This window comes from Eleutherodactylus coqui, chromosome 6 (assembly GCF_035609145.1).
Source record: "Eleutherodactylus coqui strain aEleCoq1 chromosome 6, aEleCoq1.hap1, whole genome shotgun sequence".
In the NCBI taxonomy this organism is placed as follows: Eukaryota; Metazoa; Chordata; class Amphibia; order Anura; family Eleutherodactylidae; genus Eleutherodactylus; species Eleutherodactylus coqui.
In genome coordinates this window covers 227,079,952-227,224,130 of record NC_089842.1, presented here as the reverse complement: position 1 = coordinate 227,224,130, position 144,179 = coordinate 227,079,952, and the positions used below count along the sequence as shown (strand labels likewise).

At 47.4% G+C, this 144,179-nt stretch overlaps 2 protein-coding genes across 2 annotated transcripts; both read right to left on the bottom strand.

The window, feature by feature from the left end:
- Positions 1 to 18,992: 18,992 nt before the first annotated feature.
- Positions 18,993 to 43,382, bottom strand: LOC136571857 (SLAM family member 5-like). The gene is made up of 4 exons (XM_066572477.1): positions 43,340 to 43,382; positions 39,273 to 39,599; positions 32,191 to 32,448; positions 18,993 to 19,189 (listed from the first exon to the last, which is right to left on the bottom strand). Exons 1-4 carry the CDS (start codon positions 43,380 to 43,382, stop codon positions 19,047 to 19,049), a joined length of 771 nt encoding a protein of 256 aa, XP_066428574.1. The 3' UTR covers positions 18,993 to 19,046.
- Positions 43,383 to 76,934: 33,552 nt separating this feature from the next.
- Positions 76,935 to 135,334, bottom strand: LOC136571856 (SLAM family member 5-like). Its single transcript, XM_066572476.1, has 10 exons — positions 135,231 to 135,334; positions 133,388 to 133,686; positions 119,536 to 119,805; positions 116,965 to 117,063; positions 104,022 to 104,113; positions 103,598 to 103,690; positions 99,665 to 99,748; positions 91,307 to 91,390; positions 85,810 to 85,885; positions 76,935 to 78,580 (listed from the first exon to the last, which is right to left on the bottom strand). Exons 1-10 carry the CDS (start codon positions 135,332 to 135,334, stop codon positions 78,564 to 78,566), a joined length of 1,218 nt encoding a protein of 405 aa, XP_066428573.1. The 3' UTR covers positions 76,935 to 78,563.
- Positions 135,335 to 144,179: the final 8,845 nt, after the last annotated feature.

Genomic DNA, 144,179 nt, shown 5'->3' with positions numbered 1-144,179 from the left:
ATTCCTCTGTAAAGAACTGTGGGCCAGGCATGGCAAGTGTGCAAGGCTGCCAAGCTGCAGAGCTGCCAACAGGTTACGGCCGTTGTCATACACGACCATGCCCGGTTGGAGGCTTAGCGGCGAAAGCCAGAGGTCGGTCTGTTCTGTCAGACCCTGTAACAGCTCAGGGGCGTGTGCCTCTTGTCACCTAAGCTGATTAGTTTCAGCACAGCTTGCTGGCGCTTGCCAACCGCTGTGCTACCGCGCCGCACGCTACCGATTGCTGGCGATGTGCTCACACTTTGTAATTGAGAGGTGGAGGAGGAGGAGGGGGGGGGGGGGGCTCTCACTGGGTCCCAGCCTCCACCAAGTTCACCCAATGTGCCATCAGAGAGATATAGTGGCCCTGCCCGCCAGTACTTGTCCACATGTCTGTTGTTAAGTGGACCTTCCCAGTAACTGCGTTGCTTAGGTAATGTTGCGGGAGATGAGCTGTGGCAGGGCGGGGATTGCTCACCGGGAAAAATAGTGGCAACTGGGGACCAAGTAGCACGGGACCGCCACCGCCATCATATTTTTGAAAGCCTCCATTTTCAAAAGCCTGTACGGCAGCATCTCCAGGCTGATTAATTTGTCAATGTGCACGTTTAAAGCTTGTGCATGCAGGTGGGTGGCGGTGTATTTGGATCTGTGTGGCAGGTTGTGGCACAGGAGAAGAGGCAGTGGTGTGACCCGAAGGCGGTGACTGGCCTTCATCCCACCTTGTGGGGTGCTTGGCCATCATATGCCTGCGCATGCTGGTGGTGGTGAGGCTGGTAGTGGTGGCTCCCCGGCTGATCTTGGTGCGGCACAGGTTGCACACCACTGTTCGTTGGTTGTCCGCGCTCTCACTAAAAAACATCCACACCTTTGAACATCTAGCCCTCTGCACAGAGGCTTGCCGCGAGGGGTTGTTGTGGGAAACAGTTGGTGGATTCTGGGCTCTGGGCTTGCGTTTCCCCCTGACCACCCCACTGCCTCTTCCAACCTGTCCTGCTGCTGCACTTGCATCCCCCTCTGAAGCCCTGTCCTCAGTAGGCTTAGCAAGCTAGGTGGGGTCAGTCACCTCATCGTCCAGCAGCTCTTCCTTCGAATCCTCTGTGTGCTCCTCCCTCGGACTTACTGCCCTTACTACTACCTCACTGACAGACAACTGTGTCTCTGTTACGGCACTCTGCCCCCCGAGCGCCAGGTGGAGTGCCCTGAACTTCCCGCACCCCACTGTCCCTGCCTACTTGCCTCGGCCCTGGCTAACCCCAGGCGGACAACTGGGCGGCGGTCCCTGTACTGGCTAGGGACCTGGCGACTACCACGATGGAACTAACTAACGGGGGACAGAGTGCCGACAGAAGAGGCAGGTGTAACAGACCAACAAAACTTACTAGGTAAATCAAGGCTGGAGGTGGAGCTCACAGGCAAATGAAAGGATACAGACAAGCAACTAGGGCAGACTGGAACAGACCTGACTAGAGGCTAGCAGAACCAGTAACTGGCAGTGAGCTCAGGTCACTGCCAGCCTTTTAACTAAAAGCCTCCGCACAGGGGCGGAGAGTGGGAGGAGCCGACTCTCCCACTGTTGCATATGGAAGGTGGAGGAGAGCGGGCGGCACCCTACGGGCGGACACGCCCATGCCGCTGCACGCTGGCTGCTCCACGCCGTCGGGAGAGCCCCGACAGCACAGCTCCGGGACGCCGAAGCCGACAAAAGGTTTCAATAGCGACTTATGGAATACCCTGTGAATCCTCCATGTGGCTGGCAACCCCAGCTCGTAGGCGAGTGGGTTCACCACACGTGTGATGGCAAACGGCCCCACGTAACGTGGCGCCAACTTCAAGGACGGGACCCTCAATTTGAGATTTTTAGAAGACAGGTATACCTTTTGTCCCACCCTGTAAGGTTCAGACACAGACAGACTCTTCCCACTACGCAACTGCATACGGGCCCCCGCGGCCTCCAAGTTTCTCTGTACCTCTTTCCATACTCCCCGAAGCGTATCTGTGGCGTCATCAGCTGCCGGACAGACTGACGGAGTAGGGATTGCTGTAAGGAAGCGAGGATGCTGACCGTATACACTAAAAAATGGAGACACCCCAGTGGAAGAACAAAGGCGGTTTGGTTGTTTAGTGCAAACTCTGCCAACAGCCGGAACTCTGCCCACTGATGAGCCTTTTCGCTAGCAAACAACCGTAAATATTGCACTAAGTCTTGGTTCTTCCACTCAGTCTGACCATTAGTCTGCGGGTGGAACGCCGAAGAAAAGGAAAGCGATGTTCCCAGGTTCCTGCAGAAGGCACGCCAAAACTGTGACACAAACTGAACCCCGCGATCAGATACAATATTTTGGGGAACCCCATGTAGGCGAATTATTTCCTTTACAAAAATTGTGGCAAATTCTTTTGCCGAGGGTAGCTTTTTTAACGCCACAAAATGTGCCATCTTTGAGAACCGGTCGACCACCACTAAGATAGTGGTGCACTTCTGGGATTCTGGTAGGTCAGTGATGAAATCTACTGATAAGTGCGACCATGGACTGGAAGGAACCGGTAGCGGTCTCAGAGGACCCTCCGGAGGACGCCGCCGACTCTTTTTGCGAGCACAGACCGAGCAACCCCTCACAAAGTTGCGGATCTCCTGAGACATGCCTGGCCACCAGAAGTGTCTGGAACAAAGCTCCAGGGTCCCCTGGAACCCTGGATGCCCGGCGAGAACCGACGAGTGAGACTCATCCATGACTCTAGGGCGTAGGGTCTCTGGCACAAACCATCTGCCCTCCGGCACCCCCGAAGGAGCGTCCTGCTGAGCATCCTGTAGTGGAGGGACAAAGTTAGACTCTACAGCTGCCACCACCACGCCGGGGCCCAAGATATTCTCTGGAGTCATGGTCTCACTATCCGGTACCCCGAAACTCCGTGACAGGGCGTCTGCCTTCACGTTCTTCTCTCCTGGGATATATGTCATGACGAAATTAAACCTGGCGAAGAACAATGCCCACCTGGCTTGACGAGCTGTGAGTCTTTTCGCATTGGCGAGATACCAGATTCTTGTGATCAGTATATACGGTAATTGGGTGTCTAGCACCCTCAAGATGGTGTCGCCACTCTTCCAGAGCCCATTTGATAGCCAATAATTCACGGTTACCCACGTCGTAGTTGCGCTCTGCTGAATTGAGAAAAGAACGCACATGGGCTATAGCCAGACCTCCCACTGACTTCCTGCAACAATACTGCTCCTGTCCCCACTTCAGACGCGTCTGCCTCAATAAAAAAGGGTAGTTGTGCGTCCGGCTGTATTAGCACCGGGGCAGTCGTGAATGCCTTTTTTAGACGGCTAAAGGCCTCAAGGGCTGCAGGCGACCACTTACCCAAGTCGGCTCCCTTCTTAGTTAGGTCGGTCAGAGGTTGAGCAATAACTGAATAATTCCTAATGAATTTGCGGTAAAAATTTGCAAAACCTAGGAACCACTGGAGAGCCTTGAGGTTGTCGGGTCTGACCCATTGGGAGATTGCTGCTACTTTATCAGACTCCATCTGAATCTCTGTGGGTGAGATTACATAACCAAGGAAGGATACTTGTTTAGAACCAAATGTACATTTCTCTAACTTGACAAAAAGTTGATACTCGCGCAAACGGGTCAGGACCAACCTCAGGTGTCACACATGTGAGTCCCAGTCAGGCGAGTATACCAGAATGTCGTCAAGATAGATGACCAGAAATACCCCCAGGAAGTCGTAGAAGACGGCGTTCATAAAACCCTGAAACACAGCGGGGGCATTACAAAGTCCAAAAGGCATGACCAGACATTCAAAACGACCTAACGGGGTGTTGAACGCCGTCTTCCATTCATCTCCCTCTCTAATGCGAATTAAATTGTAAGCCCCCCGCAAGTCCAGTTTGGAGAACCAGTGGGCCCCTACCACCTGATTCAACAAGTCAGGAATTAGGGGCAAGGAACACTGGTTCTTCACAGTGATTTTATTCAAGGCCCGATAATCCACACAAGGCCTTAGTGTCCCGTCCTTCTCTACAAAGAAGAGACCTGCCCCGGCGGGGGACCTGGACGGCTGGATATGTCGGTTGGCCAGAGCCTCCGAGACATAGGACTTGAGGGCTTCATGCTCACGACCTGACAAATTGAAAATGGCCCCCTTAGGGATGGGACTGTCGGGAACCAGATCAATCCCACAGTCCCACTCCCTATGAGGAGGCAGAGCCTTAGACAGTTTTTTGGAGAATACATCCTGAAAGTCTGACAAATACTCCGGAATGAGCACCGTATCTGCGGAGCACACAGCTATGGTAGACAGGTGATTATGACAGGATGATCCCCAATGAGTCAATTCCCGGGTGGACCAATCAAATTGGGGATTGTGCAGTGCCAACCAGGGCATACCAAGCACCACATCAACCGACATTTTTTCCATAACCAGGAAAGACACTTCTTCCGAGTGGAGGATCCCCACCGTGAACTGTAATCTTGGGGTCCTCCATCGTACCAAGCCTGTAGAGAGAGGGGTAGCATCAATACTGGTAAAATGAATTGGCGTCTTCAGCGCCACAAATTCCGCCATCAGAGAACGGACAAAACACAGACTTATCAAGTTAGCGGCTGCTCCGGAATCAATAAACGCCTGCCCTGATCGGAAAAAATCCAGGAATCTAACATGACACGGTACCAAAAGTTTAGGAAGTACCTGAAGTCCTAGGCGATCCTCCCTGCAATCGCCTAGGACTCAGAGTTTTCCGCCGGTTCCGGCTGCGAGCGTTGAGACCTCAGTGGGCAGGTTTTCACCCGATGTCCAGCTTTCCCGCAGTAGAGGCAGAGACGATGCAACAAACGGATCCGGCGTCGCTCTTTGGGGTCCAGCGGATCCACCTCCATCGGCTCAGGCACAGAGACTGGTAAGGAGGAAGAGGGACCAGGGCAACCGACCTCCCTGACTCTACGGGTCTGCCTGTCCTGCTTCCTAGATCTGAGCCTCCTATCTGCCTTCACCGCTAGCTCCATAGCCTCCCTTAAGGACCCGGGAACGGGATGGGAAATTAACAGGTCTTTAACTGCGTCCGAGAAGCCCTGCAGAAAAACGTCTTTCAGCGCGCTATCGTTCCATGTCGTATCCCCCGCATAGCGTCTGAAGTTGGAGCAATAATCCTCCACACAAGACGACCCCTGCCGCAGCGCCAACAACCGTGAAACCGCCAACCCCGCTCGGTCCGGTTCGTCGAAGATACCCCCGAGTTCCTGAAAAAAGGAGTCCACAGACTGCAGGCAGGAGGAACCCTCAGGGATGGAAAAAGCCCAGGTCTGGGCAGAGCCCCGCAGCAGGGACATTATCAGCCTGACCCTCTGGGCCTCCGACCCGGAAGAACGGGGACGCATCCGAAAAAACAGGCGACACGCCTGTCGGAAAACAAAAAACTTGTTCCTCTCCCCAGAAAACACCTCGGGAAGAGGGCACTTGGGTTCGGGGCTGGTTGAGGCGTCCGACCCCTGCGACACCCCCCGCTGCTCCTGGGCCACCATGCGGGCGGATAAATCCTGGATCACAAGCACCAGGGCCTGCAGCTGGTTCGTGAGGGAACTGATCGCCTCCATGACAAACAGTTTTAAAGGGCCAGTTATTAAGTTACGGCACTCTGCCCCCCGAGCGCCAGGTGGGGTGCCCTGAACTTCCCGCACCCCACTGTCCCTGCCTACTTGCCTCGGCCCTGGCTAACCCCAGGCGGACAACTGGGCGGCGGTCCCTGTACTGGCTAGGGACCTGGCGACTACCACGATGGAACTAACTAACGGGGGACAGAGTGCCGACAGAAGAGGCAGGTGTAACAGACCAACAAAACTTACTAGGTAAATCAAGGCTGGAGGTGGAGCTCACAGGCAAACGAAAGGATACTGACAAGCAACTAGGGCAGACTGGAACAGACCTGACTAGAGGCTAGCAGAACCAGTAACTGGCAGTGAGCTCAGGTCACTGCCAGCCTTTTAACTAAAAGCCTCCGCCCAGGGGCGGAGAGTGGGAGGAGCCGACTCTCCCACTGTTGCATATGGAAGGTGGAGGAGAGCGGGCGGCACCCTACGGGCGGACACGCCCATGCCGCTGCATGCTGGCTGCTCCATGCCGTCGGGAGAGCCCCGACAGCACAGCTCCGGGACGCCGAAGCCGACCTCGGAGCGGCGGGCGCCTGCCGCGGGACCCAGCGCCGCCCTGCATGGTAACAGTCTCATCATCCTCATCCACAAAAAGCTCTTGAAACAGTTGCCAGAAGTCCCCAGCCTCATCACCCGGACTCCGGGAACTTTCCAAAGGTTGGACATCAGTAACTCCTCAGGTGAGAGAGGAACCATTTTTTCCCACTCTGGGCAGGGACCCGAGAACAGTTCCTGGGAGTCTGCCTGCTCAGAATACATCATATTCTTGGAGTGAGGAGGCTGGGAGGAAGGAGGAACAGCCAGAGGATTAAGAGTTGCAGTCCCTAGGCCAGGAGTAGTGGACTGTGTAGAAGACTGGGTGGTCGATACATTGCTGGACGCATTTTCTGCCATCCACGACAGGACCTGCTCACACTGCTCTGTTTGTAATAATGGTCTACCACACGGACCCATAAATTGGGATGTGAAGCTGGGACCCCAGAAGCTTGCCTCTCTCCTAATCCCGCAGCAGCCGGCTGTGATTCACCTGGACCAGGAACTCGACCTGGGCCCACACCCTCACTTGGATGTCCGTGTCCGTGTCCACATCCTCAATCTTTACCCTTACTCCTCATCATAGCGGATTAAGAATAGAGCAGGCCCAAATAAATTACCCCACTGTACAGCACTGACAATTCTGGCTTAATTCACCACACACAGGGACTTGTAGATAGCAGAGGCTTTATGCTGTGACTTGAAAAAAGTAACCCGCTGTCTTGCGCTGATACCTAGGGGTAATTTACTGCTCGCAGAGACCTGTAGATAATAGAGGCTGTGTGGAGTGGGAGAAGACTCTAAAGCCAGTGGATACTGCTGGTAACTGTGGCTATCTCAACGCCACCAAGGAAAGGGTATTGTGAGATGCTCTGCACAGCGGCAGAGCTGAAATACTTTGCAGCGGCCCCGGTAATATTACAGTACTGTTTAGTGGTGAGACCTCTGTCTAATGCACTGCAGACACAGAACAGTATAAACGAAGTTGTTCGCAGTCGGCTAGGAAATATTTTAATTGCAGTTTCACGGTAAGAGCTGATTGTACGGCATTGCAACCTGAGAACGCTATTACTGACAGGCTGCGAACAGGCCTAGGCCCTAGATGTATAATGCAAAAATGGATGCACTACAACTCCCAGCAGGCCACAACTATAATGCACACGGTCAGATGTAGCCCTAAGGGCGCCCACCCACTGGCGTTTTTTTTCACTGCGAAATTCGCAGGTTTTTTTTTTCTGCAGGGGGTCTATGGGACTTGTAATGTAAAAATCGCGATCGCGCAAAATCGCGATTTACCGCGATATCGCGATTTTGCGCGATCGCGATTTTAGCTTTGCATGTCCCATAGCCCAAAGACCCCTGCAGAAAAAAAAAAAACGCTGCGAATTTCGCAGTAAAAAAACGCTAGTGGGTGGGCACCCTAAGAAGGAGCTTTGGGGTTTTTGCACAGAAGACTTTGAGGACTGTATAGTGTATATAACTTCCCCTACAGAAGTGGCTGTGGCCCTACGCTCTGTTATGCACTGCACACACAGAACGGTATAAATGAAGTCGTACGCAGCCGGCTTGGAAATATTTGAGTGCAGTTTTACGGTAAAAACAGGATTGTACGGCACTGCAGCCTGAAAAAAACTATTACTGAAAGGCTGTGAACAGGCCTAGATGCGTAATACAAAATTGGATGAACTACTACTCCCAGCAGGCCCCAACTAAAATGCACACAGTCAGATGTAGCCCAACGAAGGAGCTTTGGGGTTTTTGAAGACAGGATCCTACTCTAACACTTTCCCTATATTAGCAGCAGCACTTTCCCTATACTCTGTATAATACACTGCAGACTGAGAACGCTATAGCTGTAATGGCCTGCACAGCCCGAGATGAAAAAAAAATTTGTGCACTACTGCTCCCAGCCAGCCACAACAGTAATGCACACGGTCAGATGTAGCCCTAAGAAGGACCGTTGGGGTTCTTGAAGACAGGACCTACGCTAACACTTTCCCTATATCAGCAGCAGCACTTTCCCTAACCTCTGCCAGCGTGTGTCTGAGGCGAGCCGCGGGCGGGACCGATTTAAGTCACTTGATCTCGCCAGCCACTCACTGCAGGGGGGTGGGATAGGGCTGGCACGTTACAGGAGGAAGTGGTAATGCCTTCCCTGCATGTCTATTGGCTAGAAAATGGTGCTAAACATGTGGGGAAGGAAATGGAAATGACTTGATTAACGAGCATCTCGAGTACCCTAATGCTCAAACGAGCATCAAGCTCGGACGAGTGTGCTCGCTCATCTCTAGTGACCACCCCTTAATGACCCCAGTAGTAACACTTCCCCCTACCCCATTGGCAGCCCCAGTAATATTAGAGCCACATCCCTGCTGTAATCCGTGCAACCTCTGTATGCCGGAATGCAGATGCCAGGAGAGAGGTCAGGAGTCCTCTGATTGCAGCCTCAGCAGCCTCTGCTGCTGCAACAGGACTACAAGTGAATTAAATGCCTGTGGGGAGGAAAATGCCTCCAGCAGCCCAGGACTGTTGGACAGCATCTGAAATCTAGGACAGCCCTGCAGAATCCAGGACGGCTGGGAGGTATGGGCACATGAAAGATGTCATGTTCAGAACCCTAAATCCTAAACAAGTAAATATGGGGAAAAACTGACACGTCTAGTGTCTTTATGAGTCAAATCTAGCCAAGATCGATATATATATATATATATACACATGACCTGCAATCTAGTTTGAAAAACCTGAACTGAGTTCAATATGGGGAAGTTCAAAATTGCTACCAAAAAATGCAGTCTCCCTCTCAATACTTTCACACATTGTAAGTAAATTTTATTATTACACTAGTTATATGGGTGTGTACAGACATTTGCCTTATCCTGCATATGCAGTATCACTAACCTGCACAACGAAATAACATTGCCATACTGTCCATATTAACCCTTTCCAATCCAATTTGTATCCTGGTTTTCATAAGGGGCTTACTCTTTTTCTGCCGTTATAAAACGGCGCTATCTGCTGGCAAAAGCCAGTACTGCATGAGGTGACACATTGGATAGGCTCCGACAGCAGAGAGGCTAGCAATATACAGTAAGAGAACCCCAACGGATGTCTTCCAACATCGGAGCCGTACAGCCTTAAATCATAATGTCTTTAGACGTCAGACAGTGGATTGGAGAGGGTTAATATGTAGAGATGAGCGAACCTACTCGTTTAGGGCGTTTTTTCACTCGAGCACCGCTTTTTCCGAGTAACTGACTATTCGGACGAAAAGATTCGGGGGGCGCCAGGGGTAGAAGAGGGGAGGGGGGGGGGAAGAGAGAGCTCCCCCCTGTTCCCCACCGCTCCACCACGCCGCCCCCACGTATCTATACAGTATATATATTCCGCAGCGATAATCCATCCGTGATCATTTGGTCTTAACAAGAGACTACTAGGGATGATAGAATAATGATGACTCTATGGATATGAATATCAGATTAAACAAATATCATTTATTTTCAGCAAAATCTGTATTTTTTTTTTTGAAAAACAATAGTGAGAAGTCAGGAGTTCATTTTGCGGAAACTCAAAGTGTGAGTCAGGAGAGGAAATCATTTACACGCCGTTATCTGAAGTCCCATTTACACGGGACAACTGTTGGGCAAACGATGCCAGACACTCGTTCCCGCATGTACTCACTCCCGTGCTGTTACACAGAGCGGCCAGCAGGGTGCCAGGGCGGCTGGAGAATATTTCATTCCTCGCTCTCCCCCGCCCCTCTCCATTCACTTTAGCAGCAGTTATTTAGTACTGAATTGCTGCTATTTACACTGAACGATCAACGTGAAATCTCCAGCCGGCCCGCTGAGAGCCAATGATACTCGCTCTTGGGAGCGAGTATATGCGAGGATGGGTGTCGGGCATTGTTTGCCTGACATTTGTCCTGTCTGAATGGGGCTTTATGTGGTAAACCCCTCAAACAAAAAAATCAGTTTCCAATCACCACAGTGTGAAGAGTAAACCGAGAATGGAGCGATCAAGGAAACCATCCAGCGAAAAAAGATCCTGTGGATGGAAGCAACTCATCACCCAAAGGGGTCAGAGGGGGATGTCAAGAATCATTCTGACTAACAGGCACTGCACAGTCAGCGAATACAATGTTGGTGCTCCAACTTGCCATTCCTTAGCATGAATATGCTATAACAGCAGACGACCAGTTCCAGCACTGCTGTGCTGTGTACACATGCCATTGGTATTTTGGTCTGTAAAGAATAGTCTGACGTTCATGCATTTTTGGGATTTTCACACATGATTTTCATCCATTTTACTTGATACGTGTTAAAAAAAGCAAAAAAAAACCACATTAATGTCCAGGCTCTGAACTTACTGGTTATCTTTCTTTTTTCATGGTCCCCATGGCTATACAGTGGCTGGGGTCAGGTCTTTGGCCGGGAAGACAGTGGGGTACAAGATGATGGGGAGTCACGATGGCTCTACTGTTTACACCTGGTACAACCAAAATGCGACCTGACCCTGCTGCGCGCAGGGGATAAAGTTAGTGCTACTGTACCTATCTGTCCACGTGATGCCAGTGCCTCTTCCGAGGAACAGATCACCTGAGCCAAATAAAAGAGCCCACAAACAAGAAGTAGTTTCAAACCAGAGGCACATGATTTTCTTTTACTCACACTTTTCCAACTCTGATTTTCCAAGAACAACATATGTAGTAGACCGGGTCAGTTCTTTGGGTCAGGGAAGATGGCGGGGTAAAATCTTATAAGGTCACGGGTGGCTCTACCATCTTCTCCTTCAAGACCCAAGACATAGTTGGCCCAGCTGACCACAGGACTTGGTATAAGTAACTGTCTTCGTGATGTCAGTGCCCCTTTTCAGTGAACAAAGAGAATAACAAAGTCCACAGTCAAGGAAATAGTTTTAAATCGGAGGCGCATGTTTTTTTTTTTACGTGTTCAGTCAGATTAGATTTTTCCAATACACAGCATTAAACAGTTTTAGGCCTCATGTCCACGGGGAAAATAAGAATTAAAATCCGCAGCGGATTTTAACTCTTCTCCCGCGCGCGGATCCGCATCCCATAGGGATGCATTGACCACCCGCGGGTAGATAAATACCCGCGGATCGTCAATAAAAGTGATTTAAAAAAAAAATGGAGCATGAAAAAATCTGGACCATGCTCCATTTTCATGCGGGTCTCCCGCGGGGACGGCTCCCGCGGGCTTCTATTGAAGCCTATGGAAGCCGTCCGGATCCGCGGGACACAAAAATCATATTTTACTCACACGCTCCGGTTCTTCTCTTCGGCGCAGCCGGATCATTTTGCTTCGGCCCGGCGCATGCGCGGGGCACGTCACCGACGTCATCATGCACATCCGCCGAGCCGAAGAATGAAGATCCGGCCGCGACGAGAGAAGATGACGCTGCAGCGAAGAGAAGAAACGGAGCGGATGGGAGGTGAGTTTATTCTGATTTATTGTTATTTTCAGCGCTCATGTCCGCGGGGCAGGAGGGACCCGCTACGGATTTTACATGTAGAATCCGTAGCGGATCTGATTTTCCCCGTGGACATGAGGCCTTAGGCATAACAATGCAAACACTTTTGGTCCTAATTCTTTCCTCAACAAGTTTGTATGCAGAAATCACTCTTCCCCCTTTTCAACCTCTGAACATCCGCAATCTCAGTTACCTAATTGACAATTACTGAAGAAGCTTCCGTTACTTGTTGGGCACATACCACATGCATTTCCATTTCTATGTTACAGTCATGCTCAAACATCTGGGTACCCAGCTCTCATTTGTGCTTTCGACTGCGGTAGATGAACGTAGGGACCATGCACTCGCCACCGTCGACTCCAAAAAAACAGGACCTGCTCCTCACACTCTGAGGAAAGACATCCCATAGCCATGGAAGTAAGCCCGGGACTCAGCTCAGGTAAGCTTCAGATCTCATGTCTCCTCCTCGCACAGCCTCCTTCTCCAATCATATCTCCACTCTCTGACTTGAGCAACCTTCACTGTTGCTGTCCTCCATCACACCTCCTTTCTGTCTCTCCCCCCTTCCTTCCCCGACTACCACTCTCTCCTGACTCCTCCCCCAAAGTACCTGACTCACCGTGCACACATCACAAACTCAGCAAGATAGGGAGACAGAACACTCCATAAACATATGCTGAAGTGACACAAGACACAGACATACACTTACAAAGACACAACTGCAATACACCAGGAACAGAAACCAAAGGTTTGGTACTGTGTTAGCCAGTAGTGCAAAATGTGATTGTTCCCAGCAAGAGAAACCACGTAATCTTGTGGATATGATACCTTTTATTGGCTAACAAAAATACATGATGTAATAGCGAGCCAGCGAACCAACGCAGGGTTCTTCTTCAGGCTAAAAATGGACTAGATCAGAAGAGGCATGAATATTTATACACACTTATAACATACATACTTATGACAAGGCACAGATATGGATGTGATTGGTTCACACTTAAAAGGAATTCTGCAATGGAAAACAAACTTTTTTTGTCTAGGGAATTAACGTTTTATGGTCCCTGAATTACTGTTGGGGGGGGGGGGGGGGTCAGGCCAGGAATGCTACGAGAGGTACACAAACATTTTTAACTAGACACTGATAAGGGATTATAAGTTTATGGTCCCTGAATTACTGTTGATGGGGGTTTTCACCAGGCCAGCAGTCTTATCTATGCAATAAATGTCTCACACTTCCCATTCACACATAAATCCTGGGGAACCATTTAACCCAGTATTCAGCGTATCAAAAGTTGTTATCAATTTATATTCCCAAATTCTTCTATGGTTTTGTGACTTGAAACCACCCTTCAATATCAAAACTCTCATATGTCCTATGTCATGTCCATGGTTAGAGAAGTGCTCGGCCACAGGCAATTCTCTTTTTCTGTGTTCAATCGTGTGGCGATGAGATCTCATCCTGGCTTTCAGTCTTTGCCCTGTTTCTCCGACATAAAAACCCCCAACAGGACATTTACTGCACATGATCAGGTGTGAAGACATTTATTGCACAGATAAGACTGCTGGCCTGGTGAAAACCCCCATTAACAGTAATTCAGGGACCATAAAGTTATAATCCCTTATCAGTGTCTAGTTAAAAATGTTTGTGTACCTCTCCTAGCATTCCTGGCCTGACAACCCCCCCAACAGTAATTCAGGGACCAAAAAACTCACTCTGTTATTAGTGCCTAGACAAAAAACATTTGTTTTCTGTTGCAGAATTCCTTTCAAGTGCGAACCAATCACATCCATGTCTGTGCCTTGTCATAAGTATGTATGTTATAAGTGTGTATAAATATTCATGCCTCTTCAGATCTATTCCATTTTTAGCCTGAAGAAGAACCCGAGAGGTTCGCATGCTCGCTATTACATCATGTATTTTTGTTAGCCATTAAAAAGTATCATATCTACAAGATTACATGTTTTTTCTTGCTAGGAACAATCACACCAGGAACAGAGAAACACGAACCCTGGACCACTACAAATACTGCAGTCTTAAAATCAACATGCTAGTCACATTTTCTTCTGCACAACCTCCATCACAATTGCAATTAGAAGTTACTCTTCCCCCGAAGTACAAACGTCATCAGTCTCAGTTATCTGGTAAAAGAACTCTTGGGAGAACACTCCTGACACGGAGGGGAACCACATACCATTCTTTCATCACTTGCTACATTCCATAACTCGCTTCACTAACGGCATTTTGCGGAGTAGTTGCTCACGCCAGAATTGTCCTCCGACCTGCATTAGCGGAGTCAGTCCCGTCCCTCGATCATGTAGTTAAGCAGGGGAGTGTGTGACCATAACTGCCAACTCCTTCAACAGGATCGGACCTCTGAACTCTAGTCCCAGGGAATTACATCCCTCTGACGCTCGGCCCCGGCAGGAGCATCAAAGCCTCAACATCCTGCTTACACGTCCTCCTTCACCGACTACATCTCAACTCTCTCTACACACTACTAACTCCGCCCCCAACCTCTCTAAAGACCAATCACACCACACAGAGCAGGTTAGGGACACAAACACGCCGACACCACCAAGAATGGTGACACAAACACAAGTCATGGACTAACACAACTACTGTCAGGGTGCTGTGGTCCGAGTAACTGGAAGTCCCTGAAACTACCTGCAACTCCTGTCCCTACCTACTTGCCCCCCTAGGCTAGGCCCTAGGGCCGTGATGGTGAACATATGACACGCGTGTAAGCACTGACACGCGTAGCCATAGTCACTGACACGTGGCCACTGTCGGCCGTTCACTCCGTTAGTGAATACTAGCAGGGGCCGCGGCTCCCCTGCTGGTATTCACTAACCAGCGCTACTACCAGTAGCAGCGCTGATCCCGGCTTACCACTTGGTTCTGCGACAGCGTCCGGGGGAGGAAGCATCCGGCAGCACACTGACGTCAGTGTGCGCCGGAGATCATCGCTGCTAGCGGCGCGGAGGGCAGCGAAGGAGCAGAGCTTCCAGGACGTAGATGGGGTGAGTACGTGGGTCTTGGGGGGCACTGTCTGCTGGGGGGGCTGCTGTGGGGGGCACTGTCGCTGCTGGGGGGGGGGGGGCGCTGTGGGGGGCACTGTCGCTGCTGGGGCTGCCTCTGTGGGGGGCACTGTCGCTGCTGGGGCGGCCGCTGTGGGGGGCACTGTCGCTGCTGGGGCGGCTGCTGTCGCTGCTGGGGGGGCCGCTGTTGCTGCTGGGTGCCACTGTGAGGGGCACTGTCGCTGCTGGGGGGACGCTGTGGGGGGCGCTGTCGCTACTGGGGGCCCGCTGTGGAGGGCACTGTGTTTTTGTTATTTAAACTATAAATATTGCAAATTTATGTTTTTTTCTCGAAGTGACACACCACCTGAGTTATGTTAGTTTTTTTGGCGAATTTTGGCTCACTGAGCTCAAAAGGTTGCCCATCACTGCCCTGGGCGACAGTCCATAGGCTCACTAGGGATGCGGGGCAGGAGTCAGACTTACAGACAAATACGGATAGATACAAACACAAAGGCAAGTCAGGAAATCCGGGTCGGCAACAAGAGAGAACGAGGTACAAGGGGTCAGGAGAAGGCAAAGTCATGTCTGCAGCAAGCAGGTCAAAACAGGGAATCAAATACAGGAACCGCAGGTGGAGACCAAACATAACTGGCAATTGCTAAAGCAAACTGAGCAGGTTAAATGCTGTCAGAACTCCAGCCCCAGCAGCTGATTGGGACAGGGAGTGTGAAAGCAGCTGGACCTAATCACAGGACGCTGGGAGAAACAGCCCCCGGCGCCTGCTAAAGACAGGCAGAGACAGAGCAAGCGTGTCCGGGTGTCATGGCAATGGGGACGCAGCTCGTGACGGCACCCACCGCGTCCCCAGCAACCCGGCTACCTAGGCGCCCACTCCTTGCGCACGGGAGCGTATGCCCAGAGTCGGCATCCAGGATTATGGCGGCCAGGGCAGGTCCCAAGAACCGGGGCTCCCCTGCGCCGCACCCCCGCAGCCTGGGTGATAGGATCAGCGGTGTGGGCACAGAGACCCTGAGAGCCGCCGGTCCTGACAACTACACATACCAAGGCACAACGACAATCAACCTGGCGTAGACAAACAACAACCTAGAGGTACCCTAACTCTGGGCCACTACAATTATATGCGTTAAAAACGGTTTGCACTTGCAATGGTGGCAGCAATGTATTTTTTCAGCCCCCCCGCAAAAAAAAAAAAAAATCACACAGAAAACTTTCCCATGTGTACACAGCCGTATTGGACCGATATTGCACAATTAAAACCTGCGATTGCGATGCATTTTATGAAAAAGATGTATTGCATCTTTGCATATGCGATTTTCACATGCATGAAAATCACAAGTTGTTTCTATAGGAAAACTAAAAACTCGCATCCCACTCAGGTTAAAATCCAGTGTGTTGCAATTTTTTAAAATTGATCCCATAGAAAATAATTAGGAAAAAGCTAGAGTATGCTACGATTTTTCTATCTAAAAAAATCACACGTTAATATACCGATTGAAAATAATTGGCTGCATTTCTGGGCAAGTTTTGCGTGTCTCACAAGGCCCAAAACTTATGTGAGAATATTTGCCTTGTGAATACGGTCTTAGGGCTTATTCAGACCACCATATATCGGCCGGGTATTCACGCCGGCCGATATACGGCGTCCTTCTCTGCAGGGGGAGGAGGCTGGAAGAGCTTGGAGCAGTGCACTGAGCTCCCGCCCCCTCTCTGCCCCTCTGCACTATTTGCAATAGGAGGAGGTGGGGCGGAGCTAAGTCTCAGGAGTTGGTTCAGCCCCCGTCCCGCCCCCTCCCATTGCAAATACTGCTGAGGGACAGAGAGGAGGCGGAGAGGGGGTGGGAGCTCAGTGCACTGCTCCCGACTCTTCCAGCCTCCTCCCTTTGCAAAGAGGGACGCCGTATATCGGCCAGCGTGAATATGCGGCCGATATACGGTCGTCTGAATAAGTCCTTAGAGAAAAAGAAAGATGAGACTCCAGTGGACTACAGAGCGCAAAAGTTGTATCACTGAGCAGCGGAAAAACATTGCCTCGTCAGATGTGCAAAGTCCCATAAGGACACCCTGGACACTTGACAAACGTGGGGAGCAGGGAGTGTTAGGTGTTGGCTTGTCACAGTGGGACTTACCAGACTCTCTTCCCAGAACAATGGCACATAGCCAAGGCCAGAGCAGGATTGCAGGCAATAGGATAGGGAATGCCAATAAACAGGAAGATGGGGGTAGTAGTTATCACGGGTGACGCCACCGTTCGCACACACCGGTATGCTACACAGAGGAGAAGAAACACAGACCAAGGTGTATAGTACCTCGGGTCCCCTGGAACGGTTAGGGCCCGGTATAAACTTTACTTGTAATAAACTTTCGTAAAACAATTCTTCACAACAATTCTTCACAGTGCAGGTAAAACAGAACTCAGAGGTCAGGGAGGATACACAGGATGAAACTAATCCTACAGTCTGCGTTATCTGTCAGGTGCCGCTCCTGGGCTGGGAGCACTCCAGTGGAGGGGGTAGGGGTCACTCCATAGACAGCAATTATTTACTCAAAGGATTAGCACCACCACTGCAGGCGCATGGAAGTGACTTAGTAGTGTACTTCTATACGGTGATCCTGTCTTTGGACGGCCGCATGGAAAGAACTTGTGAAGTTAAATTAGTACCTCTGCACTGGGTCTTTATACAAAATTACTTAGGAATGCTCTCTCTCTCTCTCTTACGTTTTGGGCTCACTCCATTTGCATCCAGATTGCAGTCGCTACGGGATATCTCTCCTCCTCTTCCATCTTCACCACAAGGAAACTGAAGTTGCATCCATGTGGCTCTGTGTTAGGGCTTTCACCCACTAACGCTGCAATATCGCTGGGTTTTTTTCTATGGACTTTCTAATGTTAAAAATCGCATCGCACAGAAATCGCAAATGCACAAACTTGCAATTTTTGTTCGATGCGATTTTAACATTAGAAAAGTCCCATTGAAAAAAACGCAGTGATATCGCAGCGTTAAAAAAAACACTAGTGGGTGGAAGCCCTTAGGTGGTAGGCAGTTGGAACTCTCTGAAGATGGACTCCTTTCCCGCTCTCAAACACTTATTTATACCTTCACACATACCACATGACATGACAGACTGATACATTTACATGCAGGCAATGATTTTAGTACAGTATAAGGCTCCCTGCACATGGGCGGAAATTCTGCAGCGGGATTTCCCACAGAATTTCCGCCTGTGCCCGCCTGCATAGGATTGCATTGCAAAACGCAATCCTATGCAGATGGCCGCGATTTGTCCGCGTGAAAACACACACGGAAAACAGATCACAGCATGTTCTATTTCTGTGCATGTCTCGCAGAGGCCCACACAGAAATGTCAGTAGTGCCAGGCCGGCTCCGCTCTGCCGTGCACCGGCTGGCCGGCAGTCGGCACATCACAGAGCCGCAGCCGTGGGAGCAGGTAAGAGCCGCACTGGTCCTGGCAGGAGCGTGGGTCGGGTCCCGCTGTGAGAATTCTTGCAGTGGCATCCGACCCAGCCGTCTGCAGGCGGCCTTAACCTCTCAAGCGCCACGGCTGTGCAACACACACACACTGGATATGACAAGACAGGCTTTGCACAGTGCATCCACATAAGACAAACATGTATGACATTTATGGAACGGACCAGGATGGGATAGTATACTGGGCCAATACAGATGGATCCAGATTTCTGCTGCACCGTGATGATGGGAGGAGCATAATTTGGCACAAGTAGCATAAATTGATCAATACTTCCTGCCAGGCTGGTGGCGGTTGACTAATCATGTGAGGAAGGTTTTCATGGCACATCTTGGGTCCTCTCATACCTGTAGATGGATGTCACCATGAACTGCTGTGATTCTGAAGGCCAAAAGAGGTCCAACATGCTACTAGATGGGGTGTTCTAATAAAGTGGTCATTTAGTGTACAACGGCACAATCAAACAATCCCGACTAGATCTTCTAAACCTTGTTGAATTTTCTGATGATTATGGAGATTGTTTTTGTAACTTTTTGTCCTGCCTCAATTAATGGTCATTTATTATAATTTTACATAATTTTTATGACTTTTCTCAATTTTTACAGGCAAAACTGCAGGGATACAACCCAATAGTCCAAGCCTTGCTGGTATATTTAATGTCTATGTGCATATTAAAGGAGACTGATCCAAAGAAAATGTCAAAAATCTAAGATAGACATATGTGTATATATCAGCTCTATCCAGGAAGGAGTCCACATTCAGTTGCCCAGAAGGTAACCTGTGGAACTCATTACTTCTGTACATCCAGACCAAACACTTGCAGAACCCTCATCCGTTCTCTTCCGAGGATGCCACCACCTCCGTTTTCATGTGATGGCCAAAAATGAAGCATGTGATAATCAATATGCAACCAGCCAGCTTCAGCCTTATTAGGTTCAGGACCGTGTAGTCTTCCTGTTTCTGTCGTCTCCCTAAAATGAAAAATAGCAATAACATATAAATCCAAATATTTGTGTTACTCACAAGGAAGCCTTAAGCCTTTATGCTGCCTGAGGTGAAGTGTGATAAGCCCCCTTAGTAGCCCCAATTGTGATAGTAACCCCCTTAATAGCCTCAGTAATAATAGTAACCTCTTTAACGGCCCCAGTAGTGACAGTGAGCCTGTTAGTGGCCCCAGTAATAATAGTGCCCCTGTTAGTGGTCTCAGTAGCAATAATGCCCCCCATTAGTAGCCCCTGTAGTATTAGTGACCCCCATAGTGGCTGCAGTAGAAATATGACCCCCCCCCCCCCCTATAGTGGCCTCAGTACTCAAGATGGACATAGATGCCAAATTATTTTCAAGTGGGCGCCTTCTAGTTATAACTAGATGTTCACAGAGGTTTGGTATGAGATAGAAAAATGGCCAAATTTTCAGTGGTCAATTAACTCTTCACCTATGGGTTTCTTGAGATGTGGTTATATGGTGTCTGCTCCATCTTGTTAGAAAATAAAGCATTAAAGGAGTTGTCCCACAAAATAAAGTTATCCCTTATCCAAATAACTAGCTAATTGGTAGGCGTCCAACTACTGGGACACCCACCAATAATTAAAATAGGAGTCTTGAAGGTTCTTGAATGAAAGTAGTGGTAGTTGATCCCAAGCCCTTAGTTGTCTCCAGCAGTCTCACTAACATGATTGGATTGGCGGTGTATGCTTGACCCCAGCTCCACTTATTTGGAGACCTTTTGGACTAGCATTCTCAAGATTGGTGGGTTCCCAGTGGTCATTCACTATCCTCACACAGGATGGCTATTTTTGACCTAGATTTCCCAATGTGGTTATATGGTGTCTTCTTCATCTCCTTTGAAATTAATATGTTAAAGGGGTTGTCCCATTAAATAAAATCATCCACTATCTACTGGATAGTGAATAACTAGCTGATTGGAGGGGGTTCAACTAATAGATCTCTCCACAAGTGTGAAAATTGGAATACTGAAGGTCCTTGAATAAATGTAGTGGCGAGTTTAAGTGCTCAGTTAGCTCCAGCAGTCTCACTGAGATAAATGGATTGGTGGTGTGCATGCTTGACCACAACTCTACTCATTTGGGGAACTTCAGGACCTCCATTCTTAACATTGGCAGATTCCCAATGGTAAGCCCACCCCCACCAATAAGCTCATTATCCCCTATTCTCCCACAGGCCAGCCATTTTTGACTTATGGGCTTCTTGAGATGTGGTTATTTGGTGTCTGCTCCATCTCTTTAGAAATTAATTATTTCCTATCTCCATAACTAGCTGATTGGTGAAGATTAGAGATGAGCGAGCACCAAAATGCTCGGGTGCTCGTTACTCTGGACGAATTTATCGCGATGCTCGAGGGTTCGCTTCGAGTAACGAACCCCATTGAAGTCAATGGGCGACCCGAGCATTTTTGTATTTCGCCGATGCTCGCAAAGGTTTTCATGTGTGAAAATCTAGGCAATTCAAGAAAGTGATGGGAACGACACAGAAACGGATAGGGCAGGCGAGGGGCTACATGTTGGGCTGCATCTCAAGTTCACAGGTCCCACTATTAAGCCACAATACTGGCAAGAGTGGGCCCCCCCCCTCCCAACAACTTTTACTTCTGAAAAGCCCTCATTAGCATGGCATACCTTAGCTAAGCACCACACTAGCTACAACAAAGCACAATCACTGCCTGCATGACACTCCGCTGCCACTTCTCCTGGGTTACATGCTGCCCAACCCCCCTCCCCCCTGCACGACACAGTGTCCACAGCGCACACCAAACTGTCCCTGCGCAGCCTTCAGCTGCCCTCATGCCACACCACCCTCATGTCTATTTATAAGTGCGTCTGCCATGAGGAGGAACTGCAGGCACACACTGCAGAGGGTTGGCACGGCTAGGCAGCGACCCTCTTTAAAAGTGGTGGGGCGATAGCCCACAATGCTGTACAGAAGCAATGGGAAATCCAATCCTGTGCCACCGCCATCAGGAGCTGCACACGTGGGCATAGCAATGGGGAACCTATGTGCCACACACTATTCATTCTGTCTAGGTGTCTGCATGCCCCAGTCAGACTGGTAATATGTACCTTAACAGTAACTGCGTTGGTGGTAATGTGTTGGTGACTGCGGACCTAGTAGCACGGTTGTATTTTTTTGGTTTTCGGAATGTGGCCAGGATTAAGTGGGCCGTGGCGGGGGGATGGTGGTGGGGCTCTCTTGTTGTGTCGGTAAAGGTGAAATTCTTGGACTGCCACCAGACGAACCAATGCAAAGGCATTTGCCAAGAATGTTTTCATTGTTGGAGGAGGAGGGGGATGTTTTTGAGGCACTACGTGTCCTCTCCACGTGTCCGTGGTTATATGCACCTTAACAGTAACCGCGTTGGTGGTAATGTGGTGGTGACTGCGGACCTAGTAGCACGGTTGTATTTTGTTGGTTTTCGGAATGTGGCCAGGATTAAGTGGGCCGTGGCGGGGGGATGGTGGGGGGGCTCTCTTGTTGTGTCGGTAAAGGTGAAATTCTTGGACTGCCAACAGACGAACCAATGCAAAGGCATTTGCCAAGAATGTTTTCATTGTTGGAGGAGGAGGGGGATGTTTTTGAGGCACTACGTGTCCTCTCCACGTGTCCGTGGTTATATGCACCTTAACAGTAACCGCGTTGGTGGGAAATGGCCTCGCCGCCATCATGTCTTTGGGAAGCCTCTGTTTCCACACCCCAGAGACATACCATTAGCAGCGGTATAGGCAGAGCCCAGAATTCGTAACATTTCAGCCGTAGCATTAGGACAGGCCCCACTAACATATCACTAGCAGCATTATAGGGGGAGCACAGTATTAGTTCCATTTCAGTAATAGTAGCACTCAAGACAGGCCCCAGTAACAATTCCGAAGCAGCAGTATAGGAGGAGCATAGTCTAAGTTCCATTTAAGTAATAGTAGCAGCCTACACAGGCCCCAGGAACAATTCCGAAGCAGCAGTATAGTGGGAGCGCAGTCTTAGTTCCATTTCAGTAGCTGCAGTATAGCCAAGGCCCAAGTTACATTTATGTAGCTAAAGTGTAGGCCAACCCCACACACCTTTCTGTACCATGAGTGCAGGCGAAGAACATAGAAATTGCTATGATTACACTGTAGGTGAGGGCCCAAAAAAATTGGTGTACCAACAGTACTAATGTACCTCAGTAAAAATTGGCCATGCCCAACCAAGATGGCAGGTGAAACCCATTAATCGCTTTGGTTAATGTGGCTTAAGTGGTAACTAGGCCTGGAGGCAGCCCAGTTTAACGAAAAATTGGTTCAAGTTAAAGTTCCAACGCTTTTAAAAAGCATTGAAACGTATAAAAAAATTTTAGAAAAATTATATGAGTGAGCCTTGTGACCCTAAGAAAAATTGCCCGTTCAGCGTGATTACGTGAGGTTTCAGGAGGAGGAGCAGGAGGAGGAGGAGGAATATTATACACAGATTGATGAAGCAGAAATGTCCCTGTTTTGGATGGTGAGAGAGAACTATGCTTCCATCCGCGGGTGCAGCCTACGTATTGCTTAGGTATTGCTGCTGTACGCTGGTGGAGAAGAGAAGTCTGGGGAAATCCAGGCTTTGTTCATCTTGATGAGTGTTAGCCTGTCGGCACTGTCGGTTGACAGGCGGGTACGCTTATCTGTGATGATTCCCCCAGCCGCACTAAACACCCTCTCCGACAAGACGCTAGCCGCAGGACAAGCAAGCACCTCCAGGGCATACAGCGCTAGTTCAGGCCACGTGTCCAGCTTCGACACCCAGTAGTTGTAGGTGGCAGAGGCGTCACGGAGGACGGTCGTGCGATCGGCTACGTACTCCCTCACCATCCTTTTACAGTGCTCCCGCCGACTCAGCCTTGACTGGGGAGCGGTGTCACAGTCTTGCTGGGGAGCCATAAAGCTGTCCAGGCCCTTAAAGACTGTTGCACTGCCTGGGCTGTACATGCTGCTCGATCTCCGCACCTACCCTGCTACCTGGCCCTCGGAACTGCGCCTTCTGCCACTAGTGCTGTCGGATGGGAATTTTACCATCAGCTTGTCCGCCAGGGTCCTGTGGTATAGCAACACTCTCGAACCCCTTTCCTCTTCGGGAATGAGAGTGGGAAGGTTCTCCTTATAGCGTGGGTCGAGCAGTGTGTACACCCAGTAATCCGTAGTGGCCAGAATGTGTGTAACGCGAGGGTCACGAGAAAGGCATCCTAACATGAAGTCAGCCATGTGTGCCAGGGTACCTGTACGCAACACATGGCTGTCCGCACTAGGAAGATCACTTTCAGGATCCTCCTCCTCCTCCTCAGGCCATACACGCTGAAATGATGACAGGCAAGCAGCATGGGTACCGTCAGCAGTGGGCCAAGCTGTCTCTTCCCCCTCCTCCTCATCCTCCTCCCCCTCCTCCTCCTCCTCCTGAGATATATGCGCTGAGATATAGACAGGAGGGTGCTCTGACTATCCAGCGACATACTGTCTTCCCCCGGCTCTGTTTCCGAGCGCAAAGCGGCTGCCTTTATGGTTTGCAGGGAACTTCTCAAGATGCATAGCAGAGGAATGGTGACGCTAATGATTGCAGCATCGCCGCTCACCACCTGGGTAGACTGCTCAAAGTTTTGAAGGACCTGGCAGATGTCTGCCAACCAGGCCCACTCTTCTGAAAAGAATTGAGGAGGCTGACTCCCACTGCGCTGCCCATGTTGGAGTTGGTATTCCACTATAGCTCTACACTGCTCATAGAGCCTAGCCAACATGTGGAGCGTAGAGTTCCACCGTGTGGGCACGTCGCACAGCAGTCGGTGCACTGGCAGATTAAACCGATGTTGCAGGGTGCGCAGGGTGGCAGCGTCCGTGTGGGACTTGCGGAAATGTGCGCAGAGCCGGCGCACCTTTACGAGCAGGTCTGACAAGCGTGGGTAGCTTTTCAGAAAGCGCTGAACCACCAAATTAAAGACGTGGGCCAGGCATGGCACGTGCGTGAGGCTGCCGAGCTGCAGAGCCGCCACCAGGTTACGGCCGTTGTCACACACGACCATGCCCGGTTGGAGGCTCAGCGGCGCAAGCCAACGGTTGGTCTGCTCTGTCAGACCCTGCAGCAGTTCGTGGGCCGTGTGCCTCCTATCTCCTAAGCTGAGTAGTTTCAGCACGGCCTGCTGACGCTTGCCCACCGCTGTGCTGCCACGCCGCGCGACACCGACTGCTGGCGACGTCCTGCTGCTGCTGACACATCTAGATTGCGAGACAGAGGTTGAGGAGGAGGAGGAGGAGGAGGAGGAGGGTGCTTTAGTGGAGGAAGCATACACCGCCGAACATACCACCACCGAGCTGGGGCCCGCAATTCTGGGGGTGGGTAGGACGTGAGCGGTCCCAGGCTCTGACTCTGTCCCAGCCTCCACTAAATTCACCCAATGTGCCGTCAGGGAGGTGTAGTGGCCCTGCCCGCCTGTGCTTGTCCACGTGTCCGTAATTAGGTGGACCTTGCCACTAACCACATTGGTGAGGGCGCGTACAATGTTGCGGGAGACGTGGTCGTGCAGGACTGGGACGGCACATCGGGAAAAGTAGTGGCGACTGGGAACTGAGTAGCGCGGGGCCGCCGCCGCCATCATAGCTTTGAAAGCCTCCGTTTCCACAACCCTATACGGCAGCATCTCAAGGCTGATAAATTTGGCTATGTGGACGGTTAACGATTGAGCGTGCGGGTGCGTGGCGGCGTACTTGCGCTTGCGCTCCAACACTTGCACTAGCGACGGCTGGACTGTGCGTTGTGTGGATGGGGCCGAGGACAGCGGAGGTAAGGGTGTGGGTGCAGGCCAGGAGACAGTAGTGCCTGTGTCCTGAGAGGGGGGTTGGATCTCAGTGGCAGGTTGGGGCACAGGGGGAGAGGCAGCGGTGCAAACCGGAGGCGGTGAACGGCCTTCGTCCCACCTTGTGGGGTGCTTGGCCATCATATGTCTGCGCATGCTGGTGGTGGTGAGGCTGTTGGTGGTGGCTCCCCGGCTGATCTTGGCGCGACAAAGGTTGCACACCACTGTTCGTCGGTCGTCAGGCGTCTCTGTGAAAAACTGCCAGACCTTAGAGCACCTCGGCCTCTGCAGGGTGGCATGGCGCGAGGGTGCGCTTTGGGAAACAGTTGGTGGATTATTCGGTCTGGCCCTGCCTCCACCCCTGGCCACCGCACTGCCTCTTGCAACCTGCCCTGCTGCTGCCCTTGCCTGCCCCTCTGAAGACCTGTCCTGAGTAGGCGTTGCACACCAGGTGGGGTCAGTCACCTCATCGTCCTGCTGCTCTTCCTCCGAATCCTCTGTGCGCTCCTCCCTCGGACTTACTGCCCTTACTACTACCTCACTGCAAGACAACTGTGTCTCATCGTCATCGTCCTCCTCACCCACTGAAAGGTCTTGAGACAGTTGCCGGAAGTCCCCAGCCTCATCCCCCGGACCCCGGGAACATTCCAATGGTTGTGCATCAGTGACGATAAACTCCTCTGGTGGGAGAGGAACCACTGCTGCCCAATCTGAGCAGGGGCCCGAGAACAGTTCCTGGGAGTCTTCCCGCTCCTGAGCATGTGTCATTGTAGTGGAGTGAGGAGGCTGGGAGGAAGGAGGAGCAGCAGCCAGAGGATTCGGATTTGCAGCACTGGACGGCGCAGAACTCTGGGTGGATGATAGCTTGCTCGAAGCACTTTCTGCCATCCACGACAGGACCTGCTCACACTGCTCATTTTCTAATAAAGGTCTCCCGCGTGGACCCATTAATTGGGCGATGAATGTGGGGACGCCAGAAACGTGCCTCTCTCCTAATCGCGCAGCAGTCGGCTGCGACACACCTGGATCAGGAGCTCGGCCTGTGCCCACACCCTCACTTGGGCCTACGCGTCCTCGGCCGCGTCCACGTCCTCTAGGCCTACCCCTACCCCTCAGCATGCTGTATTACCAGTGATTTCCAAGCCAGGAAAGAAATTGGCGCAAGCCTGCAGCCAAAATAGAATTTTTTCCCTTGTTTTTCAAAGGACAAGCCACACTGCGTGTATTCAATGAATACTACTAAGTTTAATAACTGTGTTGTGGCCCTGCAAATGTGTCACAGAACTGCAGTGATGCAAAGTTATTCGCTACAGCAGATCAGGGATTTCCCATGCAGGAAAAAAATTGGCGCAAGCCTGCAGTAAAACGTAGCTGGCTGCGTCTGATTTTTTTTAACGTTCAGCACGCAGCACACACGTACCCAGAGCCCTGAGGACTGTCAGAGGCAGGTGAAATAGAATTTTTTCCCTTGTTTTTCAAAGGAAAAGCCACACTGCGTCTATTCAATGAATAATGTATGTCTTCTGGCCCTGCCTACACAATTCTATCCCTGTAGTATTAATGCCGGGTGCAATGGTCTGCACAGCCGGTTTTGAGAAAAAAAATAAAAAATGCAACACTGCTAACAGCAGCCTGGACAGTACTGCACACGGATAGATGTGGCCCTAGAAAGGACCGTTGGGGTTCTTGAAGCCTACACTCACTGCTAACACTCTCCCTGCCTAACCACCACTTCTGTCCCTATTGCAGGGCGCAATGCTCTGCAGATCCAATTTTGAAAAAAAAATAAATAAAATACAGTGCTAACACAGTACTGCACACTAGTAGATGTGGCCCTGAGAAGGACCGTTGGGGTTCTTGAAGCCTACACTAACTCCTAACGCTCTCCCTACAGCAGCTCCAGCACGATACCACTTTCCCTCAGCTAACTCACAAGGCATCTGAGGCGAGCCGCGGGAGGGGCCGATTTTTATACTCGGGTGACACCTGATCTTGCCAGCCACTCACAGCAGGGGGGTGGTATAGGGCTTGAACGTCACAGGGGGAAGTTGTAATGCCTTCCCTGTCTTTCAATTGGCCAGAAAAGCACGCTAACGTCTCAGAGAGGAAACTGAAAGTAACCGGAACACCGCGTGGTGCTCGTTACGAGTAACGAGCATCCCGAACACCCTAATATTCGCACGAATATCAAGCTCGGACGAGTACGTTCGCTCATCTCTAGTGAAGATCCAACTGTTGGAACTCGCACGAACCCTAAGAATGGAGGTCTGGAAGGCCCTTGAATGAATGGAGTGGTGGTCGAGTTCAAGCTTTCAGCTATCTATGGAGGTCCAATGAAAAAAATGGAGTAGCCGTTTAAATGTGCAACCACTACTCCATTAATTTGTCGACCTTTGGGATCTCTGTTGTCAAGATCACTTGGGGTTCCAGAGGTCATACCCCACCGATCAGCTAATTATCTCCTCCTGTGATAAGGGATAACATGATGTCATGGAACAACCCCTTTAACGAGAGGATGGATGGCAAGGTTCAGACTCTGCAATCAAGAGTTGGGCTCTACCTAAAATCCAGAAGTTGAGGTCATCCACAGAGCTCCGCATTCAACTCAAAATAGATGTCCCTGTTATTCGACCCCCATCTGTAGCTACTTTGTACTCTACTACAGCTTTCGGCCCTCAGTTCATCAATATCCTAAGAATCTGACATTATGTATATCTTCAAAACCAATTACTTTTAACCCCTCAGTGGTCGCCCTTAAACGTTATTACAGCACTCACTAATTGGCTTTATTCTGAAAGATGCTTCTTTTTATGGCTCTGCATCAGAATACTGACATAAGTCTCTTATGCTGGTAGGAGCAGCTAGTCAGCTGTCTGATGACAGCCGGGCTCCAGCTCTACTGGTGGGGACTAGAGAAGCCACTGATCCCAGCCATTTAACCCTTTGCATGCGGTGATCAATGCGACCACAGCATGTAAAAGGCTGACAGAGGGAGGAGGCTCCCTCCTTCACCCATCGGAGTCCTACGATGTGATCACCAGGTCATGATGTAAAAACATGTAAAAAAGTAAAAAATTACAAATTTGTTATCACCATATTTATTATGTAGGCTGAACGTCGTTAAAAGAAATCCGAAGAATGATGGCAGAATTTCTTTTTTATCTCAATCTGTATCAAAAACTTTATACATGTTATACAATATATTATATTTATCCAAAATGATGTCATTAGTAATACAACGTGTCCCGCAAAAAATATCACCTCATATGGCTATGTTGACAGAAAAATTAACAAGTTTGTTTTCGGAGAATGCAAAAAAAAAAAAAAAAAGTTTGTCATTAGAGCCTGAAATGTTCTAGTCATTAAAAGGTTAATGGTCAATTAAAATTGTCTGTTGCCGTTTTGTGTATGCGATCCCTATGTAGAACTTTGTTTGAGTCTTTATGACTGCAAATTCAAGACAGGTAAATCATGCAATTATACTGCCTTCCATCTGACCAACCTACATTCAGTGGGTGAGCAAAGTGGAGTCATTGGTTCATCACTGCCACCTAGTGCACAGGATGTGTTATAATCCTTATAAATTGAAGGACTTGAAGGAATGCTGCCTTTCAATAGGTGGCACTGTGGAGGATTTATTCCATCTCCCTTATTTGCATATTACCCAGAGGAGCGTGCGTGGCCATTTGAGTCTGCTCACTTAGTTTATAGTATATAGTTGCTCTCCCTAAGGAGAAAAGGTAGCGTTTCTGACCCCTGTCCCAGGCCTCTCACTAGCAAAAAGCCAGACTCCTACTGTACACTGATGAAGGGCAAAAACCCGGAAACAGCTGTATGTACATGGGGTCTGGCTTTGCTTTTAATTCCCAGTCATTGTAACAAGGCTTGTATAAAAAGTCTGACTTTCAATGGGTGGCACTGTGGAGGATTTATTCCATCTCCCTTATTTGCATAATCCTTATAAGTAACAGTCGTTGCACAATGTTCACTGCGATTCAACATGGTGTATTATAAGCGTATAATAATTGTATAATGCTGTACACTAAGTTGACAAAAATACTGGCCTCCACCAATCCTGCACATTGATTTTTTTTTTCAGACACCTGAGAAAAAGGCATTTATTTTTACAAACTGTCCAGGAAAAATTCCAAGACTGTTGGAAACCCTGGACCCCGACTCACTAAATACCCTAGGACTAAGACATTTCTATGAATACACTATGTTGATAAAAGTATTGCCTTGATATGGACATGAGAAAATGGCAGCGATATCTCATCAGTGGTCCGTGTGATATTGCTGCGGTTTCTCGCAGGGAAACCTCGATTTTGTGGTGCTTCAAACTCACAAGTGGTGCTACAAAGTCGCGTGATTTTGTAGCACCACTTGCGAGGCTCTTTGGGGGGGGGGTTCTTGAAATATAAGCCCTATCCTGAAAATAAGCCCCAGCTGCTGAAAAAAAAGTTAAAAAAAAGAGGCGGGGATTTTCCAATCCTCGCCCAGAAGAGATGCTGAAGACAACTGCCAGGGATCGGGGAGAAGACGGGCCGGAGCTGGACAGCGCTTCTTAGGTGATGTATGTGTTATTTTTTTTTTCCCTGCAGCTAGGGCTTAGTTTAGGGGTTTGACAGTAGGATTTCCTAATGTCAAAGTTGCATCACACCGCACGAAGACCATGTTTTCGTGCAATGCGATGCAACAGAAAGGAAGGCTCTATAGGGAAACATGGGCTACAAAACCTCACAAGTTGCAGGCATATCGCAAAACCTGCAAGGGTTTTGTCTTGCAATGTAGCATGCTACAAAATATCACAAATGTGAAGGAGCCCATAGGAAACCATGGGCTTCACATACTTGCGATTTGTAGCGATGTCATACATTGCGAAAAAATCACGTGACTTTGTCGCCTGTGTGACTATGAAGGAGAGGTATGAAGGAGAGAATCACACAGGAGATCCCAGTACAGAAACCATCAGATGCCTTCAGGTGTAGAGTTGACAACGGGGTCGGGTAGGGTGATGTCACCAGGTGTAGAGCTGACAACGGGGTCCGGTGGTGGGATGTCACCAGATGTAGAGCTGACAAAGGGGTGTGGTGATGGGATGTCACCAGATGTAGAGCTGACAACGGGGTCTGGTGGTGAGATGTCAACAGGTGTAGAGCTGACAACGGGATTTGGTGCGTGGATTTCACCAGGTGTAGAGCTGACAACAGGGTCTGGTAGGGGGATGTCACTAAGTGTAGAAATGACAATGGGGTCTGGTGGGGGGATGTTACCAGGTGTACAGCTGACAAAGGGGTCTGCTGTGGCATGTCACCAGGTGTAGAGTGGACAATGGGGTCTGGTGGGGGAATGTCACCAGATGTAGAGCTGACAACGGGGTCTGGTGGTGAGATGTCAACAGGTGTAGAGCTGACAACGGGATTTGGTGCGTGGATGTCACCAGGTGTAGAGCTGACAATGGGATTTGGTGCATGGATTTCACCAGGTGTAGAGCTGACAACAGGGTCTGGCGGTGGGATGTCACTAGGTGTAGAGCTGACAATGGGGTCTGGTAGGGGGATGTCACCAGATGTAGAGCTGATAATAGGGTCTGGTGGGGGGATGTCACCAGGTGTACAGCTGACAATGGGGTCTGCTGTGGCACATCACCAGGTGTAGAGCTGACAATGGGGTCTGGTGGGGGGATGTTACCAGGTGTACAGCTGACAATGGGGTCTGCAGTGGCACGTCACCAGGTGTAGAGCTGACAATGGGGTCTGGTAGGGGGATTTCACCAGGTGTAGAGCGGACAATGGGGTCTGGTGCGTGGATGTCACCAGGTGTAGAGCTGACAACGGGATTTGGTGCGTGGATGTCACCAGGTGTAGAGCTGACAACGGGATTTAGTGCGTGGATGTCACCAGGTGTAGATCTGACAACGGAATTTGATGTGTGGATGTCACCAGGTGTAAAGCGGACAATGGGGTCTGTTGGGGGGATGTTACCATGTGTAGAGCTGACAACGGCATTTGGTGTGTGGATGTCACCAGATGTAGAGCTGACAACAGGAATTAGTGCGTGGATGTCACCAGATGTAGAGCTGACAACAGGAATTAGTGCGTGGATGTCACCAGATGTAGAGCTGACAACGGGGTCTGGCAGTGGGATGTTACTAGGTGTAGAGCTGACAATGGGGTCTGGTATGGGGATGTTACCAGGTGTTGATCTGACAATGGGGTCTGGTGGGGTCCAATCAGTATGGGACATTGCAGAGTTCACTGTCGGCCATGTTATTGGGAGATGAAGGCAATCTGGTGTGTGGAATGCAGCCACGTTCAGGGCGACCTCGTAAATTGACATAATGTGGACAATGAAACCTTGTAGAGCTGTGAAGACATCACACACATCATCTGCCCTCGCTCAGGGGGCTTCACAGGCCCTTGGGACATCCATTAGCACTAGAACTGGCTGTAGTGAATAGCACGTGAAAGGTTACCATGGACAAGCAGGTGCCCACAACATCACAGCAGTGAAGGCGCAGTGGTGCCTGCGATGCGGCTTGGAGCGACGGACTGTAAGTGAGTTGAAGCCAGTGTTGTGGACAGATAAATCACAGTACACCATCTTATGATCAGATGGCTGTACTTGGGTGTGGTGGTTGGCTGGACAGCGGTGAAGTTTTGAGGAGGTTCTCTTATGGTGTGGGGGTGTTTCTGTTGGGAAGAACTAGGGCCGTGGGTTATAGTGAAGCCCACCCTCAATGCCAATGGGTACAGAGACATTCTGGACAATGTGGCATCCCCTACCCTGTGTTAATGCTTTGATACAGCTCCGTGTCTCCACCAACATGACCGAGCACCATGTCATACAGCACAAGTGTGGGGGAGCAGAACGTCTACAAACTTCTTTATTCTGCTCAAAGTCACACCCAACTCGCCCATCATTCCCCGCATCACTATCAGAAACTCTCCTCGAGGAATGTAGGCAAATTGGCTCCACATATATATGGGAATTTTGGGTAAAGCAGCCCAGTAGGGTTACTGCAGTCAATGATGTCAACGGTGGACCAATACTGTATTCAAAAATGAGAAATCGAATTTCATCCTCTTCTATGTCTCAATGCTTTTATCAACAGTATATTTATAGTGATGATACCCAGTATGGAACCATAAAGTGTGGCTTTACCTTTCTTGCACTGTCCCCAGGGGGTGACGGATTTGGAGGCGTTAGAGATGGGGTTCCTTGCCGTACAGGTGTAGACGACCTTTGGATCAGGGTCCTGTATATGTATAATATTACTGGTTACATTTATGTCATTGTGTTTATAACTCTCCCAGGTAATGGTGACGTCTGATCCCTTCACCGAGCAGCTGACTGTCATGTTACACGTCTCGTTACTGGAAACCTCGTACTCAATCTCAATGTTGTCATCCGATAGCATTTCTGTGGGGAAATATTAAAAGAAATTCTGTTTAGGATCCAAATCTGATAATCTATACAGATATACAGTGAAAAAACAGGGGAAAGTGGGCAAAACATTTTTTACACTTTTTTTTTTTTTTACTATTAGAGATGAGCGAGCACCAAAATGCTCGGGTGCTCGTTACTCGAGTCGAACTTCCCACGATGCTCGAGGGTTCGTTTCGAGTAACGAACCCCATTAAAGTCAATGGGCGACTCGAGCATTTTTGTATATCGCCGATGCTCGCTAAGGTTTTCATTTGTGAAAATCTGGGAAATTCACAAAAGTGATGGGAACGACACAGAAACGGATAGGGCAGGCGAGGGGCTACATGTTGGGCTGCATCTCAAGTTCCCAGGTCCCACTATTAAGCCACAATAGCGGCAAGAGGGCTCCCCCCCCCCCCCCACTGTGAGCATAAAGATCGTTCTCCTCTGCCACCGCTGTAACAGCGGTGGCAGAGAAGAACGATGTTAGCCCATTGAATTCAATGGAGCCGGCAATACAGCCGGCTCCATTGAAAGCAATGCGCTGTGGGCGATCGCGGGATGAATTGTCGGGAAGGGGTTAAATATATAAGCCCTTCCCTGCAATTCATCCAGAAATGTGTAAAAATAAAAAAAATATATATTCCCCCGGTCTCGGCAGCAGTCACTCACCCATTCATGAATTCATGAATGGGTGTGTGAGTGAGATCTGCCTCTGATTGGTCAGGCTGTGACCAATTAGAGGCAGCTCATTCAGCAGGCGGGGATTTTAAAGCCCCGGCTGCTGAATAGTATAGAGAAGCAGTTCAGGAGAACTGCGGGCGGCCGCAGCTGAACTCCGGCAGCCGCAGCTGAACTCTGGCTGCAGCGGAAAGGTGAGTATATATATATTTTTTATTTTTACACATTTCAGGATGAATTGCAGGGAAGGGCTTATATATTTAACCCCTTCCCGACAATTCATCCCGCGATCGCCCGCAGCGCATTGCTTTCAATGGAACCGGCTGTATTGCCGGCTCCATTGAATTCAATGGTCAGTGCTCGTTTAATCGAGACAAGTACTGCGTGGTGCTCATCTCGAGTAACGAGCATCTCGAGCAACCTAATACTCGAACGAGCATCAAGCTCGGACGAGTATGCTCGCTCATCTCTATTTACTATTGCTATTTTTGTTACATATTTTTTTATATCCCTGTAGGGAACTTGAACCCACAATCCTATAATCACCATGATAGTGCATTGCTGTACTGTGCTGCAATGCAGTATCACAATTGCTAGAAATCATATGCCATGGCAGACCCAGTCACCTGGAAATGGCATCTGGTTGCTTTAACAACTCATCAGCCCTCTGTAATCAGATTGCAGCAGGCCGATGACGTCACACAGGGAACGCACTCCCTCTGTGAATCATTTACATGCCGTGATCAACAGGTGTTAACAGCGGGGATCGGTGTTCTCACAGTCAGACTCTCCCTGCCCATGGCACTGGCTTAGCTTCTGAGCCCGGGCCATGCACAGGATGTAAGTTTACATCTGGTTGCGGCAAGTACCATGTGCCCAGGAGGTAAACGTATGTCATATAGTGTTAAGGGGTTAAAAAAATTGGGAAAAAAATCTGTTAGAAAAACTGATGTAAACAGCGGCGAGCTATCCATTTTTTGATGCATCTGTTTAATGAATCCATCAGAATATCGTATCCGTTTGCCTCAATTAGACATCCGTTTTTTAACATTTCAAAAAGAGAAACGAATAAAAGAAGGAAAAGTAAGAATAGCTTTATTTGTAACTAAACTGTGTTAATAAAGTTGGCTGTGGTGGCCTTTTTAATACCACAACGAGTCCTCGTTAAAGGGGCTGTCCATCTGTAAATTATATACTGTATACTCGCCACACCCGGGCTGTCTGAACGGGCACATAAACGGGAGATGCAGCCATGATTTGGTCACGGCTGCCTCTCGTTAATGAGATTTTCGGCCGTGCTGCAGCTGTGACGCGGTCGACCACAAATCGCAGCGCCCATGTGAAAGAGCCCTTAATCCTGCAGCATAAGGGCTTATTTAGACGACTATATATCGGTAAGAGCCAGGAGCAGGAACTGAGCTCCCGACCCTTCCCCACCCCTTGACACTATTTGCAATGGGAGGGGCGAGGCGGGGCTAAGCGCCGTTACTTAGCTCCGCCCCTGTCTCGACCCTTCCTATTGCAAATAGTGCGGAGCGGGCGGGAGCTCAGTTCCTGCTCCTGGCTCTTCCATCCTCCTCCCCCTGCAGACAAGGACCCCTTACATCGGCTCGGCATGAAAACCGAGCCGATATACGGTCGTCTGAAATAGCCCTCATAGACATAATTTTTTTCTTGTCGGTGGAATTACGACAATACCAAAAAAAAAAAAATATATATATATATTTTTAGGTTTTTCACAATTAAAACCCTTTTTTTTAAATTGGAAATTATTTGCTTTCCTGTTTTGCATTCAAAGTACCGTGACGAGCTGTGATTTTTATTGGGAACATTTTGGGGTTTATGCTTTTTTTTTAATTACTGTTACTGCATTTTTTGAGAGGCAAAGGGAACAAAAAAAGCATTTTGGCTCCGTTTTTTTTAAAGGTTTTTTGCAGCATGTGTTGTGCAGGATAAAAAGTGTGTTCAATTAGGTCGGGTGTCCCAGGGACGTAAGCACATTTTTACCAGTGTGTTTGCGCTGCGTACTTGTGCAAGCGGCGTTGTGTATTGGCGCCTGCAAATGTGTGTTTTACTGTCCTTTTTGCGCATAAAAATCGTGCCGATTCAGGCTGGATTCAGACGAACGTATATCGGCTGGGTTTTCACGCCCAGCCGATATACATCATCTCTCTGTGCAGGGAGGGGGAGCCTGGAAGAGCCAGGAGCAGTGCCCCCTCACTGCCTCCTCTCCGCCCCTCTGCACTATTTGCAATGGGCAGAGGCGGGACGGGGGCGGAGCTAATCTCGGAATTTAGCCCCGCCTCCTTTCATTGCAAATAGTGCAGAGGGGCGGAGAGGGGGTGGAGAGGAGGCAGAGAGGACGCGGGAGCTCAGTTCCTGCTCCTGGCTCTTCCATCCCCCCCCCTTGCAGATAAGGACACCGTATATCGGCTCGGCGTGAAAACCGAGCCGATATGCGGTCGTCTGAATCCACCCTCACACGTACAAAAAAAGCACACAAGCCCGCTCTCAATTAACTTAATTAGTTCTATATATGCTATTTCCAAATGTGCAGGAAAGTAGAGCATGTTGTATATTTTTTGTGCGGACAAAATCAATGAGTTCTACTCCCTGCATGTTGCTTGCGCACATTTTGCATTGACAAAACGCTGCACAAATACGTTCATGTGACACAGGCCTACCTCTATGTGATGCAACAATACCAAACACATGGGTTTTTAATTTTACTTTTTGTTAAACTAAACAGGGTTTTTTGTGATAATTTTTTTGATGTTTTTTTTTACTATCTTTATTTTTATTTTCTACATGTTTTATGTCCCTGGAGGGGACTTTGACCTGCGAACCTATGAAAACGCTAATAATACACTGCAGTACTTCTTTACTGCAAGGTAGTATTGCTATAGCAATCACAGTGCATGGCAGTCCTGAATGACCTCCGCCATTACGTTGCAGTAGACTGATGATGTCACAGAGGGAGTGCCCTACCTCTGTGAACCAATTAAATGGTGCGACCAACTTTAATTGGTGTATGTGAGGGATTAACAGTGGGGATCGGTGTTCTCACCAGTCCCCACTGATGTAGCGGGAGGCCGGCTGTCAGAGCTGGCTCATACTGCGCATGGCGCAGGCTTATCTTCTGAGTCTGCACCATCCATAAGATGTAAGTTTATGTCCATTCGCAGGAAATGTTTTCCAGATGGCATGTGAAATTATCTCCTGTGGCGGGAAGGGATTAATGGGCAATGGGCAGTAGTGGGTTAGTGGGCAGTTAGTCAAGGCTGGTAGAGGTGAAGTAATAGTGTGGGGATGGTTTTCTTGGCACATCCAGGTCCTCTCATACTTGTGGATGGACGCTTTGATGAATTGCTGCGGTTCTGAAGGCCAAAGAAAGTCCAATGCGCTACTAGATGGGGGTCTTTAATAAATTGTCAATTTAGTGTATACAAAAATACAGATTACAGGCTTATTTACATGAGCGTATATATTGGCCGGCCGATATACACTTCCATCTAAGCAGTTCCTCCCCTCCCTCCACTTCACTGACTCTCTGTCTCTCTCCTCCACTCTAGCGTTTGTAACGGGAGGGGGTGGGGCAGGGGTGGAGCTAAGCTCTGCTCTGTCCCGCCCATTCCTATTGCTGGCTATAGGCAAGGGGAAGAGCGGGAGCTTAGCTCTGCCCCTGTCCTGCCCACTCCTATCGCAAACCGCTCAGAGGGGAGGAGAGAGGCAGAGAGTCGGTGAGGGGTGGGAAGGGGAACCTACTTAGATGGGAGCGTTTATCAGCCGGCCGTGAAAACACCGGCTGATATACGCTCCTGTAAATAAGGCTTCTTTCCCACGAACATATATCGCCCCGCCGTTTTCCTAAGCCCTACAGCTCAGTGTCAGCTGGCAGCAGTGAAGGAAGTTGTAGTGGCATGAAACATAATAGCGGAGAGATGCCAGATGCTATAGACATAAACATAGTGAGGAGTTTCCAGAAATGGTACTGCAGCACCCTCTAGTGACATAATATACAAAAAGCAAGTTTTGTCTCTGATACTATTTTGGTATTGGTTATCAACAGCAGTTAACCCTTTAATAACTGGCATATTTTAGGCCCTAATGACCAACCAATTTCTCATTTTTTTCCATCATCGCATTCCGAGAACCATAACCTTTTAATTGTCCATTGATATAACCGCATGATTGGGTTTTTTTGCAGAATAAGTTGTATTTTTTAATGATATAATTTTGGGGAACATATAATGTGTTGTATAACTTATTACTCATCTTGAAAGCTTATTTCGGTCCGTCCCGCCTCCTACCCTTGCAGACAGGGGCAGCGTATATTGGCGGGGCATGGAAACCCGAACGATAAACACCCGTCTGAATAAGCCCTGAGGGAGAGTATTGGAAAAAAATGAAATTAAATTGTACTATTTTTGTTCAGCCTGCAGAATAAACAATGTGGTAACATTATTCTCGGGGTTGACACAAGAATACCACGTTTATATGTTTAATGTTTTGCTTTTTTTTTCCCAGTGCGGTATAAATAATATGCTCAATTAATTGTGCAAGTCAGTACAATTCCATCAATACCAAATTGATGTAAGTTTTTTTTTTTAGTATGCAATGATTTGGAAATCTCATATTGCTATACTTTATACACAATAGAACACATCAGAGGGGAAAGGCAGATATTGCTCTATTTCATTTTAAATAACCCATTTACAATTTGATGGCAGCAACACATCTCACAAAAACTGGGACAGGGGTAACAAAGGGCTGGAAAAGTAAGCAGTGCTAATGAAAAACAGCTGGAGGATCAAGTCACCTGATTGTGTATAAGAAGAGCGTATTAGGGAGGCAGAATCTCTCAGAAGGAAAGACAGTCAGAGGTTCACCAATCTGTGCAAACATTGTGGAACGATTTCAGAAAATGTTCCTCAACATAAAATTGTGAAGCCTTTGAATATCCCCCCATCTACAGTACAGAATATCATCAGAAGAGTTACAGAATCTGGAGAAAAACTCATGTGCACAAGGAACAGGACCAATGATCAATATTGCACGCTCGAGATCTACGGGACCTCAGGCGTCAGTGCATTATAAACAGGCATGATTCTGTAATGTAATCACGGCATGGGCTCAGGAATACTTCCAGAAATCATTATCTGATCACAGTTCTTTGCACAATCCACAAATAGAAAGTTACAGCTGTGTCATCAGAGAAGAAGCCATATAGTCATACAGTCCGTGATTGCTCTCAGTAAGAGAAATCAAGTACTCTTGTAGATATGATACCTTTTAATGGCTAACAAAAATAAAAAGGTCTCATATCTACAAGATTACTTGATTTTTCTTACTGAGAACAATCACATTTTGCTCTACTCGCTAACACGGTACCCACCCCCCTTGTTTTTTGTTTAATCACAATACAGAAACGTTGGCATCTTCTCTATGCCACAGCTAATTTAAAATGGACTGACGCAAAATGGGAAACTGTTCTGTGGTCAGATGAATGAAATATTTGGAAACCACAGAATGTGGGTCCTGTGGACCTTAAGAGGAGAGCGGTCATCCAACAGTCCTGCATCTCTGATGGTATAGGTGGCATTAGTGCCTATAATATGGCCTGGGCACACATCCTGAAAGGCACTATCAATGCCTAGCAGTATATAGAGGTGGTAGAATAACATATACTCCATCCAGACAATGTCTCTCTCAGGGAAGGTCTTGTATATTCCAGTAAGACAATGATAAATCATATACTACATCCATCAATACAGCATGGCTGCACGGAAGAAGAGTCCGGGGGCTGAACTGGCCAACCGCAGTCCACTTGTCCAAAGAGTGAATGCTACTCAATGGTAGACATGCCCCTCAACTTTTGTGAGATGTGTTGCTGCCATCAATTTCTAATTGAGGTAATTTTTTAAGAATTAATTTAAAAAAATGTCTCCCTTTCCCCCTTTGATATGTTTTCTGTTCTACTGTGAATATGGTTAGATGAGATCTCCAAATCATTGTATTCTTTTGGTTTTAACATTTACTTACATCTTATATAGCGTCCCAACTTTTTGGGCATTGGGTTTGTATCTACCTATTGTATACAGTCCTTATGCTGACCAATAAATGCATTTCTCTCTTACCGTATACTCTGAGGTCATAGATCAGCGCACAGAGCTCTTCTTTTCCTGATGTTCTTCTCAGGGTACTTGCTATGTAGGTTCCTTGGTCTTTCCTGACCACGTTCTTCAGGAGTAATGACCCATCCTCCATGCTGTACACTTTCCCTTTGTATCGATTATCTCGAATTTTTATATTTCTTCCAGATTCCGAGGTGGCAAAATGATTCCCAGAGACGAACCAAGTGATATCTCCCAGGGCTCCAACAGGATTTAGCTGAAGAATGACATCTCCGCCCTCCGCAGCAACAACATGATTCCTCTCTTCGCAGGATCCTTCACATAATGCATCTGATAAATCAATGCAACAGGTTAACCCCTTAGTGACACAACCTATTTTGGTCCCAAGGTAGCGAATATTTTTGGGGATTTTTATCTTCACTTTTCAAAAACCCTAACTCTTTTATTTTTCCATGGACAGAGCTCTGTGAGGGCTCGTTTTTGTGTGACGAGCTGTCGTTTTTATTGGCTCCATTTTGGGGTATATACAACTTTTTGATCACTTTTATTGCATTTTTAAAAGGTGAAATGAACAAAAAATTTTGGCTCCACTTGTAAGGGTTTTTTGTTACATTTTTGGTGTGTACGATAAATATTGTGCTCTATTTATTGTACAGGCAGTACAGATGTGGTGATGTTTTTTTATAAACAAAAAAGGGAAAGTGTGCAAAGGAGTTTTTTTTCTTTTTCACTACTACTATTTTTTTTCTTACACTTTTTTGTCCCTGTAGGGGACTTGAACCTGTGATGTTATGATGGCTATGATAATACACTGTAGTGCCTCAGTATTGCAATGTATTATTGCTATTTTTATCGATCATAAGCCAGTGCAGACCCAGACGCCATTGCTTTGCATCTGGCTGCCATGGTAACCTATAGGCCTTCCGTGATTACATTGTGAGAGGTTGATGACATCAGAGGGAACGACCTCCCTCTGTGAACATTCTACACGCCACAATCAACATTAATTGGGGTATGTAAGGGGTTAACAGAAGGGAATGATGTTAATTACCGATCCCCACTGTTGCAACGGGAGACTGGCTGTCAGTCGCAGTCCTCTAGCAGCGAAGAGTAAAACTTAATCCACAATGCTCCATATAAAGTGTTAATGATCATACACTGAATGACTACTTTATTAGACCCCCATCTAGTAGGACGTTAAACCTCCTTTGGACTTCCAAACCACAGCCATTCATCATGGAGCAGATTGCATTAGGTGAGTAGATCATTCTGCAGGAATATCGGAAAACGTGTTGCGTGATTTTATACTGCACTCTGGAGTTATGGTGATCATCTCCATATAGGAACACGCTAATGTGCAAGGCCCAAGAGCTCTAATAAGAGGCTGGGGTCTCGGATAAAGGTCCGGTGGCTGGAATGTAGGGCGGAGGTCTCTAATAATAGGTCGGAAGCTCTAATAAATGGCCACTCAGTGCATTTATGTGATGTTTAAAGTTATAGAAAAATAATTACCTCATTGATCAGTCTATAGTCTACAATTATAAGTCAGCTTTGAAAAGGATTCTTTGCAGTAGGAGCAGTCATGTACTTGATATTTTGTATTGCAGGTATGGAAATAGTAACAAAGTTGAAGCAAATGTGGCTATATTTTTGGATGTGGGACTACGACCACCAGAGTGCCTCCCTAGGAGCTCTGCTCTTGATTTTGCAGCACTGCGGTCCTGCCTATGAATTTGAGTGAAGGACCACCTGCGTGGACCACATGTTCCCTCTTGGTGTCCTCTGTGAACATACTCTACCGACACAACATTGGTAACCAGATACCCAATATAAAAGTATCAAATGCCCTGTGCCGGTCACTGCACTGGCTGCCCATTAAATACAGAATTCAATTTTACCTTGCTACCTTCATCCACAAAGCACAGCGCCCCCTTATATTGCCTCCCTCATCTCAATCCATCACCCAGCCGGGGCTCGCAGCTCTGCTAACAAAACTAGACTGCGCACCCCTCTAATTCACACTTCTCACTCCCACCTCCAAGACTTCTCCAGAGCAGCACCGGTTCTCTGGAACGCACTACCAAAGGCTAGGTGGGCAATCCAGGACTCGCAGAACTTCAGGCGTGCTCTGAAAACGCACCTCTTCAGGGAGGCATACCGCATTCCCTAAACAAACTTCTCTGTACGCCACTTGATAACATGCTCCCTGACCTACTGACTGCAATCCCTGCTAGCCGTCATAAACCGCTCCTGCAGTCATAATGATTCTGCCGTCACACGGCTAAATGTCTGACCATTGTCTATGTGTATATCACCCCTCACTCTCCACCCCGCCATACTGTGCACATCTCCTGCCCTTTACCTTCTGTATCACCCCATTACTTGTAGTATGTAAGCTCGTTGGAGCAGGACCCTCACCCCTATTGCTTCTATCAACTGATTACTATGTAACCGTGGTTCTGTAATGTCTGTACTTTTGTCTCTCCGTATTCCCCTTGTCTATGTAAGCACTGCGGAATATGTTGGCGCTATACAAATGAAGATTATTATTATTAAATGCCATACTCAACTGATAACAAATACACTTTGTGTCAAAGACAAAGTTGAAGCAAAGTCTTATAAAATAAATACTCACATTGAAGGCAAATTCCCGTTAGGATCCACAAGAGAGAGATCATCTTCTCCGGTCACGTTGTCCTGTTTATTATGATCTTACTGAGAGCTGACAAGGAATTTCATTCTGTCTCGTAAACACCCATCCAAAGGGGAACTTTTCACTTTCTAATATTGAGTCCCAAGGTTCATGTGTGATGTGACCAGGCTGTGACTTCAGCAGGTCCTACCCAAGGTTAATGAAGCTCCTCTAGAGAGAAAGTTGGTAGTTTCTCCAACTAGTAATAATTAAAGGGGTTGTCCCGCGCCAAAACTGAAAATTTTCTATCAGCCTAGTCCCCCATGTGAAGCAAACGGCATACAATAGCCGTGTAAAGAGTTTTTAAAAAGCATTTCTACTCACCGGTATGCCGTTTTATAAACTTATAAAATTTCTCTTTCAAAGATGGCGCCCGTCCTTTCCCAAGGTGCACCGCAGGCTTGCTGCAGCGCTACGTGCGCGCTCCCGAGACGTTGGTCACATGATGAAGTGACCGACGTCATCACGGGGGGCGGGCACCTCTACTGCATGTAATGCCGATTCCAGCCACCCCATTGGCTGGTTGGCACGACGTGCAGGAGGGTGGTGGAGTGTGCTCATTTAGTTGAGAGGCCGGCCGAGGGAGGAGTCAGCTACCAGCGTCCACGGGACAAAAGAGGCAGACTACGCAAGCGCGTCTATTTGAGCCAGGAGAAGAAGGATTTGGTCGGCGCCAGGGAGACGGGGACACCCCTGTAGGTTAGTATATAACTTCTGTATGGCCAATATTTAATGCACGATGTATATTACAAAGTGCATGTATATGGCCATACAGAAGTGTTTAACTTTACTTTGATTTGCGGTACAACCCCTTTAAGGTGGAATTCCACCCTAATTTTGTTTCCAATATGCCTTAACCTTTTCATGACAAAGGGTCAGAGATGCGCCTGCGTCAGATCACATTCTGCAGTTCCTGTATTCCCACTTTCAAAAAAATCATAACTTTTTATTTTTCCGTCAATGTAGTTGTGTAAGCACTCGTTTTTTTCCTATTTTGTATTCAATTTTTTTTCTAGGAGACAGGGTGATCAAAAAAATGCAATTATAACAATGCATTTTTTTTCACCATGCAGAATTACTCAAGTGATATTTTAATAAATCAGATCTTTACAGATGCAGCAATACCAATTTCCCTCCAACATCATGACAGCATACACTTGGAGGTTGCTCCCCTACTGGATTGAAGGGACAGGAAAAGGCAGAGCATACAAGGCACCTCCCCTCCACCAACACCAGTGCTTTTCCTGTTCCTCGCAGGACAGCAGGGCAGAGCTCCAGCGATGCTGTCACATGCCGGAGGACTTACCAGGCACAGTGGCGGCATCTACTTCTGGCAACCCCGGTTACCCCAGTGGGAAGGACCTCATCTGGGTGTTACCCAGGGACTGCATGGGACGGAGCCCAAGGACGGACTGCCTCATCTGGGTTTCCCGATGGTGTGGTGACGTCAGACGCTCCGCACGGGGGCGTGGCCTAGGACGGAGCGCTCGGGGGGCATGGCCTTGGCTTGCCAAACTCAAAATTTTAAAGCTCTCTGCACCAGGGCAAGATACTGGTGCTTTTCCAAACGCTGGAGATTGATTCTAAGGACAGGACTCCATCTCACAAGCGCAGGATGTCGGCCAGAGAGGACCCAGAGAATCTTCCAACTGTAAGTGGTCTTGTGGGACAACCTACAGACACCTGCACTACATACACTTCCTTACTAATAGAGTTCTCCCTTGTTATTTCAGGAGGAGAACTAGAAAGTGTCCAGTATGCTTAGCAAAACTGGACGACTCCTATACCAAAACTTTATGCACTTCCTGATCGAAAATCCTGCAGGAAGAAAAAACTTCCCTAATGTCTGAGATTCGATCGGTCGTCTGGGGAGAAGTGCAGTCCTCCCTTTCAGACCTCCAAGCAGGACCCTCCGGGGTTAAAAGAAGGTCTGCTCTGACAGAGTCCGACTCTGAAATGGCGGATGAATTTCAGTTAGAGGATCTGGAGGAAGTGTCGCAGGGGGAGCAAAAATACCTTTTTTCCACCAGTGACATGGATCAGCTACTAAAAGCAGTACGCAGAACCATGCAAATGGAGGAAGAAGTTCAGCAACCCCGCACAGCACAGAACGACATATTTGTGGGCTTGCTTCCACAATGGAAATCTACATTTCCCGTAAACGCCACACTAAAATAACTGATCCTGAATGAGTGGTGTTGTGTGGATCAGGCTCTGCTAATCTCCAAGGAGTTTAAGGAGCGCCTTTTATTTTCGGGGCGAAGAGGTGGCCATCTTTGAGGAGACGCCTAAAGTTGGTACAGCTATCTCCATGGTGTCTAAGAAGTCTGGACTTCCATTAGAGGATACGTCCCATTTAAAAGACTCTATGAATAACAAAGTGGATACGACCATGCCCAAGGCTTGGTCCCCGTCCTGCCTCATCATAAAATCTAACATTGCGGCCACTTCGGTGGCTCGCTCCATGGCGGTCTGGCTGGATCAGCTTGCACCCTTGATCGACCAGAAAGCTTCCAAAGAAGAGATTGCAGTCGGCATCCCTCGCTCCAGATGGCAACGGGATTTTTGGCGGATGCCTCTATGGAGACGGTCCGCTTTGGAGCCTGCCTGGCAGCCCTATCCAATACTGCGAGAAGAGCAGTTTGGGTAAAGGAGTGGTCTGGAGACATAACCTCCAAGAACAAGTTTGCGCCTTACCCTTTTGGGGTTCACGCATTTTTGGACCAGACCTGGATCGCCTGCTAGAGAAGGTAGCGGACAAAAACCAGGGATTGCCAGCCATCAGACCACCTAAAAGACCTTTCACTCCACGTTCCTTGTTTACAACCTACGCTGGGAAAGGAAAGATCGGAAGGTGGTCTTATCCGAAGGGAGGAAGGGGTAAGACTCTTACTGTTGTCCCTTAACCCGCATTTTCGTGCGTGGTAGGTGGAAGATTAGCTCATTTTTCTGCTAGCTGGCGAAACATAACCACTAGTGAATGGGCTTTACGCCTGGTAGCGGAGGGATACAAAATTGAACTAGAATCTTGCCCCCCTGATAGATTTACTTTAACCTCGACAAAGTCTCCAACCCGGGAACAGGCTATACTGAAAGGCGTACAAAGCCTGGTAGATCTTGGCGCGGTTATCCCAGTCCCCAAAAGCGAATGGGGGAAAGGCTTTTATTCCCCCCTTTTTCTGTTTCCCAAAGCAGACGGCTCCCACCTCACAATAATTAACCTCAAAGAACTGAACAAAATTATTCAGTATAGAAAATTAAAAATGGAAACTATTAAAACTGCAACACCCCTGATTGCCAGGGATAATGTAATGGGCACGATTGACTTAAAGGAGGCTTATTTTCACATCCCCATTCATCTCAACTCGCAAAGATTCCTGAGATTTGCTCTGAGAGTGGAAGGGGAAATCTGTCACTTCCAGTTTATCTGCCTCTCATCTGGAATCTCCTCAGCCCCTCGGATCTTTTCCAAACTGGTGATCGAGATGGTAGCCTTTTTACGCAAATTACGGGATCATTATTGTCCCTTATCTGGATGACTTCCTGCTAGTGGTGGATTCCCCAACTATTCTGAGATCACACTTGGATTCCACGCTTCGGCTTTTTAAGGACCTGGGTTGGTTCATTAATGATCCGAAATCCAACATGGAACCAGAAACCCAGAAGAAATTCCTGGGAGTCATTTTGGATTTCCATCTCCAAAGTTCATCCCTTCCTCCTCTAAGGAAACAGCTCATTAGACGAATGTTCCACTTTATATAAAAAATCTAGAGTAACAATAAGAGCGTCAATGCGGATCCTGGGGCTAATGACTTCACATATTGGTGTAGTTCCCTGGGCCCAATTCCACAGCCGTGATCTCCAGGCACTTATCCTTCAAAATTGGGATTAATATCAGTCCTCACTAGACCAGACAATCCCTATTTCCGCTAGGACCAGATCCTCACTCCACTGGTGGTTGTCCTCAGATAACCTTTCACGGGCATCTGAATGGAACCTGAAACCTGTGATAATAATAACAGACGCCAGTGCCAAAGGCTGGGGGCCCACTTTGAAGGCAGTCATATACAGGGTACATGGGACCCTCATGAGAGATCCAGTTCCTCTAGCTTTAGAGAGCTTAACGCGGTATGGAAAGCCCTACGTAGCCTGCAATCGCTTTTAGGGATGAAGCATGTGAGGATCTTTTCTGATAACATGACGGCAGTGTCACTCATTCACCACCAGGGTACCACCAGAAATCCTCTTCTTCAGCACCTGGCGGGAAGGATCTTTCATTGGGCGGAACTCCACATAAAAGGAGCTGAAAATTCAGCCGTGGACTTTCTAAGCAGGAAGAAAGTGGACCCAGGAGAGTGGGAACTCCATCCCGAGGTGTTCAACCTTCTCGTGAGAAAATGGGGGGTACCCGGAATTGACCTGTTGGCATCAAGCAGAAACACTAAGTGCCATGTTTTCTTTTCCCGAGGCTCAGAGAAACAAGCCTTAGGCACGGACGCCTTGTCTCACCCCTGGGGCTGGGACTTAGCGTACGCTTTTCCCCCATTACCGCTGATCCCGCTCGTTCTAAGGAAATTGCTACGGTCAGACCTGTTAGTAATTTTAGTAGCACCTTATTGGCCCAAAAGACCTTGGTTTCCTCTCCTGAGATCTCTGTCAGTGGGAAAGCCGTTGCATCTTCCGCCAAGCCTGGACTTCCTGCTGCAGGGTCCTCTCCTCTACCCGGAGGTTCACAAGTACAGGCTTACAGCCTGGATCTTGAACGGATACAATTCTTAGGAAAGGGTCTATCATCCAATGTGATTGCTACTATTTGTGAGAGCCTTAAGCCCTCAACGAAAAAGATTTATTCCAAAGTCAGGAGAAAATTTTCGGAATGGATAGGTCAGGACATCCATCAGTTAGACCAGCCAGACATCTGTAAAACTTTAGATTTCCTCCAGGCGGGCCGGAATAAAGAGTTGAGTCCAAATACCCTCAAAGTCCAAGTGGCGATTTGGGAGCATTCTTTGATCTCACGCTTGCCGAGCATAGGTGGATTAGAGGGTTTCTTAGAGGGGCGACTAGATTGCATCCATTTACAAGGTGTACAGCTCCCCCCTGGGATCTGACCATAGTCCTTCAGGCCTTCTGCGATCCTCCGTTCGAACCAATTAGTGACCTATCCATCGCCTTGCTGACATATTAGGTAGCCCTCCTTGTGGCAGTCAAATCAGCTGGTGAAATCCAGGCTCTTTCACAGAGACCCCCACACATGACTATTCACCCCGGCAAGATTGTATTCTCTTTAGACCCTTCCTTCGAACCTAAAGTCTTCTCAGATTTCCACAGAGGCCAGCCAATAGTCATTCCAGCCTTCTGCCAAAATTTTAAAAACGAAAAGGAGCAGAGGCTCCATAATCTCGACGTTAAAAGAGCTGTACTAGTGTACCTCTGAGCGACGGAAAGTTTTAGGAAAACTGATAAACTTTTCATTCAATTTCAGGGGCAGGCCAAAGGAAGGGCCGCTTCCAGAGATGCGATCGCCGGTGGCTCAGGAGAGCCGTTCAAGAGGCTTACAAGGCCAAGGGCACCCCTCCCCCAGAAGGATTGAAGGCCCACTCTATGCAAGTGGTGGCATCTTCCTGGGCATCTTCCTGGACTTCTAGTCATAAGTTTATTAAACACTACAGGCTGGACTTTAAATCGAGTCAGGATGCAACCTACGAGTGCACTATACTGTATTAAAGGGGTTGTGTGGTTTTAGCAAAAAACATTTTTGTGTTCAATAAGCTTTTATTTATTTTACATAACCGTTAGCTTCATGCACATTACAATTGAAACATCTATGGCAGCTTAGGGCTCACTAAATAAATGTAGCTAAATAGACTTATAAGCCAATAATGGAAAACATACAGTTTGTAATCAATAATATAACCACATATTTTCACATAAACCCCCAGCATGGGAATCAAAGGTTAGGGGTAAGGGAAAGGATGGGGAAGGGGAACACCCGGGCGATCGCCTCTGTCTGGCATCCATTAGCTTTACTCACAGGTGCCGTCCTGTAGCCATCTGGTCATTATAGATGTGTTCCGAATATCTGCCCACACTTCCCACGTACGGTAAGCACTCTCTCTATATGTTTGATCTCATCCATCCCCTCCACCCATGCACTCCTAGGCACTTATATGCCCTGCTTCCAAAAACTAGGAATAACTTGCCTCATTGCCATGATAAAAAACTTTAGTAATTCCAATTTGAGTGATGTGGCGGGGCCAGGTGAAAAGTACAACAACGCCAGTTCTGGTGTCAAGACCAGGGACTCTCTGCTCACCTTTCCATATAGACGTATTATGTCTTCCCACAAGGGTGTCACCATGGGACATTCCCACCATATGTGGAGCATTGAGCCCACCCCTGTCTGGCACCACCAGCAGGCATCCAAGGTTGACGGGAAAAAGCTATGCAGCTTCACCGGAGTCATGTGCCATTGCAACATAATCTGAAAATTTAGCTCCTGAAGCTTACTGGATATGGACATTTTGTGCGTTAGCCAAAAGGCTCTACTCCAGAGCTCTCCGGGAAAGGACCTGCTCAAAGCCCGTTCCTAGGCCTCAATCCACCTAGGGATGTAACTGTCTAGGCGCTCTTCTCACAATAAGTTGTAAAGCAGCGAGACCGTATGTCTAGGTGCCTCTGAGGCACAAAACAGCCAATAAAAGGGGGTTCCAGCCCTGTTCCAGATGTATTTTCTCCAGATAACTTCGTACCTGGAGATATTGCATCCATGAGACCGGGGAGTGTCCCCTGTTCCCCGCATAGGATCACCAAGAGCCGCAAGCCTCCCGCCCCATCAACTCCCCCACCCTAGACTACATCTCTCCCTGCAGGAACCCCAGGCTATGCAGACTCAATGTAGACGGGAGCTGTGGGTTTCCCACTAGAAGGGTAAGGGGTCCCGGGACCGAAATCTCACAAACTCCCTTCCAGGCTGTGAGTAAGGTGATCATTAGAGATGAGCGAACGTACTCGTTACGAGTACTTACGCACCCGAGTACCACCATTTTCGAGTACTTTAGTACTCGCGTGCAAAGATTCGGGGGGCGCCGGGGGGCGGGGAGAGGCGTGGCAGTGCGGGGGGTAGCAGCGGGGAACAGGGGGGAGCCCTCTCTCTCTCCCTCTCCCCCCCACTCCCCACTGCTACCCCCCGTGCCGCCACGCCGCCCCCCGAATCTTTGCGCGCGAGTACTGAAGTACTCGAAAATGGCGGTACTCGGGTGCGTAAGTACTCGTAACGAGTACGTTCGCTCATCTCTAGTGATCATCATGGTTGATGCCCCCTTCTTGTCCCAATTGACCCTCCGGGGGATCAGAAAGGCTCCTTGTATCTCAAAGTGGTTTTCCCCCCTTTCAATGGCTACCCATAATTTATCACAGCCATGTTGAAATAGGTCCAAAATACAACTTCCTATAGCAGCTTGGTGATATAATCAGCGATCGGGAAGACCCACTCCGCCCCTTTTTTCTGTTTGGTCAGACTTTTGTAGCTAAGCCTTTTAGATCTCCCTTTTCATATGAATTTGAACATTAAGCATCATAAATAGAGATGAGTGAACTTGCTCATTTAGGGCAATTACTCGAACGAGTATCACTTTTTTCGAGTAACTGCCTACTCGGGTGAAAAGATTTGGACTGCGACGGGGGTGAGCGGGGGTTTCGGGGGGGGGAGAGCCCCCCCCTGTTCCCACCTGCTACCACTCGCTCCACCCCACCGCCCCCCAAATCTTTCAATAAAATGGCGACGTTTCGACCAAATGTTGGTCCTTATCATTTTATTGAAATATGGAGGAATAAAAGATTGCTTTTTATATACATTGTATGCTGCCATGTATTTTGTTTGCCATTACTGGATAATATTTAGAACAGGGTCCTGACCTTACTGTGGCAATGCAGTGATTCCTCCTCACCCTATTGGGTTTATTCATTGAAAGATTCTTCCTTGCTGCTGGTAAACTTTGCTATTTTCTTAGTTCCCATTTACAACCATTCCATCTGAGGAGATACTCCCTGAGTCCATACTTGTCTGCCACAGTCCCTAAGGTGCGCACACTGTATCATTGGATGGGTCTTACTTGTCCTACAGCTGTGCCTTTGCCCGGATTCATGGTGCGGTTAGCATCTTCTTCAGGGACGGACTTTCCTCTGAAAAGAGATAATCCCTCTCCTCCCACGCAACGTGATGTAATCTTAGTCCCACAGGTCACCATGGCCTCTCCCACTTGGCACCTTTGTTCCTTGGTTCTCAGGTCCCTTTATTGTTCTCTTCAGCTCTTGGTCAACAGGGCCCTTTACTGCACTGTTCCCAACCATGGAAACAGCGCCCTGGCTTCTCTCTGCATTGCTGCCACGTCGCTTGCTCCCTGACTGCTCGACTCCCCCTCACAAAAATTTCTGCTGCTCCACTGGTGCAATTACAATTCTTTATATACAGGGTACCTACTGTGCTGAGAAAGGTCCTGGGGACAGAGCTCAGTCAGAGAGTAGACCCTTGCCTGTTGGCTAATCGTTAGCAGTAACAGACTAGTCACATCACTGTTGACCTAAGGGAGAGGCAGAGCCTCTTCCAGCATAGCATTTCTTCTTCTGGTGCCTCTGTCTGCCTTTCTGTACTTTACTGCTCCCTAGCGTTGGTCTGACAGGAGTGGGGACTTGAATCGGCGCTCCCAATGTCCCCTCTCTGCTCCCCTTCTGGTCCAGGTCTCAGCCAGATGGAAGGTGAGGTTTTCTCTAGGCAGCCAGAGCAGCCTGTCACAAATGCTTCTTTAAGGATAAGTGCGGCAGATTTTCCCCCTTACACATATATTGGTCTTATTATGCAAAATTACCTGGACTCAATTTTGCCGATAAAATTTACTGGCATCAGCCTCCAATGTTAAAACGGGTCGGACCAGTGGTTCACCAACCTCATGGAAACCCAATTTTTGAGTGCCCTTTATTATGTCAGATCCTGTCCCATCAGACGATCCACCAGTACCCTACTATTTCAGTCCGACCCTCTTGTCAAAATATTTTAGGGTAGTGTTCCAAATGCATTACTTCAGTTGCCCTCATAAAAAGTTATTGGCCCCATCATAACTTGTATGCCACAAGTTCCAACAACTAATTGACTTCATATAGAGAAAATGCCTCCAGCTTGTTGGATAACTTGTCACTATGTCAGAAATGATTTTCTTAGTACGGCATTGGTTTAAAATCTTGTTGGTAGATGTATCATTTGGCCTGCCACCCTTCGCATGCCTTATCTATGTGCAAGTATAGTACTAAACAGCCACTTCTCTCTAATATGTGGTAGGTGTGTGAGTAGTTGTTCTGTAGAAGGGGCCCATGCGAAAGTATGGGAGAAGATTTCTTCACTCATGGGAATGAATATTCTCATAAGTGAGACAATATTCGCACTAAGATTTATTCAACCAAGTGAATATTCACTCACAAGTGTGAAGCCCTGCTCTCCTTTTGCGAGATTACCAGTGGCCTTCTTGGGGATCTAAGAGATTCTATTTGCGCTATCAAGGAGAGAGCAGGAGAGGCAACAGATGAAGGAGCAGCACTGTGTGTGGCTTAGCTTCAGTGAGAGTGGTTTGTGGTGGCTGTCACGAGTCTAGCGCAGGACTGAAGTCTCATGCTGTAGCCACTTACAGCAATGTAGCGTGATCCAGGAGTAGCAGAAGTCTGGTTCACAAGATGGTGGTGCAGTACAAAGGGTTGAAGTAATAACGTAGTTATGAGGTATATTCAAGGTCTGGTACACAAGATGGACAATCAGTTGTAGAGGAGCAGGTATGTGGCAGCAAATAGCACTGTCCCCAAGCTGGGAAGCACTGCAAGAAAAGCCCCTGATCAACTGGATAAGCGGATGGACTGGTATCAAATACGGTTGAGAATATGTCTCCCGCCAACGTACGTAAGTGAGGCCAGCCTCAGGAAATACGGTATACAAACATGAGTGGGAGTAAGGGATTTTATGGGATTGGATACAAACGTAGAGCTTGGACTGTGATATTTTATAAGCTCAGAAACGAGCGAAGAGCTGGGACTGAATTAAGTAATGATAATCAAGCCTGGGACCATGGGGTAGTAGTGTGTAAGAATTGATGCAGGTACACAGGGAGCTGAATAAATTTTTGTGATGTACCAGCTGTACGTGAAAGGTTTCATGATTGCTCTGATATGATGCTGTAATGGTGCAGCAAGCCACCTGGCGCTAGTTAAAGGATGAGAAAAAGGTGGTCGTGACAAAACAGACTCTTAGGTGAATTACTAGTAATTATTAGGAAATTATAGCACCAGTGTTTCTGGTGCCACAATCCGGCACATAGCTGTGCTCCATGCACGTCACACCCACACAGCTCTAGTACATGCATGTCACACACATACAGCTCTGCTACACGCACATCACACAAATACATCTCTGCTACATACACATTACACACATAGCTCTGCTACACGCATATCACACACACACACAGCTCTGGAACATGCACGTCACACACAGCTCTGCTACATGCACGTCACACACAGCTCTGCTACATGCACGTCACACACAGCTCTGCTACATGCACATCACATGCACACACACTCTGCTACAAGCACATCACACACACAGCTCTACTACACGCATGTTACACACACACAGCTCTGGTACATGCACATTACACACACAGCGCTGTGGTACACACACACACAGCTCTAGTACATACATGTCACACACTCTGCTACATGCATGTCACACACACAGTTCTGTTACATGCACATCACACACACAGCCCTGGTACATGTACATCACATACACCTCTGCTACAAACATTCTTCATTCCATACAAAAGGGATCACAAGCAGCACAGCAGAGTTCTGCACACACTGACCACCCCCTGGTCATGTGACCCTGGACTTCTCCCACACAAGTGACTGATCACATGAGGTGACATCATCACAGGTCCTGTAAGCACACGGCTGCTGTCCAGCTAGGTGGTTGTTGGTATTCCATAGCAACTGAGGCCACAGGGGTTTACAGGGAATGTAGTCTGCCCGTAATCTGCAGAGGGATGAAGGACCTATGATGTTGTCACCGTCATGTGATCAGGGGTGGAGCATGAAACTCACTCACGGACGGACAGGTGGTCATTAGTATTTTGAAAGTTTGGCATGTTTAGAACATCTGGAACCTCAGTGTTGAAATGCAGCGCCTACTGGGCGGGAAGAGGTCTGTGTTAAGTGAAGCAGAATTTGATAGTGGCCAATGATCGGTAGTGTATAGGTGACCTGCTGCAGCCAGAGCTGGAGTATAGTGTGTGTTTTGAGTGACATTTCTAAAAGCGTCTGAAGTACAGTGACCCTCCTATGGAGTGAGAAAACTAACTTAAGTAAAGTTCATTATTTCCCCTAAATTTTTCCTCTGCCTCCATCTATCATGGCTGCGCCATCCTGGACCTGGGCACGTACATCTTATCAGCATTTTGCACCTCTCCAACCCTCCTCCATATTTGTATCAGTGAGTTTGGCCACCTTCTGTAATACTAGCGTTCGTATCAGTAAGTTTCCTCCCAAGAGGTCAAAGATAGATAAACAAGCACATAAACATGAAAAACAATCTAGGGCGACCTCTCCTCTAGAAGGCCTGGAGACATACAAACTGCTGATGGAGGTTGAAGCTCTGAGGGAGAATAGAAAATAACAAATCATATTTGCTGTTCGACTATGAAACTGGAAGGAGAATCCTATCTGTGAGCTTTTTCGCTGGTGTGCCGTGGAGGAACCAGCTGATGTGTCTCCTTATGTTGACTAGAATCTTGTCTCCTTTCCTGCAATGTTCTTGGTGTCTGGTGGTCTCCTACCGAGCTGTTTACTCGAGCTCTCTCATCGTTCTACTTAAAAGAAGTCAATAATCTCGGATTGCTGGCGCAGACTCCATGTATAATGATTACTTACCTCCATATTTTCAAGCAATGGAAAGAGGGACAGCTCCAAGTATATTTACATTAACCTAAGCTGACTAGATTTTCCCAGGGTCAAAGTTGGGCAGAGGAGTGTGGTCAGGGGCGGAGCTTATCACAACGTATGATTTTATCTCCATCGTTATAAAAAGTACAGCGCTAGTTCAAAAAAGACAGGGAGCAAACCGCAGCATTCCCACGACCAAAAAACAGTTAAAATCCATACAATTGGTGCAGATTTTGAATGGAAATCAGCGCTCTCCGGCTTACGGTTCCCAGCAGCCCATAGTGGTCTCACCTGACCAGCGGCGCCACACCTGACCAGGCTGCTGAGAACCCGGAAGCTGGGGAGCGCTGACAGTGGGAACCTTTGGAGGAGGTGAGGGGTAGTGCCGCATAGTATGAAATCAGCTGTGGATAGCCAATGAAAATCCAGATTTTTACTGTTTTTTGGATGCGGAAATGCTGTATAATTTGCCGTGGAAATTTGGCATAATGCACAAACTTTCTGCCACAGGTAAACATACCCTTGAGGTACGCTGTTACATGGAGAGTGGCCACAATAGTAATAGTGTCCCATATATTTACCCCAGCAGTAATAGTGACCCCACAGTTGCCTCAATAGTAATAGAGCCCACTGACTCTGATATACTTACTTCCTTCTTGTCCTCCTTCTCTGCTCATGCTGAAAGATCAGCTATCAGGAATTCACAGTGGGATACAGCTGATACTATTGTTTCAGCTGTAACCAGCTCCCTGAAGACATGCGAGGTATGAAGAACACAGCTGTCCAGCTGTGTTCTCCATTCCCTGCTTGGAGTGCTCGGCTGTATAACAGCCAGGCGCTCCGAGCAAAAAACTGCTGGACGCAGAAACACAGTGACCCCGCTTGTCTTCTGCATCCTCCGCTCAGAGCGCTCGACTGCATGACAGCCGGGTACTCTGAGCAAGGAACAGCTGGATGCAGAAGGCAAGCGGCCCCACTTGTCTTTTGCATCCTCCGCTCGGAGCGCAAGGTGATCACTCAACGTTTGAGCAATCACCTTGTGCTGTAAAGCAGGGGTTCCCAACCACCGGTCCATGGACCGGGGCCAGGCCGTTAGGTGTCTAGCGCTGGTCCGCAGCACCGCCGGGAACTTTTGTTCTAAACACAAGGCCCATGGGCCGAATCCGGCCCGCTGCCTTGTGTTATGTGGCCCGCGGCGTGCCGACTCCGCTCACCACTGAAGCGATTACCAGCGGGGGCGCCGCAGCTCCCCGCTAGTAATCGCGCTGATCCTGGCGCACACTGTGCAGCCAGGATCCTCCTCCCTGAGTCCTCTGCTCATTAGTTCCGCAAGAGAGGACTCGGGGAGGAAGTGTGCCGGGCTGCACACTGACGTCAGGGCAAGCAAAGAGAGAGCGACGCTGACAGCAGGGAGGAGGTAAGTATATGGGTTAGGGGGGTGCTTATTACTAGGGGGGGCTGTTTATTTCTGGGGGGGTGCTTACTACTGGGGGGCTGCTGATTACTGGGGGGGGGGCTGCTTACAACTGGGGGAGCTGCTTACTACTGGGGGGGATGCTTACTACTGGGGGGGCTGCTTATTGCTAGTGGGGCTGCTTATTGCTAGGGGGGGCTGCTTATTACTAGGGAGCTGCTTACTACTGGGGGGCTGCTTACTACTGGGGGGGCTGCTTATTACTGGGGGGGCTGCTAATTACTGAGGGGGGGGGGCTGCTTATTACTGGGGGTGGGGGCTACTTATTACAGGGGGAGGGGTTGCTAATTACTGGGGGGGCTGCTAATTACTGTGGGGGGCTGGTGATTACTGGGGGGGAGGCTGCTTATTTCAGGGGGGGGGGCTGCTTAGTACTGGGGAGGGCTGTGTATTACTGGGGGGGGGGGATAAATTATATGCCGCCCTATGTGTGTGCTGGGGGGGGGGGGAGATAAATTATATGCTGCCCTATGTGTGTACTGGGGGGGGGGGATAAATCATATGCTGCCCTATGTGTGTGCTGGGGGGGATAGATTATATACTGCCCTATGTGTGTGCTGGGGGGGGAGATAAATTATATGCTGCCCTATGTGTGTGCAGGGGGGGGGGGAGATAAATTATATGCTGCCCTATGTGTGTGCTGGGGGGGGGGGATAAATCATATGCTGCCCTATGTGTGTGCTGGGGGGGATAGATTATATACTGCCCTATGTGTGTGCAGGGGGGGGGGGAGATAAATTATATGCTGCCCTATGTGTGTGCAGGGGGGGGGGAGATAAATTATATGCTGCCCTATGTGTGTGCTGGGGGGGGGGGGATAAATCATATGCTGCCCTATGTGTGTGCTGGGGGGGTGGGGGAAAATAGATTATATGCTGCCCTATGTGTGTGCTGCCAGGGGGGGGGGAAATATTATACTGCCCTATGTGTGTACTGCCAGGATATTCTAAATGTCATAATTAAATAAGTATGCACTAAACTCCAACCTCCTTCATAACCCCGCCCCATATAACAAAAGCCCCGCCCAACCCTGCCGGGCCTTGTAAAAATGTTCTTGCTTGAAGCCGGTCCCTGGTGCCAAAAAGGTTGGGGACCATTGCTGTAGAGAACACAACGATTATCGCTCAAAAATCGCTCAACAGATTTTTTGAGCGATAATCGTGTCTAAACCAGGCTTAAAGCAATACTGACAGGCAGTCTATCAAGCCATGCCACTGCTTGCTCCCTGTCCATACATACTCAATACTGCCCATCCCTCTTTGAGTCCCCTTATAGCAATGGTACCCTCGTAGTGCCCCTACACTTTAATAGCGTTCCTTTGTGCCCCACACACTTTCTTAGTATTGTCTAAGAGTAATAGCATTCCTAGACAGTGATGATGCGCCTCTCTTGCACTCAATATTACATATCTATATATATAAAGCTGAAAGCCCTCACTGACTCACTGACTCACTCGCCAAAAGTTCTCCAACTTCCCAATGTCGTAGAAACATGAAATTTGGCGCAAGCATAGATTATCTCCAAAACAGGAAAAGAAATTGGGTCCCAACTCGATTATTCAATTCTAGCGCAAAAGAATTGGCGTCGAAATTTAACGTACATAATCTAAATCACTCACTTCCCAATGTCATAGAAACGGGAAATTTGGCACGAGCATTGATTATGTCATAAATAGGAAAAGTTAATGGGTCCCAACTCGATTATTCAATTCTATGCGCAAAAGAATTGGCGTCAAAATTTTACGTACAGAATCTAAATCTCTCACTTCCCAATGTCATAGAAATGTGAAATTTGGCAGGAGCATTGATTATGTCATAAAAAGGAAAAGCGAATGGGTCCCAACTCGATTATTCAATTCTAGCGCAAAAGAATTGGCGTCGAAATTTTACGTGCGGAATGTAATTTTCTCACTTTCCGGTGTCATAGAAACGGGAAATTTGGCACGAGCATTGATTATGTCATAAATAGGAAAAGCTAATGGGTCCCAACTCGATTATTCAGTTCTATGCGCCAAAGAATTAGCGTCCAAATTTTACGTATGGAATCTAATTTTCTCACATAGAAACTTGAAATTTGGCACGGGCATTGAATATTTCATAAATAGAAAACGCTAATGGGTCCCAACTCGATTATTCAATTCCATGCGCCAAAGAATTAGCATCCAAATTTTACGTACGGAATCTAATTTTCTTGCTTCCCAATGTCATAGAAACATGAAATTTGGCACGAGCATTGATTATGTCATAAATAGGAAAAGCTAATGGGTCCCAACTCGATTATTCAATTCTATGCGCCAAAGAATTAGCGTCCAAATTTTACGTACGGAATGCAATTTTCTCACATAGAAACTTGAAATTTGACATGAGTATTGATTATGTCATAAATAGCAAAAGGTAATGGGTCCCAACTCGATTATTGAATTCTATGCGCCAAAGAATTAGCGTCCAAATTTTACGTACGAAATCTAATTTTCTCACATAGAAACATGAAATTTAGCACGGGCATTGAATATGTCATAAATAGGAAAAGCTAATGGGTCCCAACTCGATTATTCAATTCTATGCGCAAAAGAATTAGCGTCCAAATTTTACGTACGAAATGTAATTTTTCTCACATAGAAACTTGAAATTTGGCACGGGCATTGATTATGTCATAAATAGGAAAAGTTAATGGGTCCCAAGTCGATTATTCAATTCTAAGCGCCAAAGAATTAGCATCCAAATTTTACGTACGGAATCTAATTCTCTCACTTCCTGATATATATAAATGAATGTATGTCTGTCTGTCTGTCCTTTATGCATTACTACACCGTTCATCTAATCGCCATGAGACTTTGGGAAGTTGCTGAGTACACTCCTGGGAAGATTACTGGCATAGTACAACTATCCTACGATAGGTGGCGCGCGTACGAGCATCATCAACAGTTATGCCCCCCAGACAAAGATCGTTTGATTTCCATCTCAAGCACGAAAGCAAAAGGCATTACGAGCAATGGGATGAGTGTTCAACCAGAAAATAATGCATCCGCCGAACGTTTCGCAAGACAATTGCTGGATATTGAGAATGCTGAGGTAAAATGAAAGCTGCGCTGTGATTGGTTGCTATTTCTTATACTGCTGAGGTAACATGAAAGTTGTGCTGTGATTGGTGGCTACTTCTTATACTACTGAGGTTGCATGAAAGCTGTGCTGCGATTCGTTGTTATTTATTATACCACTAAGGTAACATGAAAGCTGCGCTGTGATTGGTTGCTATATATAATACCGCAGTGGTAACATGAAAGCTGCGCTGTGATTGGTTGCTATTTTTTATATTGCTGAGGCAGAATAAAAGTTGCACTATGATTGGTTGTTATTTCTCTTACTGCTCAGGTAACATGAAAGCTGCGCTGTGATTGGTTGTTATATTTTATACTGCTAAGGTAACATGAAAGCTGCGCTGTAATTGGTTGTTATATATTATACCACTGAGGTAACATGAAAGCTGCGCTGTGATTGGTTGTTATCTAGATATATAAAAACGAATGAATGTATGTCTGTCTGTCTTCGCAGCAACGCGCGACGGGTAAGCTCGTTTTATATAAAGGAAACGTCGCATGGTTACCTCCCCGTGGTGTTTCCTGGGTAACGCAGAGAACTATGCAAAATGGTGAACATATGTTTTTCCTCAGTATCTCCAAAGTAGCCATGACTTCATAAGATTTTCTGTGTGAACACCAGATAAACACCAGTACCAAATTAACTCGGGCGAAGCCGGGTATATCAGCTAGTATAGTATACTATTAACGATGCTAATGGCTCCCTGCTCCACTATGGTATTTAACTGTATTTGTGCCCTGAGGATGTACATATGACAAAAAATGGTACATACAGCATGTCTCCAAGGACAGCAGGACAGCTGAAGGGAGTAAAAACTGTGCCACCCTCTGCAAGAACCAGTCCTGCCTGACTTTGCTGCATGGTATTACTGCTAAGCCAGGATAATATAAAAAAGTAGGACATAATCTAGGACAGTGCGACGGCTCACGAAAGCCAGGACTGGTCCGCTAGATCAGGTACTGGACACCACAAATCTATGAAAGTTTATCTGAAAAATTTACAGTATACTATGATATGTCACATGTATTTTTCTTTTTCCTTCTGACTTTCTTGCACCATCAGGACATTTTGTTTTTCTGCACAAGCCAGCTGTATTTTCCTATCTATGGACTAGGCTGGGTTTATCGAGCCAGAAGTCGGTATAGAGGCTGAGCAAAAACTAGTGTGAAGACTACCAGAACATAAAGCAGAAGAGCTTGCCTCACACACCCTGAACCAGCAGGGGGTACCAGTGAGCTATAAGCCTGAGATCAGGAAAGTAACAGAAGTCAAAACTTCAGAATTACTTTTTATAGATAAAGAGAAATTACCTTTTTCTTGTATCTCGCGATTAGATGCAATTAGAATAAAGCTTTTCTTTACCTGAAGATAAGAAGCAGCATTCCCGATTACACAACATTTCGAATATACACTTAAGGATCCCTGCATTAGGAGCAGCTGGCGTGTGACATCTTGTGATTAGTAACGCGGGTACCACATGATGCCTGCGACAGTCTGCTCTCAGATAATGTGCTGACCTGTCCTCTGCTCAGCAGAAGGCAGCATTTGGCAGTCATGGGTAAATGTGAGTGATTGTTGGTGCCCGGTGCTGTGGTTTTAATCTTTCTGGGACAGTCGTTCTCCAGCCATGGTTTCAGGAATACCAAGACTGGTTGAACCATGGACAGACATCCAATAGAAGATCACACAGTGGCAGGTCACATATGGTTGATTCTAGAGGTGAGCATCAGGTGCCACATCTGGTATCTCAGCAATGTGACACAGTGGACCAAACTTCCCTCCAGAGGGATCGCAACCCAGTAAGTCACTGCCCAGCCCTTTACAACATGACCAAGGATATAAGCCAACGCAGAATCTTTTCAAAAGTAGTAACAATCCAGCTGCAGACAGTTGTTAGGGATTTTTGCCCTTCATTAGTAAGATACTGATTGATTGGGTAAAAGAGGCTTTGATGGCATCCTGGTGGGATAATTTTTTAACTTGTTGAGAGCACAAAGCAACAAGTTGCTGTCCAGTAGATGGCACTAGAGAGCCCGCTTTCTTCCTCCTAGATGAGAGCTAATTAACATATTTATTTTCCAAGGGAGCAAAGCCTGACCTATAAAACTCCCTCTGCCCACTTGGTACTCTAAATAAGAGAAGCAGTAACCCCTTCCAGACTACTACTAGTAATAATATTAGTTTAACATAGTATTGACAACTAATGCAGTGTCTGACAACTAATGCAGTATTGACAAATAATACAGAGACGTACACTAGGGAGGGGTCACTTCCATTCTTGGTGTAATGACCTCAATGGGTGCACAAACATGTAGCGGGGTACTGTTTTATTACTATTCTAGTTTGTAATGTTGCATATAGGGGTAATTGTATCTTCCAGTGGGCGTGGGAGTGTGCTGTCTGAGTCTTGGTGCGGGAACAGGAAGTAGTTAGTGTAAAGCAGCTATGCTGCATGCTCAGGAGCTGGGGATACTCCCTGGAGGAGCTATGATGTAACAGCTGCAGCCGTACAGACACTGGAGCTCCTGAATATGTTCAGACAGGCGGTGTTTCAGACGGCACAGAAACGTAGCTCACTGCACTCACTCCTGCATCGCTACCTGCAAAGCACACTAGTGGGGTGCCACCCTTATTCAGTCAAACCAGGGCATAAGGACTAAGAGAGTACCTATTTCTGGCAATCAAGATGCCAAAAGGCATTGTTTTATGCTAAAATTGCATCTTGAAAATAGAGACAAACATTTTACATACAAATTCCACCAGTCGGATTCTGTTTAATTGTTCTTCTGTTACTTTGCTTATTAAAAAGCTTTTGAACAGCAATATAGAATTGTGCACTTATATTTCGTACAGCTGGTCCCTGCGGGTCCCTGCTTTGTCATGAGCACAGTTTTCTGCTGGACCCCACCTGACTCAGTGGGGCCTGATTCAGGTTATGAGGGCTTGCTGGGACCACCACCTACGTATGTCTACAGGGAAACCTGGTGACATTGAGGGACTTGGACCTAGTGCTACTGGCTCCTACTCAGGCCATCCGCGCCCCTCTGGAATCCCTGTCATCTAGGCCATACATCCCCCTCAAACACTCCACAACAACCATTGCATCTCATTGCACCAACTGTTATCTTATGTGTACATATTTCAATAGGTTACACATTTCAAGCAGGATGGGCTTAAGATCTGCTTCCTTGATGGTCTATTGTTTGCTATTCTGGTGAGCTATAGCAGTAGCCACATTAACCCCTTAATGACGCGGCCCCTTTTTCTTTTTGCATTTTCGTTTTTTCCTCCCCCCCTTCAAAAAAATCGTAACTCCTTTATTTATCCATCGGTGTTGCTGTATGAGGCCTTATTCAGACAGGCGTTTTTAGCCGCGATTTGCGCATGCGCATGCGTCCGGCGATTTTATAAAACCATTGCTTTGCAATGGTATCGGACACATGAGCGCTTTTTATGCGCTCGTCCGATAAATTATAGAACAAAAAATCGCAGATCGCACCTATCTGCGATCTGCGATTCCTGTTCTCTTCTGTATATGCGCTCAATGGGGCCGGCGGCAGCAGCGCCAACCCCATTGAGAACATATAGAAGACAAATCATTCTTCTCTGCCACAGCTGTAACAGCTGTGGCAGAGAAGAACGATGTTTGCCCATTGAATTCAATGGAGCCGGCAATACAGCCGCTCCATTGAAAGCAATGGGCTGCCGGCGTGCGCGGGGTGAATTGTCGGGAAGGGCTTAAATATATAAGCCCTTCCCTGCAATTCATCCTAAAATGTGTTAAAATAAAAAAAAATTGTATACTCACCTTTCCGCTGCAGCCGGAGTCCAGCCGCGGCCGCTGTCAGTTCTCCTGAACTGCTTCTCGGCACTATTCAGCCAGCGGGGCTTTAAAATCCCCGCCTGCTGAATGATCTGCCTCTGATTGGTCACAGCCCTGACCAATCAGAGGCAGGTTTCACTCACACACCCATTCATGAATTCATGAATGGGTGAGTGACTGCTGCCTCTCAGCGCTGAGCCAATCAGGGGCAGGTCTGACTCACATCCATTCATGAATTCATGAATGGGTGTGAGTGAGACATGCCTCTGATTGGCTCAGCGCTGAGCCAATCAGGGGGCAGGTCTGACTCACACCCCCTTCACACCCACTGCAGGACGGCCGCGTGGAGCTCCGGCTGCCGGGAGAAGGTGAGTACATGTATATTGTTTATTTTTACACATTTTAGGATGAATTGCAGGGAAGGGCTTATATATTTAAGCCCTTCCCGACAATCCATCCCAGGCTCGCCCGCAGCGCATTGCTTTAAATGGAGCCGGCTCTATTGCCGTCTCCATTGAATGCAATGCGCTGGACAGCTCTGGCCCGTTTCTAATGAAACGCGGCTAGGAGCAGATTTTTGGGCGATTTGCGGGTGACTTGCGCGCACCGGTCACGCGATTTGCGGATGCGCATCCGTCATGCGATCCGCAAATCGCGAGAAAAAACGCCCGTCTGACTAAGGCCTGAGGGCTTGTTTTTTGTGGGACGAGTTGTATTTTTAAATGGTGCTATTTGCTGTACCATATAATGTACTGAAAAACTTTTAAAAAATTCAAAGTAGAGTTAAATAGAAAAAAAACGATATTCCGCCATCTTCCAGTGCATTTTGTCTCTAGGCGCACAAACTGCAACAAAAATGACAAGATATATTTATTCTATGGGTCAGTGCAATTGCTACAATACCAAACTTGTATAGTTTTTCTTTTTACTGTACTACTCTCTTTTTTTTAAGACATTTAATTTATTCAATTATTTTCTGCTGCATCTTCTGAGCGCAATGGCTTTTTTATTTTTCCGTCGACGTAGTTGTGCAGGGGCTCATTTTTTGTGGGATGTACTGTTCTTTATGTTAGTAATACATACGACTTTTTGATTGCTTTTTATTGCATTTTTTCTGGAAGATAGGGTAGCTGAAAAAGTGCATTTCTGGCATTCTTTTTTTTTTCGGACGACGTTCACCGTGCGGGAAAAATAATGCACTTCTTTGATAGATTGGACTTTTACGGATGTGGTGATACCAAATATGTATTTTTATTTTGTGATTTAAATTTTTTTAATTATAGATATAGCAAAAGGGGGGTGATTTGAACTTTTATAACTTTTTTTTTTTTTACAATTCATAAAACTTTATTGATCTTTTTTTTTAACTTGCAACATGCGATGCTTTGATCGCTCCTGCAGTATGACGTAATGCTACAACATTACGTCATACTGCATTCTGACAGGCAGCCTATCAAGCTACCCCACAGGGATGGTTTGATAGGCAGTATGCTAAGGCAGCCCTGGGGCCCTTTAGAAGGCCCCCGGCTGCCATGACACCTGCACGGCTCCCCCGATCTCACTGCGGGGGGGCTGAACGGCACCTCCGAACATCGTTCGGGGGATTTAAATGCCGCTGTCAGAATTGATACAATAGTAGAGCAATTAAGTAAGATAGGGCATAAGTAAATAGGCAGTTAGAGTATTAAGTTGGGCAAGTAGCAGAAAGGGCTTTGAATCCAGGCCATTCAGTCTCTTCTAAATCTTTCTTTTTTACCTAAAGCACTTGTACGCATACTTCCAAACCAACAATTGCTGTTAACTGATTTGATTATATCAGAAATAGAAAAAATGGAGTTACTATTCCAGTGTTGTACAATGTTCGTTCCACAGGCAATCAAGATATGGAGAAGAGGAGTGCGTAGAATGGAGGCGAATTGTTCTGCATCAATGTTTAACAAAGCTGAAGCAGGATTGGGTTTGATTTGAATATTGCTAAAGCTTTTAATTAGTTGGAAGGCCTGGATCCAAAGGTTAGAGACATATGGACAGTCCCAGCATAAGTGTAAGAAGGTACCATCTGATGCACCTCCAACAACATTTGGAAAATCAAGGAGCGTGAGGTGTTAGATACCATCTATATAGTATTTTACAGGAATTTTAAAAGTGATTAACGCATTTAGAAACAGAGTTAATTAAAGAAAATACTTCACTTTACTGATCATCTGAGTTTTTAGATTGTTTTCCCATTTTTTGTTTACATTTTCCATGGGATCTATTAGCAGGTGATTTAATATGAAATAGGAAGTGGATAGACCCTTGTTCGAGCCTTGTAATGATGAGAACCGGGTGTCTAATTTGGAGGGTTAACCAAGTAAAATAGCAAACAGCAGCACTCACCAATAAGAAACTATTTTGTCGGAGTCAATTTCTTTATGATACACGCCTTTTGTAGGATCGGACCCTGATCCACATAGGAAAATAGGAAAATAACTTTTATTCCCCAAGTCCCATATCAGCGACGTTTTGGCCCCATCAGGGGTCTTTGTCAAAGTCCTACATACACCGTGGATGCTGCCTTCTTTCTAAATAACTGAGAGGGTGTACTACATCATGTGGGAGGGGGAAATGGTAAAAGGTGACTGATTTGGAGGTTTTTGAGAAAGTCTGATTGGGGAATATTAAACCTGCTAGTCAACTCTGAGAAGGACAAGAAAACCTTCATCCTCCCAGAATTGGCCAATATGGGTCAAGCCCAATCTTTTCTAATCAGAAAGAAACAGACTCTCGATGGCCAACTCTAACAAAGTTATATCAGTTTGATGGATTGGAAATGAAATTAATTTAAAGGGGTTGTCTCACGCCGAAACGTTTTTTTTTTTTATTCAATAGGCCCCCCGTTCGGCGCGAGACAAACCCAAGGGATGGGTTAAAAAAAAAAAAAAGTTTATTACTTACCCGAATCCCCGCGCTGCGGCGACTTCTTTCTTCCTTTACCAAGATGGCCGCCGGGATCTTCACCCACGATGCACCGCGGGTCTTCTCCCATGGTGCACCGTGGGCTCTGTGTGGTCCATTGCCGATTCCAGCCTCCTGATTGGCTGGAATCGGCACACGTGACGGGGCGGAGCTACGAGGACCAGCTCTCCGGCACGAGCGGCCCCATTCACCAGGGAGAAGACCGGACTGTGCAAGCGCGTCTAGAAACGCCAGAAGACAGCGAATTTAGACGGATCCATGGCGACGGGGACGCTAGCAACGGAGCAGGTAAGTGAATAACTTCTGTATGGCTCATAATTAATGCACGATGTATATTACAAAGTGCATTAATATGGCCATACAGAAGTGCTGAACAGCACTGGATTTCACGAGACAACCCCTTTAATCTTTTTTTGCCACCACGTTCCAAACGTTCATAGTGGCAAGAAGAGTAGCTGCACTAAAAGGGAATTTAGAATGAAAGAATAATTGAGCTAGGGTGCTCATTTAGTCTCATGGTTTTGATGAGAAGCCATTCTTTTGTGGGATCATTCAGCCACGAGAATCTAAGCTGGTCCACAATAGTCACGCTATAATACTGAATAATAGAGGGGATCCCCAAGCCACCATTTTTCTGATGCATATAAAGAATGTCCCTTCTGACTTTGTGTTCCTTTTTCCTGCAAATAAAAGTTAGAAAAGTAGTTTTAATGTTTTTGAGGTAAGAGATTGGCAAGAAAATAGGGACATTTTGGAAAAAATAAAGTATCTTAGAAAGAATCATCATTTTGATCACTAAAGTTTTCCCCAACCAAGAAATCCCATATGTCCTAACTTAGTTTATTTAGTTCCTGCTTCTAGTCTACAATGACAGTTAACCATCCTCCCCCCTTCATGATTTAACAAAGCTGATGTGATTTATAGCAGCATACAGGGAGAAAGCAAACAAGTTCTTAATGTTTTGTACCTGTCTGGCTACCTATAAAGAAGTAACAAATATAGATATTTAGTACAGATTGGCGCATGGAAAAGTAGTCCGCCTCTGACAATACTGCGACAAGAAGAACGAGCAAGTGGATTGTTTTTTCCAAAGCATTACTGATTTACCACATTACAACAGATGCTAGAAGTAGCCTCTGTTTACTTCTACGGTATGCATCTGTGGGCATATTAAAACATGTTGGCTGATACTGCCTGCAGCTCTATAACAGTGATGCTGTGGATAGTGTTTTTGATATTTTCCATCAGTTCATCCTGGGTATGTGGACTTCTGGTGTAGACATTCTGATTTAAATTTTCCCCCAAATAACAGCACAGCTTTCATTCCTCATATTGCTGGGGTAAGATGAAATGGCTACAGCCTCCTCCAAATAGTGTTGTGCCAAGATCGGAGGTGGGCTACTTTTCTGTGGCCCACTGTGTATATAACGGACTCATTAGTATATGGAAATATATAACCACCAAGCTGCTGCAAGGGGCCAAAGCAAGTACTGTGCCTATACATGAATCTATAAGATGTCATCCATGTCTCCAGAGGCCGTCACAGCATCATTATCATCATAATAGTGGTTTTACTCCCACATTACCTTGCACGGTTCATATTACTTTACGCTTCTCCGTACTCCTGCTCTCTATGTCATGTGCCTCCATGCGCCATTACACTTACTGCGTCATAGACACATCATATTAACACTTTACATAATGCTATATTGCAGCGTCCCATAGGGAGACCTTGGACACCTGACGTATGTGGGGGGCTGGGAGGGTAGAGTGCTGACTTGTCACAGTGGCACTTACCATGCTCCTTCCCGGATGGACACACGCAGCCAAGGCCAGAGTAGCACTGCAGTCCATCTCGGACACCCCTAGGATAGGGAATGCCCAGTATACTGGATAACAGTAATTGTCACGCTTGATGCCACCATTCCTATACACACACTGGAATGATCCTTGCTTAGCTTGGTCTAGAGAAAAACATAAGGTTCTCTAGACCTTGAACAGCCGGCAGCAGCAGGAACAGAGTTACCATCTCCTCTGTTTGTGCATGAGAAGCATTAGAATGTCCGCAGGCAAGGTAAGTAGATAAGAAGCATCCACACACCTAAGTAACGGGGTTCTCACTGCGGTATAATTGTGTCTTGACGCCACCGGAGGTAGTGGTGGAGCCAAGATATTTGGTGTTTGACAGGCGGTTGACGCTCCCTGTGCCTGATTGGCTGTCCGGCTATCTCCCCGTCCTGGCCCTCACAGGTCCTGCAGGCACCGATGTCTGCCTTGGAGGGAGGCGACAGACAGCAGTCGGGAGTTATCAGTACTGCTGGGCACCGGACTACGGCATTGAGGAAGGTGAGAGCGGCCGGCCTGCAGTTTACAGTGCAGCTGTGCTACGGAGCGGTGAGCCATGGCGCTGGGGAGTTCACTGCGCTGCTGTGGTATGGAGCGCTGAGCACCGGCAGTCGGCACTTCAGAGCGACAAATGGGTGCTGATGAGCGGTGGAGGGGCCCTGTTTAATTAGCGAAGAACTTTGTCAGCAGCAGCGGGGCACAGGTGTATGTGGAGGAGGCTTCAGCAGAACACAGGGGCGGGGGGGGGGGGGGGCATTATTGAGCCGAGCACTTCTGCGCCAGCTGGGGTCCATGTGCAGGAGCGGTGAACAGCAGTTTGCCGCCAGCGGTGCTGTGGTCTATGTTCCCCGGACACACTGTGCATACACTTTTTCCTGGGCTGGACGCTTTGGTTTAGGGCTGCTAGAACCTACATGAAAGCAGCCAATGGGGAGCTATGGGTGTGACAGGGTGTTCCTGCATTCAAGTCCTGTCAAACCCCTAGCTTCCTGGTGGCGTCAAGATACAATAATACCTCTCACTGGTTATGCTTATCTATTTATAGCAGTGACACCAGTATCGCCATGTGCTTTATTCTAATCTAACCAGACTGGGACTTTATATATTTGTCTCTATATCATTTGATTTGCGCTACTCCATCTTTGAGGCAACTTTAGATAAGCTCTGGCATGCAACCACTTATCCCTAAAAAGGAACATACTACCATTAAAGAAAAGGGAGTTTTGCTTAGCTTGGTCTAGAGCACATATGTCAAACACAAGGCCCGGGGGCCGAATCCGGCCTGCCATCTTGTTCACTGTGGCCCACGATGACTTCTGTCGCCACTGTGGGGGTCACTATAACTTCTGAGGCCTCTGTAGGGGTCACTATTACTTCTGAGGCCTCTGTGGGGGGTCACTATTACTGCTGAGGCCTCTGTGGGGGGCACTATTACTGCTGAGGTCTCTGTGGGGGGGGGGGCAATATTACTGCTGAGGCCTCTGTGGGGGTCACTATGACTTCTGAGGCCTCTGTGGGGGTCACTATTACTTCTGAGGCCTCTGTGGGGGGTCACTATTACTGCTGAGGCCTCTGTGGGGGTCACTATTACTGCTGAGGCCTCTGTGGGGGTCACTATGACTTCTGAGGCCTCTGTGGGGGTCACTATTACTTCTGAGGCCTCTGTGGGGGGTCACTATTACTGCTGAGGCCTCTGTGGGGGGTCACTATTACTGCTGAGGCCTCTGTGGGGGTCACTATTATTGCTGTGGCCACTGTGGGGGTCACTGAGCTGTCAGTTCTCTGTGGTGAGTCTATCTGACAGATAGTCTCACCACGGCATGCCGCGATTTAGATTCCGCGAGCGGAAATCGCTATGGATGCTGCGGCTGCGCTTTCCATAGAAACCCTATGGAAAGCGTTCACTGCATTACCCATGATTGGATAATCGCTGCGGGTAACGCAATGAACAATCAACCGTGGACAGGCAGCCTTACAATTGCAGTCGACCCTTTGAAGGCAACCATCAGGCTGATGTGGCCCTCTGTGAAAATGAGTTTGACACTCCTGGTCTAGAGGGAAACAAAAGGCTATCTAGACCCTGATCAGCCAGCAGCAGCAGGAACAGAGATAACATCTCCTCTGTTTCTGCATGAGAAGCATTAGAATGTCCACAGGCAAGGTTGGTGGATAAGATGCATCCACACACCTAAGTAACGGGGTTCTCACTGCTTATGCTTATCTACACATAGCAGTGACAGCAGTATCACCCTGTGCTTCATTCCAATCTAACCAGGCCCAGACTTCATATATTTGCCTCTATAATTGGACCAGATACTCCATCAACAATTGATATCCTAATCTATAAGGGACTAGAACACTACGGGAGATTTTTCTTCCCGTTAGACTAGGGTGGTTCCTGATGAACTACTTGATACTGTAGAGAAACACGTCGGACCTAACCCTAAGAATATTAACATTAATGAAGTGAATCTAAGAATTACACATGCAGCCCGATAGGATAAGCCCTCTGTATGATCTATGAGGTACTGAAACGTTATTTCATTGGCATCTAATTCACAGAGTGGAGTTCTCGCACTGAGATCTTGCTTAGTATCGCTATCAGCTAACCACCCCTTAGGTGGTATGCTATTGTTGTGTGTGTCTGAGTCATAATTGTGTGTTTGTGTTGGGTCCCTGCCCCCTGCTACCGTGTTTCCCCGAAAATAAGGCACCCCCTGAAATGTGCAGAAGTCCCAAATATAAGGCACCCCCGATAGTAAGGCATAGTAAAGTGTGCAGGCAAGTCAAGAGGCCTGTCCCCTGCTGCCATCCCTGTTGTCTCCTACCTCCAGATGTATAGGTAGATCTGCAGACAGTCTGCTGATATCCTGTCCCTGCTGTGCTGTTGTGAGCTCCCCTTGCTGGCTGGAAAAGTCCATACTGTACGTTCTGTTCCTGCTGTACATGTCTGCTGGGATGAGCTCCCCCTGGTGGACGGAAGCTGCAATACCATCCCTGCTTACAAGTGGTACAGGAACCTCTGTCTGCAGCCAGGCACGTTACTTTACAGCCCTTATTTTTTTATGGCTCTGTGTGTGAGTCAGGCAACCTGTGTGTGATTCTTAAGGCTGGGTTCTCACAGAGCGTATTTCCAGCGGAAATCTCGCAATTTAGCCACAGCGATAAACAGCGAGATTTCCGCCGGGAAAGTGCTGCTTCAAAACCCACGGCACTCAGCCGCTTGTTTTGAAGCGACCTGGCTGCATACTTTTCCGTTTCTGTGGCCGGTGAATCCGCACCACAACACCGGCTTCTCCCAGCTTTGCCGTGACAGATTTGCTGTCCCATGTGGACGAGATTTCTGAGAAATTTCGTCCACAAAGCTGGCCAATTGAGGGATTAGCGGCCACAGACGGATTTGCTGCGGCGAAATAAGACACCCCCTGAAAATAAGACGTAGCGCATATTTGGGAGCAAAAATTAATATAAGACGCGTCTTATTTTCGGGGAAACCCGGGTATATTAAAATAGGGGTACGGGTTCTCTCCTATGTGCCCTGCGTTTTTAACTATTGTGATTAATAAAAATTATTTTAAATTGTCTGCGCTGTGAAAGGGTGATAATATAGTATGTAGATTTCTCTGCCTCAGTGAAATGGTTACTCATTTCAGACTCACTGGCCTCCCCCCGCTATATAAAACATGTCACACATATCATGAACAGGGTGCCGTGCGCTTCCTCACATCTGCCTTCACATTTCCTGCGTGGAAGCCACAACCAAGAGAGAAGTGAGAAGGTCTATTACAGATATGTAATCAGGCCTGTCAGACATGTATATGGTTTCTACTGCCATTTAGTTATTTAACCCCTGAATGGCAGGGACATTTTTTTTATTTTTGATTTTTTTCTCCCCACTTTCAAATACTCATAACACTTTTATTTTTCTATCAACATACCTTCCTGAGGGCTTTGTTTTTTGCAGGATGAGTTTTACTTTTCAATGGTTCCCTTCAATGTAGCATATAATATACTGAAACATGTTAAAACATTTCGAAGTGGCGTGAAATGGAAAAAAACGCAATTCTGCCATCTGTGGGGAGTATTGTTTTCACGGCATACAAACTGCAGCAAAAATGACATGATAGCAGGGCCCGCTGTCTGCATTTTCGCCAAAATTTTACTGGCCTTCCAGGACCCTTTCGCCTGTCTGCTGTGCAGCCAATCACGTTGAGGCGGCGTCACTCCCTGTCAATTTTGGCTCCACCAGGACTTCCTGGTGGTGTCAAGTTACACTAATACCTTGCCACTGATTAGCCCTAGTGCTAGCAATCCCCAGAGCTGACTAAAAAAGGTACACCCAATTCACACCTTTTTTTTCAGCTTATGCCAATATGGGTTCCATGTAAAAAATGATATTCGAGTCTGCATCACTTCATCCCATTGACTTCAATTTGAAATCTTGCCATATTTCATACAGTAAGGATTTCTCTGTACGCAAATTTGAAATCTGCATAGTGGAAAAAAAATTGATGTGATCATTCTGGATATGGAAACTGTGTCAGAAAATCCACATGAATGGGGCTAATAGCCTATGGATCTGTGGCACCTTCAACTGAAAATCCATTTCAGAAATCTACGGTAACCATGTAATCATGTGAACGATGCCTTGCGAGGAGAATATGGTGATATAAAAAACAAGATTTTTGTACTCACTGTAAAATCTCTTTCTCATCTCATTAATTGGTGGTATAGTTGGGAGGCAGGCAATAAAGCAGAAAAAAGTGTTACCTCTCCTACGCCTATAACCCTCCTGCAGACACCAAGCTAAACTGTTTTGTATACAAGCAGTAGAAGTATCATTGGGGGACTCAGCTTTGACCGTGGGAGTTTAATAGCAGTTCCCGGGGGTAGGAAGATATATCAAGATGCATGTGGACAGCCTATTGCCATCAGTGGATGCAAGCCTATGCACCTGGTAGAACTTCAAAAAGGTGTGCAGAGAAGACCACTTCGAGGCCTTACATAACTGCTTGGCTGAGGCCTCATTATGAACTGCCCATGAAGCACCCACCACCTAAGTGCCCTTGGCATGATAAATCACTACCACCATGGATCGATTTATCCAAAAGGCTTGCACTAGATCCAATTTGTGAAGTGCACGTTCCTTCGGATAAACTGGATTGGGACAGAAGGAGGGCAGGGCGATGTCCTCCTTAAGGTGAAAAGCCGACACCACCTTAGGTAGAAATAAGGTAACGGGATGTAGCACCGTCTTGTCCTGATGAAAGATAGTGAAAAGAGGTTTGGCCGACAGCGCTGTGAGGTTGTAAACCCTGCGGATGGAGGTGACCGCTATCAGGAAAGCCACATTGGGACTTCACTTAAAGGGGTTGTCTCGCGAAATCAAGTGGGGTTATACACTTCTGTATGGCCATATTAATGCACTTTGTAATGTACATCGTGCATTAAATATGAGCCATACAGAAGTTATTCACTTACCTGCTCCGTTGCTAGCGTCCTCGTCTCCATGGTTCCGTCTAAATTCGCTGGCGGCTTGCTTTTTTAGACGCACTTGCGCAGTCCGGTCTTCTGCTCTGAGCACGAGCCGCTTCAGTGTGCTCGCCGCTACAGCTCTTCTGCGCATGCGCAGACGAGCTGTATCTTCTCGGGAGCGCGCTGGAGCGGCCATTCTGCTACCATCCTCTGTTAGAGGAAGGTGCAGAAACTGGAGCCGCCCAGCCGAGAAGCCCAGCCCAGCAGCCCAGCCGAGAAGCCGCCCAGCAGAGCCGCCCAGCCCAGCCGCCCAGGTAAGTGATGGGTGACGGACTGACGGGGGTGACGCGTGACTGACTGCAGCTGTGGCCCCGGAGCCTACCGCTTGGCCCCGGAGCCTACCGCTGGGCCCCGAAGCCTACCGCTGGGGAGCCGGGGCCTACCGCTGGGCCCCGGGGCCTACCGCTGGGGAGCCAGGGCCTACCGCTGGGGAGCCGGGGCCTACCGCTGGGCCCCGGGGCCTACTGCTGGGGAGCCGGGGCCTACCGCTGGGGAGCCGGGGCCTACCGCTGGGGAAGCCGGGGCTAGCGCGAGGGAGACGGGGGCTAGCGCCGGTTACCTGCTGCCTGGCGGTGGGTGACTGGTCGGCCGCGTTCAATCCCGGGGTCCGGTCGGCGGCTGCGGGGCGTCTGGCTGTCAGGAAGACACAGCTGGTAGCGTCTCGGGAGCGCGCATGTCGGGCTACAGCAAGCGACGGGAAAAGAGCCGGCGGCCATCTTGGGGAAACTTTTTATAAGTTGCTGAAACGCTGGAACTGTAAGTACAAACCAGCTAGAAAAGTCATTTACAGGGGGGCTTAGTAATGTATGCTTAATTAGGGTGACTGGGCAAAAAAAAAATGTCACTGCTTCCTCGAGACAACCCCTTTAATGGTTTGAAGAGATGGGACTGATGTGGGTCCAGCACTAGATTAAGGTCTCAAGGCGATATGGGAATGGTGTGGAGTGACATGAGTTACTCCTTGCAGAAAAATATGGAAATGTGACTTTAAGCCCAGTGGGCATTGAAACAGTATAGATAATGTGGATACTTGACCCTTTAGAGAACTCAGGCTCAAGCCCATATCAAAAAATCTCCTGCAGAAAGGACAGGAGGCGATAAAAGGAAAAATGTGTAGGGTAAAAATTGTGACATTTGCACCAGAGGAAAAAACTCTCCCAAACATTATGGTACACCCGAGAGGAGGAAGGTTTCCTAGCCTTCAACATGGTCTATGACCATGACCGCCGTTTAACCGCCATGCCGTTAAATGAAGCATGGACAAACGTGGTGTCTGGGTGTGTTTGCTGGGACCTGTGGTTCTAAGGGTTTCCAGGAGTACACTTTTACAGGTGTGGAATAATTGTGCTGGCTTGGTGTGGATTTCTCTAACCAGCCAATTTCCATGGTCTACTATATATATATATATATATATATATATATATATATATATATATATATATATATATATATATATATATATATATATATATATATATATATATCAGTTCCTCTGCATAAGGAAGCTGGCATCCCTTCACTCAGAACTGGGTGTTATGCTTGTTGTCTCAAGTGCTTCTCTATTCTTCCCTGAGGACAGTCTGGATACCTGTTGTCCCCGTCTGCATCTTATGCGGACTCCCTCTCCCTTCCCCTTTTACAGGTGCGGCCTCCAGGCATCTGGTGTCTCCAATGGTCAGATGGGTGATTCCTGACACTGTTTCCCGTATGTCAACATGCTGGCTGACTCTCTTTCCCCTTAGCGTTAGGACACTTGGACTAGCTATGCTTTGATATCTGTATGCATGAGAGTTCTGAGTGTAATACGGTTTTGTTCAGTGTGTATTGGTGTGAACAGCAATTTGTTCTGTATGTCTGTGCAGGTGGACGGACATGTGGTGCTAACTGTCCTGTTCTGGGTTGCATGCAATTCATGGCATCTAGTTGTAAACTGTGTTCCGTCCTGCTTTGGATCATTTCCATCTCTGGGCTAGTTAGATCCTTAGATTCCAGCACGGGGCCATTCTTATTGGGATGATCACCCTGCTTGCAGATGGGTTTCCTGGGGGTAGTTGTCTCATTAGAGTAGGGATCCGCGAGACAAGGAGGACCCTTGAAGTGGGCTCACAGGCTTAAGTGACTTGGCCAATCCACAAACTAATATCTCATACTTATTATAGTTATTCTATCTAGTTATGCAAGATGGTATGTTGGGTTCATGTTTTGAGTAGTTTTTAGTCATGATTTATGTCTGTTTCTAAGTTATATTTGCTGGTTTTGGGTTCTGCTAGGAGTTCGGCAGTTCAGGAGTGAGAAAGACGTAACACTCGGGTGGAAGAGAACATCGTTTTGAAGAGGGAGGGGCCACAGAGAGTTGACTAGCAGTTCAACTAGATCCAAGTACGACGCTCGGCGGGGCCAATCTGGGGCTATGAGAATTACTTGGAGATCATCCATGTTGATATTCTTGAGAAGTTGCGGGATTAGTAGGAAGGGGGGAAAGGTGTACCACAACTGAAATTACATCCAGGGGATTACAAGTGTGTCCATTGTTCGAGCTAGAGGGTCCTGAGCCACAAAGGTCAGTAACTTGTGATTGATCCTGGAAGCCATCAGGTTGACATTCGGCTGGCCACACCTCTGACATATTGTCTGAAATACTTTGGGATGTAGCTCCCAGTCTCCTGGATCGACTTTCTCTTTACTGAGGAAGTCGGCAATCCAGCTGTCTACCCTTGATATGTGTACTGCCGAGATTACAGGTGTCTCTTTGTCAATGTTAATATTTTTGCAGCTTCTGCCATGGCCCTCATGCTATGAGATCCGTCTGTAATTTATGTACGCGACATAGTCAGTATAGTATGTTTTGCCAAGCGGGATACTGGAAGATCTGCTACTGGTGAAACTGACCATTTTTTCACAAAGTACTCTGGAAAAGAATACATAAGGTCTAGACGCTTAGGTATAGTTATGCGTTTGTCAGGAATATTCCATTCCCTGGACAACACATCGTCAAAATCCACATGGGGAAGAAAAGTCTTTTGAGAACGTCTGAAGAAAAAAGTCACCACAGATGCAGTAGGAGTCAGTTGCCATAACAGACTCGTTGTAAGTATTGGATCAATCAGGCTTTCCACCATAATGGAGAGTCTTAAGCCTGTTCTTCATCTAGGTCAGAATCCCTAGGAAATTCAGACAACTCGCCCTCCGAGTGACTATTGTGTCTAGGATAGAATTCTGATTGCGCTTTTGGAAGTGCCGAAAAGGGGGGATTATGCAGGAGATCCAGATGACAGTCGAGAATGGGTAGGCCTAGTTCTCTTTCGTGGTCTACCGTGGGAGACGTCCTGCAAAATGGAGTCGACACTGTCAGATACATCCTGAATGAGTGGACTGGACATATGCTCTAACTTGTCTAAAATCTCTGTGGATGCCCTAGTAAGGTCCAAGACCGCCAGTGACAGAGAATGTGCCCATTCCGGCTTGGCGATCTGAGAGGGCTAAACAGAAAGGGAGCCAGCAGTAGGATCTATGAGCACCTGTCACAAGGGGATACAGTTAGAACAAAATTGCTCCAACTGTCCACAAGAAAATTTAGTTTTGCAGTAAGAACACACATAAAATGTGGCCTGTATAGAGTCTTCTGCTCTGGTGTCAGACAGGGCACTAAAAAAGACCTATAGCGATATTCACTGTTGCACACTACTACTACAAGGTAACTGCAGGAGGAGTAACACAGCAGGGGAGCTGGCTACCAAGCAGCACTTACCCTTGTTCTGTGGAGCGATGGCCCAAAAGCTGCAGGATGCATTCCAAAGGTGGAGTAGATCCCAGTATCTCCATGATTGGTACCATAGGTCCTGGCAACACTGCTTCAAATGAGAAGACGCCAAGTGGGGAGGTCCCAGAAGGGCGCAGGCAAGAGAATTGAAAAAGTGTACTTATATGGCGTATGCACGGGCTAGAATACGGAGGCCTAAATTAATGTCCTGGCAGCATCCCACTGGCGAGAGCAGTCACTGTGTTTCCCCTCCCCCCGCATTCAGTAGGTGCATGCAGTGCTGGAAGTAGGAGCGGCGCAGGCAAAATCCCTAACACGGGAAGAGGATTGAACTCCGATCACTTGTGCGAGCAGTCAGACGACCCCACCATGCCACCAGGGGCAGTCCCCCTCCTCGATCTCGGGGGACTCCAGGAACCCCCTGGTGGTTAGCTTCATTCTGTTCATCCCCTTCGGCGGGATAACAGGGAGCTGTGTCCCACAATGATAGGGGCAAGAAACAAATGTAAAGCATTTTTATTGTCCAAAAGTAATAAAACATAGAAAAGCTATATTACATATAGATTTCATATCTTGGTAATTGTACCATAAAATAAAGCTGACATTTATTCCGTACAATCAATGGCGTAGATATAAAATACAAAAAACACGTTATTTAGCTTCTACAGACTGAAATCTAATGAATAAAGCTAAAGTAAAATACATGCAACATTCCAATCCTGGACTGTTACCACAAAAACAACATCAATTAGAAAAATATTGGAACCATTCACCATTGTGTAATAATGGTCGCTGCGTCCAAGTACCCGGATTACATAGGGGTCGTACCATCGAAGGTCTCTGTACGATATGAGCTGACCTTCCTACTGTAGTAATTTTATTTTACAAGAAGTCACACATTTCTGAGCAATTTCTGTTCTGACTGTGGTTTCCTGTGTGTATTTTTCAAAATTACCCAACCCTGATGAAACACTATGCAAAACTGATGTTTATGCTGATAGCATACCAGTACTATACAGTAGAGTGAACAACCTTGTATCCCCAAACCAGAGTAGGATTAAAGAGAACGCCTCGCCAAGAGTCATAATAAACCGTTCCAGGAACACTTTCAGCTATGAAAACACTTACTCCCACCAACTCCGAGATATCACCCCTGGCACATCCTGAAATTTTTGACAGCAGTGGCCAGGCATTCATGCCACCACTCCATTAACTTCAATAGGACCCACTGGAAAGCCACATTCAAAAATCTTTTAAGTGATGAACATAGGAAAATGTTCCTTTGGAGGGGTATCTTTCAAGTCACCTTGTGGGAGATTGCCAACATTCACATAGTCGCCATTGAGGTTCACAATCTAATTTCTGTACACCAGACAGATACATAGAACAATTTCAACAAACCTATCAGTATGGGATTTTTCTTGAGTGTCAGCAGAATCCCAAAGATATTCAAGAAAAGATCCAAAGTTCATGCAGATTGTCTTTCGTCAGATACAAATTATAGACCTCCGGGCCGCAAGACAAAAGTGTTAACAACAGAACTATTGCACAATGTTTTGTAAGAATGAACCATCCAAGTAGAGATCCCATATAACATTAGACCAGCTTCATGAATTTGGCACCACGCAGAAATGCTCCACAGCCAAACGCAGAAGGATCACATGGCAAAATCATGACCGAGTTTCTTGAGACCAGTTGACCGGGCCACCAAGTTTTAAGACTGCCATAACACGTTATTTTTGGTCTTCTTGTCTTGCGCAGATTATATTACTTTTCTGCAACCTTGTAATCCAAATGATAAACATGATAGCTGTTTCAACATAGTCTACTGGTGGATTGATAAAGTCACTGATAGGAAATCCATTGTTAGGAGGGCTACAGGCCATTCAGATGCGGGCTGAAAGCTTGATGAATATTCTTGTGGATTAGCAGGTTAAAAGAGTTTTGGTCCATGAAGTATTACAAGAACGCCATAAAGTCCCATTTCAATATCCTCACTACAAGTGAAAGTACCTGTGCGGCCCACAGATGGCTCTTCGTAGTTGGGTTGACAACCTGAGTCATACTTCCAGGCACTTTTAGGCGTTGGACAATTTACTGCATACCAACTCATTATACCTTTAAGCTGTTTTATATTATTTTCATGCCTGTATAGGATTGAAACAAGAAAGAGGTAATCAATCTACAAAAATAGACACAGTATTTGAGATAGACTTTAAACGGATTGTCCAGGATTTTCCAAAAATATGGCTAAGAGCAGGAAATGTCGTCACTCCGGTGTTCCTTACCGGTCCTACAGCGATGACATAGCGTACATCATTCATGTGACCACTATAACCAATCACCGACCTGAGCAGTGATGCTTGCATGTAGGGTATGTGACCTCTAAGGTCAGGGATTGATAGCAGTAATCACATTAATGAAGTATGTGATGTCATTGCTGCAGGACCAGTGAGGAACACTGGAGTGGTGGGGTATTCAACTTATTTTACCTGCTCTTAGCCACATGTTTGAAGATCTTGGAAATCCCTTTAAAGAGGTTGTCCAGTGAGGGCAAATAACCCTTTCCAGCTGTGTCGGAACCACCACTTCCAACCCAGTCCTAACACACACTTGGTGTGTTTTCCTCCCTCTCCCCCTTGTCAGTGACATCATTACAGAAAGTTGGCTGTTCATATCTGTCAAACCCCTTTCTATATCTCTGCATCTGTCATGTGTAGAAGTACAGTGTTCAGAGTAGCCTGCAGAGGGTGTTAATTAGTTTCTGCCACACTCAGAGGGAAAAGTTATAGCTCAGTGAAGCTGGTAAGCTGGCTGCTAGCCAGAGAGGCGGTGAAGGACCGCTTCGGAGACGTGGTGCCTGAGGTCCGGTGTGGACCAGTTCTGAGCCTGTCTCAAGTTGGTGAGACAAAGACACTCTCTAGACACCCTGGGCAAAATTAGTGACGGGAACTCTGTGGGTTTGTGAACCCTAGATAATGGACTCTGTGATAAGCTTCACAAGTTCATTGCTGTGGAATAAAACGGGAAGGCACCAGATTTGAAAGAAGTCGCATCTCTGGAGCATCTGTATGCATGTGGTGGCCATTTCCAGTTCGAGAGGTTGGCAATCGACAGGCAAATAACCCCACTTGCCACATGTGATGGAGAAAAGGGCTGGCTTAGTTATTGAAATGAGCCAAACAGCCAGCCCCCTGCGATTATGTCATGAGCAAAAAAAGTGCCATATCACATGACCTGGTTTTGGAACAAGCTGGGCTAGAAAAATATTTCCGTTTCCTGGACAACCTCTAAATTGTCTATAAGGACAGACCATGCTCAAAATGCTATCAGTGCAACAGGCATAATATCTTACACAGCCTAAACAGAATACGGAGTTATGTACAGTACATGGGTTTGTATAAGTGTAAAGGGACCCTTGCTTCTGGTTCAGGGATTTTCAGATGACCTTGGATGAAGTTGGTAGCACGGAGGTACAGGAACAGCTCACATGGGGTCCGGAAGCAGACATGTATGTTCTCTATGACAAACAGGTAAACAGCTTAAGTCCTGTTCTGGGGTCACTCTCAACAGTGTGCCAGTTGGCTAGTAAAGAGGCTCCATATTAGCGGTATTGTGTCAAAAGTGCACTACTCAAAAATTGTGCTTCTCAAAATCACTTAAAGGTCCTCATTAATCCTTATAACAAGTTTCTATTTACCAAATCACCAGTAATATATTTTCCAGCAACTCTGTATCACATCAGCATTGTCAGGCAGAATGGAGGAAGGGAACAAGAAGGCAGAAGTCTGTCTAATGCTTGTTCTCCGCTCAGCCTTTATCTAAAAGAAACATCTGTTCCGATGAGGAGCTCACATCGGCAGGGCTAATACTGCACAACGCAATTTCTGTCACACCAGGGAGTATCCCTTGCTCCTCACTCCATGCTGCACAGACTCGGGGAGTATCCTCAGCTCCTCACACTGCAGCATAACTGCACAGACTAACTACTTCTTGTCTCAACTTCCTGCTCAGAGAGCTGCTCCTCATTCCCTTCCCGGTTCAAATTCACAGTAGTTTAAACATTACTGACAAAGCAGAACATCAAATGAACAATAAAAGTCAGCAACAACCAAACTCCTATTGCATAAGCTTTACAGAGCCGAAATAAAGTACTCATAGATGTCTATGGAACCATAGTGCACATCCGAGTGCCTCCATTACCATATGGAAATTGTGGCCTACTCCATTAGATGGTATATTATAGACAGTCTTCTCTAGAAAACATCATACAGCACATATAGTCCCAATATAGGGAGTCATGTTTCTCTATACGAGCTGCATGCACACTGCCCCTCCACATACACGTGGCCGTATGCATTCATATTACTGTCAAACGTATTTTTCTTCTATTTCTACAAGGCCTTTTCTTACATTTTTGCCCTCTCTGTGTCATCACCTTGATATGTTAAACATTCTACAATTGTCTTGAGGCTTTTGTACAGATCTGCTATTAGTAATATGTCTTTCACACCCTCTATCTATTTTTAGTGAAGCCACCAAAGTGTTTTTCCTGGTTGGTTTAACCACAAAACGCCTCATCAAGAGCAGCTGAACATTTACAGATGTTTGAACAGATATACAGTATAAAAGGGAGAGTCCTCAACAATTGATGTCTTCTAATGGCTAACTTCAGTGATGATGACAACCTCTTTCGAAACTATTTGTCTCATTACTTTTTTTCATTTTTGTTTTTCTTCCCAACTTTCAAAAAATATGATGGTACAAATATAATGTTACGTTTATTCTACGGGTCAGTGTGATTATGGCAATACCAAATTTAGGGTGACTACCCCCTAGCGTTTGCGAATTTGCTGCGTTTTTTTCCCCAGGTGTCTATGGGGCTTTCTATGTTAAAAACGCATAGTGGCAAAATTACAATTTATCGCAAAATCGTGATTTTGCGCGATGCGATTTTAACATTAACAAGTTCCATAGACCCCTGGAGAAAAAAAAACGCTGCGAATTCGCAACCGCTAGTGGGTACTCACCCTAAATTTCCCCCCATATTTAACCCCTTTACGCAACAGGACGTACACTTACGTCCTGTGGATAGCGCGAGATCAGGAGAGATCCCGTGCTATCCAGCAGTGGGGGCCGGCTGTCCGTAATAGCCAGCCTCCCCCTGCAACAGCGGAGGTGCATTGGGACAGCGCCCACTGCTGTTAACCCCTTCCCTGCCACGATCTATGTGGATCGTCTCATGTAAAGGGTTCACAGAGGGAACGCGCTTTCTCTGTGATGTCATCGGACTCTTGCGATGAAATCACGGAAAGCGAGACAGGTTGCTATGGCAACAGGATGCCAGATATACGCGTCCTGCATTGCCAGTGCCTATGATCGCTATAACAAGCGATAAGGCATTGCAGGGCAGAAGTCCTGCAATGCTTTATCAGGCCTTAGTCAGACGGGCGTTTTTTCGCGCGATTTGCGGATCGCATGACGGATGCGCATCCGCAAATCGCGTGACCGGTGCCCGAAAATCGCCCGAAAATCTGCTCCTAGCCGTGTTTCATTAGAAACGGGCTGGAGCTGTCCAGCGCATTGCATTCAATGGAGCCGGCAATACAGCCGACTCCATTGAAAGCAATGCGCTGCGGGCGAGTGTGGGATGAATTGTCAGGAAGGGCTTAAATATATAAGCCCTTCCCTGCAATTCATCCAGAAAAGTGTTAAAATAAAAAATATATACATACTCACCTGCTCCCGGCAGCCGGAGTTCCGCGCAGCCGGCCTGCAGTGGGTGTGAAGGGGGTGTGAGTCAGACCTGCCCCCTGATTGGCTCAGCGCTGAGCTCCATTAAATTCAATGGGCAAACATCGTTCTTCTCTGCCACAGCTGTTACAGCTGTGGCAGAGAAGAATGATTTGTCTTCTATATGTTCTCAATGGGGTCGGCGCTGCTGCCGCCGGCCCCATTGAGCGCATATAGAGAAGAGAACAGGAAACGCAGATCGCAGATAGGTGCGATCTGCGATTTCTGTTCTATAATTTATCGGACGAGTGCATAAAAAGCACTCATGTGTCCGATACCATTGCAAAGCAATGGTTTTATAAAATCGCCGGACGCATGCGCATGCGCAAATCGCGCAAAAAAACGCCCGTCTGACTGAGGCCTCATAGTGATCATAGGTGTGATTCTACAAGTCCCCTACAGGGACATAGAACATGTACAAAAAAAGATAAAAATAATTTTTAAAAAAAGGAAAAGGTTGTATACGTACGACACGTGCAATAAATTGAACACACTTTTTATCCTGCACAACAAAAGTGTAAAAAAAAACAACTAAAAACTGAGGCAAAATGCTTATTTCTTTCATTTTGCCTCCCTAAAAACACAGGTGATCAAAAAAGCCGTATGTACCCCAAAATGGTACCTATAAAAAATACAAGTCCTCACAGATCTCCGTCCATGGAAAAATAAAACAGTTATAGGACTTTGAATGCAGTGATTTAGAAAAAATAATAATTTCGGAAAAAAAGGGTTTTTATTAGAGATGAGCGAGCATACTCGTCCGAGCTTGATACTCGTTCGAGTATTAGGGTGTTCGAGATGTTCGTTACTCGAGACGAGTACCACGCGATGTTCGGGTTACTTTCGCTTTCTTCCCTGAGAAATTTGCGCGCTTTTCTGGCCAATAGAAAGACAGGGAAGGCATTACAACTTCCCCCTGCGACGTTCAAGCCCTATACCACCCCCCTGCAGTGAGTGGCTGGCGAGATTAGGTGTCACCCGAGTATTAAAATCTGCCCCTCCCGCGGCTCGCCACAGATGCGTTCAGACATAGCTCAGGGAAAGTGCTATCTTGTTGGAGCTGCTATAGGGAGAGCGTTAGGAGTATTTTAGGCTTCAAGAACCCCAACGGTCCTTCTTAAGGCCATAGAAATCGCAGATCGCACCTATGTGTGATCTGCGATTTCTGTTCTCTTCTCTATATGCGCTCAATGGGGCCGGCGGCAGCAGCACCGACCCCATTGAGAACATATAGAAGACAAATCATTCTTCTCTGCCACAGCTGTAACAGCTGTGGCAGAGAAGAACAATGTTTGCCCATTGAATTCAATGGAGCCGGCAATACAGCAGGTTCCACTAAAAGCAATGGGCTGCCGGCGTGCGCGGGGATGAATTGTCGGGAAGGGCTTAAATATATAAGCCCTTCCCTGCAATTCATCCAGAAATGTGTTACAATAAAAATATATACCGGCGTATAAGGCGACGGGGCGTATAAGACGACCCTCCAACTGTTACCTTATACGCCGGTAATATAGCGGAGCAAAGAATAAAATTCATTACTCACCTCCCCCGGTGTTCTGCGGTGCTCCTGCAGGCTGTCGCTCCCTCCTGGTCCCCGGCAGAGCATTGCTTTTTCTACAAAGGGCTTTAAATCCCCGCCTCCAGAAACACACGTGCCTTCAGCCAATCCCAGCTAATGACAATGATGTCATTGAATGGCTGTGATTGGCTGAAGGCACGTGTGTTTCTGGAGGCGGGGATTTCAAGCCCTTCGTAGAAAAAGCAATGCTCTGCCGGGGACCAGGAGGGAGCGACAGCCTGCAGGAGCACCGCAGAACGCCAGGAGAAGTGAGTAATGATTTTTATTCTTTGCTCCACTGTATTACCGGCGTATAAGGTGACAGTTGGGGGGTCGTCTTATACGCCCCGTCACCTTATACGCCGGTATATACGGTATTTTTATTTTTACACATTTCTGGATGAATTGCAGGGAAGGGCTTATATATTTAAGCCCTTCCCGACAATTCATCCCGCGCAGGCCGGCAGCCCATTGCTTTCAGTGGAACCTGCTGTATTGCTGGCTCCATTGAATTCAATGGGCAAACATCGTTCTTCTCTGCCACAGCTGTTACAGCTATGGCAGAGGAGAACGATCTTTATGCTGACAGTGCGGGGGGGAGGGGGGGCCCACTCTTGCCGCTATTGTGGCTTAATAGTGGGACCTGGGAACTTGAGATGCAGCCCAACATGTAGCCCCTCGCCTGCCCTATCCGTTGCTGTGTCGTTCCTATCACTTTCTTGAATTGCCCAGATTTTCACAAACGAAAACCTTAGCGAGCATCGGCGATATACAAAAATGCTCGGGTCGCCCATTGACTTCAATGGGGTTCGTTACTCGAAACGAACCCTCGAGCATTGCGAAAAGTTCGTCCCGAGTAACGAGCACCCGAGCATTTTGGTGCTCGCTCATCTCTACTTTTTATTGCAGAAAAGTGGAAAAACCTAAAAAAAAGGACTTTTGGTATTGTTATAAATGTACCGATTCGTGGAAAAAATGTATTGTGTCATTTATGCTGCATGATTAACGCTGTGAAAAAAGCCCAAAAATCTATGGCAGAATCTATGTGTTTTCTCTCCCTGCGATCATAAAAAAATGTATATAAGTTTTACAATATAGTCTATGTACCCAAAAATGTCACCAATAAAAACTACAGTTCGCCACGCAAAAACCCTTATATGGCCGCGTCGACGGAAAAATAAAAAAGTCATGGATTTTGAAAAATGGAGATGAAAATCTGTCAAAAATCATTGCATCCTCATGGCCAAAATATGTCCTTAAGGGGTTAAAGCCTTGTGGAAACAGTGGGGTGCAGATCTGTCCAATTCGGCACATCACTGCAGAGACTCAGAGATACCACGGCAGTGGAGACAGCCAAGTACAAGCTGTAGGCATCCCTGCATGTTAACCCAAGTCAATTATGTCCCCACCCTCAGCTTGGTGGCGACATAATACAACAGTACCGAGCCATACGCATGAGCAATGTTTTCTCTCACAGCGATGGTGCAAGATAAAAAATCTCTGCATGTCCTAGTTTTTCGCATTCCTCGAAAAGCATCACGGATTGTTTTCAATGGGACCTGAAAAACATGGTCTGGCCCTCGCATGCCGCGATGTGTACACGAGTGCGAATGTGATGTTTTCTTTGAAATCAATGGGAAACACTTGGGGTTTTCTATCACGCATGAGAATCAGAAGTTCATAGAAGCGATGAGATGCGTTTGTGCATGAAAAATGCCTTCATCTGCAGGTTTAACGCATGTTGACACCAAAAGCATGCTGGGAGCCCTTATAGAACCGGAGCTATGGCCATTTGAAGTAGAATGAGCTCAATTCATCCAAAATGGTAATGTCCTTTTCCAAGAGAGCTGGGGGGGATCTGCAGGGGGCTATAGGACCATATAATGTATTGGAAAACGTGTAACATTTCTAATTGGGGTGGTTTGCATCACTAGATGACTGTCTCTAATGAAGAGGCCATTTACTGTAGGTGATACATTCGGTCCAGCAACATTATCATGTTATATAAATGTGTGATTGCTTTACCTATTTTGACATCGGTCACATTACTGTGGTCACTTCGGCGGACAGAATAGGCACCTGTTCCATTTTGTTGGGTTACCTAGAAACCAAAAAAGTAATAGATTTTCTATGTGAAATTAGTTTTGAGTGTTTACAGATCATTAGCTACAATATAGTATATAAAATGTATATCTATAGGGTATTGAAATTCTTCAAAATTGTCTAATGATTGTCCTGGGAAGATAATGACTGGTTTGTAAACTATTAACCCCTTAAGGACCAAGCCCTTTTGTACCTTAAGGCCTCCTTCACACGGGCAACAAAGTCATGCGATTTTGTAGCTTTGCTATGATGCTACAAATCACATGTAAGAGAAGCCCATGGTTTTAGAGATGAGTGAACCTACTCGGCCACGCCCCTTTTTCACTCGAGCACCGCAATTTTCGAGTACTTCTCTACTCGGGTGAAAAGATTCGGGGGGCGCCGTGGGTGAGCGGGGGTTTGCAGAGGGGAGTGGGGGGGAGAGTTAGAGAGAGAGAGCTCCCCCTGTTCCCCACTGCTACCCCCCGCTCCACCACGCCATCCCCCGCTCCCGGGCGCCCCCGAATCTTTGCACCCGAGTAGCCAGGTACTCGAAAATAGCGATGCTCGATCGAGTAATTACTCGAAACGAGTAAGTTCGCTCATCTCTACATGGTTTTCTATGGGTTCCTTCACACATGAGATGTTTTGTAGAATGCTACAAAACGCCACACAAACCTCGCAGGTTCGGTGATCTCTCTCTCCCACCCACTATCCCCCACCTCCCACCGCTCGCCCCCCCACCCCCACCCCAGAGCACGCTTGAAGGAGGGCAGTTACTCGAATGAGCGAGGCTCGCTCGAGTAACTGACCTTACCGAGCGTGCTCGCTCATCTCAAGTTAAAATGATAAAAAAAATGTTTTTTTTAACACTTATAGTTTTTTTTTAAATTTTGTAAATTTATGCTAAAATAAAGTATGGGAATGGGTTCTTCTATTTTTTTCAGACGTTTTGCTATATAATATGTATGGTTTTGGTTTACAGGTCGCATACGGTTTTGGTTGGCGTCGGCTTTGTGTTTTTTCCTTTCTTATGTATATATTGTTTTATTTTAGAATTTTGTTTTCTTTGTGTATGTAATTGTGATTTTTACTATCTATGTCCCCCATGACATCATATAAGACCTCTGGGGGACATTCATTTTTTTTTTTTATTTGACACTTTCCCACTGTAGCTGGGGCATCCATAGGAGCCCCAGTTACAGGGAAAAGCAACCCCTGTAGTGACATTAGTCGATGGCAGAGCTGGCCAGGGTCTAGTATGACCCTCCAGCTCTGCTGTAGCAGGGAACCCCGGTGGTCACATGACCCCCTGGGCTACCGTAGTGAAAGTTACACCTCACTTTCACTTTCTAGTACACAGTGCCCCTTGAGCACTGTGTACTTGGGGAAGGAAAAAGCAGGAAGGGTTAAAAACGAGAGATGAGCTAGCATGCTCGGATAAAGCAGTTACTCGAGTGTGCAACTGCTTACTGATCCGAGCAGGCTCAGGGGGGGTGGCGGGGGTGATTGGGGGGTAGTGGGGGGGGGGGGGGAGATAGGACCAGGTACTGGTATATCAGACAGACAGCAGAGAAGAGCAATTACAGCTAAAGTACCCTCCCTCCACTCTGGTCCCAGGACAGAAATTTATCCTGAAACTGGAGGGTCGCTTTAAGCTATTATTACAGAGTCATTACAAATGATCTTCCCGATGTGATACCCTCATACCTCCTATTTAATTACAGATACAGAAGTTTGATATAATATGAAACAGAAACTCAAACATTTTTGTTGCACAACATCAAAAATGTTTTTCCCATCAGAGGTGTACAATGTGACCCTCTTTGTCACTGGACACACATTGAGCCTGTAGTCAAGTTCCTGTCGTACACGTTGTAGCGGATCATGACTGATGCAATGGATTCTGTGATGCATTCTCATAGATCATGGTGGGTGGTAAGGAGAGCATGTAGACTCTAATGCCAAGGAGTAAGGTCTAAGCTCAACTCCTCTGTTTTTATTAAGAATGCATCCAGCATACAATAGATACGTTTCGGGGCCGTTGCGCCCCTTCCTCAGTATTTTAGCTAGGGACACACAGCCAGCACTGGTCTGTTCTCTTTACAGAGGAGTAGAGCACTTTGTCCGTTCCCTCGGAACTCCTCAAATTGCATCGCCCATTGTTGTCAATGGGGCTGGCATAGCATCGCGCGGCGTGAGAGGGGCATGCGAGTGTGATGCGATGCGAAGTTTACCCATTAACAACAATGGAAAACACTCCGAGATCGCCACTTCCCTGAAGGGATGTGAGGCAGTTTTAACACAAAAACGTCTTGCATCCACAGGGACATCACATGTTGGCCAGCGTGATATCAGGCTGAGTTTCACAGCCCGATATCACACTCACCTGTGTGAAATTAGCTGTTAGACCATTATGGTAAATGAATATTTGCAAGTTTCTGTTTCCATTGATATCACATTTTTGCAAATGAGTCATAAAAAAATGAGGTTTGAGGGGTGTCACATTGTGAAGATCATTTGTTATAACCCCATACTATTTACTATAAAGGGCTGTTAATTCCGGGGTGCCGTACATATGAAAATGGAGGCTTACGTAAATTACATATGGGAAACAACACCAAAAATAAGCATGACGTAAATTAGTTACAGATTCAGAGGGAGAGAGGCTACTGCCCATTAGGCACACATGTCAAACACAAGGATCAGACCCTCAGTTTGCCTGCAGCAACCTAATAGGCATTCCACTCACCCAGCCTGCAGCTCCGATCCTGTGGCAGCAGTACATAGTCTGTGACTGCTGACCTCTCTTCCCTGATGTGTATGTGCGCCATCTTGAGCACAGAGGACAAGTCAATAGTCACGAACTCAGCAGCGGCCACAGTCGCTGGACCGTAGCTACAGGCTGTGTGAGTGGGATGCCTATAGGGATGCTGCTCAGCTAGACGCCGATAGGGGGCTGCTATCAATACTTGCGACAGCTATGGGGGTCACTTATTACTACTGGAACAAATATAGGGGATATTATTACTTATAGAGCCACTACGGGGGCATTATTACTACTGGGGCCAATACAGAGAAGACTATTACTACTAGAGCCACTATGGGGGGCATTATTATTACTGGAGCCACTACGGGGGCATTATTACTACTGTAGCCACCAATATAAGGGACATTTACTACTACATGACCACTACGGGGCAATAGATCTAGAAGCAGAAGCACAGTAATGTAGAAGGAGGAGGATAGTAATATAGAAGCAGGAGCACAGTAATATAGAAGGTGGAAGATTGGTCTCAAAGAAAGAGCACAGTAATATAAAAGGCAGAGGACAGATCTAGAAGGAAGAGCACAGTAGGAGTAATGTAGAAGGCAGAGGAGGACAGGTCTAGGAGGAGGAGCACTGTAATGCAAAAGGAAGAGGATAGATCTAACAGGAAGACCACAGATTAATCTAGGAGGAGAATAGGTCTAGAAGGAGGAGTACTGTAATGTAGAAGGTGGAGGATAGGTCTAGGAGGAGAAGAGTAATGAATAAGGCAGAGGACTGGTCTAGAAGGAAGAGTTTAAAATAATGTAAAACACAGGACAGGTCTAGAAGGAGGAGCACAGCAATGTAGAAGAAGGAGGATAGGTCTGGGAGGAAAAGTACAGTAATGTATAAAAAGGATAAGTCTAGGAAAAGGAGCATAGAAGGCGGAGGACACATCTAGAAGGAGGAGCATAGTAACTCAAAAGGAAGGCAACAGGTCTAGAAGCCGGAGCACAGAGTAATGATGAAGGCAAAGACAGGTCTAGAAGTAAGAATACAGTAATGTAGGGGGAGAAAGGGCCCAGAAGGAGGAGCACAGCAATATTAGAGGAAGAGGACAGGTCTAGAAGGAGGAGCACAGTAATATAAAAGGAAGAGGACAGGTCTAGAAGGAGGAGCACGGTAATGCAGAAGGTGGAGGACAGGTCTAAAAGGAGGAGCACCATTGTATAGAAGCAAGAGGACAGGTCTAGAAATAGAAACACAGTAATATAGAAGGAAAAGATCAGGTCTTGAAGGAGCAGCAAAATGATGGGTTAGTGGGATGGTTGCATGTTTAGACAAAGGGAACATGCCAGTGATAGGTTACAGAGATGAGTTAGGGCTTGGAGAATGACCCGCTGATACTTGGGGGACAGGATAATGACACACTGATACTTAGGGGACAGGACAATGACACACTGATATGTGGGAGACAAGATAATGACACACTGATACTTGGGGGATGTGATAATGACACGTTGATACTTGGGAGACAGGATAATGACACAATGGTACTTGGGGGACAAGACAATGACACGCCAATATTTGAGGGACAAGATAATGGCACGCTGACACTTGGCGACAAGATAATGACACTGATACTTGGGGAACAGATAATGACAGGCTGATACTTTGGGGACAGGATAATGACAGGCTGATACTTGTGGGGACAGGATAATGACATGCTGATACTTGGGGGACAGGATAATGACACACTGATACTTGGGGGACAGGATAATGACACACTGATACTTGGGGGACAGGATAATGACGCACTGATACTTGGGGGACAGGATAATGACATGCTGATACTTGGGGGACAGGATAATGACACACTGATACTTGAGGAACAGGATAATGATACGCTGACATTTGGGGGACAGGATAATGATACGCTGTTACTTGAGTTATAGGATAATAACACACTAATACTTGTGTTACAGGATAATGTATGGCGGAAGGACGCTTAGGTCCGTAAGCCTTGTGAAATATGAGTGAGACCTGGGTGTGTAAGGGTTAAGAGTGTCTGAGAAAAGGGAAGTGGGAGTGGGGGTTTAACACTATCTCTAGTTTTACAGGTACGGCAAGAGAAGAGATGCTGAAAATAGGCTGTATTTAAGAAGAAGGTGGTAGAGGAGTCTCTGATTAGTTGTTCTATGTTCTCCCACAGCAACAGGATGCTGATTGGCTCTCAAGGAATTGATTTAAGACATCGCTGACAGGATGGAATTCACATTCCTGTCAGCTACCTTGGATTGTCCGTCCGGCCCTCCCATCAGTTGACCTGTTTTCATGGACTTATCTTTGTCTCGGTCATGTTCTTTAAATGGGGTTGCCGCCCGCCTCCTGCAGTTGAGCATGGACTTGAGTTTTTGAATGTTTTATTAGTAGACTGAAGCTTTTAGTGCAACGTCTACGCAGTTGGTATATATATTTGATTATTTATTGAAAGTTTGGTTTAAACCGTTTAAAGAAATAAATGTCGCGGCCATTTTAATCCCAAAAAAAAGTGTAGGGTCATTATTTATATTTATAAAAGTGTTTTGAGCATAAGATCCAATGACACGATGATACTTAGGGTAAAGAAGAATGACACATGGGGTACAGGATGGAGACAGCATTCAGCATGTTGTATATGTGACGTACCTGGGGTAATGTGACTTCGCAGTACACGGTTTCCACTGTATTTGCTGCTGTCCCGACCATCTTCTTTTGAGAACTACCTGTTTTCTAATATAAAAGTAAAACAGTTCCTGATAAAGATATATATATACTGTATATTATAATAAAGTCCTCCAGGGGGTGGGGGCGGCAATGACACTCTGGACTAGAAAGTGCATAAAACTTACTTCAGTTTTATTCTTGAACAGCACACTCCAGGCAAAGCAACAAAAAGGCCATTCAACAAAACATAAGCAAAGGTGCACCATGCAGGGTGCTCAGAGGTTTCTCAGATCCATGCTGTCAGGTTGTACTCCCTCCTCAGCTTGACAGACACTGACTTTCCAGAGCTGCAGTCTTTTATGCCTCAGTAACGGGGTCAGTGCCTACAGCCGAGTTCTCTGAAGTCATGGACTGGATGGCCACGCTGTCCATACTAAGAGCCTGGGAGGGAGATATACTCCATCCACCACTTCACCCTTTAACTGCCTACATATCCCCCCCTCTTCTCCAGACCGGAGGGCTGGGCATTTTTGGTAACCAGACAATGCACCCTAGACAAGGCATCAGCATTACCCTGTGAGTTGCCTGGTCTATATTCGAGGGTGAACTTGGAGTTCTGAAGCGAAAAAAACCCACCTCGTCACCCTCGCGTTCTTTTCCTTATTTAACTTCATCCAGGTCAAGGGGGCATGGTCTGACACCAAATTGAACTCTCTCCCCAAAAGATGCCATAATGTTTCCAGTGCCCATTTTACTGCTAAACATTCACGTTCAACAATGGCGTAATTCTTCTCCGCCGGAGATAGTTTCCGGCTTAAATACAGTACTGCATGTTTTTTTCCCCATTTATGGACTGGGACAACACTGCACCCAACCCTACATTAGAAGCATCCGTCTGCACAATAAACTCTTTCGAGAAGTTGACCGTTATCAACACTGGCTGTTGGCACAGAGCAGACTTTAAATTTTGAAAGGCCTACTCGGCCTCAGCTGTCCATGCCACCATTACCGACTTGCCCCCTTTCATCAAGTCCATAAGCGGTGCTGCAATGGAGGCAAAGTTAGGCACAAACCTACGGTAGTACTTGGTCATTCCTAAAAAAGCTCTGACCTGTTTTTTTGTTAAAGGTCTAGGCTATGCCTGTATGGCCTCTATCTTGTTGACCTGGGGTTTAATGACACCATGACCAATAACATAGCCAAGGTACTTGGCTTCCTCCAGGGTCAGTGCACATTTTACAGGGTTTAAGGTTAAACCTGCCCCTTTTATGGCATCCATGACCGCCTGTACCTTCCCAAGGTAACTCTCGCAATCGGCACTATAGACTACGACATCGTCTAGGTACGCGGCAGAATAGTTATGGTGAGACCTCAAAATCCGATCCATTAATCTTTGAAAGGTAGCAGGCACGCCATGTAACCCAAACGGCATGTCTTTGTACCGAAAAAAGCCCTCTGGGGTTGAGAAGGCCCTTATATCTTTGGCCTTGTCAGTCAGAGGTATTTGCCAGTACCCTTTGTTAAGGTCAAGTGTGGTGATATATCTGGCATTACCCAGTCTTTCAATTAATTCATCAACCCTGGGCATGGGAAATGCATCAAATTTAGAGATTTCGTTTAACTTCCTGAAATCATTGCAAAACCTCCAAGTACCGTCTGGTTTGGGAACTAACACAATGGGGCTTGAGCACTTGCTTTTTGATTCCTCTATCACCCCTAATTTCAGCATACGCTTAACCTCGGCAGAAACTGCTTCCCTACGTGCTTCTGGAATCCTATACGGTTTTAAGTTTACCTTCTTTCCGGGTTCAGTTATGATATCATGTTTTATGACGTGTGTACGACCGGGCAGGTCAGAGAATTTGTCTCTGTTTCTTTGCAGGAACTCTTTTGCCTCCTGCCGTTGGCACACCAATAGGGCCTCACCTACTCTAACATCAGGCAGAGAGGGCTGCGACCCACCCCTCCTAATGCTTGAGGTAGCCAAAGCTTCTCTGTCCTTCCAGAATTTTATTAAATTAACATGGTACACCTGATACAGCATCCTATTTGCCGGCTGGTGCACTCTATAGTTTACATTGCCTACCTTCTCAACGATTTCGTAGGGACCCTGCCATCTAGCGAGGAATCGAATCTACTCTCTAAAGTAGGTACCAAGATGAGAACTCAGTCACCGGGACTAAAGGTTCTCACCCTGGCAGAACAATTGTACATTCTGCTTTGGGCCTCCTGTGCCCTCTGCAAGTGTTCCCTGACAATGGGCATTACAGTATTAATGCAGTCCTGCATCTGAGCCACGTGCTCTATGATGCTCCCATAGGGAGTAGACTCGGTTTCCCAGGTTTCTCTGGCTATATCCAACAACCCTCTGGGGTGCCAACCATACAGCAACTCAAATGGCGAGACGCCTGTGGAAGCCTGTGGTACATCTCGTATGGAGAACATGAGATAAGGTAACAGACGTTCCCAGTCCCAACCATCTTTCACTACTACACACTTTAGCATTTGCTTCAGGGTCTTATTGAACCTCTCCACCAACCCATCCGTCTGAGCGTGGTATACCGAGGTTCGTATGTGATCAGTTTTAAAGAGTTGGCACAATTCTTTCGTTACTTTGGACATTAACAGGGTCCCTTGGTCCATGAGGATTTCCTTGGGAAGACCTATTCTGGAAAACACAAGGGACAATTCTCGTGCAATGTTTTTGGCAGTAGGGCTTTTTGAAGGGATTGCGTCAGGGTATCGAGTGGCATAATCTAACACGACCAAAATGTATTGATGCCCTCTAGCCGACTTGACTATGGTACCCACTAAATCCATTCCAATTCTCTCAAAGGGAACCTCTATAATCGGGAAAGGCACTAGGGGGCTGCGGAAGTGCGACACAGGAGCGGTGATCTGACAGGTGGGGCACGACTCACAGTACTCCTTTATGTCCTTATATACCCCTGGCAGAAGAACCTTTGAAGAATTCTATCCTGCGTTTTATCAGTTCCTAAATGTCCTCCTAATACATGATTATGTGTTAAGTCTAGCACCTTGCGCCTGTACGGCTTCGGCACGACCAACTGTTCCACCACTTTCCCGCTTATTTTTGTTACTCTATACAACAAATTATTATTCATGGCAAAATGGGGAACCGTTGGTCAGAACTCGGTTCCTGTAACACACCATTTATCACTACATTTTCTTTGGCATTGATAAGAGTGGGGTCCCCTAACTAGGCTGTCCCAAATTCTCAGGCGCATCCTCCAGATCAGACACATTCTGAACCGAAGGGTAGGCTTCCTCTTCAGCATCGTCTGCAGCCAAGACCTGTAAAGGAAAAGTTACATTCTCTGTCTCAATGTCCACATTTACACGACTATCCTGCGGAAGTGTAAGGTCAGCTGGGTTTGCGTCAGTCTCTCTAGAAGGGATTATCATTTTTCCCCACAAGTCCCAGAATACAGGAAAATTGCGCCTTAATATCACGCTGTGAATTAACCCTTTGACAACACCTACATCATAGGTCACAGTTCCGACATGAGTTTCAAAGTTACACTGTGCCATAGGATACACCCTTGTATCACCGTGTACACATACCACACTTATGTGCTTACCCGGTATGAAGCTTTCTGCTATCAGGCTAGCATGCACTAAGGTGACCAGGCTACCCGAGTCCAGCAGAGCCTCCACAAAATCATGGTTTAAACTTATGCGACACAGATGTGGCTCAGTCTCTAGTCTCTGTGAGGCATTGCAGATGGGAATTGCGAATTGCCAAGCATCGTCACAATCCTTAGGCTCATTAGTAATAGGGCACTGAGCCAACACATGCCCGAGCCCCTAGCATCTCCAGCACCTCAAAGGCCCTAGTTTCCTTAGCTAAGAAGACTGGTTTGGGCTATCAGGGCCTTTTAACTCCCACAATGCCCCTTCCGGTGGCCCGACCTCCTTCCCGCCATGCCACTGCTTTCCTCCGGCATTTAGTAGTCTCTTACCCCGTGTAGGCCTGGAACTTGTAGCGGGGGTCTGGATGGAATGGACGTCCCAGAGGTAGTTCTCAGTCGCAGTGTAGCAGTCGACCAGATCTACTAGCTAGCTAGCATCCTTGGGTCCTCCATGGCCGACCCAGTGGTGCAGATCTACTGGCAGGGCACGGGTATAACGATCCACCACTACCTTATCGACAATCTGGGCGGGTGTGCAAACGTCCGGTTCCAGCCATTTTTTTACTAGATGGTACAAGCAAACATTTGCGACCTGGCTGATTGGTCAGACCTGTAGCTCCAATTATGTACTCTCAGAGCCCAGACCGCCCCGGTAACACCCAGATGAGCCAGGATCTCTGCTTTTAACCTGGTGTAGTTGGTTACCTCGTGACCACTGAGGTCATGGTATGCCTTCTGTGGTTCCGAAGTGAGGAACGCTGCTAGAACCTTGACCCACTCAGCCTTGGGGAGTAAGATAGGCCTCAATATCGTCGCCAGGAGTCATCTTTTGCAGAAATTTCTGTACAGCCTCTCTGGGACTAGCTGTGGTCGGAGCTCCTTCCTTCCTTAAGGCAGGATGTTTTAAGAGAACATCCGTCAACCGATCCATAGACGCCAACAGCTCCTCCATAGCTGGGGTTGGTGCTTGCATTGCACTCGCAGGCTTTACCCAAGACATTCACCAAGTGTCGTGCCGTTGCCCTTAGCAATCAGGATTGCTGCCCGCATCCAAACACCATATGCAACAAAGTCCTCCAGGGGGTGGGGGCGGCAATGACACTCTGGACTAGGAAATGCATATAACTTACTTCGGTTTTATTCTGGAAAGCACACTCCAGGCAAAGAAACAAAACGTCCATTCAACATAACATAAGCAAAGGTGCACCACGCAGAGTACTCACAAGTTTCCTAAGGTCCACGCTGTAAGGTTGTACTCCCTCCTCAGCTTGACAAACACTGACTCCCCAGAGCTGCAGTCTTTTATGCTTCAGTAAAGGGGTCAGTGCCTACAGCTGAGCCTGGGAGGGAGATACATCTATCACTTCAAAATTTAACTGCCTACTATATATATATATATATATATATATATGAGATAGATAGATATCTGGTAGACAACTTACAACTCATCCGGCTTACAACCTCATCAGGTACAGCAGCTTATCTCTAGTCTACCTCTAAAAAATATATTCACCATATAATAGTCAGTTATCAACTCTACACAGTGATAGTGATTACAGTGCAGTGTAATGACAGTGTACTTACCTCCAGTGATCACAGACAATGTGGTCTTAAAATGTAGTTGCCCCCTCTCCATTTTTTTAACTTATGGCCCAGACCACCAGCAAGATTTCTTGCAGTCACAATTTTTTCCTGCAAACTTGCCCCATCTTGCCGCTATCACCAATGCCCCTCTCAGCATCCCTACACAGTAAGTCCCCCTTAGGGATCACCAAAAAATAATGCCTTCTTTGTGACCTGACACAGTAATAGTATCTCCTTATGTCCTCACATAATAATAATTGTACTTTTTGTCCCTCCAGATGTAATAAAACTGACTATCTGCCCCCACAAATTAATAGTGTCCTGACAAAGCAACTCAGGATAATGACACACTGATACTTGGGGTACAGGATAATGACATGCTGATACTTGGAGGACAGGATAATGACACACTGATACTTGGGGTACAGGATAATGGCACACTGATACTTGGGGGACAGGATAATGACACACTGATACTTGGGGGACAGGATAATGACACGCTGATACTTGGGGACAGGATAATGACACACTGATACTTGGGGTACAGGCTAATGACATGCTGATACTTGGGGTACAGGATAATGACACGCTGATACTTGGGGACAGGATAATGACACGCTGATACTTGGGGACAGGATAATGACACGCTGATACTTGTGGGACAGGATAATGACACGCTGATACTTGGGGACAGGATAATGACACACTGATACTTGGGGGACAGGATAATGACACACTGATACTTGGGGGACAGGATAATGACACGCTGATACTTGGGGACAGGATAATGACACGCTGATACTTGGGGGACAGGATAATGACATGCTGATACTTGGGGGACGGGATAATGACATGCTGATACTTGGGGGACAGGATAATGACATGCTGAAACTTCTGGGACAGGATAATGACACGCTGATACTTGGGGGGCAGGATAATGACACACTGATACTGGGGGGACAGGATAATGACATGCTGATACTTGGGGGACCGGATAATGACACACTGATACTTGGGGGACAGGATAATGACATGCTGACACTTGGGGGACAGGATAAGGACATGCTGATACTTGGGGGACAGGATAATGACATGCTGATACTTGGAGGACAGGATAATGACACACTGATACTTGGGGGACAGGATAATGACACACTGATACTTGGGGGACAGGATAATGACACACTGATACTTGGGGGACAGGATAATGACATGCTGATACTTGGGGGACAGGATAATGACATGCTGATACTTGGGGGACAGGATAATGACACACTGATACTTGGGGGACAGGATAATGACATGCTGATACTTGGGGGACAGTATAATGACACGCTGATACTTGGGGGACAGGATAATGACATGCTGATACTTGGGGACAGGATAATGACATGCTGATACTTGGGGGACAGGATAATGACACACTGATACTTGGGGGACAGGATAATGACATGCTGATACTTGGGGGACAGGATAAGGACATGCTGATACTTGGGGGACAGGATAATGACACGCTGATACTTGGAGGACAGGATAATGACACACTGATACTTGGGGGACAGGATAATGACACACTGATACTGGGAGGACAGGATAATGACATGCTGACACTTGGGGGACAGGATAAGGACATGCTGATACTTGGGGGACAGGATAATGACATGCTGATACTTGGAGGACAGGATAATGACACACTGATACTTGGGGGACAGGATAATGACACACTGATACTTGGGGGACAGGATAACGACACACTGACACTTGGGGGACAGGATAATGACACACTGATACTTGGGGGACAGGATAATGACACACTGATACTTGGGGGACAGGATAATGACATGCTGATACTTGGGGGACAGTATAATGACACGCTGATACTTAGGGGACAGGATAATGACATGCTGATAATTGGGAGACAGGATAAGGACATGCTGATACTTGGGGGACAGGATAATGACACGCTGATACTTGGAGGACAGGATAATGACACACTGATACTTGGGGGACAGGATAATGACACACTGATACTGGGGGAAAGGATAATGACATGCTGACACTTGGGGGACAGGATAAGGACATGCTGATACTTGGGGGACAGGATAATGACATGCTGATACTTGGAGGACAGGATAATAACACACTGATACTTGGGGGACAGGATAATGACACACTGATACTTGGGGGACAGGATAACGACACACTGACACTTGGGGGACAGGATAATGACACACTGATACTTGGGGGACAGGATAATGACACACTGATACTTGGGGGACAGGATAATGACATGCTGATACTAGGGGGAAAGTATAATGACACGCTGATACTTAGGGGACAGGATAATGACATGCTGATACTTGGGGGACAGGATAATGACACACTGATACTTGGGGGACGGGATAATGACACACTGATACTTGGAGGACAGGATAATGACACGCTGATACTTGGGGGACAGGATAATGACACACTGATACTTGGGGGACAGGATAATGACACACTGATACTTGGGGGACGGGATAATGACACACTGATACTTGGAGGACAGAATAATGACACGCTGATACTTGGGGGGCAGGATAATGACACGCTGATAATTGGAGGACAGGATAATGACACGCTGATACTTGGGGGACAGGATAATGACACACTGATACTTGGAGGACAGGATAATGACACGCTGATACTTGGGGGACAGGATAATGACACACTGATACTTGGGGGATAGGATAGTGACACGCTAATACTTGGGGGACAGGATAATGACACACTGATACTTGGGGGACAGGATAATGACACACTGATACTTGGGGGACAGGATAATGACATGCTGATACTTGGGGACAGGATAATGACACGCTGATAATTGGGGGGCAGGATAATCACACGCTGACACTTGGGAGACAGGATAAGGACACGCTGATATTTGGGGTACAGGATAATCACACGCTGATACTTGGGGGACAGGATTATCACACGCTAATACTAGGGGGACAAGATAATAACACGCTGATACTTGGGGGGCAGGATAATGTCACACTGACACTTGGGGTACAGGATGAAGATACACAGCATTTAGCATGTTGTATATGTGACGTACCTTGGGTAATGTGACTTCGCTGTACACGGTTTCTTTTGTATTTTCCGCTGTCCTGTCCATCTTCTTTTGAGAATTTCCTGTTTTCTAATATAAAAGTAAGACAGGTCCTAATAAAGCAATATATATAAGACAGATATGAATGGTTTCACGTCGACTGGGGTTGGACTGCGCAATTTAAGCAGTTCCCAACCACATGTGGTGAATCATGCTATTGAGACGTATTCGAATTTGGTGAGGCGTGATATAACATCTTTGAGGTCTCAGGAGTTTAGGGTCAAATGTAAAAATAATTTGAGCGAAAATGACTGGAAGTTGTTACATGATCTCGGTGCGGGCGACAATATTACTATACACCTAGCTGACAAGGGTGGGGCCATAGTAGTCCTTGATTCAACATACTACCATCAGGAGATCATGTCTCAATTTTCCAAGACAGCAGTTTATGAACTCCTAACAATCCAACTACCATGTTTAAAAATGAACTGCAATCATTGTTGGATGAGGCGTTATTAGGGGGTTTAATTGATAGACAGCTGTATGAGTTTTTACTACTGGCTCTTCCTTTGGTACCCTATCTTTACATGCTCTCAAAGATACATAAGGACCTTTAGAAACCACCTTGTTGCCTCATAATTTCGGGGAGGGGATTGCTATACAATAACACTTCCCTGTTTTTAGACAGAATTCTACAACCATTTGCGAGTCAGCATCTTCGTACAAAAAAGACACCACCGATTTTTTGGGTTAGGTTACAAAGCCTTACAGTAAGTGAGGGGGCCATATTGGGCTCCTTTGATGTTACGTCCCTCTTTACCATCATACAACATGATGTAGGCCTGATGGCAACCAGACACTACCTCCAACAATTGGACCTCTCCGATGGCTGTATGGAGGTTGTAATGGCCTTACGGTCCTTGGTTTTGAATAACATTTTTTTTTGTTTAACAACAGGTTCTACTGCCAACGTGGAGGGACCGCTATGGGGTCCAATATGCCCCCCCCCCCCATATGCCAACCTCTTTATGCTGTATGTAGAGGACATGTCTCTGCGTGCCTCCCCATCCTGGACCTGGTCCAGGTGTGGTGGAGGTACATAGATGATGTGTTCTTCATTTGGAATGGAATGGAGGCCCAATCGAATATATTCCATCAGGAGCTGAATAACATCCGCCCCGAGTAAAAATTTACTATGGTGGCTTCAAGAGATTCATTGCAATTTTTGGACGTGTCCGTAATTAAACAGGGGACGTCCCTCTATACGGACCTACACACAAAAGCAACAGATCACAATAATCTGTTGCATTACTGGAGTAATCATCCTCTGGCATTAATAAAAAGCCCTGCCCTGGAGTCAGTTATTCCGAGTCAGGCTCATTACGAGCAATTAATATCTTGACAAAGGCCTTACTGCAATGTGTGACAAATTTCTAGAAAGAGGTTATCCTAGACAACAACTGGATGAACAGATGAGCAGGGTTGAGGCGCTGTGGATCTTCCAGTTGGACACCTTACAACCCAGAGGGTTGAATATTGATTATAACCCCTTGACGTACGCCATATAAATAAGATAGGGTCATTGCTATGACTAGAACTCTTAGTGTGATTCTGTTGGTTGTTCTCTTAATTAAGCTTTTAATTATTTCTGGTTTCCGTAGATCCCCAGTGGCAGGGTGCTGCATGTGGTATGGTCGCAACCAGATGACGGATCCCGATTATTGGGGGCGATGAATGGACCTTGCCATACAGTGGAATAGTTATAGTGGGGGTATTATATTGCCTGAGTACTAGATGTGGGCTGTCTATTTGCACTTTATGTACCTTGAGACCAAAATTAAACTTTTGGAGCAAGTTATGAGAGCACTTTTTCATTTACACCTCTGTATAAGGTTGATTGGTAATAGTGTGGTGTGACACAACACCTCAGCAATTTAGAACAAACGTAAAAATATGTGTAACTTGTACTAGTAGTAACCCGCTGCTGCTGCTGCCTTATACACCTTGATGGCATCAGTACCATTCTATAAGAACTCCCATGGTGACAGCATATCATAGTGAGGAGGAGATTACATACATTAGTCCATTACTTTTCTATAGCTTTGCCCAACATGTACTGATCACATGACGATGACATCACCACATGTCCTTCAGTAACCACTTCTTTTGCCCCCTGCTCATCACATGACGATGACATCATCACAAATCTCTCAATTGTTGCAGTGTAGCAGGTCTTGGTCCCTGCTATTGACTCTGTTATCTGCCAGAGGTGATGTATATACTCATATACAACACCAAGGTGATCCTGCACGGCATTGAGCGCTGAAGCGATCAATGACCTGGGACGGCCCCGTATGATGTCTTACGCACCTGCAACTGGGTTCTATTGGTTGTTGTGAGGTAACACCTGCTGACTATCGTGTTTTTTAAATGTTGTGTTTCTATTGGCTAAGATTTTACTTGTGATGTATGTATGTCTCTGTGTATCTGGGCTTTGGTGACTTGGCAAAGGCTGCAGCGACAGCCGGAATATTGGCATCAAGTCCGTGTGGCTTAACTAAAGATAGAATTCCTTTAACTCCATGCATTAATGTATTTGGGTACCCTATATGAGATAGATAGATAGATAGATAGATAGATAGATAGATAGATAGATAGATAGATAGATAGATAGATGACAACTTACAACTCATCCAGCTTAGATACAGCAGCTTAATAATAGTGAGTTATCAATTCTACACAGTGATAGTGATTACAGTGCAGTTACCTCCCCTGATATTGATGACAGTAAGTACACCTCCAGTGATCACAGACAATGTGGTCTTAAATCGTAGTTGCCCCTCTTCATTTTTTTAGCTTATCATGGCCCAGACCACCATCAAGATTTCTTGCAGTCACACTTTTTTCCTGCACACTTGCCCCATCACGCCGCTATCGTCAATGCCCCTCTTAACATCCCTACACAGTAATTCCCCCTTAGTGATCACTAAGAAATAATGCCTTCTTTGTGCCCTGACACAGTAATAGTACCTCCTTATGTCCTCACATAGTAATAATTGTACTTTTTGTCCCTCCAGATGTAATAAAACTGAATATCTGCCCCCACAAATTATTAGTGTCCCGACAAAGCAACTGCGCACCCTCTGTGGCCTCCAGGAAGTAATTGTGCATCCACTCTTCCGCCATCACAAAGTAACTGTGACGCCTTTTGTGGCCCCCAAAACCCTCTCCAGCACAATACAACACCCATTTAATAGTGCTGACACTCACAGCATGGCTGACCTTGGCCCGTCTTGTCTTCGGCCCGATGCTCCCTACACTCAGTGTCACTGTAAGTGCCTAGAAGTGCCGGACCAGAGACAGGAGGATGAGGTTAGGTCTGCCATGCTGGGAGTGTTAGCACTACTGATGGGATGTTTTATATTGAATGGTGGAGCGAATTGAGCGTATTGCGCAGTCTTTGGAGGACTGGCAAAGGGCAATTGCCCACTGTCCCCCCCAGTACCTCCTTGACATTGAGTAACAGAATGTTATACCAGCAATTAGTACATTGTAAATATGACGTATGTGGGGTAATGTGGCTTTTCTAATGCATTGCCCTCCTTCCTGACCAACTTCTTTTGAGTACTTCCGGTATTCTGATATAAAAATATGAAATTTCTCTTAATGTAGTGATCTGATGCTGCGCGTTATCAATTGTATCTTGTAATGATAATATACATGATAGGGCATATTACCAGCAACATCCTGCTTCGTTTGGCAGCCCCGGTCGAACGATTCCATCTCATGATGAAACCGAATGGTACTGAACGGACACCCACTGACTATAATGGAATCTGTTTAATTTCCATCCGGCAATTCGACATTTTGACAGAATTTACAGAATGAAATAGCGCTGCTTTCAGGAGAAGCCCTACTATCATTAGGGGGATAACAAACCTTTTCGTGCTGGACTTCACTATATACAGTCATGCAGGATTGTTCTTCTTGTGTCTGATAGGCATTCTCCGGCTGTCTTGGAATATCTCCCACCTGTAGAATTAACACTTATGTTTTAGTAATAAATGGGGAACTGCTCACTTTTCTGTAGTCAGTCATCCGGTTGACTGTCCACGTAACCGTGTCCTAACGGTAAAGCATGGACGGCCAGGTAACCCGTATAGGAACCAATACTGAGCAGATCTACATTGAAATACTTCAATGCTTGTTACCTCCAATGTAGAGTTCACAGCAGAAGAAATCTAACAATGGTCTCTGCACAGATTGCTATTGTACCAGCTTCATACAATACAAGGGGCATATAAGACATCATACAGTAATAGCATCCAGGGCATAAAGACATCTACTAGTCACATCTACCAACTTTAAGAGATTCTGAGTGTTTTGCATTGCTGAAAAAATAAAGATTTATAACCTGATCGTACGGGGCGGAATTCGGTTTCCTTTGACTTCTTTCTAAAACAAAATTTAAAAAAAGTACACTAAATTGGGATACAGGATATAGACACACTGATACCTGTGGAGACAGGATAATGACAGGCTGATACTTGGGGGACAGGATAATGACAGGCTGATACTTGGGGGACAGGATAATGACACACTGATACTTGGGGACAGGATAATGACAAACTGATACTTGGGGACAGGATAATGACACACTGATACTTGGGGGACAGGATAATGACACACTGATACTTGGGGGACAGGATAATGACACACTGATACTTGGGGACAGGATAATGACACACTGATACTTGGGGGACAGGATAATGACACACTGATACTTGGGGGACAGGGAAAATAATACGCTGATCATTGGGGGACAGGATAATAATATACTGAAGCTTGGGGGACAGGATAATGACAGGCTGATACTTGGGGGACGGGATAATGACATGCTGACACTTGGGGGACAGGATAATTACACGCTGATACTTGGGGGACAGGATAATGACACACTGATACTTGGGGGACAGGATAATGACACACTGATACTTGGGGGACAGGATAATGACACACTGACACTTGGGGGACAGGATAATGACACACTGATACTTGGGGGACAGGATAATGACACGCTGATACTTGGGGGACAGGATAATGACACACTGATACTTGGGGGACAGGATAATGACACACTGATACTTGGGGGACAGGATAATGACACGCTGATACTTGGGGGACAGGATAATGACACGCTGACACTTGGGGGACAGGATAATGACACGCTGATACTTGGGGGACAGGATAATGTCACACTGATACTTGGGGGACAGGATAATGTCACACTGATACTTGGGGGACAGGATAATGACACACTGATACTTGGGGGACAGGATAATGACACGCTGATACTTGGGGGACAGGATAATGACACGCTGATACTTGGGGGACAGGATAATGACACGCTGACACTTGGGGGACGGGATAATGACACGATGATACTTGGGGGACAGGAAAATGACACACTGATACTTGGGGGACAGGATAATGACAGGCTGATACTTGAGGACAAGATAATGACACACTGATACTTGGGGGACAGGATAATGACACGCTGATACTTGGGGAAAAGGATAATGACACACTGATATTTGGGGGACAGGATAATGACACGCTGATTAGAGATGAGCGAACACCAAAATGTTCGGGTGTTCGTTATTCGTAACGAACTTCCCGTGATGCTCGAGGGTTCGTTTCGAACAACGAACCCCATTGAAGTCAATGGGCGACCAGAACATTTTTGTATTTCGCCGATGCTCGCTAAGGTTTTCATGTGTGAAAATCTGGGCAATTCAGGAAAGTGATGGGAATGACACAGTGACGGATAGGGCAGGCGAGGGGCTACATGTTGGGCTGCATCTCAAGTTCACAGGTCCCACTATTAAGCCACAATAGCGGCAAGAGTGGGCCCCCCCCCCCCCCAACAACTTTTACTTCTGAAAAGCCCTCATTAGCATGGCATACCTTTGCTAAGCACCACACTAGCTACAACAAAGCACAATCACTGCCTGCATGACACTCCGCTGACACTTCTCATGGGTTACATGCTACCCAACCGCCCCCCCTCCCCCCCACAGCGCACACCAAACTGTCCCTGCGCAGCCTTCAGCTGCCCTCATGCCACACCACCCTCATGTCTATTTAGAAGTGCGTCTGCCACGACGAGGGACCGCAGGCACACACTGCACAGGGTTGGCACGGCTAGGTAGCGACCCTCTTTAATAGGGGCGGGGCGATGGCCCACAATGCTGTACAGAAGCAATGAGAAATAGAATCCTGTGCCACCGCCATCAGGAGCTGCACACGTGGGCATAGCAATGGGGAACCTATGTGCCACACACTATTCATTCTGTCAAGGTGTCTGCATGCCCCAGTCAGACCGGGCTTTTTAATTCATAGACACAGGCAGGTACAACTCCCTATTGTGAAGTCCCTGTCGACCCACAGCATGGGTGGCTCCCTGGAACCCACCGGTGGTACACAGAAATATCCCATTGCATTGCCCAACACAGCTGAGGTAGTAATGTCGTGCTTAATGCAGGTGGGCTTCGGCCCACACTGCATGCCCCAGTCTGACTGGGGTTCTTTATAAGTGTACAGATGTAGTAAAAACTCCGTGTGCACCTACAGCATGGGTGGGTGCCAGGAAGCCACCGGCGGTACATAGAAATATCCCATTGCATTGCCCAACACAGCTGAGGTAGTAATGTTGTGCTTAACCCTTTCCAATCCAATTTGTATATGGTTTTCCTAGGGGGCTTACTCTTTTTCTGCCGTTATACAACGGCGCTATATGCTGGCTAAAGCCAGTACTGCATGAGCTGACACGTAGGATAGGCTCCGACAGCAGAGAGGCTGGCAATATACAGTAAGAGAACCCCGACGGACGTCTACCAACAACGGAGCTGTACAGCCTTAAACCCTAATGTCTTCACAGGTCACACAGTGGACTGGAAAGGGTTAATGCAGGTGGGTTTCGGCCCACACTGCATGCCCCAGTCAGACTGGGTTTCTTTATAAGTGGAAACAGATGCATTTATAATTCCCTGTGGACCCACTGCCTGGGTGGGTGCCAGGAAGCCACCGGCGGTACATAGAAATATCCCATTGCATTGCCCAACACAGCTGAGGTAGTAATGTTGTGCGTAATACAGGTGGGCTTCGGCCCACACTGCATGCCCCAGTCAGACTGGGGTTCTTTAGAAGTGTACAGATGTATTAAAAACTCCGTGTGCACCTACAGCATGGGTGGCTCCCTGGAACCCACCGGCGGTACACAAAAATATCCCATTGCATTGCCCAACACAGCTGAGGTAGTAATGTCGTGCTTAATGCAGGTGGGCTTCGGCCCACACTGCATGCCCCAGTCAGACTTGGGTTCTTTACAAGTGGACACATGTAGGTTAAACTCCCTGTGGACCCACTGCCTGGGTGGGTGCCAGGAAGCCACCGGCGGTACATAGAAATATCCCATTGCATTGCCCAACACAGCTGAGGTAGTAATGTTGTGCGTAATACAGGTGGGCTTCGGCCCACACTGCATGCCCCAGTCAGACTGGGGTTCTTTAGAAGTGTACAGATGTATTAAAAACTCCGTGTGCACCTACAGCATGGGTGGCTCCCTGGAACCCACCGGCGGTACACAAAAATATCCCATTGCATTGCCCAACACAGCTGAGGTAGTAATGTCGTGCTTAATGCAGGTGGGCTTCGGCCCACACTGCATGCCCCAGTCAGACTGGGGTTCTTTACAAGTGGACACATGTAGGTTAAACTCCCTGTGGACCCACTGCCTGGGTGGGTGCCAGGAAGCCACCGGCGGTACATAGAAATATCCCATTGCATTGCCCAACACAGCTGAGGTTACGTCAGCTGTAATGCAGGTGGGCTAAAAATTAATTTGATTACACTGTAGGCGAGGGCCCACAAAAATTGCTGTATCAACAGTACTAATGTACATCCCAAAAATTGGCCATGGCCAGCCAAGAGGGCAGGTGAAACACATTAATCGCTTTGGTTAATGTGGCTTAAGTGGTAACTAGGCCTGGAGGCAGCCCAGTGTAACGAAAAATTGGTTCAAGTTAAAGTTCCAATGCTTTTAAGCGCATTGAAACTTTTAAAAATTGTTCTGAAAAATTATTTGACTGAGCCTTGTGGCCCTAAGAAAAATTGCCCGTTCAGCGTGATTACGTGAGGTTTCAGGAGGAGGAGCAGGAGGAGGAGGAGGAGGAATATTAGACACAGATTGATGAAGCAGAAATGTCCCCGTTTTGGATGGTGAGAGAGAACGTAGCTTCCATCCGCGGGTGCAGCCTACGTATTGCTTACGTATCGCTGCTGTCCGCTGGTGGAGAACAGAAGTCTGGGGAAATCCAGCCTTTGTTCATCTTGATGAGTGTTAGCCTGTCGGCACTGTCGGTTGACAGGCGGGTACGCTTATCTGTGATGATTCCCCCAGCCGCACTAAACACCCTCTCCGACAAGACGCTAGCCGCAGGACAAGCAAGCACCTCCAGGGCATACAGCGCGAGTTCAGGCCACGTGTCCAGCTTCGACACCCAGTAGTTGTAGGGGGCAGAGGCGTCACCAAGGATGGTCGTGCGATCCGCTACGTACTCCCTCACCATCCTTTTACAGTGCTCCCGCCGACTCAGCCGTGACTGGGGAGCGGTGACACAGTCTTGGTGGGGAGCCATAAAGCTGGCCAGGCCCTTAAAGACTGTTGCACTGCCTGGGATGTACATGCTGCTCGATCTCCGCACCTCCCCTGCTACCTTGCCCTCGGTACTGCGCCTTCTGCCACTAGCGCTGTCGGCTGGGAATTTTACCATCAGCTTGTCCGCAAGGGTCCTGTGGTATAGCAACACTCTCGAACCCCTTTCCTCTTCGGGAATCAGAGTGGGCAGGTTCTCCTTATACCGTGGATCGAGCAGTGTGTACACCCAGTAATCCGTCGTGGCCAGAATGCGTGCAACGCGAGGGTCACGAAAAAGGCATCCTAACATGAAGTCAGCCATGTGTGCCAGGGTACCAGTACGCAACACATGGCTGTCCTCACTAGGAAGATCACTTTCAGGATCCTCCTCCTCCTCCTCCTCCTCCTCCTCCTCAGGCCATACACGCTGAAAGGATGACAGGCAATCAGCCGGTGTACCGTCAGCAGCGGCCCAAGCTGTCTCTTCCCCCTCCTCCTCATCCTCCTCATGCTCCTCCTCCTCCTCCTGTACGCGCTGAGAAATAGACAGGAGGGTGCCCTGACTATCCAGCGGCATACTGTCTTCCCCCGCCCCCGTTTCCGAGCGCAAAGCAGCTGCCTTTATGGTTTGCAGGGAATTTCTCAAGATGCATAGCAGAGGAATGGTGACGCTAATGATTGTAGCATCGCCGCTCACCACCTGGGTAGACTCCTCAAAATTACCAAGGACATGGCAGATGTCTGCCAACCAGGCCCACTCTTCTGAAAGGAATTGAGGAGGCTGACTCCCACTGCGCCACCCATGTTGGAGTTGGTATTCGACTATAGCTCTCCGTTGTTCATAGAGCCTGGCCAACATGTGGAGCGTAGAGTTCCACCGTGTGGGCACGTCGCACAGCAGTCGGTGCACTGGCAGCTTAAAGTGATGTTGCAGGGTGCGCAGGGTGGCAGCGTCCGTGTGGGACTTGCGGAAATGTGCGCAGGGCCGGCGCGCCTTTACGAGCAGGTCTGACAAGCGTGGGTAGCTTTTCAGAAAGCGCTGAACCACCAAATTAAAGACGTGGGCCAGGCATGGCACGTGCGTGAGGCTGCCGAGCTGCAGAGCCGCCACCAGGTTACGGCCGTTGTCACACACGACCATGCCCGGTTGGAGGCTCAGCGGCGCAAGCCAGCGGTCGGTCTGCTGTGTCAGACCCTGCAGCAGTTCGTGGGCCGTGTGCCTCTTATCGCCTAAGCTGAGTAGTTTCAGCACGGCCTGCTGACGCTTGCCCACCGCTGTGCTGCCACACCGCGCGACACCGACTGCTGGCGACATGCTGCTGCTAACACATCTTGATTGCGAGACAGAGGAGGAGGAGGAGGAGGGTGCTTTAGTGGAGGAAGCATACACCTCCGCAGATACCAGCACCGAGCTGGGGCCCGCAATTCTGGGGGTGGGTAGGACGTGAGCGGTCCCAGGCTCTGACTCTGTCCCAGCCTCCACTAAATTCACCCAATGTGCCGTCAGGGAGATGTAGTGGCCCTGCCCGCCTGTGCTTGTCCACGTGTCCGTAGTTAAGTGGACCGTGGCAGTAACCGCGTTGGTGAGGGCGCGTACAATGTTGCGGGAGACGTGGTCGTGCAGGGCTGGGACGGCACATCGGGAAAAGTAGTGGCGACTGGGAACTGAGTAGCGCGGGGCCGCTGCCTCCATGATACTTTTGAAGGACTCCGTTTCCACAACCCTATACGGCAGCATCTCAAGGCTGATGAATTTTGCGATGCGGACGGTTAACGTTTGAGCGTGCGGGTGCGTGGCGGCGTACTTGCGCTTGCGCTCCAACAGTTGCGCTAGCGACGGCTGGACTGTGCGGTGCGAGACATTGGTGGATGGGGCCGAGGACAGCGGAGGTGAGGGTGTGGGTGCAGGCCATGAGACGGTCGTGCCTGTGTCCTGAGAGGGGGGTTGCATCTCAGTGGCAGGTTGGGGCACAGGGGGAGAGGCAGGGGTGCAAACCGGAGGCGGTGAACGGCCTTCGTCCCACCTTGTGGGGTGCTTGGCCATCATATGCCTGCGCATGGTGGTGGTGGTGAGGCTGTTGGTGTTGGCTCCCCGGCTGAGCTTTGCGCAACAAAGGTTGCACACCACTGTTCGTCGGTCGTCAGGCGTCTCTGTGAAAAACTGCCAGACCTTAGAGCACCTTGGCCTCTGCAGGGTGGCATGGCGCGAGGGGGCGCTTTGGGAAACACTTGGATTATTCGGTCTGGCCCTGCCTCTACCCCTGGCCCTGGCCACCGCACTGCCTCTTGCAACCTGCCCTGCTGCTGCCCGTGCCTCCCCCTCTGAAGACCTGTCCTGTGTAGGTGTTGCACACCAGGTGGGGTCAGTCACCTCATCGTCCTGCTGCTCTTCCTCCGAATCCTCTGTGCGCTGCTCCCTCGGACTTACTGCCCTTACTACTACCTCACTGCAAGACAACTGTGTATGATCGTCATCGTCCTCCTCACCCACAGAAAGTTGTTGAGACAGTTGGCGGAAGTCCCCAGCCTCATCCCCCGGACCCCGGGAACTTTCGAATGGTTGGGCATCAGTGACTATAAACTCCTCTGGTGGGAGAGGAACCGCTGCTGCCCAATCTGAGCAGGGGCCCGAGAACAGTTCCTGGGAGTGTTCCCGCTCCTGAGCAGGTGTCATTGTAGTGGAGTGAGGAGGCTGGGAGGAAGGAGGAGCAGCAGACAGAGGATTCGGATTTGCAGCAGTGGACGGCGCAGAACTGCGTGTTGACGATAGGTTGCTCGAAGCACTTTCTGCCATCCAGGACAGGACCTGCTCACACTGCTCATTTTCTAATAACCGTCTCCCGCGTGGACCCATTAATTGGGCGATGAATGTGGGGACGCCAGAAACGTGCCTCTCTCCTAATCGCGCAGCAGTCGGCTGCGACACACCGGGATCAGGAGCTCGGCCTGTGCCCACACCCTGACTTGGCCCTCCGCGTCCTCGGCCGCGTCCACGTCCTCTAGGCCTACCCCTACCCCTCAGCATGCTGTATTACCAGTGATTTGATTTCACAGGCAGGAAATAAATTGGCGCAAGACTGCAGGCCAAATATAATTTTTGCCCTTTTTGGAAAACGAAAGGCCCCACTGCCTCTAGTGAATGAATAATCTAAGTTTAATAACTGTGCTGTGTCCCTGCTTATGTGTCACAGAACGTGAGGGTAGCAGAGTTATTATAACTCTGGCAGAGCAGGTATTTTTTTTCCCAATTAAGGAAAGCAAATGGCGAAGCCAGCAGTAAAGCGTAGCTGGGTGCGTATGATTTAGCACTGTTCTTCACGCAGCTCACACGTCTCCACCGCCCGTAAGGACGGACAGAGGCTGGACAAATAGATTTGTTTTCAGTTTTTTCCCACCAAAAGGCAGCACTGCGTATATTCAATGAACATGAGAAGTTTAATAACTGTGCCCCTGCTTATGTGTCACAGAACGTGAGGGTAGCAGAGTTATTATAACTCTGGCAGAGCAGGAATTTTTTTTCCCAATTAAGGAAAGCAAATGGCGAAGCCAGCAGTAAAGCGTAGCTGGGTGCGTATGATTTAGCAATGTTTTTCACGCAGCTCACACGTGTCCACAGGCGTTAGGACGGACAGAGGCTGGACAAATAGATTTGTTTTCAGTTTTTTCCCACCAAAAGGCAGCACTGCGTATATTCAATGAACATGAGAAGTGTAATAACTGTGCTGTGTCCCTGCTTATGTGTCACAGAACGTGAGGGTAGCAGAGTTATTATAACTCTGGCAGAGCAGGTATTTTTTTTCCCAATTAAGGAAAGCAAATGGCGAAGCCAGCAGTAAAGCGTAGCTGGGTGCGTATGATTTAGCAATGTTTTTCACGCAGCTCACACGTGTCCACAGCCCTTAGGACGGACAGAGGCTGGACAAATAGATTTGTTTTCAGTTTTTTCCCACCAAAAGGCAGCACTGCGTATATTCAATGAATAATAACTGTGTTGTGGCCCTGCCTATACAATTCTTTCCCTGCAGTATCAATGGAGGGTGGAATGCTCTGCAGAGGCGATTTTGAGAAGCCCAAAAAAAATGCAGCACAGCCAACAGCAGCCTGGACAGTACTGCACACGGATAAATATGGCCCTAGAAAGGACCGTTGAGGTTCTTGAAGGCTACACTCACTCCTAACACTCTCCCTGCCTATGCAGCACTTCTGTCCCTAATGCCAGGTGCAACGGTCTGCAGAGGCGATTTTGAGAAAAAAAAAAATGCCACTGCTAACAGCAGCCAACACACAGCTATCAGTGGCCCTAATAAGGACCTTTGGGGGGTCTTGAAGCCTACACTAACTACCAATTCTTTCCCTACAGCAGCTCCGGTATAAACAGCACTGTCCCTCATCTAACTCACACCGCATCTGAGGCGAGCCGCGGGAGGGGCCGACTTTTATATTAGGCGAACACCTGATCTCGCCAGCCACTCACAGCAGGGGGGTGGTATAGGGCTTAAACGTTGCAGGGGGAAGTTGTAATGCCTTCCCTGTCTTTCAATTGGCCAGAAAAGCGCGCTAACGTCTCAGGGAAGGAAGTGAAAGTAACCAGAACACCGCATGGTGTTCGTTACGAATAACGAACATCCCGAACACCCTAATATTCGCACGAATATCAAGCTCGGACGAACGCGTTCGCTCATCTCTAACGCTGATACTTGGGGGACTGGATAATGACACACTGATACTTGGGACAGGATAATGACACACTGATACTTGGGGATGGGATAATGACACGCTGATACTTGAGGGACAGGATAATGACACACTGATATTTGGGGGACAGGATACTGACACGCTGATACTTGGGGGACTGGATAATGACACACTGATACTTGGGACAGGATAATGACACACTGATACTTGGGGATGGGATAATGACACGCTGATACTTGGGGGACAGGATAATGACACGCTGATACTTGGGGGACAGGATAATAACACACTGATTCTTGGGGGACTGGATAATGACACGCTATAACTTGGAGGACAGGATAATGACACGCTGATACTTGGGGGACAGGATAATGACACGCTGATACTTGGGGGACAGGATAATGATGCGCTGACACTTGGGGGACAGGATAATGACATGCTGATACTTGGGGGACAGGATAATGACATGCTGATACTTGGGGGACGGGATAATGACACACTGATACTTGGGGGACAGGATAATGACACGCTGATACTTGGGGGGCAGGATAATGACATGCTGATACTTTGGGAACAGGATAATGACACACTGATACTTGGGAGGACAGGATAATGACACGCTGACACTTGGGGGACAGGATAATGACACACTGATACTTGGGGGACAGGATAATGACACACTGATACTTGGGGGACAGGATAATGACACACTGATACTTGGGGGACAGGATAATGACACGCTGATACTTGGTGGACAGGATAATCACACGCTGACACTTGGGGGACAGGATAATGACATGCTGATACTTGGGGGACAGGATAATGACATGCTGATACTTGGGGGACAGGATAATGACACACTGATACTTGGGGGACAGGATAATGACTCACTAATACTTTGGGGACAGGATAATGACACACTGATACTTGGGGGACAGGATAATGACACGCTGATACTTGGGGGACTGGATAATGACACACTGATACTTGGGACAGGATAATGACACACTGATACTTGGGGGATGGGATAATGACACGCTGATACTTGGGGGACAGGATAATGACACGCTGATACTTGGGGGACAGGATAATAACACACTGATTCTTGAGGGACTGGATAATGACACGCTAATACTTGGAGGACAGGATAATGACACGCTGATACTTGGGGGACAGGATAATGACACGCTAATACTTGGAGGACAGGATAATGACACGCTGATACTTGGGGGACCGGATAATGACACGCTGATACTTGGAGGGCAGGATAATGACGCGCTGACACTTGGGGGACAGGATAATGACATGCTGATATTTGGGGGACAGGATAATGGCACACTGATTCTTGGGGGACAGGATAATAACACACTGATACTTTGGGGACAGAATAATGACACGCTGACACTTGGGGGACGGGATAATGACAGACTGATACTTGGGGGGACAGGATAATGACACGCTGATACTTGGGGGACAGGATAATGACACACTGATACTTGGGGGACAGGATAATGACACGCTGATACTTGGGGGACAGGATAATGACACACTGATACTTGGGGGACAGCATAATGACACGCTGATACTTGGGGGACAGGATAATGACACACTGATACTTTGGGGACAGAATAATGACACGCTGACACTTGGGGGACAGGATAATGACACGCTGACACTTAGGGGAAAGGATAATGACACTCTGATACTTGGGGGACGGGATAATGATACGCTGATACTTGGGGGACAGGATAATGACACGCTGATACTTGGGGGACAGGATAATGACACACTGGTACTTGGGGGACAGGATAATGACACGCTGATACTTGGGTACAGGATAATGACATGCTGATAGTTGGGGGACGGGATAATGACACGCTGATACTTGGGTACAGGATAATGACATGCTGATACTTGGGGGACAGGATAATGACACACTGATACTTGGGGACAGGATAATGACACACTGATACTTGGGGACAGGATAATGACACACTGATACTTGGGGGACAGGATAATGACACGCTGATACTTGGGGTACAGGATAATGACATGCTGATACTTGGGGGACAGGATAATGACACACTGGTACTTGGGGGACGGGATAATGACACAGTGATACTTTGGGGACAGGATAATGACACACTGATACTTGGTGAAGAGGATAATAACACGCTGATCATTGGGGGACAGGATAATAATATACTGATGCTTGGGGTACAGGATAATGACACGCTAATACTTGGGGGACGGGATAATGACACACTGATACTTGGGGGACAGGATAATGACACGCTGATACTTAGGGGACGGGATAATGACACGCTGATACTTGGGGTACAGGATAATGACACGCTGATACTTGGGGGACAGGATAATGACACGCTGATACTTGGGGGACAGGATAATGACACACTGATACTTTGGGACACGATAATGACACACTGATACTTGGGGTACAGGATAATGTCACACTGATACTTGGGGGACAGGATAATGATACACTGATACTGGGGGGACAGGATAATGACACGCTGATACTCGGGGGACAGGATAATGACACACTGATACTTGGGGGGAAGGATAATGACACACTGATACTTGGGGGACAGGATAATGACACACTGATACTGGGGGGACAGGATAATGACACGCTGATACTTGGGGGTTAGGATAATGACACGCTGATACTTGGGGGACAGGATAATAACACGCTGATCATTGGGGGACAGGACAATGACAGGCTGATACTTGGGGGACAGGATAATGACACGCTGATACTTGGGGGACAGGATAATAACACGCTGACCATTGGGGGACAGGATAATGACAGGCTGATACTTGGGGGTACAGGATAATGACACGCTGATACTTGCGGGACAGGATAATGACACACTGACACTTGGGGGACAAGATAATGACACGCTGATACTTGGGGGACAGGATAATGACACACTGATACTAAAAGGGCAGTATAATGACACACTGATACTTGGGGGTACAGGATAATGACACGCTGATACTTGCGGGACAGGATAATGACACACTGACACTTGGGGGACAAGATAATGACACGCTGATACTTGGGGGACAGGATAATGACACACTGATACTAAGAGGGCAGTATAATGACACACTGATACTTGGGGGACAGGATAATGACAGGCTGATACTTGGGGGTTAGGATAATGACACGCTGATACTTGGGGGACAGGATAATAACACGCTGATCATTGGGGGACAGGACAATGACAGGCTGATACTTGGGGGACAGGATAATGACACGCTGATACTTGGGGGACAGGATAATAACACGCTGACCATTGGGGGACAGGATAATGACAGGCTGATACTTGGGGGTACAGGATAATGACACGCTGATACTTGCGGGACAGGATAATGACACACTGACACTTGGGGGACAAGATAATGACACGCTGATACTTGGGGGACAGGATAATGACACACTGATACTTGGGGGTACAGGATAATGACACGCTGATACTTGCGGGACAGGATAATGACACACTGACACTTGGGGGACAAGATAATGACACGCTGATACTTGGGGGACAGGATAATGACACACTGATACTAAGAGGGCAGTATAATGACACACTGATACTTGGGGGACAGGATAATGACAGGCTGATACTTGGGGGACAGGATAATGACTCGCTGATACTTGGGGGACAGGATAATGACACGCTGATACTTGGGGGACAGGACAATGACACGCTGATACTTGGGGGACAGGATAATGATACGTTCATACTTGGGGGACAGGATAATTACACATTGATAGCTGGGGTACAGATTAATGACATGCTGATAGTTGGGGTACTGAATAGTGAAACACTGATATTTGGGGTACAGGACAGTGACAGTCTTTAGTTTTATGTCTTGTACTTACTGTTTCTCCACATTAGATAAATTAGTGATATCAAACAGAGGATGGGAAGTAACACGAGGATCCCAAATAAGGGATATCTTCGTCTCCAGTAATCAACTGCTGTCGGGAAAAATATTGGATATGTTACATTATAATAGTACTCTGTTCTTGCAGTTACTACGTTTATCCTTAAAGGATATGTCCAAAATGTTTATGGAAATGTAAAAAAATTGGAAGAAATTTTTCTAAAATTCCTTCTAAAGTAATGTGTTGTGTATACGGCTCCTATACAGACCTGTATAATTCCATGGTTACAGACTACAAACAAACCATGTGTAGTCTGATCTTGTGGTCATTCTGCCTTCCCTTTAACCTCTCTTTCTTGGATGTTTGGGGAAGATCTTTTCTATTCCAGCCGAACAACTAACAATGCACAATCCGTGGTAGGTGATTTTCTGGATTTGGGTGGATATATATGATTGAACTCACCCTCGTCGGAGGAATTAGAATGACCAACGGTTACCACCCAACACCAAGTAGTAACCCTCCTAGTAAAAGATCAGACCATGCTGAGTGTCGTGGGGGAAGACAGGCATAACGTGGGATGTAGGGAAGCAGGAGCTGGAGGAGGAGTACAGGGAAGGTTTGGGGTTATAGGGGAATATGATAATTCTCCCTCTGCTGGCATGGTGGTGTGGCAGTAAATAATTGTCCCACACTTCTCTCATTTTGTATTCTGTTACCAGGGGGCCCTTCCCATGAGGTGACCTAAGCCTGAGGCAGCAGTCTCCAGGACCTCAGAGGGGTTTTCTTTTTTTATTAAAATATTTTTTTAAGTAAAATAATTATCAACACTCTCACAAGCAGGGCACTCACTGGGTCCACAGTTGCAGCCAGGCGGCCACCACCCGGTCATCAGAGGCTGTGACCCATGACCTCTCTCCCCACCCTATATGCAGTGCAGCCACCAGGGGAGAGGACAGGGGTCATAGTTTCTGATGACAGTGTGGCAGCGTGAGTGAACTGCTTGTGGAGTTGCTGCCCAACTTGAGGTCCAGAACAGGGGTTACTATTACTAATGGGGCCACTACGGCAGGCATTATTACTACCAAGATCACAAACAGGGTCACTGTGACTACTTGGGACATAATGGGTCGTTATTACTATTGGGGCCCCTTCAGACGAGTCTCAATTGTTTAACTATGTGTTGGGTATGTTGTATATTGGTGCTTTTAATGTCTGTAAAATGAGTGTTTTTTTTGCCGGGAGGGGGGCACATCACTCTTTGCCTCAGGGAGCATCAAGGCTTGGGGCACCCCTATCTGTCACTTCATCATGTTTCTCAAAGGGTTTTCTTTTTGAATTGAGTACAAGGTTGGCGTTCTTGCGTGTTCATACAACTGTGTGGTGGTATACCCTCTGTGGTAATTAAGATTTACTTGGAGTTGGTAGAAATTGATGGTCGTCAGATTCATTGCGGATACGGTCCCTCGCAAATTATACAATTCTTTATGGTTAGTCTGGCAGAATTTGGGCTCCTATTGAGTGGTATCCCGAGCAGTGGGTATAATTTATGTCCCAGGCATTGGGTATAAGTTATAATAACCATCTTAAGTTGGTCATAGTATCCTTGAACCTATGGTAGGCGGTTCAGGGGAGGGGGTAAAATAAAATATTTTTGACCAACTTCATGATTTTCAGACGTTCAATGAGAAGTTTAGCTTAAACCTTTCAGATGCAAAGTTTCATTTCAGTCCTCTCCCCCACATTGTCACCAAACGCTTTATATTATGAGGTCCTCGTGGGATGAGAAGCATTTTTGTTTAACTGCATGGGGTGAAAATATGGGGTTAGGAGAAGTGATGCTGCTGTGGCCACAGGATTCCGCAAGATGTCACTAAATTTAGGTGGTTTCTCGCTTGCTTTTTTTCGGTCTCTGGAAGTGGTAGAGCACAAAAAGAGGAGCAAGACTTGAGTGCAGCAATAGGACCGGCAACCCAAGGCTACATGTCAGCAAACCACTAAAGACTATAGATTTTAGCTAGAAGAAAAACAAAGACAGTGACTAACTCCATTGGTAACCAGTATAAGGACGCTCAATCTTTTGCCTCTGCGACCACACCACCCCGCTTCTCCACCTCACACAGTCTGTTCCATTTACCAGTATCAGTGAGTAAGTCCGCAACCTGCTGAATACAAGACTGCTTTTGGTTTCCACCATCAACCCTAGTCATGTGGTCTGTACTGCAGCTGACATCTGTCCTTCATGTACCATTTTGTGGGGATAATTAGCCAAGCCATGTTATATCTGTGCCCCGCCACTTGCTGCCCCCACTTTCACCCATGCTCATCCAGCCCATCCCCGGACTTGTATTCATAAGCCTGCCCTATCCACAGCGGAAGTCATGGTAAAAAAAATAATTTATAATTGAGGATCATGTGGATGTGAACTTTGAGTTTTGTCCTTATAGAGGAATTAGGACTTTGACATTATAGGAACCACATGTCATGAGCGTTTTTGTGAGGTGAGAGATCATGTCCAAAGATACTTATCTGTAATACTTATCTGCATATATCTAAGTGTGTACATACAATTACTAATACTTGTCTGGCAGTATTCCCTGGGGATCACAGTCTTGGAGACAGTACTGACAGGGTTACGTGCGGTGCAGGTATAGGTGAGGCTCACGTCACTGGGGGGCACATACAGGACTCCTTGGGTCACATTGATATCACTGCTGTGTACAGTACTCCATGTTATCAGCACATCTCGTCTGTCCACGGTGCACAAGAGACTCAGTGAGCAAGTGTCATTACTGGTGATGCTGTGGGTGATGTTGATGTATCCGGCTGATAATCTCTCTGTGCAAAAAATTTTGAAATTAAGATTGAAAAATATGGTGACAATTACATGAATGGAGAAGGAAATAGCTTTAAAATTAAAACTAGTGGAAGGAAACTTTCCAATTATAGGTTGACCTTTGTGCACTACCAGCAAAAACAGAGAAAAATTTGCTAAATCTGCACCAAGTGTTGAACATCATTTTTAACATTAAGGACAAGGACAAAGTGATAAAAGCTGGTCATAACTGAGGCACAGATCCAACATGTAACAAGTCCCTGTTCCTTTCTTTTACCCCTCAGGATTCAGTTTATGGCCATAGGGGCTGTGAGATATGGTAAAGATAGAGAGAGCTCATCAGCTGAACAAAGCCAGAGAAAAGCCGAGGTCAATGGGCGTAGTTGGACAAATTTAGAGATAAGCCGAGGTCAACGTGCGTAGGTGGACAAAGTGTAAGACAAGCTAAGATCAATGTGCTTAGGTAGACAAAGTCAACTACAAACCAAAGCCAATGGGGACAGCTGGACGAAGCTACAACTAAGCCAGTATCAACTAACATAGCTGGAAAAAAGTCCAAGCCAAGGCAAGGGCAACAGACATTGGTGGACAAAGCCTAGGACAAACCAAGGTCAATGAGCATGGGCGAACAAAAGAAAATGAAGTTCAGCGGGTGTCAACAGATTAGAGAAGTTGAAGCATAATTGTACCCTCACAAACTACACTCTGTAAAAAAAATTGGCATGCAGTTACATCTCAGACAGATATATGAATTATTAGAGTTGTGGCATGTTTAGATCGATGGTCTTATCACCTGAGGCCCTAAAGGTGGTTCCATCCTTGGCCTATGAAAAGGCTCTCAGAGGCTACATATGAAGTGGACCTCTTTTTTTGCTTGTGTAGAGCTTTTTGACCACTAGATGCCTCTACAATGAAGAGAAGAGATTTTGCCCAGTTAACAGAGTCTGAGAGGGGGAGCATTATTGAAATGAGAGGCTGGTTGGTCATATCGACAAATTAAGGGGTGTTGGGACCAGTGGATGTGTGCTGCATTTGACACCCATCCCCTGTCACCTTCATTTGCAATGGTGTGAATGACGAAACTGGACTGCTGCAGAGTGTAACTAGGTTGTCTTCAGCTGTGAATCCAGGACTAGTTTGGGTGCTGACGACAGCTGTGTTCGTGTCTGGAGACCACGGGGTCAGCGTCTCAATCCTGCCTTTGCTGTGGGGTGGCACACTGCCCCCTGCTGGTGTGATGGTCTGGAAGGCCATCGTATATGACAAGCTGTTACCTCGAGAAGTGGTACGAAGGACAATGACAGTTCAGAGATATGTTCAGGGCATCCTGTAGTCACATGTGCTGTCTACAATGGCGGCTTCCAAGAGGCAGCACACAGCAAGGATGTTACAGGAATGCCTCTATATTGCCACATTTCTGTGCCCTGCCCGGTCGCCAGATTTATTGCCAATAGAACATGTATGGAACCATCTGGGATGCTCACTTCAACAGTTTACAAATTTGTACAATCTAGAGGCTCAGTTACAGCAAATATGGACTTATATGCCGCAACAAACAATATGGAACCTGTATGCCTCCAAGCCCGCCCAAGTTGTATCCAAGCTAGAGGCGGTACAACAGGGTACTAAAGCATCTATGCCCACTTATATCGCATCTTGCATCCAATCTAGAGATGGCACAACAGGGTACTAGAGCCTTCCTTCAAGGGGTCAGGTTTTGACAATAAATGATCCTTTTGCTTTGAAATTGTAATCACTTACAGTTAGGGTTGTTGATCCGGGTCTTGGAGTCAGGTAGAAACTTTCAAAACGTTGATCCAGGGATTATTCTGACTGCCGTAATGGAGTCGGGAAGGAATTTTTTCCCCCCTTATGGGCTAAACTGGCTTCTGCCTCATTGGGGTTTTTTTTGCCTTCCTCTGGATCAACAAGCGGTGTGGAAACAGGCTGAACTAGATGGACATTGTCTCCCTTCAGCCTAACATACTATGTTACTATGTACTTATATCAATGTTACAAGCACGCAGACAAAGTTTAATTTCATTCTGAGAACTTCTTCTAGGGGGCTTGACTTTTTTTTGACAATGAGTGTACTACAAATATTTGCAAGTCTCAAGCTGAGATGCAAATGCAACCCTAAAGCCAAGACTCCGAATATCTTCAAATAGAAAAAATATTGGAGAGATAGTTGAATATAAGATCTGACATTATTTGAGTCTGTAAGCAAAGTCCAGCCTAAATGATATCTTATTACTCCCATGGATTGTACTGGTAAAGCCGCCTGCATACAAACAGGTCGGATTCCGTGTGTGGGAGCCCGTAGCGGAATCAACCCCTTTTCCGGCAACCCCGCGTACCCGTCACTTATCTTCTTTTTCTGTACTGCGGATGGTCACGGCAGCCACCGTCAGAAATGTGCAGTAAAGAATTTTTAAAGGATGAAGCTATAGTACGGGGCCACAGAATTTTTAAGGAACTGACATATGGTCATTTGCATGAGAGGTCTTAACTTGACGTTTTAGGTACTGACTCAATGGGCACCCACTGAGAGCACCCGCATACACTGGGGTCAGAGCAAAAGCCCTGGCTCCAACCCCTGTCTAGTGGTCAGCACTTGTAATTGCAGACACAACTTCTATTGATTTCAATGAGAGGCCAGCCTGCAATTACAAATGCCAGCCACTACAAAGGGGTCGGAGCAACAGCTTCCCCAGTGTGTACTGGCGCTGTGAATGGAAGCCTGATCCTGAGGATAGGTCATCAATAGTATTTCCATATGTGAATATAAAATGCCAGTGTGCTAACTAATCAGTGGAATCTGCTATGGGGGTGCAGAAGTCAGGTGAAATCCACATCGTCTGTGGATGGGTGGATGCGTCTGTCAGTTTTCAAAACCCCAGCGCTGCTGAATACCATTTCAGACAGCACACTGGCAGCCATACAGGCAAGCACCTCTAAAGCATGTTGTGCAAGCTTTGGCCACTCGTCCAGCTCAAACACCCAGAAGTCAAAGGGGCCAACGCCATGTCCAAGTACATCCACGCAGGAGCTGACTTAGTCTTGGACCATCCTAGATAAGTGCTGCCATTGTCAGTCCTAAGCAGTGCTGTTCCTGCATGCTGCAACAGGCTGAAAAACTCTGTTAGACTTCCACGGTCACCAGCGCTGGCGCTGCTGCTTCCTGCTTGTCCACTATGAGCTACCATGGGGAAATGCTCTGCTCAAGCTGCTTCAGAAATTGTCATGATAGGTCCCTTTTCACAGTGAGAATGAAATGTGTCATTTTGGCTTTGGAATGGGTATTAGGGACAGTGGCCACCCAGTAATTATCTGATGTTTTGATGTGGGTGATGTGACGGTCCTTCTGCAAGCACTGCAGTAGAAAAGCACTCATATGCCTCAAAATGCCTAAGGGTGATGGCCCACAATCATCAGAGTCAAGCCTAAGAGGGTCCTCTGGCTGGTCCTACCATTTACAGAGAATAGCTGTGGTTAGTGATGAAAGGAATGTTATATAGCCCACTTCCCCTGCCTCTGAACCTATATAATCCCCCTCCTCTTCTTTCTTCTCCTCTTCCTCCTCCTCTATATTTCTCCCATGGGTGGAGAAACGTGTTTGAGAAGAAGCTCCCTTTCTCATCCAAAGCCAACCTCCTTGTGGTGTTGAGTAATGGCGGACTGGTCAGACAGTGATGAGATTGGTATCTCCTCCTCCTGTGAAGATAACACACTGTTTCTGAAGCCTTCGAGGCCTCATGTCCACTAGGTAATTGGATTTAGCAAATTCGTGCAGGTGTCCCGCACGCGTGATCAGCACCCATCATTGGGCACCTGCAGGTAAGTAAATACTGTGGATGCCCTTTTTCCCTGCCACACAGATCGCACGTGCAGGAAATCCTTTTTCTGCGGGTTTCCCGCATGGACGGCTCCCGCAGGCTTCCAATTAAGCCTATGGAAGCCGTCCGTATCTACAGCACACCCGCAGCTAAATTTCTGCTCTGCGGGAGATCACACAAAGATCAGCGATCTTTTAAATCCAGCATGGAGTCTTTATCCAGCTTGATGAAGACTCCATGCTGGAGTTGAAATGTCGCTGATCTTTATGTGATCGTTTAGAAATTAAAAAATACCCTTTGGAACGTCTGTGCTGCCTTTCTCTGATTGGAATAACCATTTTAATAGCTTCCTCAAAGTAGGCTAAAATGGCGCACACACCTTTGATTTGCAGATACTCCACGGGCTTCAAGTGACAGATCTCTATACAGCACTTGCTTACGGCAGACACCATTTGATAGTCTATGATCGCTCTCTGCTGTTGGCACAGCCTCTGCAACATACGCAACGTGGAATTCCATCATCTAGACACACCACAGAGACAGTTGGGTAGTAACCTGAACTGTCGCCATACCTCTGCCTTATGAGAGGTGGCTGAGTGTGAACCCTGAAAGTACAAGAACAGTTTCCTGGCGTTTTCCAGCACTGGATGTAAGCATGGGTAATTGTTTAGGAAGCTCTGTACTACCAGCGTCATCATAAGGTACGTGTGTGACATTGCTGAGGCAAAGAGCGGCAAGCGGAAGCTGCGTGAGAGAGGACTTACGACAACTAGGAATTCCCTGCTGCAGAAGAAGCGGTGGCATCACCCGTGACAAAAGATTAAGGTAATCCAATATTGAGTTTCCCCGTTTAATAACCTGGTCTCGGCCCTTGGACGTGTCACCAGATACCCTACTGGTGGGAGACGATAGAGCCAACGTGAAAAGGCCCAAACTCCACCCCGCTATCTCCTAGGCCGTGGCCTACTCCTCGGACACTGCACAAAGATGATTGCTCAAAACTGTCACTCAACCTGTCGTTCGAGCAATTTTCAAGCGTTCATCTTTCAGTGTAAATGGGGCTTAACAGAGCTCAAACGTTACGGGTCGTTGAATGCGATTATGAAGTTACATTCTTTCTTTAGCCGAGAGCCTGGAGCAGTGACTGAGGGCCGCAGTGAACTGTTTCCCCGGTCACATGATCACCGTTATCCAAAGTTAAAACACAGTTGAAATTTGATGCGCCTAACGGTTTGAGCCCTGTTGTGCGTACGGACATAATATTAGGGCCACAATAGATATGTTTCCAAACACGGGACAAACAGCAGGATCCATTTTGGGGTGAAAGTCTTCATTCCGAGGTGTGCTGTACAAAAAAAATGTTTTTAAAATGACACAATTGCCCAAAAAATTTAAATCATAATTTTTTTCCTTCTGCTTCGCTCAGATTCGTTCAAAAATTGTGGGGTAAAAATACGCAATACACCCCTATATTAATGCGTTAAGAGTAGAGATGAGCGAACGTACTCGTCCGAGCTTGATATTCGTGCGAATATTAGGGTGTTCGGGATGCTCGTTACTCGTAACGAGTACCACGCGGTGTTCCGGTTACTTTCAGTTTCCTCTCTGAGACGTTAGCGTGCTTTTCTGGCCAACTGAAAGACAGGGAAGGCATTACAACTTCCCCCTGTGACGTTCAAGCCCTATACCACCCCCCTGCTGTGAGTGGCTGGGGCGATCAGGTGTCACCCGAGTATAAAAATCGGCCCCTCCCGCGGCTCGGCTCAGATGCCTTGTGAGTTAGCTGAGGGACAGTGCTATCGTGCTGGAGCTGCTGTAGGGAGAGCGTTAGGAGTTAGTGTAGGCTTCAAGAACCCCAATGGTCCTTCTCAGGGCCACATCTAATAGTGTGCAGTACTGTGTTAGCACTGTAATTTTTTTTTTTTTTTCAAAATTGGATCTGCAGAGCATTGCGCCCTGCAATAGGGACAGAAGTGGTGGTTAGGCAGGGAGAGTGTTAGCAGTGAGTGTAGGCTTCAAGAACCCCAACGGTCCTTTCTAGGGCCACATCTATCTGTGTGCAGTACTGTCCAGGCTGCTGTTAGCAGTGTTGCATTTTTATTTTTTTTTTCTCAAAACCGGCTGTGCAGACCATTGCACCCGGCATTAATACTACAGGGATAGAATTGTGTAGGCAGGGCCAGAAGACATACATTATTCATTGAATAGACGCAGTGTGGCTTTTCCTTTGAAAAACAAGGGAAAAAATTCTATTTCGCCTGCCTCTGACAGTCCTCAGGGCTCTGGGTACGTGTGTGCTGCGTGCAGAACGTTAAAAAAAATCAGACGCAGCCAGCTACGTTTTACTGCAGGCTTGCGCCAATTTTTTTCCTGCATGGGAAATCCCTGATCTGCTGTAGCGAATAACTTTGCATCACTGCAGTTCTGTGACACATTTGCAGGGCCACAACACAGTTATTAAACTTAGTAGTATTCATTGAATACACGCAGCGTGGCTTGTCCTTTGAAAAACAAGGGAAAAAATTCTATTTTGGCTGCAGGCTTGCGCCAATTTTTTTCCTGCCTGGGAAATCAAATCACTGGTAATACACCATGCTGAGGGGTAGGGGTAGGCCTATAGGACGTGGACGCGGGCGAGGACGCGGAGGCCCAAGTCAGGGTGTGGGCACAGGCCGAGCCAGTGCGGTGGCCAGGGGTAGAGGCAGGGCCAGACCGAATAATCCACCAACTGTTTCCCAAAGCGCCCCCTCGCGCCATGCCACCCTGCACAGGTCAAGGTGCTCTACGGTGTGGCAGTTTTTCACAGAGACGCCTGACGACCGACGAACAGTGGTGTGCAACCTTTGTCGCACCAAGATCAGCTGGGGAGGCACCACCAACAGCATGCGCAGGCATATGATGGCCAAGCACCACACAAGGTGGGACGATGCCCGTTCACCGCCTCCGGTTTGCACCACTGCCTCTCCCCCTGTGCCCCAACCTGCCACTGAGATCCAACCCCCCTCTGAGGACACAGGCAGTACCGTCTCCTGGCCTGCACCCACACCCTCACCTCCGCTGTCCTCGGCCCCATCCAGCAATGTCTCTCAGCGTAGCGTCCAGACGTCGCTAGCGCCACAGTTTGAGCGCAAGCGCAAGTACGACGCCACGCACCTGCACGCTCAAGCGTTAAACGTGCACATTGCAAAATTGATCAGCCTAGAGATGCCGCCGTATAGGCTTGTGGAAACGGAGGTTTTCAAAAGCATGATGGCAGCGGCGGCCCCGCGCTACTCGGTTCCCAGTCGCCACTACTTTTCCCGATGTGCCGTCCCAGGCCTGCACGACCACGTCTCCCGCAACATTGTACGCGCCCTCACCAACGCGGTTACTGCCAAGGTCCACTTAACAACGGACACGTGGACAAGCACAGGCGGGCAGGGCCACTATATCTCCCTGACGGCACATTGGGTGAATTTAGTGGAGGCTGGGACAGAGTCAGAGCCTGGGACCGCTCACGTCCTACCCACCCCCCGAATTGCGTGCCCCAGCTCGGTGGTGGTATCTGCGGGGGTGTATGCTTCCTCCACTAAACCACCCTCCTCCTCCTCCTACGCAACCTCTGTCTCGCAATCAAGATGTGTCAGCAGCAGCACGTCGCCAGCAGTCGGTGTCACGCGGCGTGGCAGCACAGCGGTGGGCAAGCGTCAGCAGGCCGTGCTGAAACTACTCAGCTTAGGAGAGAAGAGGCACACGGCCCACGAACTGCTGCAGGGTCTGACAGAGCAGACCGACCGCTGTCTTGCGCCGCTGAGCCTCCAACCGGGCATGGTCGTGTGTGACAACGGCCGTAAGCTGGTGGCGGCTCTGCAGCTCGGCAGCCTCACGCACGTGCCATGCCTGGCCCATGTCTTTAATTTGGTCGTTCAGCGCTTTCTGAAAAGCTACCCCCACTTGTCATACCTGCTCGGAAAGGTGCGCCGGATCTGCGCACATTTCCGCAAATCACACACGCACGCTGCCACCCTGCAGACCCTGCAACATCGGTTTAATCTGCCAGTGCACCGACTGCTGTGCGACGTGCCCACACAGTGGAACTCTACGCTCCACATGTTGGCCAGACTCTATGAGCAGCGTAGAGCTATAGTGAAATACCAACTCCAACTTGCGCGGCGCAGTGGGAGTCAGCCTCCTCAATTATTTACAGAAGTGTGGGCCTGGTTGGCAGCCATCTGCCAGGTCCTTGGAAAATTTGAGGAGTCTACCCAGGTGGTGAGCGGCGATGCTGCAATCATTAGCGTCACCATTCCTCTGCTATGCATCTTGAGAAGTTCCCTGCAAAGCATAAAGGCAGATGCTTTGTGTTCGGAAACAGAGCCGGGGGAAGACAGTATGTCGCTGGATAGTCAGAGCACCCTCCTGTCTATATCTCAGCGCGTTCAGGAGGAGGAGGAGGAGCATGAGGAGGATGAGGAGGAGGGGGAAGAGACAGCTTGGCCCACTGCTGACGGTACCCATGCTGCTTGCCTGTCATTCTTTCAGCGTGTATGGCCTGAGGAGGAGGAAGAGGAGGAGGAGGAGGAGGAGGAGGAGGATCCTGAAAGTGATCTTCCTAGTGAAGACAGCCATGTGTTGCGTACAGGTACCCTGGCACACATGGCTGACTTCATGTTAGGATGCCTTTCTCGTGACCCTCGCGTTACATGCATTCTGGCCACTACGGATTACTGGGTGTACACACTGCTCGATCCACGGTATAAGGAGAGCCTTTGCACTCTCATTCCCGAAGAGGAAAGGGGTTCCAGAATGATGCTATACCACAGGGCGCTGGTGGACAAACTGATGGTAAACTTCCCATCCGACAGCGCTAGTGGCAGAAGGCGCAGTTCCGAGGGCCAGGTAGCAGGGGAGGCGCAGAGATCAGGCAGCATGTACAGCGCAGGCATCGGAACATTCTCCAAGGCCTTTGCCAGCTTTATGGCTCCCCAGCAAGACTGTGTCACCGCTCCCCAGTCATGGCTGAGTCGGCGGGAGCACTGTAAAAGGATGGTGAGGGAGTACGTAGCCGATCGCACGACCATCCTCCGTGACGCCTCTGCCACCTACAACTGCTGGGTGTCGAAGCTGGACACGTGGCCTGAACTCGCGCTGTATGCCCTGGAGGTGCTTGCTTGTCCTGCGGCTAGCGTCTTGTCAGAGAGTGTGTTTAGTGTGGCTGGGGGAATCATCACGGATAAGCGTACCCACCTGTCAACCGACAGTGCCGACAGGCTTACACTCATCAAGATGAACAAAGCCTGGATTTCCCCAGACTTCTCTTCTGCACCAGCGGACAGCAGCGATACCTAAGCAATACGTAGGCTGCACCCGCGGATGGAAGCATTGTTCTCTCTCACCATCCAAAACGGGGACATTTCTGCTTCATCAATTTGTGTATAATATTCCTCCTCCTCCTCCTCCTGATCCTCCTCCTGAAACCTCACGTAATCACGCCGAACGGGCAATTTTTCTTAGGGCCACAAGGCTCACTCATATAATTTTTCTAAACAATTTTTATACGTTTCAATGCTCTTAAAAGCGTTGAAACTTTAACTTGAACCAATTTTTCGTTAAACTGGGCTGCCTCCAGGCCTAGTTACCACTTAAGCCACATTAACCAAAGCGATTAATGGGTTTCACCTGCCATCTTGGTTGGCCATGGCCAATTTTTTGGATGTACATTAGTACTGTTGATACAGCAATTTTTGTGGGCCCTCGCCTACAGTGTAATCAAATGAATTTTTAGCCCACCTGCATTACAGCTGACGTTACATCCGCTGTGTTAGGCAATGCAATGGGATATATTTATGTACCGCCGGTGGCTTCCTGGCACCCACCCATGCTGTGGGTCAACAGAGAATTATAAATGCATCTGTTTCCACATCTAAAGAACCCCAGTCAGACTGGGGCATGCAGTGTGGGCCGAAGCCCACCTGCATTAAGCACGACATTACTACCTCAGCTGTGTTGGGCAATGCAATGGGATATTTCTGTGTAGCGCCGGTGGCTTCCTGGCACCCACCCATGCTGTGGGTCCACAGGGAATTATAAATGCATCTGTTTCCACTTGTAAAGAACCCCAGTCTGACTGGGGCATGCAGTGTGGGCCGAAGCCCACCTGCATTAAGCACGACATTACTACCTCAGCTGTGTTGGGCAATGCAATGGGATATTTTTATGTACCGCCGGTGGGTTCCAGGGAGCCACCCATGCTGTCGGTCCACAGGGACTTCACAATAGGGAGTTGTACCTGCCTGTGTCTATGAATTAAAAACCGCGGTCTGACTGGGGCATGCAGACACCTTGACAGAATGAATAGTGTGTGGCACATAGGTTCCCCATTGCTATGCCCACGTGTGCAGCTCCTGATGGCGGTGGCACAGGATTATATTTCTCATTGCTTCTGTACAGCATTGTGGGCTATCGCCCCGCCCCTTTTAAAGAGGGTTGCTGCCTAGCCGTGCCAACCCTCTGCAGTGTGTGCCTGCTTTTCCTGTGGCAGACGCACTTATAAATAGACATGAGTGTGGCGTGGCATGAGGGCAGCTGAAGGCTGGGCAGGGACAGTTTGGTGTGCGCTGTGGACACTGGGTCGTGGGGGGGGGGGTTGGTCAGCATGTAACCCAGGAGAAGTGGCAGCGGAGTGTCATGCAGGCAGTGATTGTGCTTTGTTGGAGGTAGTGCGGTGCTTAGCTAAGGTATGCATTGCTAATGAGGGCTTTTCAGAAGTAAAAGTTGTTGGGGGGGGGGCCACTCTTGCCGGTATTATGGCTTAATAGTGGGACCTGTGAACTTGAGATGCAGCCCAACATGTAGCCCCTCGCCTGCCCTATCCGTTGCTGTGTCGTTCCCATCACTTTCTTGAATTGCCCAGATTTTCACACATGAAAACCTTAGCGAGCATCGGCGAAATACAAAAATGCTCGGGTCGCCCCTTGACTTCAATGGGGTTCGTTACTCGAAACGAACCCTCGAGCATCGCGAAAATTTTGTCCCGAGTAACGAGCACCCGAGCATTTTGGTGCTCGCTCATCTCTAATAATGATATATATTGCTTGTATCTTTCATTGCACTGCCTTACATTTATATAAGCTTAGGCTATGCAGAGATATAAGGATTAAATTGCGCAGATGAGATGTAATTTTGGTTATCAAGTAGACCCTCAGCAGATTTTGCAGAGTTTGACAACCCCCAGGAATGTGGGAGGGACTCGACAACAGGGAAAGTGAGTTGTCAAATGGAGGGGAAGGGAGCAGAGTAACATGTAAGCTGAGGACAAAGACCAGAGAGAGAGAGAGAGAGAGAGAGAGCTCCGGGGATCTTAACCTACTCTGCCATTTTTTGTGCCAGTCCACGCTGTGAAGGCAATTACTATATCATGAGCTCTGAGGAAGAGGGCTGAATCTAGACAGAGAGGATAAGTAGTACAAGGACCTCTCAGTGTATGCTGTTTTCTAACCTTCAGTGGAAACAGTGCGAGTCAGCTACCACGCTGATGAATTGTCCCCGAATGTTTCCTTCCAAGTACCGCATGATGGAACGGAATTTTGAGTACTAAGTGAATATTGTAATGCAATGTGAACGGAGCCCCACAGCAGAGGTTAATCTAAATTAGACTATGCATGTTAAGAATTGAATCTAACTGTAAGCATAGATATTCCAACCAAGTAAGAGACATTCCAAAGAGCATTATAGGCTGTATCTTCAATAACTCTGCTAAAGCAACCACCTTTAAAGTCACGATAACTAAATGATAATTCATCTACTGCTGTTTTGTACTACCACACATTATGCTATGATTCACTGTTGTAACCTGTTGTAACCTTATGTACATAACCAATTGCAGTAAAGATTAAAGTTGTTTCATGAAATCTCAGTGTCAGAAGTCCATCCTGCACTCCATATAACTGAAGCAGCTCCCTTGACAAAAGGCTATGGTGTGGAGCCCGGGACCCTCAGGTTAGTGAAGCCATCCTGCCACATGACATAAGAACTTCCTGCTAGCCTTTTGTATTAACCCCTGGTGCACCACGGCTTTCCCCTTTTTCTGGTGTCACAAAAAGGATAATTTGAGACTGTGTGTTTATTGTACAAAATCCAGAGTACAGCTGCCCTCTGTGGCCATATCAGTGATTTCTAAAACAGTGCCTGTGTTAAAGAGGAGGAGACCATTAAGTTTAAGTACAGCTTAAAAGAGACTAAGCCTCATTTCACTACTGCACAAAATCATCAATTGCCTTAAAATGAAAGAATACTCAAAATTGCCAGCATGTCTGATGCCAGTACAAGTGAGCAATCAGGCACCAGCACCACACTGTCATCTACCACCAGTGCCATTCTAACTCCTGTAACAAGCGCAAACCCACCAACCATGCCAGCAGCTACCATGATGGGAATGACGGTTATCTTTGGAACTCCAACACTGCCAACCTATCATGGAGACTCTAACGCTCTCAGGAACTTCTGCAAGAAACTCTTTGGCATGTTCAAGATTGTTTCTCTTTCTCCCATTCAACAAGTGCAGCTGCTGCTGGGACTTCAAGGACCTGCTGTGGAAGATGTTCATACCTGGCCAGCTTCTGAAAAGACCAGGATTGAACACATATTGGCAAAGCTCAGGAAGGAGTTTCAGATCCAGTCGCTAACAGAGGTCAGGCTACATTTCTATGAAAGGTGTCATAGGCCAGGTGAAACATAATAGGGAAAGTTATCACAAGGAACTTTTGGAGGAGCAGACGCTGTCTACAACTAGAGCAATTGTCCTGACAACACGACCCTGCATCTTGTACCCAAGTGCCTAGTCTGTCCCTAGATAGAAAGTAGAGAAGAGGACAAAACTAGACAGATGTAAGAAACTGAATAGGTACTCAACACAAATGTCGCATACACACCCCACACACCAAACAGGACATGGATTCAGGCTAATAGATGGAAGGAATACAATAAAACCAGGTCAGCATCCCCACCCCTGTGGACAGAAGAGAATAAGGCCTCCCCACCCCTGCTGATGAAAGAGAACAAGGTGCCCCACCCTTGCAGATGGAAGAGAATCACATGTCCCCAAGCCTGCAGACAAAAGGGAATCCACACACACTTATGGATAGACAGGATTCAGAGGTCTACATAGCTATGGAGAAAAGGGCACAAACAACACCAAACAGAACACGAATTCTAATTTGGATCCAAACACCAACAGAACATAGAGTCTATACTCAAACACCATCAGACAGACAACATCCATTTGACACCACATAGAGCTAGACTACCACACCAAACTGCATCCAGACAGAGTTGCACAGTTGACAAACAGCTAGACTACAGAATGACCCACAACTAGGAATGGGTGTGACCAGGTTAAATATACTCACACTATGGCTGAATGGCCAACCAAGGGACACACCTCCCTGTCAACCAATCAGCCCATACACCATAGCAGATGTTACAGCAGAGTGGGGAGGACCTCAGTGAGGTATTTCCAACAGACAATGTCAAAGGGCCCTTTTGCAGTGACAGGTAAGGGACAAACAACAGAGCTGAAGTCACAGCCACATGGCCCGGCTGATGTAATAACGCCACCCTGGTTCCACTACCTGTTAGGGATGGCGCACCATAACACATGGGATGTAACAGTTGGGTCTGAAGACAATATATTTGTGGTAATTCTAAAATTCATGTTCCTTTGTATGTTGATGGTCAGAATAGATAAATCCAGGTTCTTGCTGTCACTTACCGTATACAGTGAGATTATAAAGTATGCAAGTCTCTCCTTTGTCTGTGTTTGGTATAGTTGCTCTATAGATCCCTGTATCTTGGAGTGATAGATTAGTGATGTGTAAGGATCCGTTATCGGTAATTCTCAGTCTTCCTTTAAACCGTTTTATCACGTTACTATCATCAATAGATCCTCCAGATTTAGTTGTGACAATAAAAGCTCCGTCTGGTACCGTAACCCAGTTGATAAAGCTGACCCCCGTGTGGCCGACATGTAGGGTGGCGTCTCCTTCTTCAGCAGCAGATACATTTTTCCTTCTACAGGAATCACCACAGACGTCACCTGATAGAGAGTAAGTGATTAATATCCTGGCAGGGGGACTGTACTCTGCTCTGGGTTAAAGGGGCACTCCCATGGTTTTTATTTTCATTCATTATATAGCTATCCCCCAGTATTTATAGGTGGGCTAGTGTTACCATGGTTAGTTATCCTAGTATCAGAAACTTCTGGCCTCCTTCTCTTCAGATGGTCATGTGATCTCAGTTCTGACCAGCTCGGATCTACTTGACTTTATGTGTTCTCATACTAGTGCAGTGGATACAATCCCTATGATGGATGTTACAAACATGATCTTCAGAGGTGGACACAGATACTCCTATCACAGTTATTAATAATTATTACACAGTTATAATAGAGGAGATCACAGCTCATCCTCCTGACTGTATGCTTATGGTCTGTAGCTTATTTAGAAGAATGTATAAGGTAATGAGAATTAAACTGTCTTCTCAGCAGGCAGAAATGGTAGAGCCTCTAGCTGATCATGTGATGCTGTGCTGATATATCATGGGATTCATAGCATAGAATAGTGAAAATGAAAGTAGCATTTATATGGTGTCTGATAAGTATCAGACAGGGGTGGGGTGTGGGCAGGGGTGCTACACTGCAGGAAGGTGACTGCATAATACATAGAAGGCCTCTAGAGTATGACAGGCAATCAGATGAGGGGGCAGGGATGGAAACTTCCGTTTTTGCTGGAGTGGCGAGTGGGCGGATTTATACAGGCAAAAAAGGCATTAAAAAGTTGCAAATTTTGGCGTATAAAATTCCCTCTGTCACTGGTTATCCTTCCTTGCACCAGGGCCATAATAGAGTGTTCTTAGTTATTTAAAGGGACAGGCTCTGGATGGGGTCATTTGTTTTCGGATTAGTACCCTATGGCATTTCTTTAGGGTACAGGTCCAGTATCCAATACTAGGGCACAATGGGGACAGACTTGACTGACCGGTTCATAACTAGTCCTTCTACATGTGAAGGATTCACTTTTGGCGAAGTCCTGGAGGGTCTGGTAAGCTCCCCCTTTGTCTGTAACCCCAGGTGTGGCATCTTCTTACTGTTTTTATTGATGCTGAGGCATTTTCAATGCATATTTATACAGTAAACCCTGTTTTTTGCTTCTTTCATGGGTACGAACTACTACAAACCGGAAACACCACACAAGATTGAATGTTCTGGGGAGGCTCTAACCCCGTCTACACATCACAAAGCCGACACGTTTTATATAACTTTACATCATAAATATTAACAGCTATTAGAAGTCAGTCTTGGCCAACTAGTCCTCCTACAGCCACGTCTGCCCTCCGGTGACTCAGTAGCCCTTACATATTGCCCCCCAGCTGTTGGCAGCTGCAGATACTATTGTGTACTGGAGCTTCTAACGGTATTATTGTACTTCCTCATAAATATCCTCTCCATCACACATCTCTATACAGAATATAATACCAGCAACCGATCTGCTGGAGGTCGGAGCTCCTGGTAAATGTACTATAACTAGATCTAGATGTAATATGGAAGAAATACTCACCGGGGTAAAGAATGAACATGAGGATCAGTAGAAGAAACATCGTAAGTCTTCTTGCTCTGAAGTGACAAGTAGTGAGGAAGTGTGTGCTGGCTGTTTCCTCTCATGACTCTGCTAAGTTAACACATACCGTGTTTCCTCGAAAATAGGTCCTACCCTGATGTTAAGACCTATCAGGTTTTCGGGGAGGCTTGAAATATAAGGCCTCCCCAAAAAATAGGACCTATCTCGGGTGCTCCACTACAAAACCCCCCCACAAAACTCACATGGTCCGCGGCGGCAGCGATGTCCCGGCGGTGTTGGTGTCGGGTGAGCAGGTGGCAGCTCTCTCCCCCCGCACCCTCCGCTCCCCCCCCCCCCCGCCGTCCCCCCGCATGCTGCTCAGGTGAGTACACAGTTTCTCGATAGGACTGTTAGCCTTAAACGAGCGTGCTCGTTTATCTCTACAAAGCACAAACTTGCGATGCCTTTTTAACTTTAGAAAGTCCCATTGACAATCGCGTTAAAAAAACGCAGCGATATTGCGTGAAAAAAACGCGCAAGAAAAACACAAGTGGGTATTCATCCTTATAAGGACGGACTCACACGAGCATGTTTGCGTGCGTCTTTGCATGTGTAATTCGCAGAGAATAGAACCCATTGATTTTAATGGGATCATTCTCATTATTTGGCTTTGCACACACATTTCACGCATATAAAAAAATGCAGCATGTTCTATTTTAGTGTGCATTTGTGCGCCAAAGGCGCCATAAGAGTCTATTAGAGGGGTGCTATTCCACAGGTAAAAGAACACATCGGGAACAAATTAGGCAATGTCCCGCGCCCAAGTGAAATGGCTCAGCCAGAGGAAAAAGTACAGTACTATGCGCAAAAATCTGCGTGAAAGCACAACGTTCATGGCACAAATACGCTGTGCTGATGTATGTGTTTTTAGGCATATGCCCGTGTCAAGCCACCCTAAATCTCACACCTTCTCTCTCTGAGGAACCGTTCACACTAGGAGGAACAAGCTGCACAATGCACCGCAAGCAACGGTAGATTCCACAGCAAAATCCGCAGGCTACCTGTGGTTTTTTATGCAGCATTGAAAATGACTTAAAACCTGCCTGTAATAATATAGTGTGCTAGTCTGAAAAAAGACAAATTTACATCCAGTTAAACCTGTTTCCAACCCCACCCCACTTGGTGATCCAGGAGGTCGCCAAAAAAAACCTAGTGGGCAGAAGGCAATTTACCCTCGTTCTGGGGGGAAGGGGGAGGGGGTATTGGGAGATTGGCAGTCAGAATAATCTGCGGGTAAACATTTGAGATCAACAACCCTTCTGGTTATTTAATGTCTATATCCTGTAATATCGTAGTGCTATGAAAAGACATCCAGTCCCCTCTTAAACTCCACTATCAATTTTGGCATCACCACGTCCTCAGGTTGATCACCCGCATGTCATGTGATCCCTGTCTCCTCCCACACAGGTGACTGATCACACGCTCCTCCATCTATCACACGCTCATCTGTGCTTCTCCGTCTCACGCACAGTTCTGCTGCTATCACATGCACAGTTCTGCTCTGCTGCTCTGTTTGTTACATGCATGGTTCTTCTGGTCCATCTGTCAAATGCATGGCTCTGCTGCGCCATCTGTAACACCCACAGCTCTGCTATCACACGCATGGCTCTGCTGTTCTGTCTGTCACACGCTCAACTCTGCAGCTTTGTCTGTCACACGCATAGCTCTGCTGCTCCATCTGTCACACCCATGGCTCTGCTGCTCTACTGTCACATGCATGGCTTTGCTGCTCCATCTGTCACATCCATGGCTCTGCTGCTCTTCTGTCACATGCATGGCTCTGCTGCTTCATCTGTCACACGCACAGCTCTGCTGGTCCATTTGTCACAGACACAGTTCTACTGCTCCGTTTGTTACAGACACGGTTCTGCTGCTCTGTTGGTCACAAGCATGGCTCTGCTGCTCCATCTGTCATTTGCACAACTCTACAAAGTGAAGGACCTGTGATGGTGTCACCGTCATGTGACTATCAGAGGCAAAGGTCAGAGCCCAGGTGACTGATGACATGACAGTGACATTATCACAGGTCCTGTGAGCACACGGCTGCTGTCAGACTCTGCATGTTTTATTATGCTGCAGGAGCTACGATGATGTCACCACCATGTGCTGAACATGTAACTTACACAGCACACATGGACAGACAGACAAGTGGTCGTTAGCACTTTGATAATGGGAGAGATCCTTGTATTATCCCCTAATGTGTGTGTGTGTATATATATATATATATATATATATATATATATATATATATATATATATATATATATATATATATATACTATTTGGTCGCCCCTTAACTGTCTCAGGGTGAATAATCCTAATTTTGACAGCCTCTCTGAGTATTCCAGTTCTCCCATTCCGTTTATTTACTTATTTCTTTGAACCCTTCAAGCGCTGCAACATCCTTCCTCAGCACCGATGTCCAGAACTGAACTCCATGTGAGGTCTAACAAGTGCTTTATATAGTGGAAGAATAATGTTCTCGCCCCTCACCCCTATACCTCTTTTAATGCACCCCAAAATGTTATTTGTAGAGATGAACGAGCACCAAAATGCTCGGGTGCTCGTTACTCGAGCCGAACTTTTCGTAATGCTTGAGAGCTCGTTTTGAGTAATGAACCCCATTGAAGTCAATGGAAGACTCAAGAATTTTTCAAGGTGACCCATGCTCTGCATAGGGGAGGTTGTGTGATTCACCTGAAAACATCAGAAAGTGATGGAAACACCACAGAAATGGATAGGGAACACCAGGCGCAGCATGTATAGATGCATCTGAGGTTCCCAGGTCGCACTATTAAGCCAAATTGTGGGCAAGAGCCTGGTGGTCACCCCCCTAAATATTTAGTTGGGCCAGACCATAATCAGCAAAGCACATGCGCTGCATCTTAGCTAAGCACCACACTAGGTGCAACCAAGGCCAATCACCGCCTGCGGGTGACACCACTGCCTCTTCTACTGTGTTACATGCTGGCATTGCTGCCCAATCCCCCCGAGGATGCAGGCATGAGTACTGAATTTTTTCACAGCGTAGCGTCCAGCTGTCCCCATCCAAGGCCGGGTAAGGCGCATCCCTTCGCCTACTCAGTAGTCCACAGCGTGTTGAAATTTTTCCCAGCGCAGCGTTCAGCTGTCCTCATGCCACACGGTCACTTGATGGCCACACCACCCTCATGTCTATTTATAAGTGCGTATTGGATGAGGAGGAACAGGAGACACATACTGCAGAGGGTTGGCAGGGCCAATAGCCCACAATGCTGATGAGAATTGATGGTAAATTTCCAATCCCATGACACCTCTGTCACAAAATTTCATGAGCCTCAAACGTGGGCATAAAGGGTACTCAGATGCCAGTACTTCTACACATCGCCACAATTCAACAACCCATTCTAAAACAACATTTTTTTTACCCAGAGTGCAGGTGAACCCCTGAAAGATTTGTTTAACAAGAGTATAGGTGTACCCCTGTGAAAGATTTGTTTACCTAGAGTGCAGGTGAACCCCTGAAATATTTTTTTTAACATAGAGCTCGTACTTGCTTAATGGGATCCAGGTGGCGGTCCTCCGACAGGCAAGCTACCGTCTGTCCCAGCCCCTGCCTCTTCCCAAAATGCTTTTTAACCAGTGTCCCAGGGAAAGACAGCATGTACTATGAAGAATGTACAATTCATTCTGTCTCGGTGTCAGATAGCTGGACACTGCGCTGGGATACATTTGTGGACTCTGTGGGCGTATGAAGCTGGAACCAGCATGTTTGCTGAACTCTAGTGGTGAACCTCTTCAAAATTGGGGGCGAGAACATGGAGGCGACCCTTAGAAATATTATTATTCAATGCGAATTGTAAAAGTCAGTGCACTCTTATGTAATGTAACTTCCTGGTGTTGTACAAGCGGGAAATTTGGAACGAGCATTCCTTAGGTTCCAAATAGGAAAAGTAAATGGGTCACAACTCGATTGATCAATGCTAATTGCAAAAGTAAGTGTACCCTTTTGTACCCTTTTGTAATATAACCTCCTGATGTTGTACAAGCGTGTAATGTAACTTCCTGGTGTTGTACAAGCGTGGAATTTGGCACGAGCATTCTTTAGGTCCTAAATAGGAAAAGTGAAGTGGTCACAACTCAATTATTCAATGCTAATTGCACACCTAAGTAATGTTACTTCCCAGTGTCATGACAAACGTGAAATGTGGCACAAGCTTTTTTTAGGTCTTACATAAGAAAAGTGATAGGGGCACAAGTCAATTAGTCAATGCTAATTGCAAACATAAGTGCACTACTAAACAATGTAGCTTCCCGGTGTTTTACAAGCGTGAAATTTGGTACAAGCATTCTTTATGCACCACATAGGAAAAGTACAGGGGTATAATAATGGTTATTGCAAATTATTGCAATGGTTAGTTATTGCAATGGTTAGTGCATTATACAACATGATCAACACTAGGGGTAAGGGTCGAGAACGAGGACGTGAACGTGGGCGTCCGGATGAGGGTGTGGGCAGAGGCCGAGGTCCTGGGCAGGGTGAAACAGTGCCTGCTGCTGAGGGAGAAGTAGAACACCATGTATCTACGCTCCCTAGCTTCATCTCACAGTTTGCAGGTCCGTGTGGTAGACTATTATTAGAACCACAACAGTGCAATCAGGTGGTGACGTGGATAGCGGATAACGTGTCCAGTAATTTATCCACCACCCAGTCTTCCACGCACTCCACTCACGCTTGCCTAGGGACTGGACCTGTGAATCCTCACGCTAATCCTCCTTCCTCCCAGCCTCGTCACTCCAGGAAAAGGAGAGATTCAGAACAGGCATACTCAAAGGAACTGTTCTCAGGTCCCTTCCCTGAGTCGCAAACAAGAGTTCATGAGCCACCTGAGGAGTTTGTAGTGACCGATGCCCAAAATTTGGACCTTTCACAGTCTCAGGGTGATGAGGGTGGGGAGTTCCAAGTAGTGTCTCAAGAGGTATTTGTTGATGATGATGATGAGACACAGTTGTCTGTCAGTGAGGTTTTTGTTAGGGCAGTAAGTCTGAGGGAGGAGAAAACTGAGGATTCAGAAGAAGAGCTGGTGGATGATGAGGTGACTGACCCGACCTGGGTTGCTAAGCCTACTGAAGATAGCGCTTCAGAGGGGGAGACAAGTACAGCACCAGAACAGGTTGGAAGAGGCATTGGGGTGGTCAGAGGGAGAAGCAGGGCCAGAGCAAGTAATCCTCTACTGTTCCCCACAGCACCTCCTCACGGCAAGCTCCCGTGCAGAGGGCTAGAGGTTCAAAGGTCTGGAGGATTTTTAATGAGAGCGCGGATGACCAACAAACAGTGGTGTGCAACCTGTGCCACACTAAGATCAGCAGGGGAGCCACCACTACCAGCCTGACCACCCCCAGCATGCACAGGCATATGATAGCTAAGCACCCGATGAGGTGGAACAGCCTCTTCCCCTGTGTCACATGCTGGCACTGAGATGCAATCCCCATCCCAGGACGCAGGCATGAGCGTCTCCGGCCCTGCATCCACCCCTTCACCTGCACGGTCCTCCACTGCCTCCACCAATGTGTTCCAGCACAGCGTTTAGCTGTCCATAACACAAACATTAGAGTGCAAGAGCAAATATGTAGCCACACACCCGCATGCACAATTGCTAAATGTGCATATCTCCGAACTGCTGAGCCTGGAGATGCTGCCATATAGGCTGGCAGAAACTGAGGCTTTCCGCAACCTCATGGTAGCAGCCGTCCCTCACTACTCGGTCCCCAGTCGCCACTATGTTTTCCACTGTGCCGTCCCCATCCTACACCAGCACATGTCACAGAATATCAACCATGCCCTCACCAACGTGGTTACTGGGAAAGACCACTTAGTCACCGACACGTGGACAAGTGCTGGCAGGCAGGGACACTGCATCTCCCTGACGGCACATTGAGTTAACCTGGTGAAGGCTGGGAACGACTCTGACCGTTGGTCTGCTCATGTGCTACCCACACCGAGGATTGCGGGTTCTACCTCGGTCATGGTTTCTCCGGCTCAATATGCCACCTCCTCCAAACCCCTTTCTCCTCCACCTTTCAATTACCATCTGTGAGTATGTCGCCTTCAGTCGGTAGCTCGAGGCGCTGCAGCACTGTTGTGGGGAAACGTCAACAAGCTGTGCTAAAACTGCTGAGCTTAGGTGACAAGAGGCACACTTCCCAAGAGCTGTTACAGGGTTTAACGAAGCAGACAGATCTGTGGCTTTCGCCGCTGAACCTCTAACCAGGCATGGTCGTGTGTGACAATGGGCAGAACCTGGTGGCGGCTCGGCAGATTGGCAGACTAACACACGTGCCATGCCTGGCACACGTGTTTAATCTGGTGGTTCAGCGCTTTCTTAAAAACTACCCCAATTTGTCTGAGCTGCTCAGATGCTGCCACCCTCAGGACACTGCAACAGCACTTCAAGCTGCCAGTTCACTGACTATTGTGCGACGTGCCCTCGCACTGGAATTCAACTTTGCACATGTTGGCCAGGGTTTACGAGCAGCATACAGCCATTGCTGAATACCAGCTGCAACATGCCTGTCGGAGTGGTAGTCAGCCTCCACACTTCTTCACAGAGGAGTGGGCATGGATGTCTGACATCTGTCAGGTGTTAGGAAACTTTGAGGAGTCAACACAAATGGTGAGCAGGGATGCTGCCATTATCAGCGTAACCATCCCGCTGCTTTGCCTGCTGAGAAGGTTGTTGCTAAGCATTTAGGCTGACACTTTAGGGATAGAACAGGAGATGGGGGATGACAATACGTTGCATGATAGCCAGACCACTCTCAAATCTGTCAGGTGATAGGAAACTTTGAGGAGTCAACACAAATGATCTGTTTCGCAGCGCGTATTGGAGGAGGAGGAGGGGGAAGAGACTTCTGCCCACACTGCAGAGGGTACCCATGCTACTTCCTTCACATCTGTTCAGCATGTATGGGCTGAAGAGAAGGAGGAGACTGAGAGTCATCCTTCTAGTGAAGACAGCGATGTATTGCTTACTGGGACTCTGGCACACATGGCTGACTTCATGTTAAGCTGCCTTTCCCGTGACCGTCGCATTAGACGCATTCTGGCCAACACGGATTACTGGGTGTTCACCCTTCTTGACCCACGGTATAAGGAGAACCTTTCCACTCTCATTCCCGAAGAGGAAAAGAGTGCGAGAGTGATGCAATACCCCAAGGCCCTGGTGGAAAAGCTGATACTAAACTTCCCATCTGACAATGCTATTGGTAGAGGACATATTTTAGTGGGCAACTAGCAGGGGAGATGAGGGGAACAGGCAGCATGTCCAGCGCAGGTAAGGGGAACACTCTCTAAGGCCTTTGCCAGTTTTATGGCACCCCAGCCAGACTGTGGCACCGCTCCCCAGTCTAGGCTGAGTAGAAGGGAACAGTTAAAAAAGATGGTGAGGGAGTACATAGCCAACTGTACCAATGTCCTCCATGATCCCTCTGCTCCATACAACTATTGGATGTCAAAGCTGGACACATGGCACGAACTTGCCCTGTACACCTTGAAGGTGCCTGCCTGCCCTGCCGCTAGCATGTTATCAGAGAGGGTGTTTAGTGTTGCAGGGGGGATTATCACGGGTAAGTGTACCCGCCTGTCAACTGACAGCGCCGATAGGCTTACACTTATTTAGATGAACAAAGCCTGGATTTCCCCGGACTTCTCTTCTTCACTGGTGGAAAGCAGCTGCACATAAAGTATCTTTACGCTGGAACTGGAGAACCATACACCCTCTATCACCCCAAAAAAGGGTAGAAGTAGCTTGGTCTATCCTTCTCTGATCTTGCTCCTCCTCCTCCTAAACCAGCATGTCAGCTTGCTGAACAGCCAATTCTTCAGAGGGCCAAAAGGTTCTGTCAAAACAATCTTTTTCTGAGGGCCGCCTCCAGGTTCTCGCCCCCAATTTTGAAGAGGTTCACCACTAGAGTTCAGCAAACGTGCGACCTGGGAGCCTGGGAGTGCAACCTAGGAGCCTCAGATGCATCCATGCATGCTGGCCCTGCTGTTCCCTATCCATTTCTGTGGTATTTCCATCACTTTCTAATGTTTTCAGGTGAATCACACACCCTCCCCTATTCATGGGTCACCTTGAAAAATGCTCGAGTCTCCAAATGCTCGAGACTTCAATGGGGTTCGTTACTCGAAATGAGCTCTCGAGCATTGCAAAAAGCTTGGCTCAAGTAACGAGCACCCGAGCATTTTGATGCTCGCTCATCTCTAGTCACAACTCGATTATTTAATGCTAATTGCTAAAGTAAGTGCCCCACTATGTAATGTACTTAATCTAATTCACTAACTGCCCGATGTTGTATAGACATAAAATTTGGCACAAACATTTTCTCAGTCCTGAATAGGAAAAGTAAAGGTGTCACAACTTGAATATACAATGGTAAGAGCAAAAGTATTGGCACCCCTATATAATGTACATAATCTAATTCTCTAACTTCCCACTGTCGTACATACCTGAAATTTGGCATTAGCATTCTTTAGTTCCTAAGTAGGCAAAGGGGCCACATCTTGATTATTCAATGCTAATTGCAAAAGTAAGTTCACCCTTGTAATATAACCCCCTGGAGTAGTACAAGCGATAAATTTGACATGAGCATTCCTAAGGTCCTAAATATGAAAAGGGGTCACAACTTGATTATTTAATGCTAATTGCAAAAGTAAGTGCACCCTTATGTAATGTAACTTCCCAGTGTCATACAAGCATGAAATTTGGAACAAGCATTCTTTAGGTTCTAAATATGAAAAGTAAAGGGGTCACAAGTCAATTGTTCAAGGCTAGAGATGAGCGAGCACACTCATCCGAGCTTGATGCTTGTTCGAGCATTAGGATACTCGAGATGCTTGTTACTCGAGAT

What these genes read in the sequence shown, in the direction of transcription:
- LOC136571857 (XM_066572477.1), bottom strand. Translation starts at nt 43,382, where the DNA reads ATGAGGCAGTCCGTCCTTGGGCTCCGTCCCATGCAGTCCCTGG. An exon ending in CCGTCCCATGCAGTCCCTGG is followed by an intron (nt 39,600 to 43,339) that starts GTAACACCCAGA and finishes TTGATTTATCAG; the next exon opens with ATGCATTATGTGAAGGATCC. An exon ending in CTATGACCTCAGAGTATACG is followed by an intron (nt 32,449 to 39,272) that starts GTAAGAGAGAAA and finishes ATTTCCCCACAG; the next exon opens with AAATGCTATCGGATGACAAC.
- LOC136571856 (XM_066572476.1), bottom strand. Translation starts at nt 135,334, where the DNA reads ATGAGAGGAAACAGCCAGCACACACTTCCTCACTACTTGTCACTTCAG. An exon ending in CATGTTCATTCTTTACCCCG is followed by an intron (nt 133,687 to 135,230) that starts GTGAGTATTTCT and finishes TGATTCCTGTAG; the next exon opens with AAGGAAAAATGTATCTGCTG. An exon ending in AACACTCAGAATCTCTTAAA is followed by an intron (nt 103,691 to 104,021) that starts GTTGGTAGATGT and finishes TTAATTCTACAG; the next exon opens with GTGGGAGATATTCCAAGACA.